Source organism: Callionymus lyra, chromosome 5 (assembly GCF_982586985.1).
Source record: "Callionymus lyra chromosome 5, fCalLyr1.hap1.1, whole genome shotgun sequence".
In the NCBI taxonomy this organism is placed as follows: Eukaryota; Metazoa; Chordata; class Actinopteri; order Syngnathiformes; family Callionymidae; genus Callionymus; species Callionymus lyra.
This window is the reverse complement of record NC_141822.1, coordinates 9006096-9150274: the sequence shown is the minus strand read 5'-3', so window position 1 is coordinate 9150274 and position 144179 is coordinate 9006096. Positions and strand designations below refer to the sequence as shown.

At 36.5% G+C, this 144179-nt stretch overlaps 1 protein-coding gene and 1 pseudogene across 2 annotated transcripts; both read right to left on the bottom strand.

Moving 5' to 3' along the window:
- Nucleotides 1-25627: 25627 nt before the first annotated feature.
- Nucleotides 25628-33316, bottom strand: LOC148079242 (carboxylesterase 5A-like; annotated as a pseudogene).
- A 26440-nt stretch (nucleotides 33317-59756) lies between these two features.
- On the bottom strand, nucleotides 59757-138082 carry eng (endoglin). Of its 2 annotated transcripts, none has more exons than XM_087790727.1 (14): nucleotides 137975-138082; nucleotides 135855-136038; nucleotides 99672-99814; nucleotides 86410-86523; nucleotides 80649-80826; nucleotides 76766-76934; nucleotides 76593-76692; nucleotides 73929-74127; nucleotides 73662-73816; nucleotides 71959-72189; nucleotides 71820-71886; nucleotides 60401-60511; nucleotides 60294-60335; nucleotides 59757-60219 (listed from the first exon to the last, which is right to left on the bottom strand). In XM_087790727.1, the coding sequence occupies exons 2-14, from the start codon at nucleotides 135898-135900 to the stop codon at nucleotides 60098-60100; spliced, it is 1677 nt and encodes a 558-aa protein (XP_087646853.1). In that variant the 5' UTR covers nucleotides 135901-136038; nucleotides 137975-138082; the 3' UTR covers nucleotides 59757-60097. The 2 variants fall into 2 exon arrangements, with proteins under 2 accessions (XP_087646853.1, XP_087646854.1); XM_087790728.1 differs by lacking the exon at nucleotides 137975-138082 and adding an exon at nucleotides 136120-136141.
- Between the last annotated feature and the right edge of the window lie 6097 nt (nucleotides 138083-144179).

Sequence of the window (144179 nt, the reverse complement as noted above, 5' to 3'; positions counted from 1 at the left end):
CTTAAAAACATCCAAATACCTCCATACTGCTCGTCTGTAACGTCCATCTCGTATTGAAGCCTCGACATGAGAATTCGTTTTTAAAAATCTATATTGTAATCTTGTTTTTAGCAGAAAATCTCAGGCTATTGATACAATATATGTATATTAAATGTAGTCAATTATGCGTAATTATTTAACAAGACCCTGCTCAAACTCTGTATTTTAATAGTTTCATTTATTTTATTTTCATCATTTTCCTACTAATATTTCTCTTTAACTTTATTTTTTTTAATTTTTAAGCTAATACATTTACAGTGGCACTCAGTATTATCTTGATCTTTAAAGTATATACTTTTTTGAGTATTGTTTAGATTGTTAAAGCGCTTTGTGACCCTGGTCTGGAAAACGCTATATAAATAAATATTACTTACTTACTTACTTGAGCAAACCACGTTATAACGCCCCAAAGTGTTCAAGTACATGTTTAACATTTGGCCAAACCACCAATTTGAATCGTACCCCTTTCATTTAAGAGGTTCACTGTCGAGGAAACGTACGGCGAGCACCTGCTGCATCACCGGTCCTTCACCAGTCAAAGACGAAGGCATCGAATGCATCATAATGTTTGTACTCGTCTGATCGCGTTAGACTCTAATGTGTTCCTGTTACTCTATCCATTGCTGGCGTGTGCATTAGTGTCCTCGCATCCTGGGGGAGTCCACGCTCACGCCGTCATCCGATTAGTCCCAAATCTCATTCGGCTGAAAGGATTCATCATTTAGGAAGGTGTTTGCGAGGAAAATACCGGCAGCGAGAACACAAAACACTGGCGTTCAAAGCGTTTAGCACATGCTGAGTCAGCGGCGGCGAGCGGATCTTCCGGCTCCGGTCGGGGCGAGGTAATGTGATACAGGTGGACCAGAATAATGAACCCCCCCCCTCACCACCCCACCGGCCCCCCCAACAACAACAAGAGTGTTTACAAGACAGAGAGCAGAACCGTCCGTGGTGTTAAACTCCTCCTGCCATCATTCTACATCATCGTGTTGAGCAAAGTGGTGATTTTCGGTGCTGATCTAAGTGCTATTGTTATTAGAGTTTAATGGCCGGAGTCTTCCGGGGTCGACGATTAGACGGCGTTAAACAATCTAAACGATCATGTCTCTGTTTCTCGTTCGCAGGCATTTTCCCCTTAATAAGCAACATTTTTGTTTTGCTTTAATCAACTCGTAAAGACGTCGAATGATGCAGCTTCAGAGTCTAGACGCCAAATTAGGGGTGAAACGGTCGAGGGTTTTTCAAATGATGGGGCTTTTATTTTTAAGGCTCTCAAAACATTAAAGTTGTTTTCGGGGATCAGAACGCTGTCTTTCAAAAAGAACTTCATGTCCTTTTTAATCATTTCTTTTTATTGCAACTCATTTATTAACCAGGATTTTAAGGCTAATGGAAGATAATTTAATCAAATACATTTTGGAATTAAAAACTGACCTTACGAAAGCACATATTCTCCTTTTCAATCCTATTTTTCTGATTTTTTTTAAATATTGCTTTTAACACATGAGGGAACATCTGTGTCAGACACACACTGGACCTGTATTGAAACTAATGTACTGTTCTTGCAAAACTTTTTTTTTTTTTTACAACACTAATAGTTGAAAACAACAAATGTATCCCAAGATAACCTCAACTGCACAACATTATTTTTGTTCCTGGGATTTTGGGCTGAAATATATGGATGTATATCAGTGACATTTAATGATGCAATTTAACATTTTAATCTTTTTTTTTTTTTTAAGGCATTTAATTATTTTTTGGGGAATAATTTAATTAAAAAACTTCAATATTGAAATATTCTATTTTCTTCCCCCCATTTTTAAATAATTAAATCAAATAAGGAAATATAATATTTTCAAAATTAATGGGGTTTTTTTTAGACATAGAGTTAGATATATTATTTTCAATATCAATCTTTTTTTAATTATTTGTATTATTTTAAATTCAATATACAAAATATTGGTATAAAAATGCCAACAGACAATTAATTTAAATATATATATATTTTGTAAATGTTCGAATTAGAATATCAAACTATATAAGTGAAAAAAAAATCATTACATTTAAAGATATTCTCATGTCGTTATTAAAGAACTAATCATTATTTCCATAATATTTTATTGTTAAAAAATATTGATTACAATTATTTTAAAAAGTAAGTCAATGCTTGAAAAAAAAAAAAAAAAGTCAATTTCAAAGTTAAATTCAATCATTCAAAGTCATAGGAGGTAACTTTGGGATCATTATTTCCAAATACATGTAGTTGCTAAAAAAAACAAACTATGCTTGGACATTTGTCAGGATTGTCTTCCATGGCTTGGTCCAGCAGTTTGGTCTGAAACAGCAGCTGATACTAAACATTTTCCATGTAAAAAAAAAATTTGAATCATGTGCTCCTTGTTTCTCGAAAAACAACATTTAGGATCAAATTTGATTTGTTTTGCTGTCAAACAGACACACATAGATGTTCGCAGGACCTTCTTTTGATTTGATTCCATACTTCTTCTCAAAGGTTTATTCTATATATCATCCGATCATTCCGTATATCTCCGTTTTTTATTTGTTATTCTATCTATCTGTCGTCGGTCCGTCCGTCCGTCCATCCATCCATCCATCCATCCATCCATCCATCCATTCTTCCTTCCTTCCTTCCTTCCATCCATCCTTCCATCCTTCCTTCCTTCCTTCCATCCTTCCTTCCATCCATCCTTCTATCCATCCATCCTTCTATCCATCCATCCATCCATCCATCCTTCCTTCCTTGCTTCCTTCCTTCCTTCCATCCATCTTTCTATCCATCCATCCTTCTATCCATCCATCCATCCATCCATCCATCCATCCATCCATCCATCCATCCATCCTTCTATCCATCCATCCTTCTATCCATCCATCCATCCATCCATCCATCCATCCATCCATCCATCCATCCATCCATCCATCCATCCATCCATCCATCCATCCATCCATCCATCCATCCATCCATCCATCCATCCATCCATCTATCTTTTATCCTTCTATCTATCTAATGTGCTAGTTAAATGACTACGTATGTTTAAAAAAAAGTGTGTGTGTGTTAGTGTGGTTTGTGTGTGTTTCTTTTTCAATGTAATGTGTGTGTCCATTCTGTCTGGTATATTTGGAAATCTTCTCTGCTGAGATTAAAATCCCGACTTCTGAACACAAGTTGTCGAGAAGGGAAATGAGTCCAGATGAACGCGCCGAGTGTAACTTTCCTAATGAGACTTGGCTGCTGCCGTGGTTTGGGCTGGTAAACGCTGGTGAAAGCAGTTGGCAACGACACACGTGTTGGACTCTGATGAGTCCAGGACCTTCTCCAGGAAGGGCTTCTATCAGCAGGTCTGCAGCATCTGCAGAGGAGACTCATGATGACTTCAGGAGACGACGTGGAACATTAGTAGATCGACTGGAGTCGTTTGAACGTGGATCTCGATTCTGAAAATGATGCTTTTCTGATGAAAAATGAAAGAAAAACAACCATAACTGAAACAACACACCTGCACCATGTTTAGTGAGGATTCAACTCCATCATTTAGGTGCGTGAGATGGTGACGAGCATCAGTCATTTGAAGCTAATTCATCTGATATTTAGAACCATCGTCACCAAAGTGAAGTTAAGTGAATGTCAGATGAATTTAAAGTGTGTTCCGTGTCTTCCAGGAATGAAGGTAATTAGAGCCGGAAGGAAGTTTTGCTACAATATACTGTGTGAGGTTCGCTTCAGGGCAGAAATTTGAAGCTTTGTTGGATTTTTTTCATCTGAATATTTTAACCTTGAATCACTAACATGCGACACAAGTGTGTTTTTATTTATTCATTGTTTTCTAAAGTGAGTTAAACCCTCCTGTTCAGTCTCCTGCTTTTGTTTTGCATTTGTGTGTTGCTGTCGTTTCCATGTTAGGGAGTTGTGTGTAGATTTTCTGCATGTGTGTTTTTGTCTGTTGTGATGGTGTGTGTTTTTCCTCCTGTGTTGGGGTGGTATGCATGATTATCGTTTTTGCTTCGTTGGCGTAAAGTGTTTGTGTGAGTGTATTTATGTGTTGGGGTGGTTTGTGTGCGTTTCTGTTTCAATGTATTGTGTGTGTATATTTGTTTCCATGTTGGGGTGATATGCATGTTTTATAAGTCGTTAGGCAGTGGGTTTGGTGTGTGTTCTGTGTTTGTATGGTTTTTATCTTTTTGCTGTGTTGTGCTTGTGTGTGGCTGTATTTTGCCGTGTGTGTGTATGTGTGTGTGTGTGTGTGTGTGTTGTACATGTGTTTCCTTCTCAGTGTGTATTTCTGGGTTTGGATGTGTTGTTTTTGTGTTTCTGTGTTGAGTTATATTTCCTATTTTGCCGGGATGGTGTATGTGTCCATTTATTGTTCTGTGTTGTGTGTTTTATAAGTCGTTAGGCAGTGGGTGTGTGTGTTCTGTGCTTGGATAGTTGATGTGTTTTTGCTGTCTTGGGGTTGTGTGTGTCTGTATTTGGTTGTATCTGTCTGCATGTGTGTTTTTCTTTCTCAGTGTGCATTTCTGTGTTGGTATGTGTTGTTTGCGTGTTTCTATGTTATTGTGTTTCTTTCTGCGCCTGGATGGTGTATGTGTGTATTTATTGTCCTGTGTTGTGTGTTTTATAAGTCATTAGGCAGTGGGTTTGGTGTGTGTTCTGTGTTTGTATGGTTTATATCTTTTTGCTGTGTTGTGCTTGTGTGTGGCTGTATTTTGCTGTGTGTGTGTGTTTATGTGTGCGTGTGTGTGTGTTGTACATGTGTTTCCTTCTCAGTGTGTATTTCTGTGTTGGGATGTGTTGTTTTTGCATTTCTGTGCTGAGTGATATTTTCTATTTTGCCGGGATGGTATATGTGTGTATTTATTGTTCTGTCTTTTGTGTTTTATAAGTCGTTAGGCAGTGGGTGTGTGTGTTCTGTTTGGATAGTTTGTGTTTTTGCTGTGTTGGGGTTGTGTGTGTCTGCATGTGTGTGTTTCTTTCTCAGTGTGCATTTCTGTGTTGGGGTTGTGTGTGTTTGTATTTTGTTGTGTGTTTTGTTTTACATTTCTGTGTTGCTCTTGTTTCGATGTTAGAGAGTTGTGTGTAGGTTTTCTGCATGTGTGTGTTTCTCTGTTGTGATGGTGTGTGTGTTTTTTCCTCCTGTGTTGGGGAGCTATGCATGATTATCGTTTTCTTCGTTGGCGTGAAGTGTGTGTGTTTGTTTTTGTGTTGGGGAGTGTGAGTGTATTTATGTGTTGGGGTGGTTTGTGTGTGTTTCTGTTTCAATGTAATGTGTGTGTGTCTATTCTGTCTTGTATATTTGTTTTTCCGTGTTGGGGTGATATGCATGTTTTATAAGTCCTTAGGCAGTGGGTTTTGTGTGTGTTCTATGTTTGTATGGTTTATCACTTTTTGCTGTGTTCTGTGTGTATGTGGATGTGCCTGTGTGTGTTTCTCTCTCAGTGTGTGTTTTTATGTTGGGGGGTTTCTTTCTGTGCCGGGATGGTGTATGTGTCCATTATTGTTCGGTGTGTTTTATAACTCATTCGGCAGTGAGTTTTGTGTGAGTTCTGTGTTTGGATGGTTTATGTATTTTAGTGTATTGGGGTTGTTTGAGTCTCTATTTTGTTGTGTGTGTGTGTGTTTGTACCTGTGTTTCTTTCTCAGTGTGTGTTTCTGTGCTGGGATGTTTTGTTTTTGTGTTTCTGTGTTGAGTGATATTTCTTATTTTGCCGGGATGGTGTAAGTGTGTATTTATTGTTCTGTGTTGTGTGTTTTATAAGTCGTTAGGCAGTGGGTGTGTGTGTTCTGTTTGGATGGTTTATGTCTTTTTGCTGTGTTGGGGTTGTGTGTATCTGTATTTTGTTATATGTGTGTTTGTTTCTTTCTCGGTGGGCATTTCTATATTGGGGTTGTATGTGTTTGTATTTTGTTACGTGTGTGTGTTTCTTTCTCAGTGTGTATTTCTGTGTTGGGATGTGTTATTTGTTTGTGTCTATGTTGGGTTTTTTTTTTCTGTGCCGGGATGGTGTATGTGTGTATTTATTGTTCGGTGTGTTTTATAACTCATTCGGCAGTGAGTTTTGTGTGAGTTCTGTGTTTGGATGGTTTATGTATTTTAGTGTATTGGGGTTGTTTGAGTCTCTATTTTGTTGTGTGTGTGTGTGTTTGTACCTGTGTTTCTTTCTCAGTGTGTGTTTCTGTGCTGGGATGTTTTGTTTTTGTGTTTCTGTGTTGAGTGATATTTCTTATTTTGCCGGGATGGTGTAAGTGTGTATTTATTGTTCTGTGTTGTGTGTTTTATAAGTCGTTAGGCAGTGGGTGTGTGTGTTCTGTTTGGATGGTTTATGTCTTTTTGCTGTGTTGGGGTTGTGTGTATCTGTATTTTGTTATATGTGTGTTTGTTTCTTTCTCGGTGGGCATTTCTATATTGGGGTTGTATGTGTTTGTATTTTGTTACGTGTGTGTGTTTCTTTCTCAGTGTGTATTTCTGTGTTGGGATGTGTTATTTGTTTGTGTCTATGTTGGTTTTTTTTTTTCTGTGCCGGGATGGTGTATGTGTGTATTTATTGTTCTGTTTTGTGTGTTTTATAAGTCGTTAGGCAGTGGGTGTGTCTGTTTTGTGTTTGGATAGTTTATATGTTTTTTTTTTGGTTTGGGTTGTGTTTGTCTGTGTGTGTTTCTTTCTCAGAGTGCATTTCTGTGCTGGGGTTGTGTGTGTTTGTATTTTGTTGTGTGTGTCTGTGTGTTTCTATCTCAGTGTGTATTTCTGTGTTGGGATGTGTTGTTGCTTGCTTCTATGTTAAGGTGTGCTGGGATGGTGTATGTGTGTGTTTTTTGTTCTGTGTTGTGTTTTATAAGTCATTTGGCAGTTTTTGTGTTGAGTCACGGTTCTTATTGTGCCTGGATGGTGTATGTTTGTATTTATTGTTCTGTGTTTTATAACTTGTTAGGCAGCGGGTGTGTGTGTTCTGTGTTTGGATGGTTTATTTCTTTTTGCTATGTTGGGTTTGTATGCAAGAGTTTCTGCTTTTTCATTGGAGTGTTGTGTATGTGTGCGACCCATTATTAATTGTCATCGTTCACTAGTGCCGGCAGTGCAAAAAGAACTGACCTCTGGTGACCCCCAGTTGGGTTTACGACCCCTGAGGTACAGTGTAGGACGTCATGATGCCTTCAAACAATCCAAAGTAATTTTGAATAATGTATCAACTGTGTTGAACTGGATCCTCTCAAACGTATTCATGACTCGGAGTCTGAGTGATGTCGGTCCCCGTAGAGCAGCGTGTTTTACAAGCCCTTCATTTAATGGAATAAAAGCTAAGACTTATTTATATGCTGAACTTCTTCTCTCTCTTTGCTGTCAAGAGACTCAGGTAACTTTTGCTCTAAACCTCCATCAAAGAAACACTTTAAGGTAAAAGATTCTGCCTCTTTATGAGCGAGTTTTTGAAACTCGAATCTCAATTAGACGAGAGATGTTTCTCTGCGATGGAAGAAAAAAAACAACAAAAAAACAAGCTTTCAGTTCTTAATAGTCCCTTCAGAGAAGGTGTTCCTAATGCTAACAATCAATATGAAAGTCTACAAGGTGTGTTCGGCCGGTTGGAGACTGATTATCATTGTTCTCGCTCCTGCTGGTAAACAGGCTGCCAATCCTAGAGCGATGTTCAGAGCAGAGATGAATTTTCCCCTCGGTGAAAAGTCGCATTATATTCCCTAATTAGCTCTTGTTGAACAACTTCTCGCGAGGAATACAAACAATGTTTCGTTTAAATGCAAGTCTCAGGGTCAAGCGTTGAAATTGACTGGAAAGATGAAACGTTTTCAATCAGCACGGAATATATTGGTCATTTGAAAACAGTTAACGTGAGCTAACAAAGCTAACGTAGCGCTGAGGTCAATTTCTTTAACGTTTTCCAACCAAATTTTACTCCCTATATTATTTTTTCTTTCTTAACTTTTCCATGTAAAATTTGAGTATCAATTGGTAATTTATTTGTTCAAAATCATGATCTATGCCATTGAAAATTCCATTTCGTAACGCCAACATTTTACAGACTATTACAGAAATATAGTTTTGTTAACACCAAAGAAGGCAAGCCTTGCAGGAGCCAGGTCTCAGGTCTCAAATTACAAAATAACTCCATTTTTTTTTGCTTATTCTTGGTTTACTTGTTCAATAAGGTTTGTTTAAATGTTTTTTTTCTGTCTTACTTTTGGGATTACGTATTGTTTTGGATTGTGTCACGCTCAAATAAGTAATAATAGAATTGAGGTGAATTTTAATGTTTTTTAAACAACACCCTCTATTCTGACAGAAATTTGGGTGTGGTTAATATAACATCAACAGAGGAAGTTTCCAGCACCATGTCATTGTCTTCCATGGAAAAAAAATTGTGGAAAAACTGCGTAATTCTCCCAGATTTCTCACATTAAAGTTAAGGTTAATGGAACAAAGGGTGATGAAGGTCCAAGAGATTTGCAGGAGCACCACTATGAACCCATTATTATTATTTATTTATTACACCCAGTAACAAATTAAAAAGTAATAGGATCTATTTTTAAATTTAGTTAAATTAAAAGCTTTTTTTTTGTTTTCTCATTTATTTTTGGCTAGTGTTAAGATTAAAAAAGCATTATTTAATAATATATTAATTTTGTCTTGAATTGAAAGAATCTTTCTGACCGTTTTCTCATGTAAATATGGTCTTTGGTGTAGGAAATGTGGAAAGTTGTATCCAACTATGCAAGCTTTGAAAAAAAGGAAAGCCTTGGTTTTGCTATTCATCCTTGGTTAACAAAAAAGTCCCAATGGTTAGTATTTTTAAATTTTGTTACAGTTTTGTCCAAACTGAGTAAGACTTATGGTAATTCTACAATATATTTATATATATATATATATATATATATATATATATACAGTATATACTATAACACATATTAAAAACCATGTATTGCTCATGAAACAATAAGCTTGGACTTTCCAAAAACTAATTCAAAACATGTTTGTCCTTTTCAAACACTATTACACGTCTTTTCCATTTAGTGAGCTGCGACAGACCTTGATGTTTGTCACGGGAAAAGTGAAGAAACGAATGTAGCGAGTGACCTTCGGGAAGCCTGACGCTTTCATGAGCTACTGACAGTTACACAAATTAGATATCGCATTTGCAGAAATGTCAGAAAAGAAATGTCAACGTCTCCCAACGACACTGGCCATCTAAACAATCCTCACAGACATTTAAGAGGTGAAACAAATCTCCGAATCAGTCGAGGAAATCATCTGAAAGTCAAGTAATGAAGCGAAGCTGCCGCTCTCCAGTAAGTAAGTAAGAAAATCTAAAATATAAACACATTTTAATTTTCAGGATAATTTCACCACTGAGCGAGTGATAGAAAAAAAAGAAAAAAGCAAGGAGTGGTTGAAGGATTATTTTTTCGTTGTTTTTGCAGTGGCAGCTATTTTTGGAAGACGCTTGGAGGAAAGTCAACGATTTATCCGACAAAACCTTCAGTTACCTCCTAAATATCCATCTCAAAGATGAGCTTTGAGGAGAATAGATTTCGAATCTCATGCTTCTTTTTCAAAAAAAGTGTGAGAACGCAGATTCTAAACTGCTGACGAAAGCGGATTACCAGCTTCATCTGCAAAAAATATTTATTATTTATGAATTTTTACTGAACTAAACTACTCATTCAATTTCTTAGGGCTGTCCTTTGTTTATATTCATTTTAAGTGTCACACTCTTCTTACCTTAAAATCACCTTAAAAAAATAGTTTAAAGGGCAACTAATGTGAAAACCCAACTCTCAAGAATCGCATGTTTCTAATGTTGACGTCTTCCTCTCCAAGATGAAGTTAGTCTCTCATCATGACCATTTTTAAACGTATTACTTTATAAAGTTCATCGTTTATAAATCTGGGCAAACGAAAGGTTACGATAGCAGAGTCCATTATGACGTGATAATGGCTTCACTCCTCCTCCTGCCAGCTGTAATCATGCCCCGCTTTGTTTATACATCGAGTCCCTTAGAGGTGGAGACCGCTGGGATTGACGCTTTACCTATCACAGCAGAGTGGGTGTGGTTATGGTAAACACGATCTCAGCTCTAGAAAATTAAAGTGTTTTCAGTGGGCGGGGCTTAAGATAATTTTCTTATGTCAATATATCAATGAAAAGAGAGTTTTGTACAAACAGACACTGATGAGTATCTGCATTATTTATTTCCTTTCGTTTGGATCTTGTTCACAAAGCCAATTACTTTGTTTTGTTTTTTCCTGCCTGGAAAATACATCCTCAATACATCATTTTATATAACATCTAAAAAAGCAACGTCCAAAATTGGGCGCCGGGGACATCTGTGGCCTTTAACCCCTGAACTCAAAGAAGATTTCTAACATTTGGCCCATACTTATATTTATAATATGTTCCCAGAAAAAATAAATATAGTACCTGTTATCTTGTGGCTAATGTAGAAATTATAATTTGCATCATCGCATTCACAATTGTACAGTTAGTATTCCAAATGAGAAACAATGTGCAGAATTAGCATTGTAAATTAGAAATTATAAGCTAATGAGGGAGTTTGAACATTTTCAGCCAGAATGAAAATATATATGTCACAGTACAGATTGGAATCCTACTACTGAACTGGGATCTGAATATAGGAATATGGACAATACCTAAAGTAAGCACGCCAAGTTTTAAAGACCGCAACTTAGTCATTATCCAAAAAGTTTAAAGGGTCATACATGGTATCACTTCTAGAACACCCTGATCTTGGAATGTCAGCCGCCAAAAATTTGAGTAACAATTGGTAATTTATTTGTTCAAAATCATCTATGCCATTGAAAATTCCATCTCGTAACGCCAACATTTTCCAGACTATTACAGAAATATAGTTTCGTTAACACCAAAGAAGGCAAGCCTTGCAGGAGCCAGGTCTCAAGCAAGACAAATTACAAAATAACTCAATTTTTTTTTGCTTATTCTTGGTTTACTTGTTCAATAAAGTTTGTTTAAATGTAAATAAAATGTTTTTTTTCTGTCTTACTTTTGGGATTACGTATTGTTTTGGATTGTGTCACGCTCAAATAAGTAATAATAGAATTGAGGTGTTTTTTAAACAACACCCTCTATTCTGACAGAAATTTGGGTGTGGTTATTATAACATCAACAGAGGAAGTTAGCCGCCAATTCCAATCTGATAGAATTACAGATCCTACTGGATTCCAATCTGTACTGTGACATATATATATATATGTTACTATTGTTGAATAAAAGAAGACTTCTTTCAGTATCACCTATCTGGATATGCTCCCTTCTTCCTGCATTAATGTCTTTACAATCCCCCCTCGTCAAAACTGTCTACAGCAACTCCAGTAACACTTAAAAGTCAAGACATAAATTCCTTAATGACTAAAGCATTCCTATGAATACACGTGGGTTTATCATTTTTTAACGGATATATATAAACCATTTTGTCAATAGGTACGCCATCATGGCTCTGTATAAATTATTCAAAATTAATATTGACAACTACAAGTTAATTCATTCGCATCCGCACATTATAAGAATTACCATAACTGCTATAGCATCCTGAGTTCTCCAGAGGCTCGAAAAAACCAGAGTGTCTGCGATCTTCTTTTTCTATTTTCCAGTCACATATATTCACACACTCTTCTATCAAGTCCTAAGACCACAAGAGATTTCCTGGATTCTTCAGACTGTCACTCTGGATTTGTTACCTTCTGACGTAACGCACTGTGACAGCATATTTCTCGAGCTGCGGTGAAAACCCTGAAATATACTTTCCTCTACTTGGGAATTCGAGACACTAAGTTGTTTTGATATAGAGGCAGAGGAGTCGTACTTTCCAGACGATGAGGTTTTTACACGCAGAAATACGAGCTTGAATGAAAAGTGGAGTCAAAGTAAATATCTAAAAATGAGTTTATTTGCAGCAAATATTTAGATAAAGACAAAAAGAGTGTTTTTTATTATTGTAAAATTGAATCAAAATCATTGTTTTTAGAGAACCAGTGTTTAAACGTACCTCTTCCTGTGACTGACTCATGTCTGCATTCTTTTGTGTGTAAATGCTCTGCCAATTTTCGACTGCGACACATTTTTTAACTTGCATTAAAAAATGTAGACAGAGCCAGTAGGCTCAGGCTCACAGCGTGAGAGACGAAGTGAGCACTGAATCCGACACAAAGAAGTTGAAAGACAGAAGGGTTACCATGAAAAGAGACAGAGAAGCGGCGGCACAGACTGACTGGGATTAACAGAATCAAAGAAACACAGACAAAAGTAACAAAGACAAAACCTCAAACTTGACCCGCAGGGAATGCGGGAGTAGGATCTGTCTCGGCGCCCGGTGTTTCAGGAGCTGATTGAGGCTGATAAGGGTTAGATTGGGTTGATCATGTGTCATACTTCAGCAGGTTCGGAAGTCCCTCCATGACAGCTCCCCATTTGTAATCCAGGTTTCCAGACAACCAATTAGTACAAGCGGCCGCCTTAGATCTCCCTGAGGTTGGCAGCAGTATCCCTCACCGTAAGGCCCACACAGGGATCTTAGAGGATTGTCTTTTTAAAAAAGCAGGCGGACGCTCCACCTACACCGGCATAACTGGATTCTAGGTAAGTAAGTTAGTAAGTAAATTATATTTGTAGAGCGCTTTACCAGACCAGGCTCAAATGCGCTTAAACAATCAAAGCAAAACTCAATAAAATATATACTTAAAAGATCAAGAAAACACAGAGAAAAACACAGGAGTCTTAGAAAATCAAGGAAAAGCCTGCACGAATAAAAAGAAGTTTCTTGAAGGAGTCAGTAGATCCATCAAACACAGAGGGAGAAGGAGATCGTTCCAAAGATTAGTGGCAACAACCTGGAAGGATTTCTCTCCTCTGGTTCTGAAGCGTGTTCAGGAACCATCAGTAGGTTTTGATTCACAGACCTCAGAGCCTGAGCTGGGGTGTAAGTCTGGATCAGATCACTGATGTATGGTCTGACCATGAATAGATCTGAAAGTAAGAACCAGAATTATAAAGTTGATCCTGAAGGAAACTGGCAGCCAGTGAAGGGTTTTAAGGATCGGAGAAATGTGAGTTCTTCTACTAGAGCAGGTCGTAATTCTCGCTGCAGAGTTAGAAGGATGGCCACTTGCCTCCTCTATAGGCTGATTGAAAAAAACATTTGCCATAGAAACACAGGGATGGACAAGAGATAGCACCCCATGACCATAAGGTTTGAAAGTAAGTCCCAAAAAAATGCACCTTGAAGACATCACCAGGAGAATCGTATCACATTCTCTATAGGACAGTATATTTACTCGAGACTCACACCAAAAGCATTTCAAAGTTGCCTTTGCATGGTGGAACAACATCACTAATGCTAAGAGCTAAACATATGTCCGCAAACACTGCACTGGTTCGTTCCGATTTTGTCTGCGTCCCGTCACACTGCCAATGTGGATAGAGTTGTTCCAGCAGGAAGTCATTGATAAGAGTAAAGTACGTCAGTGAAATTTCCAAAAGAATGTAATGAAGCAGTCACAATAGGTAAAGAGAGCTTCACAGGTCCAGAGACCCCAGGTTTGTTCGACACTGAACCAGTAATCAGTATTTACCGGACAATGGTTGACGGACAAAATCTGGGTTTATGCTATGCATACATTTTATTAATTCAATCCTGAGATCCTTCAATCGCTAAAATGTAGAAGTTTGAATTGACAACTGGCTGATTAATTTGAAGATTTAAGCACTTCTACTAAGGGCGCACGGTGGTGCAGTGACTTACTTTTACAGGAAGGTTGCCGGTTCACTTCCAGGTCGGGAGCGAGCCAACTTGTGACCTTTCTGTGTGGGGTTCTACCCGTGTTGCGTGGTTTTACCCCAGGAACTCCGGTTTCGTCCCACACTCCAAAAACATATAGAAGTTCAATGGGAACTTGGGGTAATTGTTTGTAGGAACCAGTGTGAGTGTGAATGGTTGTTTGTCTTTGTGTGTCCTGGGACAGACTGGCGTTATGTCCAGGGTGTACCCCCTGCTTCTCGCCTTCGGGATCTGGGATAGACTCCAGCCCCCCGCGACCCCCAATAGGAAAAACATAAAATGAATGAATGAGAACTCCTACTAAATTGGCTGCCCTTATGACAAAGACAGCAGCTCATTGGTTCATTTTTCTAACTTCTAGATGACTGTTCGTATCAGCTGGACCTTCCCAAACCTCGCTTCCAGAAAAGTGCGGTGTAAACAAAGTTGTAAATTGGATTTGTATTAACAGTACAATGTATAGAAGTTTCAGTGAAAGAGAAAATATAATATTTTTACAAAGAAATGTGTGTAGGTGAACTGATCTCATCGCTTTTTTGGACAGAAAACTGCATTTGGTGTGTGTCTGCGCTGCACATTTGTGTGAGTCTGGGATTATGGTCACATGCAATGTCTGCAAGGTCAACAAAGGTAAGCATGGAGCATTCTTAGAGAAGGCGAGCAGACATAGTTCACTTATTTTCTTTCCCAGAAGATTGCTGAAAGTAAAGAAAAAAAAATGTATTACGTATTCTCTCCCATGAGGTAGTGAAAATAACTACTTTATTAGTCAGCAAGCATTTACTGGTTGGAAGGATCTCTGAGGAACGGAGGAATTTACCTTACCTTCCTTATTCCTTTACCTTTGAGTATTGGGACAGAACTCGCTCTTCCCTGGAGCGTGGATTTTGTGCTTGAGTAATGAGGAATAAGGAGATAAATGGGAAACTAATGTGAAAAGCCCAAATCTACTGACTAAGTAAGTGCCTCATCATGACCATGTTTTGAACTTATTACTTTATAAATTTCTCTCCCGTCTGAAATCTGGGCGAACAAGAGGTAACTAGAGCGGAGTCCATTATAATGGCTTCATTCCTCCTCCAGCCAGCTCTAATCACACCCTTCTTTGTTTATACAAAAAGTCCCTTGGAGGTGGCTATTTCCTTGTTTTGTTAAGATTGTTCTAAGAGATAAATATTGGAACTGTTTGGGATTTTTTGTTTATTTTAAGTGGGTATGGAATAAATGGTTTAATGGATAGATCACTTAATTTGACTAAAACCTACATGGACTAAATGTAATTATGAAGATAAAATAAATGTAGAGCAATAAAAAAGTAAATATGAGCTACTTGGCAGAAGACTGCTCTCTTAGTTCTTTATCAAAAACTCTCGAGTACAAAGGAACTTTAGGTTCCTCTCTGGATTTTTCCTTTATTGCATCCTTGATCCTACAGAAGTCTAAAAATGACACCACTCAACACTCCTACACAGGTTATATAAAGGAGTCCCAACGGTTGTCAGATCTCTGCCGTATTCTTCTTTTTTTCCTTCCTTCAGCTTTACCCCTTTTTTCCCTCCAAAAATAGCAGGCCCGATATTGCAAAAAACACTTTTGGAATCTCATCGACAAATCGAATGTGACAACAAAGTGCCTCCATTTACAACACCGGAGGGCACTTTACTTGACTTGAAGTGCCCTGCTATGTTTCATCTGCTATAAAAAACTTTTAAATTAAATGAAGATGGATGATCGACTCTGAGAGATACCGTTGAGTTCATGATACGGCATAAAAAAGAAAACTGCAGACAAAGGACTCTGACTTCTCCCTTACAGTTCCATTCCTGAAACAAATATCTTTTGTGCAAACACAATCTCATCGTCTCCAGCATAATCACACCACAATGTCTACACAAAAAAGAAACATCTATACGCAACAACTACCCTTCTGCTCTGTTCAGAAATAGATTTCAAGAGAAAATTGCCTTATTTTTTTTTATTTTTTACAGAACGGGAAAATAAGGACACGTAAAAGTGTAATGGAATTCTGGTGGACGTGTTGCCGATGCCTCAACCTCCGCACAAGAAAAAAGGTCAACCTGCCCGAGACGTGTGATTTCGGCGAGGCGAAGCAACAAAAACACTCTTGTCTGCTCAGACAGCACCCTTCATTGGTCTACTCATGAATATAAATCCAATATTAAAACTGACAGGATGCTTTGAAGGAAGAATAAAACATGTGTTATTCTACGTAGTTGTGAGTCTCCGATCGTCTTTTTTTTTTTCCAACAGCCATCTTTCAAGTATGACACATGGTAGTTTTGTTGAGTCAAGTCGTAAATGAAAATGCATTTATTACACTTTCTATTGCGTTTTGCTTTTGATGAATTTCTGACCCATGTTCCAAAAATAAATATTCTATTAGGATAAACCACCCCTTATGTAATGGAGCTTCATGAAGCCTCATTTTTAGAGCTCAGTAGGTGGTGCTCATGCACTCATTATTGTTGGTGTAAATGAAGTGTTCATTGTTATATCTGGGATATGTAAAGTATTGTCCGTGAAGACAAATCTCTAAACGGGAAAACTAAACTCAATCTTGTGGAGCTGTGAACAAGCTTCATCTCTAGTTAAGTGTTATTCATCTTTACATTAGGGATGAACCGATCGTTCTTGGCAGGAACTGGAAACTGTAAATGAGTATGAATTCAAGTATCAATGATCAAACTCATCGTGTTGTAAAGGCCTGTAACTGATTGACCTGTTAGAAAATTACGTTTTCTCTGTAGACCGACTGCACCTGTTCCTTCCTACCTCATGTGTTTAATAGTCTGTTGAGATGTGTCTCAAATCACATACTTCTCTTAGTGCACTGGTGGTTAGTATGCACCAGCATAGTGTACTTACTAACTAGTACGCAAATTCTCGACAGATAGTATGTCTCAAATCAAACAGTGCTGCTACGCACTTACCTGAAATGACGAGACAGCTTCTTCTTCTACTACTATTTAATGATGATTTCAACCAGCTGTAGGAACACTATCGCCACCTGCTGGCAGCATGTTTAGTTTGGATCAAGAAATATGAGTAACTAAATATTGGCGAGATATTTACGCCGGTATCAGCACTGAATACGTGTAATCCTCCTACTGCTGGCTGAAAATGCACCTGTAAGTATATAAGTATATAAATATATATATATATATGCATGTGTTTTTCTTTGTCTGCCAGAGTGTTTGTGATCGTTCTGCACCTCCAACCATGACTATGCCAAGTTAGCAAGTTTATATTTCTGTTTTTCTTAACCAGCCTTAGTGAGTTACTTTTTGTTTGTAATTTTTCAAGAGTAGTTTCTGTTAAAAGTCTTCTTCTTCCTCCTCTTTGGAGTGATTCTTGCTACAAAGTTCTGTCAGGCCGGAGCTGAAGACAGGACTCAGAATTAAAGCAGTTCAAGCAGATTTATGACAAAGTATATTTATTTTTACTTGATTCTTCTGATCAATGTGACCTAAAGAAAACACTATGAATCACAATCACTAAACTGCTAGACATGAACTGAAAAACCAAACACAAAACAGACTGAGGCAAAAGAAGTTGAAAAAAAAGACAAGAATATAACAAAATGTTTTTCTCACTACAGATGGGTAAAAATAGCAAAACTATTTTCTCAGGCAATCTGGCAACACAAATTGCTTCAAAGTGGAACAAGAAAAAGGCTATGAACAAAACTAATCTATCAAAAAATTACAAACAATAAGTCACACACCATTGCACTTACACTTTGTATTTTGAGTGCACAAGTATGCCCCATTTCGCTTTGTAGTGCGCAATGATCACTCAATTGGTGCACTCAAACGGCAGGAAAATTGAGTGTGGATCGATGAACACTTTTCTCCAATAACTTTCGCCATCTTAGTGACATAGATGACACTAAACTGAAGCCTCGTCACTGATGACGCGTCTTTGGAGCCGATACTGACGTAAATTTCTAGAGAAAACACTCATTTAACCACAAAACAACACAACATCAATAATGACACAATAAAGTTCAAATTTAAAACTTCTTTCAATTGGTGAAAATCGCTGTCAAGTGTCGGTGATAGTGTTTCAACTTCCGGTTGCGATCAGCATTAAAAAGTAGTAGAAGAAGAAGCTGGCATTGGCCAAGTATGTGCACTTAAAGTGTACTATAAGACATTTGAGTTGCGCAGGAATCAGCCATGACTCGCTTATGCCGCAAATGTTCAATTTTTAAAAATGTACCTGACAACGACAAAAAAAGAAAACGAAAAATGCAATACAAATTTTCTGTCATGTTAGGATGGAAGTTAAAAACTATGTTTTATCGAATGTATTCCTTCATTTTTATAACTGATTAAATTAAGTTCATCAATAGAAAAACGGATATGTCAGAAAGAAATGTTTTATTTTCAATATTGTAATCAATGTATTCACAATTTTTTTTTTTAATTTCATGTCTTTTATTAAAAGTGAAAAATAATAAATGAAACATTGTCTTACATTTTTGGAATTTGAGCGACTGTTTTTAATCAAAACTCATTTTGAATCCAAGTCCACCAAACTTCAGCCCATTACGACTAACAATGGCTGTTAGAAAATATGGCAATATCTTGTGATATTCTTTTCCACCAAACAGTATCGATTTTTATTTTATTTCTTTTTTTTTAAACATTTTTGGTTTGCAAATTTGAATTGTGTTACCATAGTTCATGGTTTAATAAAGTGTTTAAAATGTATATATTTTTAAATCTTATTATTCACAATTAACATATGTTCATGTCGCTTAATCATATTTGTGTGGCAATTAAAATTCCGGCCTCTAGATGGCAGCATTCAACATGTCCTCCGCTGCTATAGGAACATTGACATCTTGCAAGATCCCGATGATACAGTGACTCCAGCAGCTTCTAAAGCTGATGTTTGGACATTTGGTTTCAAAACAAATGAATGCAGTTACGACTTCGTCAAGAGTCACGTGGTCTGTAAATTCAAGTACTACAGTATCACTAGATCCTTCCTAATACTCAGCCCTAGGGATAGGTTGACGAGGCCTCATGAGGCAGCTGATGCTCTATCATGATACAGTGTAGAAAGGCCACTAGATGTCACTCACAGATAAAAAATAATTAGAAAATCAGAGCCAAATATTATACATTTGAATTTAATCTTAAATTTATGAATAGCCAACAATTGTAAATCATTGTAAAATAAAGACACTGTATCATGATACAGCGGTTTCATGAAGCCTCAACAACCCATCACGACTACAAACCACTACTTCGTCGTTCACCCTAACTAGGAGGGAACATCCTTATTTGTAAAAGCTTCCAGAGAGTCTCCAACTTCCTCAATGTGATCAGGAAAAAAACCTCACAAGTGACCACGTGGCGACGTTTCTTTTTCCCGGTATTGTGACCATTCAGTGAGATGAAAGGGACGCTTGAGGGAACGTGATTGGATATCTGACTTACAAGCCTGGATTACAGCGTCACAGAGGGAATAAAAGTTAGAAACCCAGATGAGAAATGGCCGACAAAAGCTCTGTCTGAAGAGGATTTGCATGATTTTATAATGCTTTTGTTGCGTCAAACCAGCCAGGACTCTCCTGTTCAGCTGCCAGGACTTGCTTTTGTTTACTCTAATTCTTCACGTACCTCAACATGCTTCGGAGGACTCAAAGCTGTGCAATCTGGCGCGCTAAGTAGGACAGGAATACCTCGACGAAGGGCGGGGCCCCGTGTTTAAAATTAATAGACACAGTTCAGTTACATGGAGGAAGATGAGCTCTGACTCGTGCGTCATCCCTGACTTGTCTCATTTGCTTTTCTCCGAGTCCTGAGCCGAGTGGATCCCTCCTGTACGGGGACTTAATATAACGCAGATTAATACATCCGACACATGCTCATTGATTTTCTCCGGCAATTATGGACGAACCTCGACGGCGATGTCACACTCAGCGTTCAAGCGTCGGGATATATTTACGGTCGGACGGTAATGCGAGCGAGCCACAAACCTGCGGCCCTCGAGAGTCTGACCACAGTATTTCAAGTCTGCACTTTTATCATTGAGCAATGAAATCAGCAGTTACGACCGTGTTTAAAATCCATCGATTGGCTGATTTATGGTGGCGTGCGCTCGGATTGTTGCTTTACTCCCCCGGCTGATGATCGACCCACTTCACTGTTTCTCAACTGGATGTAAATAACTGAAAGAAAGTAGATTTTTTGAGTCTTAGTTAGGACTTTTTTTTGCACCACTTTGGCTTCTATGGAAGTATATTAGTGCCATCAAAAAGAAATTATTTTCACGTTTGAAACTTTAGAATTGCTTTTAATTTAAATGTTATTTTTTAATAACCATTGACAGCTATTATCTCATTTATTGTTTATAATATAATTGAATAATTTGTATATTGGAAGGTTGGAATTAAATATATATATATATATCAAAGATACAACATTTAAAGAAAATCTTGATATTCTTATTCTAAATATTTAAAAATACTTTCTTTTTTTTAAACACAGTCCTTCAAATTTAATTTAAAAATAGTATTATCTGGTGGCGCTATTATACCAATATTTTGAATATTGGCGTAAAAAGGGTTTATATTTTAAAAGCAATTTGATTTTGTAAAAAAAGGTAAAGTTTAGAATATAAATTTTATACAAATATACAGTATATATATATAAAAAGCCTTATTCAAGTACTGAGTGAAGATTGAATGGTGATTTGCTCTAACTTTAAAAGAGAAGATCACAGTAACAAGAGTTGTAGACATTTATAGACAGAGATGTAGACACTTGAGTGTTTTCCAGACCAAAATTCTTAGAGTAGCATTGCATAGTTTGTTATAATCAAATGTTATGTAAAAATTGCTACGTACAAAAGTTTGGGCAATCAAACTTCCGACCACTAGATGGCAGCAGTCATTACGTCCTCTGCGGCTAAATAAACATGGAAATGCAACGAGATCCTGGCCATGACTGAGGACGAGAGGATACAGTTGACTCGAGCAGCTTTTAAAGCTGATGTTTGGACATAATTTGGTTTCAAATGAAAGCAGTTACGACTTTGTCAGGAGTCATTCATTCATTTTCTACCGCTTTATCCCTTACCGGGGTCGCGGGAAGACTACCCAGTATGATAGAGCGAGAGGCAGAGGACACACTGGACAGGACGCCAGTCTGTCGCAAGACACACAATCATTCACACACACACACACACACACACACTCATACCTATGGACAATTTATCAAAGTTCTCAATCAACCTCAGTATGTTTTTTGGACTCTGAGAGAAAACCAGAGTACCCGGAGTAAACCCATGCAACGAGGGGAGAACATACAAACTCCACACAGAAAGGTCACAAGTTGGACGGGAACCAGCAACCTTCTTGCACCACCGTGCACCCTGTCAAGAGTCATGTGGTCTGTAAATTGTGCAACACCAGAGCCAAGTACTCGACAATACTACAAACATATTCTTGTTCCTATCTTATAGTATCAAAATATATTGCATTAGATTGTATTGTTGTCCCTGTACCATGATAAGTATCGTCTCGCAAGATTCTGGCCACTACACACCACTATTTTCACTTCCTTTTTACGTAGTTCAACAGCGCCTCCTGTGCTAAACATTGAAAACGACGCATTAGCATTTAGCAATATCTCAAATACAATCTACTTTGTTATACTTATAGGGTAAGTTTGTATCTGATTCCAACTTCTTGAAAGGTTTATTTTCTAAGTACTTAGTGAGTTTTCGTGAAGGAAGTGTTGGTGCGACAGTGAGCTTTGCTCTCCCTTTAGAACCTTGTTTATGCTGCGATAGGAGATCTTGGCCGATTCTGAAATGGCCGTCTGGCAGCGGGCCTCTAAATGCGTGTCACGATTAATGCCCGGGAGTCGCTACTGTGGAAAAACGTGACTCAACTTCTCACCTAATGGTCCGGGAAGCCTTTTTAAGACGGCTTTAAGCTCTTAAATCTTTCCCTGGCAACAACAGAACTGCAAATGAATACGTTTTTCATTGATCCACTGGGTTTTATTGCTGCATTAGCCTAAGTATAACTGTATTTGCTAATTTAATTTTGCTTCTTTCCTATTTGTTTCCAGGTTGTGAGCTCAACTATTTGTTTGCTGAAATTTCTTAGTTCATGATGGAGATGTCAAATGGAAATGGAAGGTTGTTTTTTTTCCTTGACAATTTCTTAAATGGTAATTTTCACACAGCTGGCGTTGGTGGATTCTTGTCAAGCTGCGAACATATTTATCACACGTCTTTTAACACCTGAATAACACAAACAGCATTTCACTATTCTGCCAACGTGCACTGACAGATGAAGACACGACAAATAAGTGCGTCACAGATTCATCTCGACTGTGGGAGGAAAAATGCTGAGCTCATGAGCTGCCATTCCATTACAGTATTTGGGGAAATAAAAGCCACTTTTCCATTATTTTATTCTTGTATTAGGTGTTTTTTTTGGCAGAAGCCTCGCTACTCTTAGATATATGTACTGAGCAAAAGTTTTAGGCAGGTGTGGAAAAATGCTGTAAACCAAGAATGCTTTAAAAAATGGAAGTGTTAATAGTTTATTTTCATCAATTAACAAAATGCAGTGTATGAACAGAGAACGGAAATGTCAATCAAATCAATATTTGGTGTGACCACCCTTTGCCTTCAAAACGGCATCAATTCTTCCAGGTTCACTTGCACACAGTTTTTGAAGGAACTCGGCTGGTGGGTTGTTCCAAATATCTTGGAGAACTAACCACAGATCTTCTGTAGATGTTTCTCAAATCCTTCTGTCTCTTCATGTTATGCCAGACAGACTCCATGATGTTGAGATCAGAGCTCTGTGGGGGGGGCCATGCCTTCACTTCCAGGACTTCTTCTTTACACTGAAGATATTTCTTCATGACATTGGCTGTATGCTTGAGGTCGTCGTCCTGCTGCCGAATACATTTTGGGCCTATCATACGCCTCCCTGATGGTTTTGCAAGATGGATAAGTATCTGCCTGTATTTCTCAGGATACCATTAATCCTGACCAAATCTCCAGCTCCATTTGCAGAAATGCAGCCCCAAACTTGCAATGAACCTCCACCATGTTTCACTGTTGCCTGTGGACACAATTATTGTACGGCTCTCCAGCCCTTCAGCGAACAAACGGCCTTCTGCTACAGCCAAATATTTCAAATAATTTGTGCATAGTTGCATCGCTTAGCATTGTTTCCATGTCGGAGGAATGGCTTTTTGGCTGCTACTCTTTCATGAAGACCACTTCTGGCCAGACTTCTCATGACAGTAGATGGGTGAACCCACTGGTCCAACTGCGTCTACAATCCTTAACGTTGCCCGTTTCTTTGTGCTTCTTCAAAAGAGCTTGAATATCTTGAAACCTCAGTCTGCTTTCAAATCTTTGTCTGGGAGAAACCTTGCTGATGCAGTAGAACTAGAACAGTAGTCTTGTTGCTGTGCTCAGTCTTGCCATGGTGTATGACCTGTGACATGAAACTGTCTTCCTCAGCTTGGTAGCAAAGTTTGTTCCTCACATCACAGCTGTATCTTTTTCACTGAATCACTTTGTTTCAACCTACTGTGAAATTGATGATCATTATCACCTGTTTGGTATAATTGGATCAAACACCTGTATATAATCCTACAAAACCCCTGACTCTGTGAAAATGTACCTATAAGAATTGATGCTGGTTTGAAGGCTAAGGGTAGTAACAACAAATATTGATTAAGGAAATGTAACTGGTTGTGTTATTTCCATCTTTGTGCGTACACTTCTTCAAAACCTCGGATAAGCTTTTTTTTTCACAAAACATAATCTCATGACGTCTTCAGTAAAACACCTGTTTACGCGATGTACAAAAGTGTATATTGCCACACCAGTTCAGGTGTCAGAATACTTGGGGTAACATATTGCCTCAATACTACTCATGTTGTACACAAGAGTAGTTTGAGGAAAACTGATATTGAGGAACAATAAGCAAGTGCTGTGTCTCAAATCGCATACTAGCGTACTAAAAGTTAGTATTTTTAGTACGTTAGTGTGTCTCAATTCTTAGTATGCGAAATTTAGTGCGCCATGCATACTAAATTGGCATACTAACACGCCCACAAAACTAGCATGGTTCGATGGACACTAACCATACTAAACAGCCGCCATTTTAGTGACGTTTTAAACGGAAGTTACGTCATATATAAATGCATATATATGCATATACTTAAATGTGTATTTTCAGCAGCAGTAGGAGGATAAACACGTCTTCGCTGCTGATACCAGCTTAAATATCTCGCGATTATTTAGATTCTCATATTTTTTCTTTATTTCTTTTTCCAAAGTTGCAATACGTGCTGCCAGCAGGTGTCGGCGATAGCGTTCAAACAGCTGCTTGAAACATCGTTAAATAGAAGTAGAAGAAGAAGCTGTCATGTGATTTCCGGTTAGTGTGTAGCTTCAGGGTTTGATTTGAGACATACTATCTGCGGAGAATTTGCGTACTAGTTAGTATGCATACTAAACTGATGCATACTAACTTCTAGCATACTAAGATTAGTATGCGATTTGAGACACAGCAAAGATCTTAAAGAAAGAGAGCAAGCACCAACTCTGCAACCTCAGGCACATTTGTTCAGACGGTTGTTTGCAAGTTCCATCAAAAAGTAATTCATTATTCTTTACTTGTTACTCTCTTGTTAAAGTAAAACATTAATCTACACCTGAAAAGAACGAGGCTACCTGTCCCATTGTATTGGTTGAGCCAATAAAAAACTAAAAATAGCCTGATTAACTGGTCTGTAGTCCAAGGATTCCTCTATTTGAGTCCCAGTGATGACTCAGACCTCATGTCTTTAGTTTAATTTTAGTCTAATAGACTTTCTTTTTTCTCAATAAAGCGATGTGACGTTAAAAAACGATTTATTTTCCCAGGTTCACTGCTGTTCAAGCGCTTAATGACCATGGTTTGCGAAAGTCGCTTTACAAATATAAATGGCTTACTAACTTACAACATACCTGTCCCAAAACTAATCAATCGATGGCTAAAACAATACCACCATCACAAGATGGAAATACAGATTTTATGTTCTAACCGCAGGTCATTTCTCATCTAGCAAGGAAACGACATGGGTAGTCTTTAGGCAAATAACAACACAATAAAATGGCTGCATTTATGACTCATGAAAAAATGTATTTGCAAAAAAGACAATGTAAATATAGGCATGTTGCATTGTGAAAACAACAGTGCAAGAGCTTATTGTATTTATTAAATAATTATTGCTTTTTTACTTTTGTCTTTCAGTCAATTGCAAGCATATTTACCATATTTAGTTTCACACAAACATCTGAGAATAAAATAATATTGTTTTAATGTTTTTTTCTCATTTACTCCCATTAAATATGTTTTTTTGTATTAGTTTATACATAAACATTTTTTCCAAAGACATAGTATTCCAAATACATTAGAAACAGAGATTTCAACTGAAATATTGATAAGATTGTCATCATATGCTAGTATTTCATTATATGCTCCATATGCTCCATAATTCGTTTTGAATTGACCATCTGCACCCTGTCATCCATACCACCAGGTAAGGCTCTGAAATAGGTTTGGTTGATAATTTGTAATTAACACTTTAATTCTGAAGAACTGGATCCCGACAAAACAATTTCCATTGTTAGAGCGCGTCAGAATTCAAGAAGGGAAAAGGTAGAGGTGAAAAAGAAAAAAAAAATTGCTTAGTTTTGCACATAATGTTCATTCTTGAGTTTATAAGCAACTTTCTGTTCCTTTCCAATTGCCAGGTTTGCTTCTTGTTCGGTGAACTTTGGCCAGCCAACAAGACCTTTGCCGTTCAGGGACCTAATTGCAAAGTTTTAATGAATGTCTTACATGTTAAATGATAACGTTCCTACCCTGTGTGAGCAAAGTTGACCCAGTATCTCATCACGGTTCTCCCTACTTGTTCCTCTTCTTCTAAGCAGGTACCTGGAAACACAAATCATTTGACATGTTGACCTATTTTGCAACCACATCAACCAAATCTTTTTCAATGAGATTACTAGACAATGTGAGGTCAGACTGTGTAAAACAGTATTCACAAATCAATGTTACTATACCCCCATGGTCACTTCCAACAAAGCTTGGTCTTCTTGACTTCAAATGAGATGGAATGTACCAGAACTGGTGAAGATAAACAGGTGCGCCGGCATCTCTCAGAATACAGGTCAGAGTCACACAGCACTGAACATCACTCAAACTATAGAGCCCTGGACACAGTATTACCTCTGTGACCATTGGCTGTAACAATGGCAGGAACATTGTCAAAACTAGAAAAATGCATTTCCAGAAGAAAATGCAGTGTGAATGCTGAACCTCCTGTGCTGTGGAAGTAGTAGTGGAATTACTATTCAAAATAGAAGTTGTAGAAAAGTAAAAGTAGTAGTAGAAGTAGTATGTGGAAATAGTTGTAAAAGTAGAAGTAGTAAAAAAGTAAAAGTACTAATAGAATTAGTAGTAAAAGTAGAAGTAGTACTAGTATTAGTAGTAGACGTAGTTGTGGAGATAGAAGTTAAAGTAGAAGATGTGGAATTAGTTGTAAAAGTAGAAGTAGTTAAAAAAGTAAAAGTACTAGTAGAATTAGTAGTAAAAGTATAAGTAGTACTAGTATTTGTAGTAGACGTAGTAGTAGAAGTAGTAGTAGAAGTAGTAGTAAAAGTAGAAGTAGTAGGTCAAAGTGTAAGGAGTTGAAACATGAGTTGAAGATTTTCCCCATTTAAATGAATGGGGTGAAAAAAAGAGGACTAAAAGAAAGGGTGGAAGAGATTAAAGAGAGCTAGAACATTGCCCGCATTTCGGAAACAAGCTGAATTGATAAAAGTTTGAACGGTCCAGATCAGATAAAATGTGTGGGAGGAGATGCGGAACAAAGTTTAGGTCAGAAGAAAACCAATGTACCGAGTGCACGCATCTCTGTTCTTTACAAGGTCGTCTGAGGTTACACCATATTCCTTTAACACCAATTCGCTCGATTCCACCTTTTAAAACGGTACCGTAAATCATCAAACATGTTCGTTCACAACAACAGAAATGTCAACTTACATCAGGAAGAACTATGGCTATCATTCGCAAAATTGCTCCTGATCCAGTCCCTCAGTCCAGTTTGGAGGTGGAGAGAACTTAATATATCAAACAAGAAACCTTTTAAAGTACATCAAGAATAATTTTGTTGGCATTAGTTTGGTTGAAGTATAATCGATTCAGACTCACTTGATTAATCGGTATTTAATAACCACCTTCGTCACTGTTGACTCACGTGATGAGAGGTAGTCTGAGAAGTTTGTGAAGTTGATAGCACTCTTTCATCGGTTTTGTAAAAAGAAATCCATCAATGATTACTGCATAATTAACTGAACCTTGAGTAGAAAATGAATAGTTGCAATATTAACGTGTATATCCTGCGATTGACATTCAAGACTTACCTTCACAAGTTTGTAAATTGTTTCCATATCAAGGTTCTTCAGACAAGCTGTGATCTTCTGTGTCGAGTCAACACTACAACCATCTTGTTGTGCAGCAATCTGGAAACACCAATATTAATACAATATTCTTAACTAAAGTCAAAAGATATGATACCATTTTGGAAAACACAAAACACAGTAGTTGAAGTTGCACCTGAGTTCTTTCGAGAGGATTGTCTTGAACAACATTAAATGCAGAAGTTCCACTCGATGCAATAGCTTCGTGAAACAGTCCTTCAGTCAGTGGTGAGAGAAGCTGATCAATGGAACACAATGTTTACTTTTGAAATAAAAAGAAAATCAATTAAGTTTCTCTCTTACACTCTGCATTAAAACAGCACAATGAACTTTACGAATAAGAAAAACACTATTTCCATCAGAAGACTCCCCAAATATTGTCACAGAATTAGAGGCTCCACCAAAGTTGTGAATGTGTTCCTGCCATGTGCTCATCGCCAGTGCTCTATTGTAGATGTTGTAAATAAAGGCGGATCAGGTTCTGTACATTATAATTGCATCTAATGAGCATCTACACACAGGTCACTTTAGAAAGCCGAGAATTCCCGAGCGATATAGGATTACAACCATAGGCACGTTTTCATAGGATGCCAGGTCAGATCCATCGTGACCTGAAGCCGAGCCAGTGCTTCCTCCATGGATCCAGACCCTCACCTGCTCAGGCAAAAGAGCAAATTGTTGAATGTGGAATGCCAAAGCTCTCTTTACTTCATGCATGCAAGGCCCTTTGGCAGTGCTTTCCTGGTTGTTTCTCCCCTGGTGCTCCTCCCCATCAGGGAGAATGAACAATGCACTCTCCACCCAGAAGGTGGCGTGCTCCCTTCACCACTATAAAAGAGGAAGCGATCCCATGAAGAAGCCCTAAAAATGTCCCCGGTCACAAAAGCCTTTGCTCGTTTCTTTCTCTAACTCTTAGTGTTTCCTTCTTTGTAAGTAAGTAAGTAAGAAAGTAATTTTTATTTGTATAGTGCTTTTCTAGACCAGGGTCACAAAGCGCTTGTGTCTCATTATAAACAACTTTGGTCCTTTTGCGTAAATTTAGCCACCTGAAGCCACCAGGCAGTATTAGCCAATCAGAAGCCAGATGAGGCGGGTCTATTTCAATAATCAATAATTCAGTAATCATTTCAATATTGACAGATACTGCGTCGAGCAGGATCGTTTGAATAATGAGGATTTTTTTGTCGCGATCATCAAACTTGGCTCATCATTATTTGATATGGGATCAACGCGATTTAAAGGCTAGTTAGTAAAGCCTTTAACGGTGTTATGAATAAACTGCACTTGTTAAATTTATTTTTCTGTCATCACTGACGGTCCTGGAGTTCGGGTCGTGGCGTCACACAAACGTATTTCTTGTTTGTTTGACTTTTAGAGGCTTTTTTTCATACTTTGTTTAAGAGTTGTTTCATTTTTCTTCTACAACTTTGAAAATCGATTTGTAAATTGTAGCCTGCAGATGACGTGAAAATGAAGCGTCCCCCAGTGAAGCATTAAGGAACTTGGTTTGTCCAATTTTTGCATTACGGTCTGCGTTTTGACATTAACCAATCAAATTAATGTCCCACCCTCCTCATTTGCATGTTTGTCTGTCATACAGCTAGTAAACTAGTGCATATGTTTACTCTTTCTTTAGGTCTACATGATGAATAGTTATCTATTTGTGCTTAACTTGTAAACTAGTTAGACTAAAAATGTTTGCTGTTTCATGAGAAAATATCATTGTTGCCAAAGAAAACTATATTGACCTCACCAGTGAAATAGAGAAGGCCAAACTTTAACTAGTTAACTAGTTTCACTGAAAATCTTTATAAGGTAAGCTCTGGTTTCGACTTAAATAGTGGCACATGTAGTTGTTCCACATTTGATCTGACTAGTAAACATGTGAGTGTCAAATCATTTACTAGTGAACATGTAAAGGTCTTAATGTCATATCTTTCAATAACTTTGTTGTAGAGGACCTAACTAGTTCACTAGTGCGAGAGGATACTACTGAACTAGTAACAGACAAAAGAGCAACAAGTTAACAAGTAAAACATTTTTCTTGTTTGTTAACTAGTGAGACAAACAAGATGTGACTAGTTAACTTGTTAAATGCTGTGTTTACCAAACATGTTGACTAGTCAATTATATTTGCATCACTTGTTAACTAGTAATATTTATAAGCCTTTAAACTCGCTTTAAATTTGAATATGACATTTGCCTAGGAGTGTTAACCTTAATCAGCTTATCATGCATCATTTTTTGGAGAAATAAATGGTTGTTAAGTGAGAAAAACAATAACTTCAGCGCCATAGAGGTTTCCATTGGCAATGACAAAAAGAACACAAACAAGTTTAAAGGGAATAATAATGGGAGGTCAGGAACACAAAATGTAATTCTTTGCTGATGATGTCATTCTTTTTCTATGCAATAGCATCTTAGGTTTTGTAAATTATCTTGCGATTAGTTGGACAAACTATATTACTATTAAATGGTAAAGATTTTGTTAAATGTATTTGATAGTGCTTTGGATATTTTGGGGTCAAGATTACCTCTTTAATTAAATCAACAACCCCTTCAAAATATGAAACCCTTTAAAGAGGTAAAAATATCATGCTGACTAAAAATCCCTTCATCAATACCAGTCAGTATGAATATTTGTTTGTAAAATCAACAGAACCTTAAGCTCAGAATGACTCATCAGTACCAAACCTTCCTATCAGGATAAATACTCAGTTGATCCATTCATGCTGGAAAAAAAAAAGAGAAAATCTGAGCCAAAGTAGCCAAAAATAATGATGGCGGTTTTAAACTTTTGGCAGAGAAGGGTGTCAGAAAGGTTGGTGACTTGTACATCAATTGCAGAAATGAACCAGAAATATATAAAACGCGAAATTTGGAAAAAAAAATGGATAACACACAAAATAAGAAATAGAAAAACAGAACCAAGCACCGAAACATGGTGATGCCTTCAGCATTTGCTCTCTGTATTTATTATTAATATAATTTGGACTCACCAGTAAGTTGTCTGCCAAAAAAAAAAAAGGTCTGCCCCTCAATAAATATTTGGATAAAATAAAAAAAAACATGATGTGTTGCACTGTAAGAATGAACAGCTACCTACTTCAAAGATGATACAAATATTTTTATTTTATCTTTAATTTTGATTATATATAGTTGTTTTTCTAATGTTCACATCTTTACAAACTCCAAATATATACATGTATATATTTATTTTTTTTACAAAAACAAGACCCTTTAAATGGTTAAATGTTAGTCTAGTTAAGTTAGTGCTGCAGCGCCAACTCCATCGAAACAAAACAACAACAGCAAATTAAAGTTGAATAAAGACTAGATTTTGTAGCTGCTTGTACATACAACACAAGTGCAAAGGTAAATATGTTAAACTGCGGAGGTTTACAACAAAAATGTGTTCTTGGTGTGATTCATTAAACGTGCTTCAATTAATGTGGACTGATGATTAATAATTGTACTTTATTAAACATTCATATGTGCCCTGCAAACTCAAGCTTGAATCGAAAACTTATTTTTGTGCCTGTGTGGGTTTCCAAAGCATACGGCTGTAAAATGTTTATCCTGAATTGTCCATTGGTGTGCGTTTCATCGTCCTGTCGGTGTCCTCGCTAGCTTTCCAGAGTGTCCCCGAGCCACCATGATATTTGCCCCCAACCCTGCTTGAGCATTAAAAGAGTCTGAAGCCATGGTTCTCCATCACTAACTGAAATTGTACCATTTAAACGTGTTTTGCTGTGAGTATGTCAATGATCATTATTCAAATTACATTATGACATATTACATTATCAAATCAAAAGTCCCAGTGTTTGAGTTGGAAAATCAAAATGCGACCCAAGCACAAATCTTGACTTTGAATTTAAGATGACAATCTATAGGGATTTGAGATGACAATCTATAGGGTCATCTCAAGTTGAAAATCTATAGGGATTTAGTTTTTTCATCGTGTGTAATAATTTCAGATGAAACAGTAGTAAAGTCAAGATTTATGCAAACGATCCTCCATTCAAGTCATTATGGTTTATATAAAAAGCTACATTGAGTGTTTTTTTATTCTTTAATCAAAAGTAAATAGTTGTATATAAATAAAAGATATGGAGATACTTCATCAGGTTTGTGAATATGATTCAAGGTGTCTTGTAGAAAATACAAACGCTATAAATAGAAAGTCGGTAAATACAGAATCAGCTTTTCAAATTCAAATTGATTTGATTTGATTGTCTCATGCATTTTAAGGTCTGCACACAATGTCAGAGCAAGACCTGGAGGAAATTGTGCAAATCACATTGGAGGAGTTTAACTCTGATAAATGTACAGGTGAGGTATTGAACGAAGAAATGTATTCTCTCAATTTGTATTCATTGATTTTTAAACATACAAGAGTGTTCACTGGTGATAATGGGCAGTTTCTTTAATTGAACTAAATAATGGTCAGAATCAAAAATCATGTGAGCTTACATTTAGTTAGTGATTCACAGCAAAATATATATTTTTTTTATGATCGTCTAGTTGCCTTTAAAAGTTCGGAAGTTATTATGAAACCTTATCATCTGTTGACCCATCACTTGCTTTCACCCTTTCTAATACACACATCCGTGTCTCATAAAATTGGTTAAAGTTACTATCTTACTTGGGGACTTCATGAAGAATGTTTTCATTATTACACTCCAGGGTCCATATTCTTCAATATTATTAGTGTAGAGTTGCACAGTACAAAGTCTACATAGGATTATAGAAGGTTCTATCCTTTGCCCATAATCAAGGGCGGACTGGGACGTTGAAGTGGCCCGGGAGTCATTGACAGGACGGCCAACTTAATGGGTGGTGTGGGAGGCTATCAAGCCTGTACATTGATGAACAGCATTTTACGTTGTTTTAGACCTAAATCATATAGTAAACATTTACCTGAACCCTAAAGTAGCACAGTCTGTTTTCATGTCTTAACAAGAAGGAGCTGTCTCTCCTGCAATTGATACAAAACTCTGCAGCGAGGATTCTGACCTGCTCTAGTAGAAGAACTCACATTTCTCCGATCCTTAAATCTCTTCACTGGCTGCCAGTTTCTTTCAGGATCAACTTTAAAATTCTGGCTCTTACTTTCAGAAATATTTATGGTCAGACCTTCCATCAGTGATCTGATCCAGACTTACACCCCAGCTCGGGCTCTGAGGTCTGTGGATCAGAATCTACTGATGGTTCCTGAACATACTTCAGGACCAGAGGAGAGAAATCCTTCCAGACTGTTGCTCCTAAGCTTTGGAATGATCTCTGTGTTTGATGATCTACTGACTCCTTTAAGAAACATTATTCTTGCAGGCTTTTCCCTGATTTTCTGAGACTCCTGTGTTGTTCTCGGTGTTATCTTGATCTTTTAAGTATATATTTTATTGAGTATTGTTTTGATTGTTTAATCTCTTTGTGACCCTGGTCTGGAAAAGCGCTCTACAAATATGAATTTCTTACTTTACTTACTTACAGTGAGGTGAATCTTAAAGAACATCATGGTTTTAATCAGGTCATTGATACAATGAGTAGACCACTAGACGGCAACACAATTTCAACACTAAGCATATGTTATTTAGTAATAGACGGAAAAACAAAGCTAGAATTATGTAGTAGATGAAAACTAAAACCGCAACATTTATGAAAATGAGAAAAAGAAAAGAAGAGAAAACTTGACATTTAAAGAATGTTCGTGTTGGTCCGAGTCCTCTCTGGAAGATATAAATGAGAAACAAAAATATTACTTAAAATCACATGTTGTTCCTGTTTGCCTCTGAAGCTCAAACCCCTTTTGCCGATGAGCTTCATGACGTCTATGACGCCCGCCAACACTTCTGGCCTCCTGCGGACTTGCTGTCTATGAAGAGACATCTGAGGTCCCAAGAGAAGGTCTTTAATGTTTTTTTAAGAGGACCTTATGGATGGAAACATTTATTAAATTGATGATTTGCCCCAAATTATTAATTATTATTACCTTGTCCTCCCGAAACAATTAATTAAAAAGTAGCTTAAAGCTTGACAACTATGGTGCGGTTCCTGTGTCGGTTGAGTTCGATGATGGCGTCCAATCCTCCAGTGTGGGTGGCCTTAAGGCGGGGAAAAGTACCACCTGCTCCTGAGGCTGGAGGAAGTGATGATGAAGGTGCAAAGGTGAAAACTCCATTCACGCTTCCTCGGTTTGATGAGCTACAATCTCAGGCTCAGGTAGCACCTTGTGATTGTGAAACGGCGTCTGCATCTTCTCCTCGATCGTCCACTGATACTTTTGACATCACCAAGTACGTGAGTTTGGTGCCGACGTTTCGGGAAGGTGAGGTTGACTCTCAAGCGCTACGTGGCCTCAGGAAGTTTGGACTCTGTTACGGTAATGCAGACCTAATAACATAAATAACCAGATGGAGTTGGTTTAAAGAAAATAAAGCGTTTAATAGGGCAAACTATAATCGGCAACAACTCAGGGAGAAGGATGATATTCCTGAAATAAAAATACAAAGTGGAATACAAACAAATGGGAATAACACCTTAGTTGTCACACTCTTGAGCCAATTGTTAGCTTTCAAACTTAATGAAACAATCACTAACACTGCACTGTTAACAAACTATGGCAGTTTTTGGTGTAAGTTATTTTCATAAGCCTTACCATAACAATAATGGAGCTTTTACTCCTTGAGACTCTTTAGTAAAACTCCTCGTAGCCTCTTAGTATTACTCTTTGAGGCTCTTTATTATTACTCCTAGTGGCTCCTTAGTATTACTACTTCGAGGCTCCTTGATTTTACTCCTCGAGGCTCCTTAGTATTACTCTTTGTGGCTCTTTAGTATTACTGCTTGTGGCTCCTTAGTATTACTACTCGAGGCTCCTTGATTTTACTCCTCGAGGCTCCTTAGTATTACTCCTTGTGGCTCTTTAGTATTACTCCTTGTGGCTCTTTAGTATTACTCCTTGTGGCTCTTTAGTATTACTACTTCGAGGCTCCTTGATTTTACTCCTCGAGGCTCCTTAGTATTACTCCTCGAGGCTCCTTAGTATTACTCCTTGTGGCTCTTTAGTATTACTGCTTGTGGCTCCTTAGTATTACTACTCGAGGCTCCTTGATTTTACTCCTCGAGGCTCCTTAGTATTACTCCTCGAGGCTCCTTAGTATTACTCCTTGTGGCTCTTTAGTATTACTCCTTGTGGCTCTTTAGTATTACTCATAGTGGCTCCCTAATATTACTCCTTGAGGCTCCTTAGTATTACTCCTCGAGGCTCCTTAGCATTACTCCTTGTGGCTCTTTAGTATTACTGCTTGTGGCTCCTTAGTATTACTACTCGAGGTTCCTTAGTATTACTCCTTGAGGCTCCTTAGTATTAGTTTGGGAGAATCCTAAGTATTACTCTTCCAACCTCCTTAGTATTACTCCTCGTAGCTCTTTAGTATTACTCCTAGAGGCTTGCTATTATTAAGACTCGAGGCTTTTTGATTTTACTCCTCGAGGGTCCTTATTATTCCTAATGAGAATCCTAAGTATTACTCTTCCAACTTCCTTAGTATTACTCCTCGAAGCTCCTTAGTATGAATACTCTTGGCTCCTTAGTATAACTCGTCGAAGCTCCTAAGAATTACTCCTTGTGCTCCTTATGTTTGAAGATGCCTGAAAACGTTCAATTGTTCACAAAGTGCAGCCTGACTCTGTAAGATTTAATTGGAAACTGACCGAACAAAAGTCTTCCTAGTTTAACAATCAAATATGAGTCACTTCAAGTATATTCTCCAGCAATTGCGTGCCGCATAAAATGGCCTTGAGTTTTACACATGCACCTGAAAAGCAAGTATTAGTAACAAAAACAAGTCTGTAATGTGGCAATTTCCATTCGAACACGACGTTGACCATCATTACTTTTTTTTCAAACAAAACTTCAGCAGGAGAAGGTTAGATAAGAAAAAGTATAATTTCAATCCACTTTCTCTGATTCTGTGAAAATAATATCGTCTTCCACTTTATCTACAGACGATATCATCACAAAGAGCCCGGGCTTCAAAAGCAGACGCATTTCAAATAATATCTCCACACGCCGAGCTTTAACAAAGCCCTGTTGGCGTCACGAAAGAACACGCCACGCTGTCTCTAACCTTTTCTTAAAGCTCTCCCGCTCAGGATCCTCGGGCGTCACAAACGTGGACCGGAGCGGCAGGCAAACAGGGAAGCTGCCCCTCGCTGACCCCTCCAGAAATGGGATGACTTTGATATTCCCTGAGCTCCCGACACGAGGTTCCCAGATTAAAAGGCTTTTATTTACCCTGACCTTTTCCCTCGCCGCCCTTCCTCGGAGAAATCTCCCCTTCCTTCCGTCCCTGTGACAGGCCGATCCCATGAAAACAAAAGGCCAAGTGGTGGTTGCTGACACAAAGTCAATATGGCCGACTTGTTGTGTTTAAGAATAAAAAAAACAGATATGAGGCGAACACGCGGGCGACGGAGGGTTCAATCTGAATAACAAGTCTTCATCCACACCGTCGGTTTGTTTTCATCGGCGCGACGACAGCCGGGTAATACTCGGTGACACATGAATGATTGGGTTTGTGTCTCCGTCTCTGCTACGAGTGTTGCTTATCAGCACCTTTTTTTTTTTTTTTCTCTAGAGTGGACATGACCTCATACTCCGGAGCTACACAACGTGTCGACGTCGGACATCACTGCTTGACAGAAACACACTTCAATTTCCCGCACATTTTCGGTAAACACACTGCAGGTGCAAAGGTAACAAGGACAGAGATGATCTGTGGTGATACAATTATCAGTGTTTTGATGTATGTTATAAGCAGCCCTTTGAATGTATTTATGCGGCCCTTGTAAGGTCAAAGTATGATCATGTATAAATGGTTATCATTTTGAATGAAAGGAGTCCTTTTGAAAAGTTGATCACCCTTTTTTTTCTGTGACTTTAATGTATATTTAATAATAATTAATACATGACAGTTGACGGGCAGCTGCGGCTCAATGGGATGTTTCATTAGCTCAAAGCTAAAGCGCCATCTAGTGGCTCTGAATGTGAGGACGATGCTTCATGAAGATTCATCAATCCTTCGAGCGATGCACTATTTAAAACCTTATATTTTGTTTTATTTATAAATATATTGCACTATTTTTTACTTATTTATATTTATACTTTTGTATACATTTTTTATATGCGATATTTATTAATATTAATATATTATATATACAAGAATAAAATTGCAGCTTATTAAGCTTAATTAATGTCACGGCCTAATGATGAATGCAAATCCTTTTTTTTAGGGATTTTCACGTCTTTTTTTTTTTTGCTTGACGGCCCCTAACAACATTCACAGATTTTGATGTGGCCCTTGAAGAATGTGTTAGAGGAATATATTTTTGAATAATTCAAAATTAATTTGTAAATTGTTTGATCTAATTAATCTCTATTTTCATTAGAGGTTTTAGAAAGTATCAATACGGCAATATATCACAATATATCTTTTCGCTACACTGTATATATATTCGATAGTACTTTATTTTTTATTTTTTTTATTTAATTAGATAGATAGATAAAAACTTTATTGATCCCTCTGGAGGTCTCCTTTGGGAAATTGTTTATAAAAATTCTTTAAAATTAGGGTATTTTTTTTATCTAACTCTCTTTTTGCTTTAAATTATATTTTACCATAGTTATTTTACGGTTAACAGTTTTTAACAAAGTGTGTTTAAAATCGAATAATTTCATGTTTTTATTTACAATTAACATATTCACAGCATTTGTTAATTTATCTGTTGCCGTTAAACATCCGGCCTCAGCTAAAGTAACATTAAAATCACACGAAATCCTGGACATAAATGAGGACGAGAGGATACAGTGACTTCAGCAGCTTTTAAAGCTGATGTTTGGACATATTTTGGTTTGAAAACAAATGAAAGCAGTTACAACTTCGTCAAGAGTCATGTGGTCTGTAAATACTGCAACACCAGAGTCAAGTACTCGACAATACTACACATGTATCTATATATATTGTTACTACAGTATCACAGTTTTAAAAATTAAATGTATTATTTTGGCAGATAAAAGATTGATTTACATTTGATTTACATTGACTTATTCCATTATTATTTTTCAGAATCTAATAATTTGTTTCAATAATTGTAATTTTGTTTATATTTTGTAAATGTTACCACAAACACATTTGTTTCCGGGCTTTCGGGTCACCTTGACCCTGTGATAAAAAAAGAGTTTAATAAAATGCCTTTCAGAAATTGTAAATATGCTTTAGAGTTATAACATTTTTTTGTTAGTTAGAATATTTGTTTAAGAATTTAAGAGAGACGAGCGAAAAGTTTTTAAATTTGTAAAAAAAAAATAAAAAAGGTCAGAAATTATATATGTTTTTGAATCTTTGCTAATTTGTGTCACAAATTGTAAATGAGTTTGTTATTTAATATTTTAGAGATTTTAAATTTAAGAATAATAGATTTTTAAAAAAAAGGGAACTTGAAGAATGAAATGGTTAAGTTAAAAAATAAAAAAACAAAACAAAAACTTATATTGGACACAACCGAAATAAATATTTGTGTCACGGGTGGAACACGGCAGGAGACCCAGATGCGGAAGTGAATAATCCTCGGAGGAAATGTTCAGAACAAAGTCTTTTAATTATCCACACGGTCGGAAACACACCTTCAAAATAAAACACGAATGACAGAAACATGACAATTTGTTTGTATTCAAAAGGCAAAATAACATTAAAATCTTAATAAGATGAACACATAAGAAAAAGGAAATAGATTTAATAAATACAATTTTAATTTTAATTGTCCATTCAAAGTTTAATCCAGAAAAGTGACCTTGAATAAAAGAAAAAAAGATGCAAAATGATTGAAAATAAAAATACTAAGTTATAAATTCAACGACTGATTTTAATTTAAACTTTGACTAAAAAATGCAATAATTCCACTACGATCACAGACAAAGGTTGTGGTCACTTCATGTTGTTTCCAAACCGATCCTCCTGGTCCACGTCTGCTCACACGCCACAGACGCCACCACAGAATATTTTTTTGATTTCACTTGGACGTGTCGTTGAATAAGTCAAAAGCAGCCAAAGGCAGCAGACGCCTCGTCCTCCTCGACGCTCTGTAAATTATCTACTGCGGCCCCGCGGACATGGAACCGATGGATTCTTTAATCTTATATTTTTTGCTATTTCATGGAGGAACTTCAGGACTGAAGCTGTCAGAAAGGTTTGTCAACACGATGAGTAACGTGTCGAGAAGGACGGAAATACATTTTCTCGTACTTGAGAGGGAAGTTGGAATCCTGCGTATTTTTCGATAACTATCCAGCTGGTTTGTTGAGTTAGCGTCAGTGAAGAGAAGGAAACTTGTAAATGATTCATTTAACGCTGCTCATAAAAAATAAATGGGACACGTCGTTGTTGCAAGAAGTCACAGTTATGAGACGAGCACCTGTTCAATTAAGAAGCTCATCTTCACACGCTGTTCTGCAAATAAATCAGCTGGAAGAGGAAATGTTCTGGAAGTGGAAACCAACGGTCGGTGCTCTTGCGTTTTCATTGCGAATCGTTTCTCGGTTTCATGCCTGATTACTTCTGGTGAGTCATAAGGATCCTGGTCTGGATGGTGAACTACAGAGGATCGGAAAACCAATTCAAATCCTAAAACAAATTTAAAAACTCATGTGAAACTCATGTGAAAAACTTAAAAATCTTCAAAACCTGGTGTGTCTAATGTTGTTTATTTAATATTTGTTTTAGAATTTTGCATTTTTTTCAAGTTTTGAAGATTTTTATTTGTTTAATGATTAGTAAATTTGTTGGAAATTTGAAGATTGTTTCTTCAGAATTTGGCAATTTGTTTAAATGAATGTAATTTTGTTTAAAATGTTGTAAGTGTTACTGCAAACGGGCCTTCGGGTCAACTTGACCCTGAGATAACACAAAATTTTAAAAAAATGTCAAATGTTTCTAATTTGTTATTTAGTTTTGTAAATGTATATCAGTATATCATCTGTCATTTTCTTTTCAATAACTTGTTATTCTCTTTAAGAGTTAACAAACTATTTTAAATGCATTTTAGAGTTATTAAATTTGTTTAAGAATTTGTAAAAAAAATAAATTATAAATGTTTTTAAATGTTGGTTTGTGTCACAAATTGTAAATAAGTTTCAGAAGTTGTAATTACATTTTTTAAGAGTTTGGAAATTTGAGATTTTTTTCATTTATTTCAGAATTTGTGACATTACACATTCAGAGATTGAAAAATATGTTAGTTAATAGCTTTAAATGTTTTTGAATCTTTGCTAATTTGTGTCACAGATTGTTAATAAGAGTTTTGTAATATAATTTTTAAGAGATTTTACATTTGTACCAGAGTTTGTACATTGAGAGATTAAAAAAATGTGTTCTATAGTTTCAAATGTGTTTCAAAGATTGTAAATTGGTTGCAATAGTCCGTGGAACTGTCTTGAACTTCCACACTGTTAACACCTTCCATGAAGTACTGATGTGTTGACGAAGCCTCATGAAACAGTGTCATTATCTTCAGAGTCCACTAGATGGCGTCTCTGCACTATTTTCCTTCGTTTTAAACAACTGTTCTAATGAAACATACTTTTTAAACTAATGGCGCCACCTACTGACCTCTGAACAACATGACACTGTTTCATGAAGCTTCATCGGACCATCACTTCCACAAAGTGATATTGATTTTCAAGCGGCTTATTTCTTCCATTAAGATCAATGTTATGAAAAAACAATGTTGAGAAGAATAACTTGAAAAGATACAAACTGTTATTAACTTCATGACATTGGATATTGATCGTGAGTTTAGACTTTAGACTTTCTTTTATTGTCATTGCACAGAAGAACACAGCAGTGAAAAACTGGCAACGAAATTTCGTTGCTTGGCAACCGTTTAAAAAACACAGCATAGTGTGATTGTAAATAAAAAAGTATAAATATAAATATGAATAAGTTATAAATAGAGCAATATAATATGAACAGAATAAATAAATGTTTGAAATATTGCACATAATAAATGTATATGAAAGTATACATATTAATAAGTTATAAATAGAGCAATATAATATGAACAGAATAAATACATTTTTTAAATATTGCACATAATAAATGTATATGAAAGTATACATATTAATAAGTTATAAATAGAGCAATATAATATGAACAGAATAAATACATTTTTTAAATATTGCACATAATAAATGTATATGAAAGTATACATATTAATAAGTTATAAATAGAGCAATACAATATGAACAGAATAAATACATTTTTTAAATATTGCATATAATAATATTGTATATAAAATTATAAATATAGATTTAAATAAGTAAACAATTGTGCAATATATATATAGATAGAACAAATAAATAAGGTTTTAAATAGTGCATTCATGAAGCTTCATGAAGCATCATCCTCACATTCAGAGCCACTAGATGGCGCCTTAGCGTTGAGCATCTATTTTAATATAACATCCCATTAAGGCCCAGCTGCACGTCAACTGTCATGTATTGATTATTATTAAATATACATTAAAGTCACAGAAAAATAAGGGCGATCAACTTCTCAAAAGGACTCCTTTCATTCCAACCGAAAACAACCGTAACTTCCTCTCTTTCTTCACACGTTCCCTTCATTTCTCCCCCATTTAATGGCGATAATTTGATTTGAACGGGCGCTAACATCTCGGCCGTCACTCGGCTAAAATTCATTACAGCTCGCGCTCACGGCTCCGGGCTTCCGCCGCCATTGTCCGTTCGCCTCACGCCACCCGCTCCCAACTTTATCTCCGGCTGCAGCTCCTCCATCCTCCACGGCCGATTCGTCTCGCCCTCCGCCCACCGACGGCGTCGGCTCCGCACAAGCCCCTCATTCATTTTAATTAAGCCGAGTGAAACTAAATAGCACAAGCTTTGTTTACAAGCGGCTGCGCCTTTTAGCTTTCCGTGCACGAAGCCACTCATCTCTGCAGCCAGTCGCGCTTTTATCTGGAGCCGTTGTTCTCTACTTGCTCTTTATTTTCATATACTGTGGCTTCCTTCGCTGGGACCCGTCAATCATTATTCAGTTTTTTGGTAACGACTCCTGGCCACAAACTTAACCACAGATATTTTTAAACGATGATGATGCACTTTTTTTTAAGAATAAAGATACTAAATGTAAAGATGTCAATCTGTTCTTGAGTGTAATTGTATGTTTGAACGATTCAAGACGTCACAGGTTTGTCTCGTATCTGTTAAAAGGTCAAAGATCGAGGGGCCACGGTTTACACTGAGAGGGCGGTGAGGGGCCATCAGGCTACAAGAAAGGAGGGATGAATAAAAAAAGATTTGATATGATTGGAAAACGTAAAAAAGAAAAAAAAATATATGAAAGAAAAAGGTGATTTTTTTTCAAATGCTTTCAATTTGTTTTCTTTTTATTTTTATTTGCTTCAATTATTAAATTATGGTTTAAAATGTATACTTTTTTTTTTTCGATTTTACAAATGTTTAAAATGTCTTTACAATTTTTAAAATTATTTTCGAATTTTAACTTAGAATTTTTGATTTTTATGTTTTACATTTGTTTCTATTAGCTTCAATATCTTTAACATTTCTTTAAAATGTATTTCGATTTTTTTTAAACCTTGTGTCACATCAGGGTCAATCTATCCATCCATCCATCCATCCATCCATACATCTATCTAACTATCCATCCATCCATCCATCCAACCATCCATCCATCCATCCATCCATCCATCCATCCATCCATCCATCCATCCATCCATCCATCCATCCATCCATCCATCCATACATCCATACATCTATCTAACTATCCATCCATCCATCCATCCAACCATCCATCCATCCATCCATCCATCCATCCATCCATCCATCCATACATCTATCTAACTATCCATCCATCCATCCATCCAACCATCCATCCATCCATCCATCCATCCATCCATCCATCCATCCATCCATCCATCCATCCATCCATCCATCCATACATCTATCTAAATATCCATCCATCCATCCATCCAACCATCCATCCATCCATCCATCCATCCATCCATCCATCCATCCATCCATACATCTATCTAACTATCCATCCATCCATCCATCCATCCAACCATCCATCCATCCATCCATCCATCCATCCATCCATCCATCCATCCATCCATCCATCCATCCATCCATCCATCCATCCATCCATCCATCCATCCATCCATCCATACATCTATCTAACTATCCATCCATCCATCCATCCATCCAACCATCCATCCATCCATCCATCCATCCATCCATCCATCCATCCATCCATCCATCCATACATCTATCTAACTATCCATCCATCCATCCATCCAACCATCCATACATCTATCTAACTATCCATCCATCCATCCATCCAACCATCCATCCATCCATCCATCCATCCATCCATCCATCCATCCATCCATCCATCCATCCATCCATCCATACATCCATACATCTATCTAACTATCCATCCATCCATCCATCCATACATCTATCTAACTATCCATCCATCCATCCAACCATCCATCCATCCATCCATCCATCCATCCATCCATCCATCCATCCATCCATCCATCCATCCATCCATCCAACCATCCATCATCCATCCATCCATCCATCCATCCATCCATCCATCTATCTAACTATCCATCCATACATACATACATACATCCATACATCTATCTAACTATCCATCCATCCATCCATCCATCCATCCATCCATCCATCCATCCAACCATCCATCCATCCATCCATCCATCCATCCATCCATCCATCCATCCATCCATCCATCCATCTATCAATCCATCCATCCATCCATCCATCCATCAATCTATCCATCATCTTCAAATAATAGTAACAAACACAAGTGTGTTATAATCTCTGTATTAAACTATCAAGTTTGGTTCCGGCCACACTTCTAGTCATGAACCTCCAATAAAGACATCAGAGAAACACAGAGTTACCTAAAGTCCATTCATTTGCTCCTTTAACGAAATCATTTCCTCTTCTTTCTCTTCCACTCTACGCTGGTTTCACATTTCAAATTAAGGAAGAGAACTTTCCATTTCAATTAATTCCAAGAGCCTGCGATGGCCTTTTAAGTCACTGGACCACATCCCTCTCGTGAGTGTGAGCGTCGCTCGCGTCCAAGTGCTTGGAATCTTTAAGAAAAAAGGACGATGTCAGCGCGACGGCTTCAACCCGTTCACTTTTGATCTGCACTCAGGCGAGGAATATCAGCATCATCAACAGCCGACGCTAATGATTCTCAGTCCCAACGCCTCGTCTAATGACACGTTTCCTCCGCGATATGACTGAGGAAAAGGTTTAATGGACGTTTGAGACTTCTTCTGGTGTCGCATCTGCTCCATCTTTTTCACTCTTCACAAGGCCCGGGACAAAAACTGTTTGTGGTATCCCTTGTGTTGTCTCAGGGTGACGCCAAGTACTGAAAACAAATGTGTTAATTGTATCCCTTGTGTTGTCTCTGGGTCAAAGTGAAGCAAAAGGCCCGCCATCAAATGTGTTTGGTGTATACCTTGTGTGATCTCGGGGTGACCCAAAAGCCAAACAATAAATGTGTTTGTTGTATCCCTTGTGTTGTCTCAGAGTCAAGGTGACGCAAAGGCCTGAAAACAAATGTGTTTGTTGTATCCGTTGTGTTGTCTCTGGGTCAAGGTGATGCGAAGGCCCGAAAATAAATGTGTTTGTTGTATCCCTTGTGTGATCTCGGGGTGACCCAAAAGCCAAAAAATAAATGTGTTTGTTGTATCCTTTGTGTTGTCTTAAAGTCAAGGTGACCCGAAGGCCCCGGAATCAAATGTGTTTGTTGTATCCCTTGCGTGATCTCAGGGTGACGAGAAGGCCCGAAAATAAATGTGTTTGTTGTATTCCTTGTGTTGTCTCTTGGTCAAGGTGACCCCATGGCCCAAAAATAAATGTGTTTGTTGTATCCTTTGTGTTGTCTTAAAGTCAAGGTGACCCGAAGGCCCCGGAACCAAATGTATTTGTTGTATCCCTTGTGTGATCTCAGGGTGACGAGAAGGCCCGAAAATAAATGTGTTTGTTGTATTCCTTGTGTTGTCTCTTGGTCAAGGTGACCCCATGGCCCAAAAATAAATGTGTTTGTTGTATCCTTTGTGTTGTCTTAAAGTCAAGGTGACCCGAAGGCCCCGGAACCAAATGTGTTTGTTGTATCCCTTGTGTGATCTCAGGGTGACGAGAAGGCCCGAAAATAAATGTGTTTGTTGTATTCTTTGTGTTGTCTCTTGGTCAAGGTGACCCCATGGCCCAAAAATAAATGTGTTTGTTGTATCCTTTGTCTTGTCTTAAAGTCAAGGTGACCCGAAGGCCCCGGAACCAAATGTGTTTGTTGTATCCCTTGTGTGATCTCAGGGTGACGAGAAGGCCCGAAAATAAATGTGTTTGTTGTATTCCTTGTGTTGTCTCTTGGTCAAGGTGACCCCATGGCCCAAAAATAAATGTGTTTGTTGTATCCTTTATGTTGTCTTAAAGTCAAGGTGACCCGAAGGCCCCGGAATCAAATGTGTTTGTTGTATCCCTTGTGTGATCTCAGGGTGACGAGAAGGCCCGAAAATAAATGTGTTTGTTGTATTCCTTGTGTTGTCTCTTGGTCAAGGTGACCCCATGGCCCAAAAATAAATGTGTTTGTTGTATCCTTTGTGTTGTCTTAAAGTCAAGGTGACCCGAAGGCCCCGGAACCAAATGTATTTGTTGTATCCCTTGTGTGATCTCAGGGTGACGAGAAGGCCCGAAAATAAATGTGTTTGTTGTATTCCTTGTATTGTCTCTTGGTCTCTTGCCTCTATCTGTACCAATGAAAATTCCAAGTCGGTGGAACCCACAAAACGTGTTCTGATGCTGAAAAACATATTTTAAAACCGACTAGAGCTGAAAACGAAAACCGTATTAGTTCAATAAGTACGACTTTGAAAAAAAAAAAGTTTGTTTCAGAAGTGTTATAAATGTACTTAAGTACATTTGATTCAGCCTTTGAAAAAAAAATCCATAGATTTAAAGTGTGTTCCAGAGATTGTAAAGATGGTTAAAAAAAAAACTATGTAGAACTTTTTTGCACTTCCTACACAGAAGTTTCAACTAAGAAATATTGATTTTTAACTGGATTGTTTCTTCTCTTGCCTCTATTTGAGCAGATAAACTTAAACATATATTTTTTAAATAACCCTGTAGTAATATTTTAAGAATCAAGTTATCAATGTGTTTTGTATTAATTGCATTTAACCCTTGTGTTTTCTCAGGGTCAAGTTTACCCAAAGGCCCAAAAAAAAATGTTTGTGGTATCCCTTGTGTTGAAAAATAAGTGCGAAATAAGCTGCATTTAGGTAAGATAAGGGACGAAGATTAGGGTCGGTCAACAATAAGAGTAAAACTGGAATTTGTTTGGTGAAGGAACAGATCATTAAGATAAATTAAGACTCTTAAAAGACTCTTATTAAAAGACAAAATAAAAACATATTTCCTGTCGGGTAAATATACATTTTGTTTGTACTGATAAAACGTTCTTGCTCCTTGCGTGTTTGGGTTTAATAACCTTGATCTAAAGTTAAAAAATAAATATAAAAATGAACCGGTAAATTAGGTAGGAATGAAAATAGATGTATGTTATGGATCAATATATTGACTTTACTCACCAAATATATCTCCTGGTCGTGACCTTGTGGCTTATTTTGTCTTCTTCGAGGGTCTCTCGGGAGAAAAAAGTACATCACAAATTGGTCAATTGGTTCTTTGGATCAATCGGAACTTAAAGAAAAATGGAGACAGTTAATGATTTGGCTTCTGCTGAGTCTCAATCTGTGAATTAATTCACGAGAGAGAAGCACGTATTGATCCAACGATAGACTAGGAAAAAAAAAAACCTGAGAGCGCAGACCTCTGCCAAGCAGCTCATCTACCCTCATAATGCGAGGTTTCATTCGCTCAATTTCATTCCGTCTTTGTTGTTGGAAAACTCTTGGTAGAAATGAGCAGCAGGAAGTAGGTGTTCCTGAACAACACTCATAAGAGGAAGCAACAAATAGAGTTCTTAACGGACGAACAAAGAGATCCACGGTTATCATGTCATAACCCCCTTGGCAGAGAGATAGTCATATCATCATAAAAAAAATAGTTAAATAATTCCTATTTCCTGTAACATGCTGGACTAACTGAACCCAAGTGTGCGTTTTTACTAGAGGCAGAGATATTTGAAACCACATGAACAAAACTAAAGTTTTTTTAAACTTATGAAATAATAATAATCACAGAAAAACTATACTAAAAGAAGAATTGTAAAAAAAAAAAAATGATATAGTGGTCAACACATGAAAGGAAACAGTAGAGAAGGAAACTCCAAGCACACTCACAGATATGAAAGGATGGATGATCTGACACCACGGACTGGAACCAGGAAGCTTCAATAAAGCCAGCAGGGAGTTTACAGTTTTAGTTTCAGATTAATTCCTAGCTTGGTATCATTGTCAGTCATGTTGAAATACAAGCTAACAAAAGACAGAACATGACAAAAATTTGGTACAATTTTTTTTTTTAAATAATACAGAGTAACCACATGGATAATATAACTGCTATTGCTACACATATAAATACATTCTTCTTAATTATCTCACTATTCTTTAGTGATGAAGCTTCATGAAACAGTGTCATTATGTTCAGAGTCCACTATATAGCGAAATTTTCCTTTGTTTTAAACAATTGCTTTAATGAAACATCATTTTAAACTGATGGCACCACCTACTGACCTCTAAATAACATGACACTGTTTCATGAAGCTTCGTCAGCACATCATTACTATTCAAAGAGCTAAGATAATAATTCTAAGTAGGACTTGCAAAAAAATAAGATATTTTAGATTTTTTTCGCCAAGTTTTATACATTTCTAGGGTTAGCAACAAAACTCTGGTTGGCACCAACCAAAATACTTCGGTATCACTGAGTCGCCAGTACCAAGTATCAGTACCCAAGTTAAATCGATACATTAAAAGCATAAAGAAGTTGTCGTTTTTTTTACTGCACTTTACATTTTTTAATAGTAAATTAAAATTACATTTTCTTCCAACGACCTAATCTGCAATTTTGCTGCCGTTTTTTGTTCTGCAAGAAATAGCTTGAACTTGAATTTTACCAATGGTGAAAAATTTTAATGAACATTTGTCAGAATTGATCTTAGAAATTTGGTATTGAAAAAAAGTATCATTCATGCCAGTTTTTAAGTAAAAGTATCGGTATTGGTATCGATAAATGAAACCCGATACACATCCCGATACAAATTCATTTTGACCAAAACCAAATATGAAATTTTAAACTTGAAAACAAAATGTTACATGCATGAAAAATACAACTCATTACAAAACTGAATCAGTGGGAAATGATCCCAGAATAGAGAATCTGGATTTTAAAACATTTTTTTTTAAATTAAGAAATAACATAGCAACACTTTGAACACCTTTTCACTAGTGATGGGCTGATGAAGCTTCATGAAACAGTGTCATATTGTTCAGAGGTCAGTAGGTGGCGCCATCAGTTTAAAAATGATGTTTCATTAGAACAATTGTTCAAAACAAAAGAAAATAGTGCAGAGACGCCATCTAGTGGACTCTGAACATAATGACACTGTTTCATGAAGCTTCATCAACACATCACTTCTTGTAACGTCACTAGACTCTTTAGACACTTTATTCTTTTTTTATTCTGTGCGATCTAGTGTCGAGATGCGACTAAAACGCTTAGTAGTACTGAGTATAAAAACCTGCTTCGCACTGAAAATTATGGAATTATTTTCTGAATTGTGTAAGAAAAGAGCGTGTATGAGATTTTTCCTAAGTTGAAAACTTGAGAACTTTGTACTTTGTGTAATGTAAATTTCTTTGCTTTAGATTTGATCTCATAAATTAGATTTGAAAAAGCATCAATCAGGAATCGGTATAGAAGTGAAGGTATCGTTATCAGTACCTCTACAATTTTACAAATTGTTACAAACTTGTTTGTACCAAAGAATCCATGGATATTTAGGTGAATCTTCCTCAGAAGCCGATGAGTTAAAGTTACGTAATTGTCTCCCGGTTCTCTTCAAGCCTACATTAACAAACGCTCCGACAGTGAAACCCCTGAATATAAAAACAGTGGCCGAGACCGACGATGAGTGCATCCCATCATCATCCGAAGCGAGGTCCGGACAGACGACCATTAGGTGTCTGGACTTCGGAGGAATCGGATTAGCATGGATCGTAAAATATGTGAGAGCGAAGCGGTGGTCAGGACGGGCATGGAGCCGCCCTCCGGCTGTGGGCGAGTTCCCCGGGAGAAGAACATCTCGGCGAGGATGAGAGAGGAGACTCACACTCACACTGTGCACACTTTCAAAGTGTGTAAACAACCTTGTGTGCAGCACCTCGGGGCGTGAGTTGTGTCAGCTTCCTCCGAAGAGGCTGTGGTTTCACTCAGAGCTTCCAGATTTTCCTCCTCCTTTGTGCCCACAAGCTTTTATTGACATCAAGTCTGCATCAGGACAGAATCTGCTCATTTATTCACGTATATGCTTTTTTTTTTACTGTATTATCCATGTGAGGAGTAGAAAAGTAAAGTGAGTGACGACCCCATCTGGTGGTCAACAATGGTATTGCATATTCTCAAGGGCATTACAATAATCAGTGAAAATAAAAGCTTTATTTTACTGTACATTAAATATTATTAATAAAAAAGCATCAATGGTTTTTAGAGTCAAAGCTGTGCAGCAACTTTAATCTCTCCTCTTTCTCCACAATGCATTTTCTATTTTTTTTAGAAAGATTCATAGAACATCCCATACAGACAAACAATTAGTCTTTAAATTAAATTCAAAAATATGTATAAAGTATTTGGATTAATTAAAAGTTTATGTCAAACGCCCGATACTTGAAGAAATTATCTATATTTTTAGAGGAAATGTAAAAAGTTGCATCATCCAATAATTACTGTTAGTTTTTTCTTTTTTATGTATATAAAGAATAAACCATTTATTTAATTTAAGTCATATTCAAGATGCTTGTCTTGGTCACTCGATATGTAACAAAAATGTGATCACAAATGCGTTCGATCATGACACAGTTTATTTTTAGAAGACATAAAGTAAATTAAATAAATGAAAAAACAAGTTTGAATAGATTGATTTTGCTTTTTGATGGTTTAAATTAGTTACTCCACTGACATTTAAATGAAATCTGATTTTTGTTCTAATTTTCTTCTCTTAATATTTATGTCAAGAAAAGTTTTCTGATTTTGTGATGGATTCTAACAAACTTACACTATATATTTGCCCAATAAAGTAAATAAAATTGTTTTATTTTCAATGATTTGAATGGAAAAAAATAATCTAAAAAACTGTATATGATTGTGTATAAAATATGGGATTTAAAATAACTGTATCAGCTTGAGTTTATCAAATAAACTAATTTGAGCCAGTTTATTTTGGGTGGTGAACGTTCCAAAATGGCTAAACTCTTAATCTTTGACTTAATTTTTTCACATCATGCTACTTTGCTTGAGCCTCAATTTCCTTGAGCATTTTGTCGCCAGGAAAGAAGATGATTTGTTTAAGCCGTTAAAAACTGAAACAGCCTCAAATGTTGAACAAGTCATCGATAAAGACTCGTAGGGTTCAAGATGATGAGGAATACACGGGACGAACCCGGGACTGAAGACGCTCGGGAACCAGGTCAGAGTTTGTTGTCACGTAAGTAAGAGGAGTTTTGGTAAAAACAACAACACACAGTTGTTCGATACAAGCACTCGTGGTGGTTCGATGAGGCTTCATGATACATGTATTCAATTTTAGAGACCACTAGATGGCACTCTAGTTTAAAAATGAAGTTTCACTGAATAAGTAGATCAGAGCCAAATATGAAAAAAATTATGTAGTTTTTGTCAGTTTTTTTCTTTATTTTATCTTTTTTTAATAACAGCATTTCAACTCTATTTACAAATGAATGTATACAACAAAAAGGACCAAAGTGCTGTATTAAAAAAAAAAAAATACATAAATGTTTATTATTAATTATTTTTGCAATAAAGTGACATAAAAGGAAATGTATTCAACCAAACATTTAATAAACAACGAATATATTTAATATAATAATGTTTTTTTTTAATGGCATAAAAACAAGATCTTTAAAAACGAATACATACATACTTTGTCATTGTTCAGATCCTTCCTCTCAGTTTAAACTTCTAGATAATAATCAAAGATAAAATAAAATACATACAATATTGTAAGGTTTATATATATATATATATATATATATATATATATATATATATATATATATATATAATTTGCTGAATAAAGTGAGGAAAATAGTAATTTATTTAACCAAAAATATATATGAATAACAATTGTATTCAAAATTCAAAGTAAACAAAATTAGATATCTTCAAAAAATATATATATATTTTTTTAAATAATTTTCTCAATAAAGTGAAACAAAAAAACCCAAACAATTATATTGAAATAATTCAATGTTACATCTTTCAAATTTGTATTTTTTTTTTTCCTGCCTAAATATTACTCCGATACAATTTTTTTATTTAGTCTCAGAATTACATTCAAAGTTTTTAATTTGGCGTTAATGAGTTTAAAAATGAATAGCCACAGATGATTGAGTAAAGAGTGACATCTAGTGGTCATTCAAATTGAAGACACTGTATCATGATCCCTCATCAGTAGTGATGTGCTGGTGAAGCTTCATGAAACAGTGTCATTATCTTCAGAGTCCACTAGATGGCGTCTCTGCACTATTTTCCATTGTTTTGAACAAATGTTCTAATGAAACATCACATTATTTTAAACTGATGGAGCCACCTATTGACCTCTAAACAACATGACACTGCTTCATGAAGCTTCATGAAACAGTGTCATTATCTTCAGAGTCCACTAGATGGTGCCTCTGCACTATTTTCCATTGTTTTTAACAAATGTTCTAATGAAACATCACATTATTTTAAACTGATGGAGCCCCCTACTGACCTCTAAACAACATGACACTGCTTCATGAAGCTTCATCGACACATCACTAACTTATCAAACACATCACAAACTACACAACCATCACTCCGGCTCACACGACCGTCCACCGATCACTGCCGCTCGGCTGCAGATGTTCCAGCAGATGTTCGCTCAGACGTGGCGTGGAAGCTTCTCCGTCTCTGGCCCGACCGTGAACCCGAGGACGTGACCCATAATGAAGATCAAGCTGGCCGACTAAGCACTTCGACATCGTCGCGCCCGTGAGTGATGGTTCGGTTCAACGACCGACTCCCGCCGTCGAGTGCGAGAACATCTGGCCGTTCATTCGTCACGTTGGTTTAGGTGCCACCGATTCGCTGACTCGTCGCGTGTTCGTCAAGTGAAACGACCTGAAGTTTTGATGCTAGTAATGACTCGACAAAACAAAGCGTTGCTTGAAGGATTTACGCTGACGCCGTCGCTCGGGAGGATTACGACCGGAGCCGTCAAGACCGGAGTCGTCGCAAACACACGGATGCGTCATCGTAGAACTTTAGAACATCAACAACAACTCATTGAAGCCGAACAAAAACTTTTAAAAGTCATTCTAAGATTGAATTAATAACAAATTAAAATTGTAGCAATCTTCTTTGATTTTTTCCATTGTTATTGTTATTTAAAATGGTTTTATTAAATATATATTATTTTTGTTACATACAATTATAATGTTCTTTATAAATGAATATTTAATAACATATATAAATACATGTTCGTGTTTGTGTCTGTATTTGTGTAATCCTTGTGTACAGCACTTTGGTCCTTTGTGTTGTTTTTAATGCTTTATAAATAAAGTTAAAATTAATAAATTGTTCAGTATTTTATGGTTGAAATAAAGATTAAATAAACGACAAACGTATATGAAAAATATATAATCGAATAGATATATATACTTAAATAATACTTAATATTCTATATTAACAAATAATTCAATACTATGTTTTATTAAATCCTTTCCTTTTTAATTAATGTGCAGAAATGTGGACGAGGCTTCATGAAACAGCCTCACGAGGTATCATGATACAGTGACTTAATTTAAATGGGCCACTAGATGGCGCTCACTGCTTTATAATGTTTGGCTCTAATAATAATTCAATTATTCCTTGTCGTCCTTTTCCAACCAGTGGCCTTTTGAAATGAATACACCGTATCATGATACGTCACGAAGCCTCATCAACACCAAGCAGTTTATTTGAATAAATACATGAGAAATAACAAATGTTCTACAAACATCATTAGGTGGCGCTCCGGGATTAAATTATGTGAGTGAGAGAGCCATAAACCGGGCCCTTAAAAATGAGGCTTCATGAAGCTTCATTGGTCCGTCACAGATGATGTCCCGTCCCTTCTTATTGTGTACGTCTGTCTTTTAATGTTTTATTTTGTTGGTAGTTATTTAAAGTATTAATTACATCTCCAGCTTCTTTCACCAACGACTTTACATCATAAATGATAAAAGAATCACAAACTCAATTTTTCTTTATTGTGATATTTCAGGCAAAAAAATGATATTTTATACAGAAATGACGTCGAATACAAGAGGCTTAAGCGAACGTGAACCATTTTGAAGGTGATCAGAATCCACGTCTGGCACTTTGGGTTTGGTTTTTGTCGGAAGTACAGTTGTAAGTGTTCTGCTCTCCAAAAATATTTTCAAACATATATTTTAATAATTTCATAGGTGGGTCAATGAAATCGGAAACATAGATACAATGTGCTATTTCAAAATCCTTTAAATCCTTTTAAACATTTAAATTTCTTAATAAACTGTTTTTTTTGCCCAGAATTGTATTGCCAAGATACTATTTGTGTTTATGTATTAAAGATTTAAGAATACATGGTCAAATCTTAATGCCTTATCATTTATTTTTTACTCAATTATCTTTAAATTAAACATTTAAAACATTTTTTTATTTTGTATTGCACCTGGAAAATGGTATGATTTAGCAAAACCTGAAAAACAAGACACTGCTACATTTTTTGCATTACTTCTGTCTCTGATATATTTATTCTGGTTTATCTTAAAAAACAACCTAAAAAACAAATGAAAGGATTTTAATGGAACTTGATCAAAGAACAGATGATTTAAACTGGTGTTTAGTATTACCATCCGGACTTCAGAATCTTTTGAAGGATGGATCACTCTATTGAGGGCATCTGGAACACTGCTGCCCCCTGCTTTCTAACTTAGTCATTGCGTTAATTCAAGAAGGGAAATAAACGATACAGCTACGATAAATGTAGGGTAATAATATTGGGGAGGAATGAGCTGCTTGGCGAAGGTCTGTGCTCGCCTTATTATTATTTTTTCTTGCTAACTTGATCATCTTTTGGCACATTTTTTAATTTGATGTGTCAATGGATTCAAACAATCCACTATTATTTATAAAAAATAAAAGTAGTAACCAAACGTTTATAAAAACAGTGAGAGGACGATAAATTAGTTCAAAAATTGATCTATTTCGACTGCATTTTGATGACAAACACAAGGTTTTCTGACATATTTCACATGTTCCGTCAAGTTATTTAAGGACAATTGGGCTTCACAACAGTTTCGGTTTCCCAAGGTGCTGCGAGTAATTGCCCTCCCCGGGCGTTGGGGGGTGTGAGGGGCTGACAGGAGAGTCTACTGACAGGCTGTAGGATTTATCTCCGACAAAACTGACACTTACACGGGCGGAAAGCTCTTGACATTCTTTACCAAAAAAAAAATAAAAATGGACTGCAGCTGCCACTTATGCTAGAACAAAAAAAAAAAAGGTCTGTTTTATTTTTATAGATTTTTAAGAAGGAGAACGACTTCCCTCCCTCCCCCCGGACCCTCCCTCGTCTCGCCTCCACCAGGTGAAGACAGCGAACACAACGCCGTGTCGGGATTTTTCGCTCCCGACAGTCGTGTTTCTGGGCTGCGAGGGAAACATCAGGAGGCGAAGGAAAAAAGAAAAAAAGGGTCATCCAGCGGTAAAAAGCAACAAAGTGAACCGACGGCGGATGATGTGGAGTGACAAGAGCTGGACCGCGTGACGACTGGATCTCGGCGCGAGGCCGCAGGGATGAGGATCAGCAACGCTCGGGTCAGAAGGTGAACTTTAGGGCGAGATGTTGACTGTATTTCAGATGCGGCTCCGGAGACTCGGAGCAGATCTGGGATTTAAACACAAAGTATACAGTAGAGTTCATTGATGATGTTTCTTGTATTAGGAAAAAAAAGTTTTTTCAGTCAAGGTCTCAGTGAAAAGTTTTGAAAATTGGAATTAAGGTTTTTTTTAATTAAAAAATAAAAAATATATATATATACTTAGGATAAACTTTTTAGCACTTAAATTCAGATTGTAATAGTATTTTGTTCGGTTTTACAACAGAACTTTAAAATGGTTAGACAATTTTTTTCTTTTTTTTTCTTGGTCAGTTAAGTTAGCAGAAGCTTATTTTGCCAAAAAAATTAAGTAAAAAATGTACAAAACACCGTTTTTTAAATGTTGGAAAATGTTCCTGCACATTTGAAAATCCAGAGGAGTAAACAGAACTAATAAGAAAAAAAAAAAAAAAAAGTTTAATTTAAGTACATCAAATATTGTATGTACTTAATGACAGATTGACAACAAGTAAATACAAATTATTACAATGCTCAAAATTAAATATATATATATATATATATATATATATATATATATATATATATATATATTTAGATTTTCTATTTTTCACCCAAAAAGAAATTGCTGAAATTAATTTAAAAAAAGAAAGCTTTTACTGTTCAGCTTTTAAATACATTTATATGTATGCATGTAAAATAGTACACAATGGTTTGTGTCTCTCAGTAGCTTAAATAGACACTTCATTTGTTACAGTAAAAATTGCGTCTTTATTTTTTATATTCAGATTGTATTTGCGAACAGAAGTTTTTTTTATTTATTTGTATAATGCATTGCTGCTAATGAAAATCCGAACCGCTGTTTTAGAGTGTACAAGCAATCTTGGTGAGTCAACCTCAATCCGTGATCCAGCCCTTCACAATAAATGGAGCAGAAAATAAACCTCAAAACTGCGTAGTATTTTTGGTGAAACTTCAATTGAAATTACAAAGGGTTTTTGTGTAGTTTTATAAAAGGAGAGCAGAACGAATACAACTGCACAAAATCAACAATAACCTCGACGATGCCTTCGAAAAAAAAACATGTCAGAATAATTGAAGAAGCGTAAAAATAAAATAAAGATACAATCATACAATGACACAACATCGGGACATCACATATAAGTCATCATATTGCACAAAGTGGCGATTTGTACACAAACAAACACGAGCATACGATCCACTGAGTGGAATCAATCGGAATCAACTTTTTTTCACCCTTCAACCCGAACCAGTAAGCAGCTGACTTTTGGGTGTGAATATGTGCGTCAGTGAGTTGATGGATACGACAGTAATATTTCTTTAATAATCACATTTTTCTTTTTTGGGTGCTTTTAGCAGAAGGATCGCGCGACACAAGGGACGGATTAAAAATAACACAATACAAATATCTGTACAATGAAACATTTGGTTCACGGCTCAACCGTACAGCGACACTTCCCATTCTTTTTTTTGTTGTTTTTTTATTTCTTTTTTTTTCCGTATCATAATGGCTGATGCAGCCATCAACTGGAGGAAAGGGTGGGTAGTTTAATTTCGAATGATGAAGCTTCGTGAAGAATTTAGATCCCACTAGATGGCGCTCTCTCCTATTTGAACCGACAGCTCAATGGAACCATACATCATTTTCAAACTGAGAGCGCCACCTAGTGGAGCATCTATAATATTGACACTGCTTCATGAAGCTTCATGAGCCCGTCACGAGTACAAGTCACCAAACTTTCTTGAAAAAAGGGACAAAACTTAAGAACAAAACAGATTTTTTTCTTTCTTAAGGTTTTTTTTACATTCATGGTAGAGTAAAAAAATAAATGTATTAAGACTTTTGGTAATGATTTGTAGAAGTATGAATCAAAAACAGGAAGATACAAGTTGAAGCTTCATGAAGCCTCACTTTGTAAGATGCCAGTAGATGGCGCTATAAGCTCGATAATCTTTGGTTTTGAACAACAATTTAAGGAAACCTCTCTACGCTTTAGGAAAACAAGGACTTTGTTTCATGAAGCTTCGTAAAACAGTTAAAGCTTAAACTTTTTTTTTTTGGTGAGTACAAATGTGTGGGATTTTTTTCCCGACACAAATTCCCAGACATTTAAACAATATTTTAAAGCAAATCCTTTTATTTTATATATCCCTTAAAATGCTCTATTCTATATTAATGTATTGTTAAATAATTAAAATAAAGCTTTTTACTACTGAAGCTTCATGAAGCCTCATTTTTAAAGTGCCACTAGATGGCACTATCGCTCTATAATTGTTGGAACAAGTTTTTTTTAAAACCAACTCGTCGCTTTAGCGCTCCGAAAACAGGGACATTGTTTCAAGAAGCTTCGCAAAACAGCTATATCTTTTCGGTGAGTATTAATGGAATTTTTGGTGATGATTTGCGAAAACTTTAATTTACAAAACAACAAAGCTAATGGAAACTTAAGTTATGCGAGAAGCTTTTTTACTGACACAAATTTCCAGGCTTTTAATGAATTATAATACATTTTTTTTTGATAAAATGTTCTATTCTGTCCTAATGTAATATTTAATAATGAAAATAAAAGGATTGACATTTTTTTAATTGGCTTCACGTATGTAATAATAATAACTTTGTAATTTAGCGCTGCTGGTCTCTCTGGAGGAGAAATGAACGCACAACAAAAAGTGAAATTTGATTCGACACTTTTCAAAAAGCTAATGAGTGGATCATGAATAAAACAATCTAATCACGAATGTTTTGCTCTTTAATTCTAAGATACTTTATATTTTTCTCTCCCTTCGACGAGTCACAACCTCATTTAGAATCCGACTCTCCGGATCATAAGGGCCTTGAAAGAGATGTTTGAAATGTCTGCAGTGATCTCGACATGCTGGTGAATGAAAGCAGGAGATCAGAACATTTTTTCTCTGCTCAGTGAAAAGACAGGCGTCTATAGGAGGCGGATGCTGCAGATGCTGCAGATGCTGCAGATGCAGCAGCAGGAGGCTTTTTAATATGAGGCGCGGGATTCCCGCTGATAGAAACAGGAGAAAGGAAACATCTTTGGACATTTTGTTTCCACATTTTAACGTATGTGACGCTTGAAACCTCAAAGTCTAACCCTTGATGTTTGTATTAAAACACAAACTCGCTTTTGTTTGTTTTTCAAACTTCCCTACAGGGTTTTTTCGAGATCAATTTGGAATAAAATTGTGTTATTTTATGGATTTATCTATAGATTTCAAAGTTAATATACATTTTAGTAAATATAAGGAGCGCCATATAAGACGTGGTGAATAAAATGTAATATTTCTGGCCACGAAATACTAAATATTTTTAACAAAACGATAATTTGTGGCCCAAATAGTGAAATCTTATTGTGTTTTTTGGGATCAAATTGGATTAAAAAGGTCTCTTTATGGATATATCTTTATATTTTAAAGTATATATATATATATATATATATATATATATATATATATATATTTTGGTAAATTGAATAAGGCAGAGACAAGACACAGTTAATGAAATTTAATATTTTTGTCAACAAAATACTAAATCTTTTTCACAAAATAATCATTTGTGGCCCAAATAGCGAAATCTAATGGTGTTTTTTGAGATTGATTTGGATTAAAAAGGTATTTTTTAATGGATTTTTCTGAATAGTTTTAAGTTGATATACATTTTTGTAAATAAAATGTAATATTTTTGGCCACAAAATACTAAATCGTTTTCACAAAATAATAATTTGTGACAACGCCATCTAGTGGACTCTAGTGAAAATAATGACACTGTTTCATGAAGCTTCATCAGATCCATCACTATTTTTTTCGGGTCAGGAGTTTTTTATGCACTTTTAACTCAGTCAAACACATATTCCTAACAAATTGAACCGATTAAACTGTATGCGTCAATAGTTTCAAGGTTTTAAAAAATCTGAAGGGATTGACTCTCATTTTTTAAACACTGATCGGCAGAACTGAAGGCATCACTTCAAACTTGAGTCTCACGAGTCAAAAATTGGAAAGCGATGAGTTTTTAATTTTGACATCGAGTGATAGCGACCGGAAGGTAAAAGGAAGCAGAGTTTTTGGCAGCGAAAGACACTATATTAAGGTTGGGAAAAAAATAAAAGGAAACTAAATTACAACCATCAGCAAAAATAAAAAAGGAATGTCTGGTAAATTTGATACAAAATCTGGAATCTAGTAATGGTTCTTATGACGCTTCATGAAACAGTGTCATTGTGTTTAGAGTCCACTAGATGGCGTCTCTGCACTATTTTCCTTTGTTCTGAACAACTGTTCTGATGAAACATCATTTTTTAACGGATGGTGCCACCTACTGACCCCTAAACAACATGACACTGTTTCATGAAGCTTCATGAAACAGCGTCATTATCTTCAGAGTCCAGTAGATGGCGTCTCTGCACTATTTTCCTTTGTTTTAAACAACTGATCTAATGAAACATAATTTTTAAACTGATGGCGCCACCTACTGACCTCTGAACAACATGACACTGTTTCATGAAGATTCATCAGACAAGTGATGGTCTCATGAAGCTTCATGAAACAGTGTCATTATCTTTAGAGTCCACGAGATGGCGTCTCTGCAATATATGTTTTGAACAAGTGTTCTGATGAAACATCATTTTTAAACTGATGGCGCCACCTACTGACCCCTAAACAACATGACACTGCTTCATGAAGCTTCATCAACACATCACTATTAATGACAATTAAGAATCACATATACCACTTTTAAAAGTATGGAATATGAAGTAATTAAATGATGTTGTCTTTAATACAAATTTCCACAGTTCTATTTTTTAAGAAAATATATTTTAGTTGTACCACAGAAAGTACAAATTCAAATTTGTGTCAGAATTCATTTCAAATGAGTGTCTCTTTCAGAGACTCCCGACACTTTTCCTATTGATGACTTGTTCTCGCGTCTGACCGGGCGTCGGACTATGACTGTGGCGTGATCACACATTCACTCCGAGGAATGCGGTGAATTTCCTGCGCACTCTTCTGGGATATGATTTGTTTTTCCTGTTGCTCTGAGCCAATTTTTTTTTAGTTTTTCCGACGCTTGCCCTCTTTAACTTCCTGTCTTGGGGCTTGACGTTACACAGAGGCCACAGGGGTGAGCGTCAGAAGCCATTGATTAGACTTCTGTTCGCCGTCACCCCCGACGCTCCTGCCGCCCCCCCCCCCACCCCCACCGTCAATACTAACTCCCAGAACCCTCAGTTCCGGGCGTGTAACGAGTGAGGTTTGTTTGATAAGAATTTCCATGGGAGCTTTTTTTGGGGGGGGTGTTTGAGATGCCCTTTAAGACATCACCAATTTTTTTTTTTTTTTTTTTAAAAAGAGAGCTAAACCCATACTGGTGACTTTGAGGAGGAACGACCGGGGGGTGATGGTTCACGCCATGCTGCTGGTCGGCGTGCTCTTGGTGCTCCCGATGCTGGCGTTGCCGCTGCTGTTCTCGGAGGGGGGAGGGTTGGTGGAGACAGGTTGTCGTTTCGCTCCTGAGCAAGGACACCCTGAAGGGAAAGAGGGAAAAAAGCCGATAAGACCCGGGATGATTCGGAATTGATTAAAAGGTAAAAAAAAAGACCTGAGAGAGCAGTCGAGTGGATGTCCAGTCCGGTCGGGTAACCTGGAAAAGAAGGACGTCAGATGTCTTGGATCTGTTAAGAGAGACGAGGGAAATTCAACGATTACCTGTTTTGATTTTGATGAACCACAGGGCTCCGATGAGGACGACGCCGATCAGGAATCCTACGAAGGCGATGCCTAGAACCTCGACCGGCCCGAAACTAAAACAAGCTTTTGCTGAAACACACAAGAAAACAATACATGAATCCTTGGCAACATTTTCACGGTTGACTTTTGGCTGCTTAGAATTAAAACTCAAGCCACATTTTATTTTTTTATTTTTTTATTTTAATCATTTCTATATTAAAAGGTTGAATTTGTTTTGTTGAATAATACAATTTAAGATATTTTTATATTCAAATATTCAATTTCTTTTTACCTTTTGTTGGTTGCTGGATTTAATAATATGTATATTAAATAAATGTTGTTTTGTTTTTTAAATGATTTAATTTATTAATTTCTACAAGGGGTTAATTTTTTTTTTTTTATTGAATAATGGAATTCAATTATTTCTATATTGAAAGGTTGAATTTGATTTTGCTATTTTTAATGTTTTAATTGAATAATTTGTTTATTTAAAAAAAAAGGTTGAATTATAATATTTTTTTCTTTTAATAATTATATTTAAAAATTGCTTGTTTTTTTTTTCAAAACGAAAGAAAGTTATATTTCCAATAATAAACATAATAACAAATTAAACGTTATTAAATGTAAAAAACACATATACTGTATGTGTCACCAAGTTTGAATGTATACATTTTTATCTAAATTCAAAAGGCTATGAAATAAAATATATTGAATTTGGATTTCATTGTTGCCTCTTTTTGGAGTTATTGGAATATGAATAACAAACTCCATGTTTAACCAAAATTACCAATTGAGAAAATATTAAAACTATTCAATTAATGTATTTAATAAAAACAAAATCAACCTTACATTATTCTAATTATTGAATTGAATTAATCGGTAAAAAAAAAAAAATCAACCTATATATATTTCTAGATAAAATATTAAATCCTAAACAATTAGTAAAAATAATAATTAAATGTTTTAAAAACAACTTACAATTAAAAAATGCATCATTTGAAATGTTAAATTCAACCATTCAACATCTGATGGCAAATATATATTATCAAGCCTTAATTTTTGTTTTAATTCAACACATATGTCCTTGTTTAAGACTCCAGGGAAAGAGAAAATCAAAAGATTTCATAAAAAGATGAACAACATATGAATCCATTAGGTTCATAGTATTGACCCGCATTTCTCGTTTCCTCCATTTTTGGGGAAAACGAGAGAAAGATTCTTCTCTGATTGATTCCGAGTAGGAAGAGTCGGCTCAGAATTAATCCGCCTCACGCTAAGAAGATGATTTATTTGCGATGAAACTGGCGCGAGGAGCAAAATTCTCCTTCGATTTGCGTTCACAACAAAACCCCGTCCTGCCAGCACACCAGATTGAAATCTGAGAGGAGGACCTCACGCCGGGTAGCTTTCTATCGGGCGCCCTCACTCGATGATGGACTAAACATGTGGAAGGAACCCATCTTTTTCTTTTGTTTGAGAGCCTCTCACTACATCCTGACTCTCTGCGGGAGATCCCGGGGGGCTGAAGACAATACCGAGTGTCTCTCAAGTAGCAGATTAAAGCAAGGGCATGTTGGAAAGATGAAAGTTTCCTGCGCTCCTCATGTGTATTTTCAGAAAAGTGTGTAGGTTGGAAACTGCCTCAGGGGGGGGGGATACCAAAGACTAACAGAAGAAGATCCCTATATGTGCAACGCAAAGGATCGTGAAACATCCTCATCTTGTATTAGCAACTTGTTCATTACATTACAACAGGGAGCAGCAGAAATGTGAAATATTTTGTTTCTACTTGTCGATCCTGATCATTTCACATTGAAATGAGGCAAGAAAGAAAGTTTGATTCCGTATTGCAGAGGGAAGTTCTCACTTCACTTTCTCACGCTCAAAGTTTTAAATTGGTGTTGCTTTGTCATCACACTGGTTGCAAGATTGCTATTTTTTCCCCCAAAAGCAGAAGTGACAGCAGAGGTTTGACAGTATTTTATATGAGAATAGCAAAACCGTTTCTGTCGAAGTACAGATTCTTTAGGAACAAAATGTTTATGTTTAAATGAAATGAAAAGTTTGCTTAATGTACAAAATCTCATTATAATATTAGGTAAAAACAAAAGAAGTAAAAAATGATAAATCAGTACTGATCAATCAGTACAAAGGGTTGTGGGGAAAATGTATAAATTACATTATTTTCACTAAAAATCTATTCTATGGTGAGGTTGAAAAGTTTAATTAACCCAAATGTGTCCATAAAACTCTCCAAAAAGTAAAAACATGGGACAAAGAATAAAACATATAAATATATATATATACATATAAAGTATACTGCAGAATAAAATACTTAAATCCATATATATCTGGATAGATGGATGGATGGATGGAAGGAGGGAGGGAGGGAGGGAGGGAGGGAGAGAGGGAGGGATGGATGGATGGATGGATGGATGGATGGATGGATGGATGGATGGATGGATGGATGGATGGATGGATGGATGGATGGATGGATGGATGGATGGATGGATGGATGGATGGATGGATGGATGGATGGATGGATGGATGGATGGATGGATGGATGGATGGATGGATGGATGGATGGATGGATGGATGGATGGATGGATGGATGGATGGATGGATGGATGGATGGATGGATGGATGGATACACTGAATGAAAGGATGGATAGATTGATAGATTGATAGATAGATATATAGATGCACTGATGGGTGGATGCATGCATGGATGGATGGTTGGATGGATGGAAGATTGAAAAGATGGATGGCTGAATTGACAGACGGATAGATGGACGGATAGATCAGTGGATGGACGGATTGACTAACGGATGGCTAGATGGTACAATGGCAACAAGGTTATTACAATAACCATTGGTACTATGTTCGTTTCTTGTCAATCTAAAAAGGTCCAATTGATCAAGTGAGCAAAATAAAAGTTAAAAAAAGGTGAATCTGCTTAAAAGACCACTTAATCTTAAACTTCTGCAAATAAACACAAGACGATAATATTAATGAAGCACAAACTCATTTGCCTTCCTTCAGGACGCTTCATCTCCATTCATCACCTAATCCGACGACTTCATCCAGACAACTTTAGGAACAAATCAAACATTCCGTCGGCAAAACCCAAACCCAGCCTGACTTGTTAAACATTCCTCCAGACATCACAGTGGCGGAATTGCCTGGAAAAAAAAAAAGGGTGTTTGTGTGAGGTTGTCGCCGTGTGTGTTTGTTTAAACGAGGCTTTGACAGTGAAGCTGAATAAACAGGAGCAGGAAGCTGAAACTTCAGTGCAGGTGGAGAGGAGGAAGATGAGGAGGAGGAGGAGGAGGCAGACACCGGAATTGTTTCCCCGACTGTCACGGAGTTTGAAAACAGGAAGGATGGCTGAATAAACAATTTCCTCCTTTTGTTTGGAGTTAGTTCTACTCCCAATGTACCTTTTATTAAGGTTGACTCTCGACTCTATTTGTCAATGAAGCCAGATGAAAGAAATCAGCTAACACAACTACAGTCCTGTATTACAGATATCAAGACATGGATGACCAAAAGCTTCCTCCTATTGAACTCGGAAAATAAAAGAGGTTTTACTAGTTGTTCCGCAACATCTCAGACAATCATTGTAATGATCCAGCTTTCCAAAATGGACTTGCCCCTGCTACTAGCACCACTGGAAAGAATCTGTGTGTCTTCTTTGACGGGGACTTATCATTTAACTCACACATAAAATAATTTATGTTGCTTTTATAGTCTTATCTCAATAAACATGTAGTCATGCTTGCTGTGGCTCTTGGTCTCTGGTCTTGTTTCTTGAGAAATAACAGTTTGTGCATTAAGATACAGTGACCTCACCAAGATATGCAGGCTGGTCTGCCCGTGCAGGCTGTTATGCTGCGTCCAGTAACAAATGAACCAACTGGTTGTATTCAAATGTGTCATGTTCTGAGCTTTCAAATAAAAAAGGCAGCAAGAAGCAAAGAAGATCAGTGGTTTGGGACGAGCCGTGAGAAGCGCCTCCGCTCCTTGCTGGTGGTAAATCTGGATTGTGACTCTGTTTTTTGTTTTTTTATAACTTGTCTCTGTTCTCATTCCGATTGGGAGTAAATGCCTGACACACATAAAACAATAGACTGCCTACTTCCACCTTCGTAAAATCTCAAAAATCAGACACTTCCTTTCTTTTGGACGCCTTTGAGAAGCTCATCCATGCTTTTGTAACTTCCAGGCTGGACTATTGTAACTCTCTTCTGTCAGGATGTTCTAAAAAAGTTTCTCAGAATCTTCAGCTCATTCAGAACTCTGCATCTCGTGTCCTGACTGAGATTAAGAGGCGCGAACACATTTCCCCTGTGCTGTCTTCTTGACATTGGCTTCCTGTAGAATTTAGAATACAATTTAAAATCCTTCTCTTAACCTAGGCCTTACATGGTCTAGCACCAACATACGTTAAAGATCTAATCCAAACTTATCAACCCTCTAGGACCTTACGATCCTTAAACTCGGATCTATTAGTTATACCACAAATCCCTAAATGTAGATTTGGAGCCAGGGCCTTCAGGTTTCAAGCCCCGCAGTTTAAACCCACACTTTTATTTCTCTCATGGAGCCCCTCTCTCTGCTCTCTGTCCATCTGTTTACCCCCCACACCCCCCATTCTTCCTCCCAGCCAGTCACAGCAGGAGGCCGTCAACAATGATTCTGGTCCTGCTCGAAGCTTCTGGAAGGAAGTTTTTCCTCGCCAACACCACACTGTGATTCACTCATTGTTGAATTGCTGGGATCTGTTTTTCCTTTCTCTACTATAGTCTTACTTCAACTGTAAAGTGTCTTGAGATAACTTTGTTATGAAAAGAAACTTTAAATAAAATTGAATTGAATTGAATGTCTTGGTCCAATTATCAACATTTCATTGAAATATTTTAATCCAGTTTTGACTGATTTAACAAAAAAAATAAAAATAAAAATAAAAATAAATATTATTAACAATTGTATCAACATTTTAATGTAAACCATGACACAATAAAAAGTATATTTTTGGAAGTGATATTCTTGCACAATAGAGCAAAGGAAAGTAAAACGCAAAACCTCAGCTGTTTTTTTTTAAAACAAATAAATCTATTTCTGCTTTCACATCCAACAATTCGTGATAAGACAGAACAAAGAGGATGAGCAAGAGGACACAAGGATGTGCTTCATCACCCGACGTAGCAACCTTTCATTATTTATAACCACAACAATGAATTATGGCGCTAAAGGGAGATTATGAATAGTTCCTGCGTTTCCTCTCATTTAATCAGCCACTTCCTGTTGTCTTTTCGGCAGAAAAATAGAATCACCTGCGTGATTAATCATCCGTCATCACCCTTTCTTTGTGAAAAAAAAAAAGATACCCTAAGGTGCATGAGTCGACAACAACACAAGGACGTGAGTGTGCGTCGGACAGCGAGCGTCAAAGCCCCTCAAGGAACACAAAAGGAACCCGGGCGCTCCCCCCTGAGGGCCATTACTTCTGATTGTGGCCACAAGGTCAGCGCGCAGACTTTCCTACCTTCCTAAAAGGACGCGGCTCCGCACCCACTTACTGGCTTCGCCGAACATCCTGTGTTCACTGCTATGACAACCGCCTGCACGGCATTTGTGTTTGTGCCGACGGAAACAATAGGAATGAGAAAAATCCAACCGCGAGTCTGGACCCCGAGTATGTCACAGAGTTTGTTGACATCTTATGGTTTAATGAGCAGCACGGATCTGCGTCTTTACAGAAAGGAAGTCAAATTTTAATCTTCTGAAGGTCTTTGTTGAATCCAACAAGGAGATGCATACATTAAAAAGTTTATAAACTGCTTCAACAGAGAGTCTGTAGCTGACGACTGTAGCATTTCAAGCAACTCTATAAGACAATATTGTTCCAAAAATATGTGAAATGCTGTGGCTGTGCTTATTGACCTGGACACGATCAAAGGCGCTCCAAAATGTTGGTAAACTACTGAGGCGAGGTATTACTCAGCAAGACAACATTGTATAACTGCGCAGCGTTGAGTATTACTCCGCAAGGCACTGTTGTATTACTCTGCAAGGTGCCATAAAATTATTCCCAGAGGCGCCATAGTATTACTCCGCAAGGCAATGTAGTATTACTTCGTAAGGTGCTGTTGTATTACTAATCAAAGAGTTGCGGTATAACTGGAAAATGTTTTTTGGTATAACCGCTTGCTGCTGTACTATTACTCCACAAGAAGCCATAGTATTACTCTGCAAGACGACGTAGTATTACTCCGTAAGGTGCTGTTGTATTACTCATCGAAGAGTTGTGGTATAACCGGAAAAGGTCTTGGGGTATAACCGCTTGGCGCTGTAGTATTATTCCACAAGGCGCTGTTGTATAACCATTGCCAAGTACCTTTGTATTATTCCCAGAGGCGCCGTAGTATTACCCCCCAAGACGCCGTAATATTACTCCGCAAGATGCTGTTGTATTACTCTGCAAGACGGCGTAGTATTACTCCGTAAGGTGCTGTTGTATAACTCATCGAAGAGTTGTCGTATAACCGGAAAATGTTTTGTGGTATAACCGCTTGGCACTGTGGTATTACTCCACAAGGCGCTGTTGTATTACCATTGCCAAGTACCGTTGTATTATTCCCAGAGGCGCTGTTGTATTACTCCGCAAGACCCCGTAGTATTACTCCGCAAGATGCTGTTGTTTTACTCTGCAAGACACCGTAGTGTTACTCCGTAAGGTGCTGTTGTATTACTCATTGAAGAGTTGTTGTATAACCGGAAAATGTTTTGTGGTATAACAGCTTGGCACTGTGGTATTACTCCACAAGGCGCTGTTGTATTACCATTGCCAAGTACCGTTGTATTACTCCCAGAGGCGCTGTTGTATTACTCCGCAAGACCCCGTAGTATTACTCCGCAAGATGCTGTTGTATTACTCTGCAAGACGGCGTAGTGTGTTTCCCCTCTGGGGATGAATAAAGCTTTTCTATTCTAGTATTACTCCGTAAAGTGCTGTTGTATTACTCATTGAAGAGTTGAAGTATAACCGGAAAATGTTTTGTGGTATAACCGCTTGGCACTGTAATATTACTCCACAAGGCGCTGTTGTATTACCATTGTCAATTACCGTTGTATTATCCCCAGAGGCGCTGTTGTATTACTTAGCAAGACCCCGTAGTATTACTCCGCAAGATGCTATTGTATTACTCTGCAAGACGCCCTAGTATTACTCCGTAAAGTGCTGTTGTATTACTCATTGAAGAGTTGAAGTATAACCTGATAATGTTTTGTGGTATAACCGCTTGGCACTGTAGTATTACTCCACAAGGCGCTGTTGTATTACCATTGCCAAGTACCGTTGTATTATTCCCAGAGGCGCTGTTGTATTACTCCGCAAGACCCCGTAGTATTACTCCGCAAGATGATGTTGTATTACTATGCAAGACGGCGTAGTATTACTCCGTAAGGTGCTGTTGTATAACTCATCGAAGAGTTGTCGTATAACCGGAAAATGTTTTGTGGTATAACAGCTTGGCGCTGTAGTATTACTCCACAAGGCGCTGTTGTATTACCATTGTCAATTACCGTTGTATTATTCCCAGAGGCGCTGTTGTATTACTTAGCAAAACGCCGTAGTATACCTCCGCAAGATACTGTTGTATTACTGTGCAAGACGCCCTAGTATTACTCCGTAAAGTGCTGTTGTATTACTCATTGAAGAGTTGAAGTATAACCGGAAAATGTTTTGTGGTATAACCGCTTGGCACTGTAGTATTACTCCACAAGGCGCTGTTGTATTACCATTGTCAATTACCATTGTATTATTCCCAGAGGCGCTGTTGTATTACTCCGCAAGATGCTGTTGTATTACTCTGCAAGACGCCCTAGTATTACTCCGTAAATTGCTGTTGTATTACCATTGTCAATTACCGTTGTATTATTCCCAGAGGCGCGGTTGTGTTACTCTGCAAGACGCCCTAGTATTACTCCGCAAGGCGCTGTTGTATTACTCCACGAATTTTTTGTTTTGTTTTATTTTTGTGTGTTTTATTTCCATTCTCATTAAGAATCATTCAAACAAAACTTTGTAACTTTGAGAAACTCCACTGACTATCATCTCATCACACTTTATCTTCCTCATCCAAATAAATAATGAACCTTTTGTCTTTTATTTCTGTTTGAATCAGCGACGCTTGACGTCCAGCTCTGTTGTTCCTCGCGTAACTTTTTATTCATGAACTCTTTTATTTGTTATGACAATAGTATCTTGATTTGTTTATCGGTTTCCTGGTCGACAGACTGTGACTCGGAAAATAAATGCAGGGTAATGTTATCATTTCATTTATTATTATATGTTTTTGTTTCTATTCTTTTTGGTTTTTCGATGATTATCATCAGTTTCTGATTGTGTATCTGTTAAACAAGCATTTGTTAAGCATGTCACACATCTTTTATTCTTTCTCTTTCTTTCTCTTTGTCTAAAACTAGTAAAGCTATTTGGATTAATTAAGTTGTTTTTTTTTAATATTCTTTTCAAAGTTGCTCCCAGGAACAAAAATAAACATAGACTTTTGGGTTTCCTTGTGAAAATACTGATGTTAAAGTGATATTTTGCAGTTGAAATTCAACTCACCTGGAGGTTGTAGACACGACTATGTGAGTAATTTTATATCTTTAATATCTGAATGTATGTTTTCAAACATATTTTTAAGATATATTTTAATATCTCCATGTGTTTTTTTAAATTATTATAAGATATACAGTATTTTAATGTCTATATCCTGTATGTTTTACCATATTTTTTAAGAATTCTAACATCTGCTTGTGTTTTTGAAATATTTTTAACAATTATTTTAACATCTGTAAATGTTTGAACATGTTTTTAAGATATATTTAAATGTCTGTATATATATTTTTAATATTTCTAAGATATTTTTAACATCTGCATGTATTTTTGAAACATTTTAAAGATATATTTTAATATCTGTATATGTTTCAACATATTTTAAGATATATTGTATCATCTTCATGTGAATTTGAAATATTCTTAAGATATATTTTAACGTCTGTGTATGTTTTCAACATATTCTTAATATATATTTTAATATCTTTATATGTTTCAACATATTCTTAAGATATAGTTTAATATCGTTATATGTTTCAACATATTTTTAAGATATATTTTTAATATATGTATATGTTTCAACATGTTTTAAGATATATTGTATCATCTTCATTTGATTTTGAAATATTCTTAAGATATATTTTAAATGTCTGTATATGTTTTAAAGATATTTTAAAGATATATTTTGTCATCTGTGTGTGTTTTTGAAATATTTTTAGCATTTATTTTAACATCTGTAAATGTTTCAACATGTTTTTAAGATATATTTTATCATCTGTTTGTGTTTTTGAAATATTTTTAACATTTATTTTAACATCTGTAAATGTTTCAACATGTTTTTAAGATATATTTTGTCATCTGCGTGTGTTTTTGAAATATTTTTAGCATTAATTTTAACATCTGTAAAGGTTTGAACATGTTTTTAAGATATATTTAAATGTCTGTATATATTTTTTTAAATATTTCTAAGATGTTTTTTAACATCTGCATGTATTTTTGAAACATTTGAAATATATATTTTTAATATCTGTATATGTTTCAACATATTTTAAGATATATTGTATCATCTTCATGTGAATTTGAAATATTCCTAAGATATATTTTAAATGTCTGTATATTTTTTAAAGATATATTTTGTCATCTGTGTGTGTTTTTGAAATATTTTAAAGATATATTTTTAATATCTGTATATGTTTCAACATATTTTAAAGATATATTGTGTCATCTGTGTGTATTTTCGAAACATTTTAAAGATATATTTTTAATATCTGTATATGTTTCAACATATTTTAAAGATATATTGTATCAGCTCCATTTGATTTTGAAATATTCTTAAGATATATTTTAAATGTCTGTATATTTTTTAAAGATATATTTTGTCATCTGTGTGTGTTTTTGAAATATTTTAAAGATATATTTTTAATATCTGTATGTTTCAACATATTTTAAAGATATATTTTGTCATCTGTGTGTATTTTTGAAACATTTTAAAGATATATTTTTAATATCTGTATGTTGCAACATATTTTAAAGATATATTTTGTCATCTGTGTGTGTTTTTGAAATATTTTTAACATTTATTTTAACATCTGTAAATGTTTCAACATGTTTTTAAGATATATTTTGTCATCTGCGTGTGTTTTTGAAATATTTTTAGCATTAATTTTAACATCTGTAAAGGTTTGAACATGTTTTTAAGATATATTTAAATGTCTGTATATATTTTTTTAAATATTTCTAAGATGTTTTTTAACATCTGCATGTATTTTTGAAACATTTGAAATATATATTTTTAATATCTGTATATGTTTCAACATATTTTAAGATATATTGTATCATCTTCATGTGAATTTGAAATATTCCTAAGATATATTTTAAATGTCTGTATATTTTTTAAAGATATATTTTGTCATCTGTGTGTGTTTTTGAAATATTTTAAAGATATATTTTTAATATCTGTATATGTTTCAACATATTTTAAAGATATATTGTGTCATCTGTGTGTATTTTCGAAACATTTTAAAGATATATTTTTAATATCTGTATATGTTTCAACATATTTTAAAGATATATTGTATCAGCTCCATTTGATTTTGAAATATTCTTAAGATATATTTTAAATGTCTGTATATTTTTTAAAGATATATTTTGTCATCTGTGTGTGTTTTTGAAATATTTTAAAGATATATTTTTAATATCTGTATGTTTCAACATATTTTAAAGATATATTTTGTCATCTGTGTGTATTTTTGAAACATTTTAAAGATATATTTTTAATATCTGTATGTTGCAACATATTTTAAAGATATATTTTGTCATCTGTGTGTGTTTTTGAAATATTTTTAGCATTTATTTTAACATCTGTAAATATTTCAACATGTTTTTAAGATATATTTTATCATCTGTTTGTGTTTTTTAAATATTTTTAGCATTTATTTTAACATCTGTAAATGTTTGAACATGTTTTTAAGATATATTTTATCATCTGTTTGTGTTTTTGAAATATTTTTAGCATTTATTTTAACATCTGTAAATGTTTCAACATGTTTTTAAGATATATTTTATCATCCGTTTGTGTTTTTGAAATATTTTTTAACATTTATTTTAACATCTGTAAATGTTTCAACATGTTTAAAGATATATTTTATCACCTGTGTGTGTTTTATTTAAAAATATTTTTAAGATATATTTCATCAGCTCTGTGTGTTCTTGAAATATTTTTTTAGATCCATTTCAACGTCTGTTTTTGCAACATTTCTTTCAACAACTCACTTGGAGGTTGTAGACACGGCTGTGTGAGCTCCAGGTTCCTCTTCACTCTTCCTGCCTCTCCACATTTCTACGGCGAGAAGATCCCGACGTCAGAACATCTAAGCAGGTTTATCGTTGTTGCCTCGACCGCCGCCCTCACCTCGCTGTAGCACAGCTTCACCAAACACTCCAGCTCCCACGTGGTGGACGACAGATCCTGGAGCTGGTCGAGGGAGAAGCTGAGGCGAGTGCTGTTGGGACATTCGCTCCGGGAGCAGCTCTCCGGGATGACGGGCAGCTCTTTGTCCACCGAGCAAGAGTCTTTGGTTCGCACGAAACAGCTGCCCACCTTGATGCTCAGGACGATGCTGCCCAGGGTGTGTCCGGAGATCTGCAGGCCAGAGAAATGATGGCAAGGAGACGAAAGTTACTTGAGTATCGACTTATATCTCCCGTATTTCAGCAGATACAACCATGGTGTTTTTTAATGGTTGAACATCCAATTTTTGAGATAGAACTTTACATTAAAAATCTTGTTTTTGTGGTTTATTAGAGACAGAAAGACACCCAAAACCTTTAAACGTAAATTTAAAATAACAGTTAAAAACTTTACTGTTAAAATGTCAAAATTAGAGCAATTTTTTACCATGAACCTATTTTTTAAGGTAATTCAGCGATAGTTGGACTTTTTTTTTCTTATTGGAGTCAATTTTAGCTGTTTAAAACAAAGAACATTATTATTATTTCATCATATTTAATTCATTATAAACTCTTTTTTATTTGTATTTTACTTATGATATAATTTTTTTTTTAACATCAAGATGAATAGCTTAAAACCTAATATTTAAACTAGATATATTTTAACATGTGTATGTTTTAACGTATCTTTAAGATATTATTCTAACATCTATGAACATATTTTATAAGATGTATTTCTAACATCTGCATATGTTTTCAAAACATTATTAATATATATTTTTACATCTGTGTGTGTTTTAAACATATTAATATATATTTTTACATCTGCGTATGTTTTTAAAATATAATGAATATATATTTTAACATCTGCGTATGTTTTAAAAATAATATTAATCTATATTTTTACATCTGCGTATGTTTTTAAAATATAAATAATATATATTTGAACATCTGCGTATGTTTTTAAAATATAATTAATATATATTTTAACATCTGCGTATGTTTTAAAAATAATATTAATATATATTTTTACATCTGCGTATGTTTTTAAAATATAATTAATATATATTTTAACATCTGTGTATGTTTTTAAAATATAATTAATCTATATTTTTACATCTGCGTATGTTTTTAAAATATAAATAATATATATTTGAACATCTGTGTATGTTTTTAAAATATAATTAATTTATATTTTTACGTCTGCGTTTGTTTTTAAAACATTATTAATATACATTTTTACATTAATGTGTACGTTTTGCGAGTGCAAGCAGCAAAAAAACCTCTATTCTTGTTCAAGGTCAGGTAGTTAAGAATAAAGATCATCAAATCAACAGATTTGTAAAATAAAAATAAAAAAAAACTATATTTCATATTAATGCCAATTAATACCTTGTTTTTAGATTCATGGATTTAACGTCTATAAACCTTTGTTTTATCTCAGGGTCAATGTGACCCAAAGGCCCGAAAACAAATGTGTTTGCAGTACTTCATAGACTTCATATTTTCACCCATTAGCCAAGAATATTGTATCACCCACCACTGTCGTCTTCACATCATCAGTGTGGCTAACAAACCTCGATATATTTCTAAGTAACTTTCCCGTCGAACACACCATCGTCGCCCACTCTCTCCTCCAACAATCGCTGGACTCTGTCGTCTCACCTCTGCGTAGATTCTCTTGTCGCTCTGCACTTTGGTGCCGGGATCTAAAGGGAAGCGGTAATCGGGCGAGGCGTAGAGCTGCATCTGCAGCGGCATCTGATGAGGAGTGCTGGTCGTTACTGGCGGCGGCAGCTCCGGCACTTTCTCCGTCACTCCTGGGAGAGAATGACCACATGAAAGAAGAGTGAGACCCCCACATGCTTTTTTTTCTCCCTCCGTTCTCTCCTCCTCCACTGCTGTACGTGGGCTTCAGGCTCTGATCCTGACCTGCCGGGCTCGACGCTCTTCGTCGGAGGACCAGAGCGATGGTCGACGCCTTGGGGCTGATTTCCGTGTAGCTGGTGAAAGCGCTGACTTTGAAAATGTCCAACGCTTTCTTCTGTACGTCCTCGGCGACGCTGCTGTTCATGGTGATGGCGGGCATGATGCTGGCCCGGAAGGTGGGGAACAGGATCTCGTTGTTGGACTGTGGGCAGAGAGAGTAGAGTAGGGTGTCCCAAATCAGGCACATCTGCACTTATACTTTATATTTTGAGTGCACGAGTGAGTCCCGATGAGCAGTGTGCGAAAATGTAGTGCAAAATGAGCACGTAATTGGCGCACTTAAAAGGCCAGAAAATTGAGTGTGGATCGATGGACACTTTCCTATACTTTAACCTATAATGTCCGCCATCTTAGTGACGTAGATGAAGCTAAACTGAAGCCTGAATGTCTCGACAAAACACTTATTTTACCACAAAACAACACAACAACAGTAATGACACAATGAAACACAACTTAATAATTTCTTTCAATTAGCAAAAAGCGTGTCAAAGACTGGTTACAATCTTACAAGCTTACTTTCAGAGCTATTCATGGTCAGGCTCCTCCTTACATCACTGATCTGATCCAGCCTTACACCCCAGCTCAGGCTCTGAGGTCTGTGGATCAGAATCTACTTATGGTTCCTCGCACACGACTCAGGACCAGAGGAGAGAAATCTTTTCAGGCTGTTGCTCCTAAGCTTTGGAACGATCTTCTCTCTCTTTGCGCTTGATGGATCTACTGACTCCTTTAAGAAACATCTTAAGACGTTTCTATTTGTTCAGGCTTTTCCTTGATTTTCTGGAACTCCTGTTGTGTTCTCAGTATTATCTTGATCTTTAAAGTATATACTTTTTTGAGTATTGTTTTGTTTGTTTAAGCTCTTTGTGACCCTGGTCTGGAAAAGCGCTATATAAATAAATATTACTTACTTACTTACTTACTTACTTACAATCATTGTTAAAAAGTAGTAGAAGAAGAAGCTGTCAAGTCATTTCCTGTAAGTGTGTAGCAGCAGAGTTTTATTTGAGACAGTACTACCCCTTACAGTGTACTGTAGAGCAGTGTGTGATTTGTGACACATCATAACGACTTCCTGTTACATCGTTGTGACGGTTAATAGCGTCGCTTTAATGTTGTTATCAGCGGATTTTGGCCCGAAGTTAAAAGGCGATTTAAAACAAATGTTTACTCAATTACTTGCAACAGATCAATGGAAAAAAAAGACTGTGTTTTGCTTCTCATCTTCAGCCAATGTCTTCTTCCAATGTTTCCAGCAAACAAGCAATTTATTGATGCCCCGCTGGGAGACATATGCTGTGTCTCAAATCACATACTTCTCTTAGTGCACTGCAGGTAAGTATGTATCAGGATAGTGTATGTACTAACTAGTACGCAAATTCTCGACAGATATTATGTCTCAAATCAAACACTGCTGCTACGCACTAACAGGAAATGACGCGACAGCTTCTTCTTCTACTACTATATGACTTCTGTTTACAACATCAACTTCATTAAGATGGAGCCGTTTAGGGTAGAAAGTTTCCTTTGATCCATACTCAGTTTTGTGGGTGTTTTAGTACCAATTTAGTGTGCATGGAGCACTACATTTCGCATACTAAGAATTGAGACGCACTTATGCACTATAAATATTACGTTTAAGTACGCAAGTATGCGACTTGAGACACAGCTGGAGTCCTAAAAAATGGTGTATTTTCACTCCTCCTGCCAGCCCTCGACCGTCTCAACTTGCAAAAACTCGGCTGCCTTTACATCAGACACTATATCGACCAATATGCAATTTTTTCCACTTATTAGTCAGACTTCAACCCTGCAGAGCTGAATTCATCTACTGCTCCACTTTTACTGTGGGGCAGTAAAATAGAAATACAAATCTATATTTATTAAATAAATCAATATTTCAACATTATTATCAGTTCTTTTTATTGCCACGAACCGTTGTTTTGTTTGTAAAATATCAAACAGGAAACGCAGACCTCAGCCAAGCAGCTCATGTCCACCTGTTTTCACCTGATATTATTTTTACCACATTTATCTTAACTTCATAGTCAAACTGCTTTAAAAAGGCCTGTGAAAAGCTTCTTACAGAATAAACACAATACAAATAAAAAATAAGCTTTTTTTTTTTATTCTAGTAGAAGAACTCACATTTCTCTTGGATATTTTATTTTATTTATCACTACCCTCAGTTGGAGCTGCTTTCCTTCAGTATTTTTTGTTTTTTTACTGATACAACTCAAAGTAATAGACATAAATGACAAGGACTCGTTTCATAAAATGTGTGTCTACAAAAGTCCATTTTTACAATATCAAAAATGTGCCTTAATTCAGGTTAATTTTCTTATTATTTGTTTAATAAACTAAATTTTTTATCAAAGTTAGTTATCTCTACAAACAGACTTTTTTTCAATTAAAAAATGTGTACAATCCAGTGTAACATTATAATAACAAAAATTAATAATTATATTTGAAATTCTCATTAAGAATCCAACATTGTAGTGAGAATAGTGTAGAATATGTGTTTTTCTCTGTGTATATAAGCTTTGGCAGGAAGCATTGGTACAACTCGGTTGTTGTTCTACATCCATCCAACAATGTGTCTCTCACCAACACATTCTGCTGCAGGTCCATGATGGTCCACGTTGTTCCTTGAGGGCCTCGCAGGAAGATGTTCGTCCCCTCGATGCCAACGCGAAGCGACACGTTTCTGAAGATGTTATCATGAAGAGATGATCGTATGTAAAGAAAAAACAAACTCGTGGCTGAATCTAAGGTTTTACCGGAGGCTGGAGCTCTCCGGGATGTTGATGATGTGAAGCTCGGCGGCTCCAGGCTTCTGTTGCGGCGAAGAGCAGGACTTGAACGGAGACGAGGTGAGGATCTCCAAGAAGCGCTTCTCTACGAAGTCTTCATTCTTTAGTCTGCACTCTTGAGACCCGGGAGTTGTTCCTATAAATATTTATACTGCGTTAATACCATTCCCTGTACTTGTACTCGAACATCTACGCACAGGCTGGAGCCTGAGATCGTGACGACACCGACCACGAGCCGTGATGTAACATCCATGGTCGTGTATTTTTACCCTCGGACTGAATCTCACCGTTCGGACTCACTTTAAGCTATATTTAGGTTCAAATCACAGCTGACACGGATCTACGCATGAAGAATTGATGAGTCGTTTCCAGAGCTAATGGGTATATTTTTCCAAGAGCTACTGTATGGTGGAAATCATGATATTATTCCAAATCTGAGAGTAAAATGTTGGGATTTTATCGTGACTTCAAAGTGTTGATGAAAATAAGTCTTGGCCTTTTAATTTGGATAAGAACTGAATGCATTCTCAAGATTCATGAAGCAGTGTCATTATTTTTAGGGGCCACTAGATGGTGTTTTACTCTAGTAGAAGAACTCACATTTCTCCGATCCTTAAAATACTTTCAGGATCAATTTTAAAATTCTGGTTACTGTTCCAATGAAACATTACATTAATTTTAAACTGATGGCGCCACCTAATGACCACTAAACAACATGGCACTGCTTCATGAAGCTTCATCAGCACATCACTGGATATAAATGACATCTGTCAAACGTCGATACATTTTCATGTTGATATCGTGAACTATAAAGATACAAGTGATAAAGATGAGATAAGGAACAGAGATTACCGATGTCAAAAATGATAGAGAGACTTCCAATAACAGCAAAACTGGAAAAAGTAAAGGAATTTGAATTTGGGAGTTAAGAACCGTTAGAGAAAGTTTAGTAAATAAATAATTTATTCCGCCCACGGCCAAGAGTGCTAAAATATTGTGTGACACTCCGGATATAAAGTATTCCCCCCTTTTTTTATTTTGACGATTTTCGGATTTACTTTATGCTGTAAGAAAACAGATCAGGTTGAAGATTTGCCAAAGTAGAAATATATACATTTTGTTCAATGTGTGATGTCATTTGTCTTTTTTTTTTTATTTATCTTCTATTCTAACAAAGTATTGAAATTGGTATCGGAAAATAAGTATAGTTCGATAAATGGAAGCAAAGTGAAGGTATCAGTATCAGTAGAGTTGTCGAAAATGTTTGAATGATACCCAGGTCTAAATATAATACTATGGAAAAAAATCTTAGTTTGAAATAAAGAAGTCATATTAAGTGCTGACAAGCAGGTGATACACAGCGTCACGCAATAAAGTTTTTAAATATGTTTATAATATTGTAAAGAATAATAGTTCAAACATTTTCATTCCATATATACACATCCATGTATGAGGATAAATGGAGACTCAATCTTAATTTGAGTTCAAAGAGAAAAGGAGTTAAAAGTAGTGGTGTGCTGACAAAGCTTCATGAAGCAGTCATGTTGTTTAGTGGTCAGAAGGTGGCTCCATTGCTTCAAAAATTATGTTATGTTTCATTAGAACAGTTATTTAAAACAAAGGAAAATAGCACAGGCCTCTATCTAGTAAATTATATTTTTGACCTGAAAAAATGCCAAAAATATGAGAAAATAACATTCTGTTCTTTACAACCTGAGCTATAGTATTGCTGAAATACATAAATCTCACCATATCCTGTTTCTCTCTGGCTAAATATTTACATTAACACTGCAGATTAGAAGAAACTAAACATAACCCCCCCTTATATCAGGGGAGTCCAATTAGGTTTTCGAGGAGGGTCACGTTTCATGAAATCAAACAAGCTGGATTTATCTCAGTCAGAACTTTATCATCTTTAACCATTTCAAGAGAAAATTGAGAACTTCTTTTCATGGACAGAAAAATAAAGTGACAGAAAAAAGTGTTTTTGACTAGCACTTGACACTTTAGCAGCTTTAATTTGTGTTGTTTTTTATTCGACTCACAAGAGCTTGTGTCCTATTTATATGATTAAACATCCACAGACTGATACACTTCACAATGGAGGCTATGGGCTGCATAAAACTGTTAAAGGGTTGGCAATTTTGACCAGCTTTTTTTATTAACTGGAATTATGGTTTGGAATTAACACAGAAACTGAAAAAAAAATAAGTATTTTCTTTTATTATTTGATTGTTTAGTCATTTCCTGGTGGAATATATGACATTTTGTGTTCCTTTTCTTTTCATCTCAAGGACACGGGAAAGTGAAATGATTTCTACAATGTAATAAAAGCACTGGTTGCCAGATTCTATTGTAACTCAACCGTTCAATTGTGATCAAAGGGATCAAGTATTTTGCACTGAACACACTTCCTCGCGGTGTATTGGCCCATCATGCTGTTCCACACAAGATACTCTTTGTCAGAAAGAAAGAAAGAAAAAAAAGCCCAGAGACATTTCTGTGCAGTTTCTTACCGCCCACCTGTTTAAAAGCCCACTTTCTTTTGACGTATTCGACAAGTTCCAGCATCTAACGGCAGTGTTTACCTCCTTATAGCGATAAGAACCCGACGCTCTCTTCCCTCAACTGAAACTGTTTCCTTCAACTGAGAAAAATCTCGAAAAATGATGTCACAACACGATCTGGAGCTTGTAATCCATGCGTTTGTGTCGTTTAGACTATTGTAAGAGTTTATTTTGGTGTCTAAACAAGAAGGAACTGTCTGGCCAAATTCTGCAGCCAGAATTCTGAACCGTTCTAGTAGGAAAACTCACATTTCTCTGAGATATCGGAACAAGGACTTGTCCTGAAAAAGTTGCCCAAACTATTATTTCGTCCAAGAATTTGTTAAGTAAAAGTGATATTGGGTGATTATAAATGTTTTTTTTTGTGTGTAAAGGAAACTGATAAGTGAGGTAAATACTTTCAGTTTTTCAGCCACTTTGCTCACCCAGCAGTAGAGAACAACACTGAAGATATAAATTATTAAAACAAAAAGTTATCAGTATATTTAATTTAAAAATGAAATTGAATCTTTTTGTTTTATCAGACTAATATTGACTATTTTGGGCATTTAAAATTATTTAAAGAAAATGATCATCTCTGTAAATGTATATTTTATGTATATAATATACATAAAAGTATATAAAATAAATAATCATTAATCTATAAATAGACTATTTAATAGCTGCTAATTACTACACAACAATTGTGATTTTCACTAATCTTTCATCAAGGGCTTAGCTGTATATTGAAAAAAATATATTGGTAAAAAAAAAAGGATATTAGTATTGAAAAAAAGAACATTAATTAAATAGAAAATGAAAGTCAAAATCGATAAATCCGAGCCAAAAGTTTAAGTTAGACTATAAGGGAGAATAGCAAAACAGTCCCCAGCGAATGAACTATGAGTGACTCACAGTGCGAAGCAGAAACTTCGAACACAACCAGACTCAGTGTTATTTTTACATACAAAGTATTTTTCAGCAAATACATTTTCTTTCAGTCAATATTTATGACAAACTTTTAATCAGCTTTCAAGTTTCTCTCAACTTTTTTCATCTGTAGGGCAGGGAAAGTAGGGGAAGGGTAAGGGGCGGGGCTTGTACTGGATCTGTATCCCCCTAGTGTCCCAATAACGTAACTACAATTTCATAAATTCTTTATTTCGCAATTGCTATTTGTTTAGAAAACTAGACAGTGGCTTTCAAAATAAACCAATAGTAGTATATATAAACCAATAGTTACAGAAAATATAATAAAAATGATATTAACGTCAAATTTTTTATTTTTTTGCTTGAACGCTCACCTTCTGTCCCGATGTAGTGAAGGGCCGCCAGGTTCCTGATGGTGGTGAACGAAGTCACGCCTCCGAACTTCCGAGTCGCCCACTTCACCAGATCCTCGTCGTTATGGGGGAAGTCGCCGTGTTTGTGGATTTTACTCGGCGGCTCGTTGAAGAATTCAACTCTGGACTCGTTGTGAATCTACAAAGTAACACGTTGTTAGTAACTTTAAAAATATATATATATATATTATTATTTCATTATAAAGTAAAATAATTTTGAAGAAGATTTAGCAGTTCCTGTAAATGTCACACAGATTTGAGAAAACAGTGTCAAAATGAGACATTTTTTTAATTTAGGTTCAATTTCTAAAAAAAAAAAAAAGATCAGTACACCAAAGTAAAACGTTTTCTTATATTAAATTAAGGTATTTCTTGGTATTTCTACTGATCTTGAGGTTAAGGATCAAGAAGCTCTACTTCTTATAAATAAGCTCTACTAAAAGTACATATTGGACATATCTTAGTCTGTATATTTCATTATTTTTGCCTTCGTGTTTATAGTTTATTTTGCATTTGTTAGTGGTTGTATATTGTAGATTTTATCTGTGCCTTTAAATTGAAACGTAACACTGCCATCTAGGGGAGGTGGGTGGTCTCCTCGCAGGGATCAGCATGCATTGTGGGAGTTGTTGGATCACTTTGAATGAGCGTTGACTTAATTTTAACTCTGTCGAGCTCAGGCAGGGATTTAAACGTTCTTCGGTTTGACATGTGTGGGATTAAAAAAAGAGAGTCCTACCTCTGTGGAAGGTTTAAATACATGATGCAAACATCAGTGTTTTTTTCTATTCGCTGCCTTCCAACATATATCATACGGATACATATTTCCTCGCACTCAATGGAAATCAAATATTTCATCTGTCTCATTGTCGACTCTGTCTCTACCTCCGCAGACTCTCCCTCTATTCTCTGTTAAAAAGAAATGTTTATTATGGTTCAGTGTCCACGAGCCTGGTTGCACAATCCCGTCGGAGCCAAGGTCTTTCCTTCGCTTCCTGAGCGGGGCCAGGAAATGGGACCTTTTTTAGCTTTTGTGCGTCACTGCAGCAGGCAGGAATCTGGCTCCAAACACGGTATAAATATATACATCCACGCCATCGACTAGACACTGCTGTTTCCTCGTCTGGGGCCCGATGGGAAATAATGGAGTTTACATTCAGAGTCGCTTGAATGATAAGCCTGGGGGAGATAAGAGGGCTGTGTTGGAGGACCTCTCAATGAAAATGTATGAAGAGGTATTAACAAAGCCTTTTTTTTTTCTTTATCTCTGGTGAGTTTGTGTTCCTTTTCTTTCCTTCTTGAGTGGAAAGAAAAGAGCAAAATAAGGGTCTCAAACCAGACTGAAAGCGAGGACTGTAAAAGCTTAATGTTTGAGAACAGGTGGAGATTATTTGATGCTTGAAATGGAACATTTACACCAACAAGGTTCGATTAATAACCAGTTACTTTATAGCAAACATGTCAAACTCAAGGCATCTTGATTCTCGTTTCTGAAACAGCTTTTTCTTTTCTTGCTCATAAAAGATTTAACTTAATATATATATATATATTTTCATTTAAAACTATTTTAAGTATCCATGAAAAAAATGCTTCATGTATTATGGCCCACTGGATGGTTTGATCTAAGTCAAAGTACATAGAAAATACTAGTCAATACAGTTATAAAGATAGTCAGTGTTAAGGCTAAGATAATTTACGGAACAATTATACTACTAACAACAATTAAAACTAAATAAAATATCACATTGTGTCCATCTTTGGAAAATATTCATTTAGTTTTTGGTAAAACCTGCTCAAAAATGATGACCCCCATGTGTTTTTGTGTATGACTAACCCTGTTCTCAATAGTACTGGGTCTATTAAAAACAGCCTTCAAATGATGGTGAAATGTAAACTAAATAAATAATAATAACAATATAAGGCAGTAAGTAAAGATAGTACAAAGTGCATCAATTACCTTTTGTCATTTGAAAAACGTTTGACTAGCAAGATTTCTTAAGTAAAAACGCAAATAAAAAGGTATGGGAGACACTGGACATGTTGGACGAGGTCAGAGAAGAAGATATAACCAATGAGGTTCACAGTACTTCAAGTGTACTGCGATGTTAGGACTATGACTCATAGCTGGAGGCTTTCTGGTTCCAGCTAGCGGTGATCTTCTTTGTTTCAGAGTAGACTGTACTTGTGTGTTTAATGAGGTTGAATTAATATTGTGAAACAGAGGGTTCCAAACACAATGTGTATTTATTAACCAGAAATGAATCTGATTACAATACTATCTTTTAATTGTCATTCAATTCATCCTATCAATCCTTTGTTTGTCTTCCATCAAACCCATTAGACATTTCCTCTCTTTCGACATCAGTTTTACTCTGTTAAATTGTGGACATCAATAATCTATGTTTATTACCGTAGCTAAACCACTGGCATCTTTATTGATCAACCACATGAACATGACTCTTCTTTGGTTTGAAGCGACCCATCAGGCGGGCCATATAAAATGACTTGACAGGCTGGATTTGGCCCCCGGGCCTTGAGTCTTAAAAGTCTTAAGTTGTGAGTATGTTGTGTATATTGGCAAGAATCTGTTGATAAGATACGTATCACAATACAGGTGCAACAATAAGATATATTGTGATACCGTAGTAACAAGTATATATGTGTAGTATTGTCGAGTACTTGACTCTGGTGTTGCAGTATTTACAGACCACATGACTCTTGATGAAGTGGTAACTGCTTTCATTGGTTTTCAAACCAAAATATGTCCAAACATCAGCTTTAAAAGATGCTTAAGTGGACTGTATCCTCTCGTCCTTAGTCATGGCCGCGATCTCTCTGTATTTATTGTTCATTTAGCTGCAGAGAACGTAACGGCTGCTGCCATCTAGAGGCCGGAAGTTTAATTGCAACACAAAAATCAACTAACAACATGAATATTCGCACAGTAAGTGCAAATCAAATATTTGATCTCATATAAATATCAATTATACACACACATTATTGAATTAAAAAAAACATAAGATAAAATGATAACATTTTAATTCAAAGTTGTAAACAATGCTGTTGAACATTGAAACAGTATTGTAGAAAAAAGTTGTTGCGATCTATCGGTGTATCGCGAAGGCACTTTCATACTCGACATTACACAGGATGAGGAAGACAGGAAAAAAAAAAGAAAACAAGGCCCAGGAGACTTGGGTCGGACTGCATTTGTTTTTCTTCCTTCGTTTGCATCAATATTTAAAATGCTGTCAGCGATCTGGCACTAATTAAACATGGACTGGATCTGTGAAAAGCAGCAAACAGTTTACCATTTAATTTAGTTTGAAAACACTTTCTGTACTTCTACGTTGCCCATTTTACTTCCATCTTAAGCTACATTGAACTTTTGCTCATCATTAAAAATATAAGCTTCCACGTCGTGTATGTTGGAGTTGCAAATTAAACGTACGCTCACTTCATCCTGCACTCTCTAACATCACTCGCTGTTTACGAAAACGACTGCGAGACAAGTTTTTTTTTCTTCTGCTTCCCTCGACTGCGTTAAACACCCACTGTAGCTTCTTCGCTGCCTTAAAGAGCTGCCATTGTGACACTGAGCCAAGCTGTCACAATGATGGCGCACTTTGTTCAGATGGCGAACAGATGCTGTTTTCTTTAGTATGCAATCAGCAGTAAAACACAATTATCCCCCAGTGATTCTGCTCATCTACCCCCAAAAAACATCCTGTAGTCAGAGGCGACGCTGTGCAGAGCAAGAGTTACAGGATGTGGTGTCAGTGCTGTGTCAGCAGAACTCAACTGTTGACAGCTCTGGACATTGTTTTCGTGGTCAGAAGCTGTTATTACTTATTTAAGGTCGGTCAACGAAATGTGGTCACTTACATCTGAAAATTAATTTGAACCCTTCAACGTAGTCTCCTGATATATTTAATAGTATTTGTTGTACTCATTTTAGGGCAGAAAGATCAGGAAATAATAGGTAAGAACTTCTTAAATCATACCTAAGACAACCTTATTTAAATGTATTAGTAAATACAATTTTTACTGTTTCACCAAAGTTGTTATTCATATCTTCAGAATTTTCTTTTAAAGGGTTTTATGAACCTGAGGCTTTGTTTTTTATACTAAGATAAGATTAGATTTTCAATATGTGGCAGTATTTTACGGGCCACATAAAATGCCTTGGAGGGCCAGATTTGGCCCCCAGCCTTGAGTTTGATGGTCTAAAAAGTGTATTCTTGTGTGTATTGGCAAGAATCTGGCGATACCATACCTATCACGTTGCAGGGGCGAAAACATGATATATAGTGTTACTGTAGGAACAAGGATATATGTGTAGTATTGTCGAGTACTTGACTCTGGTGTTGCAGAATTGACAGACCACATGACTCTTGATGAAGTCGTAACTGCTTTCATTTGTTTTAAACCAAAATATCTCCAAACATCAGCTTTAAAAGCTGCTAGAGTCCACTGTATCCTCTCGTCCTCAGCCATGGCCGATCTCTCTGGATTTATTGTTTGTTAAGCTGCAGAGAACTTTATTTAAATGTATTTACTACACTTTTTTCAGTTTCACAGTTTTTCATATCATATCTAAAATTATATTTTAAATGGTTATAAGAATAAGTGCTTTTTTTTTTACTAAAATAAGATTACATTTTCTACTATTTAGCAGTTTTTCCAACATTCCAAAAGAAAACATGCAACACAACTTAATTTTTTACATTTATGAGATGGTTAGTGCTCTAATATAACAGATATAAGCATCATCTAGATCAGGGGGTCCCCAACCCTTATTTCACCCCAGACCCCTATAAGGTTTGGCATTACAGTCACGAATGAAAACAGTAAAAATAAGGGTTTGTGTTTCAATAATTTCAACATAAAACATGTTTTTTTTAATGTAAATTACTCTTACTGTCATAAGACAGTAATAATCAATAAGTAAATAATTGGTTTCCTTCCCTAAGATAAAGGACAGAGATTATGGATTTCAAAAATAAGAGGTAAAAGAAAAAAAAAACACATTCAGGTCTCAAAGAATGGAAAGACGATCCAAATCAGACTCCGATTAAAAACTCCAGTTCTGACATCATCCTTCTGCAGGTTTGCATCACAATCGTGTATTTTATTATGTGTAAATTTTCCAATCTTGCGTTAGTATCGACTGTATCTGAGAGGTTTTTATTTCTTTGTCTGTCTCTGTATCGCTGCTACATCATGAAAACCAACTCTTTTTAACTTTTTTTTTTTTTCCTGTCAATTCATTTCCTAGTTTACCCTCATTGTATAAGACTTGAAGGCATTTGTGTGCGGGAGGAAAACTCCTCCAGATATGTCAGCGTAAGCTGACAGACTGTTTCACGCTTGTGAGAGTTTAATCGTCAACTCGAGACAAAAAGGAAGTGAAACAGCTTGAAAGCGTCAAAAGAAAGTTGATAACATGTTGGCCTGCCAGCAGTCCGAGCTTAAATATCCCTCGTTCAGCATTTTTTTTTTTTTTTTAGATAAGTTAAAGAAAACATTCCCACATTGATCAGGTTACTTTAGGGGTTTATCGTAGAATAAACTCAGGTAACAACTGCTGGGATGTCTCAGTAGGGCTATGAGCTCATTCAAAGCTGGACATCTTAAATGTTAATTTTGTAAAAACAAGATGAATGAGCATAAAAACACTCTAAACGGGGGTTAAAGTGGGAGAATACAGCAAGTGACTCACGTAGATGTTGCTACCGCTGCTGAGTTTCAAAGCGCAGTAGCTGCCGTTGGACAGGGAGATAATGAAGTTCACTGGTGTGGAGCTTGTCATGTTGATGGAAAACATCACCGAGTCCTGAAACAGAACAAAATGATTGTTTAGAGCATGAAAAGAAGTCAAGAAATCATCTTAAAGGCAACACAAGAAACCAGCAAAATGTATATATTAAGAGTTTGGTTTATCAATGTTATTATTGCATTGTGATCTAGAAGGAGCATTGAGACATTGCATACCTCCCCCAAGTCATTTCACATGACGGCAGACAACAAAATTAATCAAACTAGTTTCTTGGCCAAGAATAAACTTGAGCCACTCGCTTGAAAATGATAGCACATAGCTTTGGTCTGTGAAGCTTCAGTTTCCATACAGTTTGTACGAATATATCTACTATTTAATATGTTGTCAAATCAACAATTATAATTTTGTAAATAGGAGTATGAATTCAGAAAAAACATTTATTTTCGTATTTTATAGAAAAGTTTCCTTTTTTTGTGGGGGGCTAGATCGAACGGAAAAAAGGATGCTTGTCGCTTGGACGACTGCAACGATAAGCCGAATAATCGTGATCGCATTGACTATATGAAAGTGACAATGGATAATTGAGTGATCAACGTTGTCGTTTATTTTTTTGGTTTTCTTTTCTCTCAAAAATGCAGCTGCACCCAAGGTAGTTTGCTATTTAGCATGTTAGCTATTTAGCCTATTAGCCGTTTACGTAAACAAAAACAATGTATTTCTAGGATTGATTTTTCACGGTTTTATTAGATTTAAATAAGCTTGATGTCAAGATGTGTGCATTTGAAATAACCAGTTTTTTAATTCAGTTCCTTGTTTTTCCCATTAAAAATGATACATCAAAAACAAATGTCTGTATTTTTACTCAGAACATACCTTTAACTAACCTACTGATGGTTGTAAAATAGTAATTGGTAACTAATGGATTATCAAAATAATCCTTTGTGGCAGCCCTAAAAAGTGAATGATCATTACTAATACTAATTACTAATTATACTAGAATACCATAAACATTGTTTCACTTTTGTAGAATTTAATTCTAAACAGAAAATATTGTCAACTTTTGACGGAAGTTCTGATTTTCAGTTTAACTGCTGTGTGTAGAAGAACAGAAAGAAAAAAATATGTTCTTCACTCTACTTTAAACTACCAACTTTAAACTGACTAAGTGCTATCGCAGATATAAAGCCTACATTGTAATAGCATTAGCGTAGCTAAGGGACACTAGTATTTAGTCTCTCTTAGCTGAAACACTAAGGCGCTAACAGAGACCACTTACTTATGTAGGTTTATTGTGATGCTAGCTATTGAGCACACGGAAATGTTTTTAAAAGGCAGAAGATTTAACAATGTTTATGAAGCAGAGAATGCTCAAATAAAGCTACAAACACAGTATGAAAAGGGCCTAAAGTCTATGATTCCTCCCAGCTTAGAAGACACATTAATATAAATGTAAATTATCTTTTGCTTCCTGATGAAAAAGGTGCAGCAAACAATATAGTTTAACGTTCCAAAAACATTGTTGTGAACACCAGCATGTAATTCCATATGGAAGCGTGTTTGTTCTTTGGGAAAAGGTTGGCAGTGAAATGCATTTGCAGGTTGAAAGCTTGGCCTGATTAGAAAGAGCGAGAAATCTAGAGCCACAAGAAAAAAAAAATGATCCGCTCACTCAGTCCAACCCTCCATATGGGTGCGAGTTCACTGCCTAAAGAGCTTCGTCGGTGAATGTGCCTCAGTCAGAAAGTTGGAGTTCGGAGTAAGTGTTATAGATCACCTCAGACTGAAAACATATTGTGTTTGCAGAGTCAAATGAATATTTGATGACTCCATATGTCTGTTTGTTAACTTCTTATGCTATTCTTTTTTTTACTAAACTAGTTTGGATGACGGAAAAGATGTAAAAAGCCTGCAAAAATAACAGATTTTCACTTTTAAACATGTCTTTTATTGTGCTATAAATGCTCTTAAAGTTACTCATATTACTTCCCTAGACACTCCATATTTACTTTCTCTCTGTTGGCACCTGGAAGAAATTAGTACAGATAATTGCTGGGTTTTGTTTTTAAAGGTTCCCTCATAAAACTATGGATAAAAAAACTTCGCCATTAATTTAAAAAAATTTGTCGTGCTGTACTGACGTCTCAAATGTCCCCAATGTGGGAAGAAACAAGGTATTATCGTCGTCAATGTAGCCCCAAAATAATGCTGCAATAAAATATCAAATACAATCTGTAACAATTGAAACACTGTGTTCATCTTTGTATGCTTTTCTTTCCTTTGATCCATGTTCTTTATACTTGCACTTTGTCATCCCTCCGTTTCTTTAATCATTGGTGTAAAAGGAAGTAGAAAAGTTTTACAAACCTTTTAAAGGTTTCAACGGAGTCATTCTATTAAAGGAGGTCATGACTCAGGTATAGGCCACAATATCAATGGTCTCAATGCATAAAGAAAAATGATGAACTAACTAAGAACGAAGTTGTTCTCAAAGGTTTCCAAGATGAAATGTTTGATTTTATTTCATGGCTTGTGTGTGTGTGTGTGTGTGTGTGTGGCCTTCATTGCAATTGATGAAAAAGCCAAAAGCAGATGAATTCAGTCCTGGAGGCGAGGACTGATTCTCTACCTGGAGTTTGCTTCGCTAACCCTTGACCCTGGTGAGGCCAAAGTAGTGAGCCTCACGTGGATCCTTTAAGTGTCTAGCATGAAGTGAAGAATACATTCATATTGAAGAGAGTCATGCAACGATAAATGGTTTAGCAAGAAAACTGGAACTACTTCCTTTATGCTTCAATTTTGAGTTACTGTTTGAGAAAAGCAATAAGTTCTAGCAAGTGCAACACACATTAGCCTCAAGTCAGAAAATCCAGGATTGTTTTGTGACGTTTTTTCAACTAGTGTGTTGATGTAAGTGTGTCTTAAATAGATGTTGGACTCTATTGTATCATCAGTGTCTGTTTGTACAAAACTCTCTTTTCATTGAAATATTGACATTATAAAAGTATCTTAAGCCCCGCCCACTGAAAACACTTTGTTTGTTTTTTAACCACACCGACTCTGCTGTGATTGGTCAAGCATCAAGGTTTGTCACCGGGCGTCATCAATCCCTGAAGTGTCCACCTCCAAGGGACTCGTTGTATAAACAAAAGGGCTTGATTACAGCTGGCTGGAGGAGGAGTGAAGCCATTATTACATCATAATGGACTCTCGTAACCTCTCGTTCGCCCAAATTCTAGACGAACTTTAAGTAAAAGTAAAAGAAAGTAAAAAGTTCAAAACATGGTCATGACGAGGGACTTACTGCATCTTGGAGAGTAAGATTTAAAATTTGAAACATATGAGGAAGTCAGGGAAGTTTTCACATCAGTCGCTCTTTAATTTTTTTAAATCCTGTTCTTAGGATTAAAACTTACAAAGGCCAAAAAGATTCTTCGGCAAACACAACAGAATCAGATTGAAAGAAGTCTCTGTGTAAAGTTTGGACTTTAATGCCGTCAGCGCAGCGATCCACTGACTCCTGATTTCTTCATTTTTTAAATAACTCCGGAGCTGTCACAAACAAATACAGCGAAAGCTTTTCACATTATGTGTCAAAGGAGGCGAGTAAACACAGGAAATCACAAGTATAAAATGCCAAGTGATCACACTTCAGATTGACTGAGTGGATGAGACACGCTCGAGGCGTCGAGTTTAAAAATAGGCTTTCTCTGAAAAGGTTTGTTTTCAGATTTTTCTCATATCACGACTTGACAAACACTTTTTTTTTTTTTTTTTTTTTCGTTTTGCTACTCACAAATGTCAACGTGTATACCTGCAGCAAAAGTGGTGCCAATCACAGACGCTTGTCTATAAGAAGACTGACATGCTATTGAGAACACTTCTATTTTTACAATGTCATGGAGTGTGAATGGTTTTAACCACCAATCACTCCTGTAATAATCTCGACAACTGTTGTTTTATTTAAGAGCAGCAGAGTTTCACATTCTGTCTCTCTCTCGTGTGTTGTTGCTAAGTTTTTTTTTGAAGGTTAGGCCTTGTGGGAGGCGAGACATTGAATCCCGAATATTTCCTTCATTTTCTTGTTACCTGATGTTTCAGGCTCACGATCCAAGAGAATTGTGATGAGCTCAGGCCTGAGATATGGAAATTCTGCGAGTCGCGTTGAACAAATGAGGTCTAAGGAGACCACTGACAATCTGCCTTCCAGCTAATCACTAAAAATTGGCTCAGACAAACTTTTACAGACAGATGGATCTTCCATCAGATACACAAACACACACGTCTGTAGTTAGGACAGTGTAAACATTGAAAAATGCTTTCCATCTTCCCATCTGAAAAAAAATGAAATGCTGTCACTAATGATAAAGTTTCGTGAGACATTGAGAACATATAAGAATATACAAATACACTATATTTTTCACCATACTATTTTATTTTTTATTACAGATGTTTTTTGGTTTATTAATTTTTAAGTAACTGTGTGCAATTAGATTTTTTTTTATATATTTGACATGCAAATATTCACAGTTTTATTATTATTATGTTTGTGTTACAATCAAACGTCAGCGGTTATTACATCCTCCGCAGCTAAAAGAACAGTGAAATCCCACAAGATCCCGGCGATGACTGAGGACAAGGGGATACATTAGACTCCAGCACTTTCTTAAGATATTGTTTGGACATATTTTAGGTTTTCAGTTGTATTAATTAAACTAAAAGAGAGTCAAACTATCAGAAGATGTCACTAACATATCCCTATAATTGTTTGAAATATCAGCTTTAGAACCTCGCAGTGCGAGACTTAATTTACACCTACACTTATGAGGCTAGTTGACAACACCTGCTGATCCGGAATAGAAAGTGTGCGATAGAAATCTGAGACTGTGATATTTTTTTCTCAAAGTTCAACTAATGTTAAAACCCAACTCTCCGGACTCGCATGTTTCAAATGTTGAATCTTCTCTCTCCAAGACGCAGTAAGTCTCTCATCATGACCATGTTTTGAACTTATTACTTTATAATGTTCGTCTGAAATCTGGGCAAACGAGAGGTTACGGAAGCGGAGTCTATTACGACGTAACAATGGCTTCACTCTTCCTCCTGCCAGCTGTAATCATGCCCCACTTTGTTTATACAACGAGTCCCTTTGAGGTGGAGACTTCATGGATTGATGATGTGCGGTGTTAAACCTCAATGCTTGACCAATCACAGCACAGTGGGTGTGGTTATGGTAAACAAGAAGATGTTATCACTCACAATGTAAACTCGGATGTGGACGCGACGCTGTCCACGCTTGAGGAACCGAGCAAACACAATGAAAAGATTTCATATCAAAGGTGAAGATAGAAGAAAGTCAATCGCAGACCGAGTCCTTATCTGCTCCGGACTGTCTGTTTAGACCTGATCCCCTTGCTCGTAAACACACGAAAAAAAACAAAAACCAAGTGTCTTAAGCTCTCGCCAATTCGTCGAGTCAGATTGGAAACTGCAAACCCCCCCCCCCCCCTCCCTTTCGTTGTCCTTAAATTTTTCTTATCTCACTCTCCCCATCCTTTTGTTTTTCACTCTTAGATTTACAGCCTGCCAGAGAGAGTTGACTCTCACAGTTTGACTTTACAGTGAATTATAGAGGGAGCGTCGGGGGTCTGCGGGGACCCGGAGAAAAAGGGGGCGGGGGAGGAGCCGCATTCACAATTGATGTCACACTCCCGCTCTGGTAGTCGCGGTCCTGGCACTCGTCCGAGACAAGACCAGCGGAGCCAACTCGTGTTCGGGTAAAGGGAGCCAAGAGAATAACTGGAAACTGCATCAGGCCTTTTAGGGGGGGGGGGGGGGGGGGGCGGAGAAAAACAAGTGTATCTCGAAGGAACAAAAAGTATAAAAGGTTTGATTGGGGTCGAAGCCGACATGATTCAGGGTTCAGAAGGAAGAAAGAAAGTCAGCTACAGGGGAGTGGAGACGCCGATGAGACAATGAGCCTCATTAGAAATGATTCTCAGGAACGCATCACCGGGTTATCTTTTAAAGCAGAACAATGGGCTCTATGGGAAATGACATTCATTCATTTATTGTGGTGAACTTGTAACAATGCACAGCTCACTCATAACTCGGGCTTTTGTTATTCCAATATTGTCTTTTGCTGACAAACCGCGGAGCGCGAGCCGTCAGACGGGGGGAATTTTTGACATTGTTTCACCTCGTCTTTTCGTCCACCCTCTTTGTTCCTGCCAATATCCTCGTCTGCCTCCCTTTCCTCTCGCCCAACGCTCCCCCAATTATTAACTGTCGACCATCAGTTACTACGATGCAGACTTTTGTCACAATGTTATTGATCCTACAACATTTTGGATTATTATTACTTTTATATTTTGTCACTGTACTGGCAATTTACTATTGAAGCACCCAGGTTTTTTTGGAACACAAAAATTCCTTCAAACATTTTCAGGATCTATATATCCAAAATATAAACGTCTAATTAAATGTAACTATTTTTATTTTAATGTTTATTAAGATGTAATGTATAACTGCATTAAAATATGCATTCTAGTAGTAGCTTTTGATTTCCTTTTTTGTTTTACTTAAAAAACTTAAAAAAGAAAAAACTCTTTGGTTGAGGGCATTGAATTTATTTATATATACTTTTACCTCAACAAATATCTCTGGTTTGAAATGTCTTTATTTCCATTTACATTGCACTGAAATGTCAACTAAAATTTATTTTTAATTTATTTTAATAATCCTACACAATAACATTATGTTTCTACACAAATGCTGAAACCATAAGGAATTCAAAACTCATTATTTCTGAAAGAATTGACATCGTTTTTAAATTTTATGGACAAAATCTTATTTTTGTTCATTTAAAAATGAAAAACCTTTCGTAAGTTAAAATGTTAAAATGTGTTAAATGTTAAATCCCTATGAAAGTCATCAGTCTTCAATTCTAAAAAGCAAGTTTCTTTCTGAAAGAATTAATAAGATGTTAACTTTTTCGATTAGTAGCTGCTGTAGAAGTCTTTTGATGACATTACCTTGCTCTCAACAGAATGGGTGTATTGTTGTGACATCACAACATGATGTTGTAAATGAGGGCCATAGCAATAAGCTTATCTTATGATACGATCATATATTCACTCGCGCGATGATTTGATGGAATATATTTTTGATACACTTGCATAATTTTCGGAAGGATTGTAGGCGACGCAGAATTTTAGTGAAATGTTTAGTGGGTTTCTTTTGGTTAAATTAATAGAACTAAAAGTAAAAATATTTCCAAATATCAGCTTTAAAAGCTGCTGGAGTCGACTGTATCCTCTCGTCCTCAGTAGTAGCGAGTAGCAAGTACGTAATGACTGCTGCCATGTAGCGGCTGAGAGTTTAATCGCAACAAAAAATGAAAAAACAATGTAAATATTTTATAGAATAAACCATGAAAGAAAATGATACAAATACAATACTATTAAACCCTCCCAGGATTTATTATAATTATTCTTTTTAATAAAAAATCGAAACAGTGCTGTTGAATATTGATACAGTAATGTGAAAAATATTGATACACGGTATATCGATCTCACAACTTGAGCAAATCATGACCCTAAATGTTGCTTATAGGTCAAAGTTTAAGGGGGAAAAAAGTAGAATGGATCAAAAGCAAAAATATAATATCCTTAGCTGTCTAATTCTCCAGCAACCACTGCCCTCAAGTTGTTTTGTTCATCTAAATATAAAACATAAGCTCTCGGAAAGTAAAAGCGGATAATTAAACAACGTACAACCAACGATTTCCTGACTTCATATAAAAAGTCATTAAGCAGATGCTTAATTCAAGGCTCCTTTCGTGATCCTTTACTCAACTTGGCTCATTCCACAAACACAAATGTCAGCCAGTTTGTCTCCTGGCCTCTCACGACTCCCACCACTCAACGATTAATTCACTCCTCGTGATATTAATAGCGGCGACCTGCTCTCTTGTTTCAACGCACAGCCTTGAAGGGATCTACGGTCGCTATCGGCGCCCCATGTGTGATGACCGCTCGTAAAAGTCGAACGCCCCCAACCCCCCCGCTGTCACGATCAGGTTCATTTGGAGTTGACGTGAAAGCTGATTGAACACTTTATCACCCCCCCACTCCCCGCCTTGATGTCACGTGCATATTTTACACCTCAATCTGTACGCTTTGTCGTCTAGTAGTTGTTCATTTCCACTAGTGTTAATCCGTTACTACACCCTTATTATTCCAGCCAAGTAATAATTCATGTTTGCTCCTGAGTTCTCCGAGGCAGTGCGAATAGATTTGCTTCATAATAAACACATAATATATTTCTCATGCCCCCCCCCCCCCGAACCACAACTCCCCAAAAACAGGCAGCCTTATCAAAATGTAGTTGTGTGCAGATCCCTTTGGCGCAGCCGCCCAGTATCACACGCATTAAAAATGCAATGGCAATGACTCACGGAAACACATTCAGCTAAACAATTTCCCCAAAAGTTCATGGTCATTTTCTTAGGCTGGATAAATTCGCTGTGCATCCTGACAACGGAAGAGGTATTTTAATCAGAGGGTAATACATTCAGGGCGTACAGGGAGGATTACTTTCTGACGCATATTTATCTTTGAAGGGAAAAGTAAATTATAAACCTTTGTTACAGTTATAAGGTTGGTGTGGAAGCATTGCTTTATCTTCTTGTTTAGGGTTTAGGATATAATAATACAAGTTTGAGATGTTTATTTATTTTTGTTTTATGTATGTTTTTAGACATGTAAAGTTAATTTAATTTCTCAAGAAAACAATCCACTGTGCTTTGAAAATGATGACAATGCTTCATGAAGCTTCATCGATACACTCCCTATCATCCTCCTTAAAAAGATTGTATCCACTTTTATCCATCTCCAACATCTAGCTTTCCTGTTTGCTGTAGATGACTTAAATAGTTTCTAGGATCAATGGAACACTTGAACTAGTGATGAAGCTTCATGAATCATCGTCCCCATTATTTAGAACCCGATAGATGGGACACTTGGCTGTAATATCCTTGGCTTTGAGTAACTATTTTAACGAAACCTCCCATTGTTGTCATGACAACCATCTATTTAACTTGAGAAATGATGACACTGGTTTATGAAGCGTCATCGATACAGTCCCTAACCTCCTCCTTCAAAATATTTATCCACCTACATCCATTTGCAACTAACTTTCTTGTTTACTTTAGATGTAGATAAAGCTTCTCAGACTGAGACACAGTGACAAAGCTTCATTAAGCATTTCCCTTGTTTCAGAACCCATTTAATGGGAACGCTTTGATAAATAATCTTTGGCTTTGAGCAACTATTTTGATGAAAGCTCCCATTGTTTTTAGCCCAATAAAACGTCTACTGAGCTTGGAACTTGATGGCACTGCTTCATGAAGCTTCATTAATACACTCCCTATCATCTACATTCAAAATTTAGATCCATCTGTATCCATCTCTAATATCTAACTTTCCTGTTTGCTGTAGATAGCTTATAGGATTAGAGATGAGACACTTGTAAGTGATTTAGTGATGAAGCTTCATGAAGCATTGTCCTAGTTTTCAAAACACACTTGATAAGACTGATTGTTCCAGACCAGAAAACCATCTATTGCGCTCGAAAAAATGATGACACTGCTTCGTGAAGCTTCATCAATACACTCCCTATCCTCTTCCTTCAAAAAGATAATCTATTTATATCCATCTTCGACATCTAAAATTCCTGTTTCCTGTTTGCTGTAGATTTAGAAATGGCTTCTAGGACTGAGACACTCAAACCAGTGTGTTGTGCCCATTTTCAGAGCCCACAACATGGCGCTCTTTACTGTATAATCTTTGGCTTTTTTCTTTTTCACCATTTGTGTTTCTTAGGAAAATATTTCCTACTACTGAGCTGAAAAAGTCATATTGTTCCATGAAGCTTCATAAACACATCACTAGTTCAAAACTTCAATCTCTGTTATGTAGGGTTTAGAACAGATGTCTAGTAAGTAAGTAAGTAATATTTACTTCTAGACCAGGGTCACAAGGTGCTTGATCAATCAAAAGCAATACACAGTTAAAAATACAAACAAATTTAAAACCAAGAAAGTCCAAGACATAAGACAGGATTCCAAGAAGATTGGGAAAAAGTCTTAAGATGCTTCTTAAAGGAGTAGACTCATACGTACTTCATGTGTAGTATTGTTTTATATTTTGTTTTATATTTTGTTTTATAATGCACAACTCTTTCGTGCACAATTGCATCTATCTTGATATCTGTACAGAAGAACAAACCAGAAAAGTTGGAAAGATATTCCATGAGCTAGATATTTGCAAGGCCACGACGAGAGCGATGTTACTTTTTTTCCTCGGTTGCCGCAGCAGTGAGCATTTCAGTGAGAAATAGCTGCAGGCGTTAAAGGATAGTGATGCCTGTGTACAGTCAGTTACAGTTATCAAGAGAACAGAAAAAAGCAGAGGGTGACTTTTTCAAGGCCTTAGATAACTGAGAAATGGACGACTTCATGGTGCGAGCAAAATGCTGAGATTGCGTTAAACCGAAAATCAGTTGCTGGTCTTTAAACATTTTTGAGAATTTACTTACTAGACCTTTACTAGATGATTTAGCAAAAACTTTAATGAAAATGTTTTATTTGATAGGAGAACTGTGCAACATACTGAAAAGTACCGGGCACTCCGGTTTCCTCCCACAGTCCAAAAACATACAGAGTTCGATTGGGAACTTAGGGAATTTGTCCATAGGTATGATTTTGTGTGTGAATGGTTGTGTGTCTTTGTGTGTCCTGAGACAGACTGGCGTCCTGTCCAGGGTGTCCCCTGCCCCTCGCCTGTAGAATCTGGGATAGACTCCAGACTATTCAATGAATTAATCCTTTAACAGGAAATACAAGTCTAAACCCATTCCATGTTATTCAGGCTAAATTGATCATTTCAGGTGTCAAAATACAGTTATTGGCTTAAAATGACGGTAAGTTTCATAAAAATAGTTGCCCAAAGATGAAACAGCAAAGAGCGCCATCTAGTGGGCCTCTAAAGATGATGACAATGCTACATGAAGCTTCATCAGCCCATCATTACTAACTACCTTCTACCTAGTATAGTTTCAAGAGCAGTTCGAGATCACTGTTTCTTTAAAAAAAACACTTTGTTATTTTAGTATATTTGTTTTTAAAGCTCTTACAGGCCACAGTAAAAGAGTGGACACGCTAGATTTGTTTTAAAGCCGGGGCCTAGAGTTTATCTAATGTTCTGTAGCTGGTTGTTGTTTTATGGCATATAAGAATTTATTTTCCACAGGCCCATAAGCAATGATTCTACAATATAATGTTTTTTTTTTTTTTTGGGGGGGGGGGGGGGGGGGTTTCCAGCATATATATAATGACTGTGACTGAAAAAAAATGTACTGATCTAGCAGCGTCACTCTAGATTAGAGCGTCGCCTTGTCGCTGCAAAAAATATCAAATCTGAGCCCCCATTTCCTTCAATGTCAAACTTTAAAGAATTGCTTCCTGAACGTAAACACTTATATTGTATTTAGCTTACAGCTTCCTGTCCCTGCGCTCAAAAACAACTTAAGGAAAAGTGCCTTTTACATAATCACAACCTAAGTAGGGGAAAAAGAAAAAATGAGTTCAATGGTTTAAGTGTCAAGAGGAGTTGAAATGTGTTGATGGGAGACAGTTGGTGGGAATTCTTATCTTATCTCTCGGGAGTCTGTTGAGGTACTAATGTGAGGGATAATGAAGACTTGTACGAAAAGCATAGGGTGATTTAATGTGGTTGTAGGAAAGATAAGAAGAGTGATGCGTTCCTGAAACTAAAAAGAATCCACATTAACCATGAATCTATACATCCAAGGTGTTTTTAAGACAAAGTGATGATAAAAATAATAAAACTGTACATTACTGAAAGTGACAAGACTTTTGATTACATTTTGCACTTACATCCAAAACACTTTTTCCATGTTAGCAATTGGGCAACAAGCTTTAGCCATAACATTTGTTAAGCATTTCTGCTTTTCCAGAACAAACAAATGTGTCTTGAAGTGATAAAAAAAAATTCAGTTTCACTCATTTTCTATTCACCCTCATGTCAACTAAGGTTTGGGATTATTTTCAGAGTAATCTGTTCCTTTTTAGAGTTATAGACAAAAATCTTTGTTCATTTTAATGTAGCTACTGGAGCCCAGTTGTCATTGTCTTCACAGTCGTCACTTAAAAATATCCAAAAACCTCCATACTGCTCTACATGAGGAACTGTTCGTGAAAAAAGGAAATAACACGATATTTTAAGATTGTTTTTAGCGGATGCTACTAGGCTAGTAGCATAAAGTTGCGCACTGACACTTGCAATGTGTTTGAATGAGGAAAGACGTCAGGAAGGAACTGATATACTGTTAACTTCTGCTACAGACAGTTTTTCCAAAACAATTCCTAATGTTTAGGCTTCAATAAAAGTCGGTGGTAACAGGTGAGCACCATGAAGACAAGTGAGCTTCAGTCGCTACATTAAAATAAACAAACATATTCGTCTATAACTCTAAAAAGAACAGATTACTAGATTAATAATCCCAACCCTCAGTCGACATGAGGGTGAGTAGAAAATGAGTGAAGTTTCAATTTAACTTTAATTCATCCTATTGCTCCCAACCAGCCACAGTAATATGTAAAACAACTATCATAAGATTTGTATGTATTTCTTGCAGTAGTTTCTGTATATGAAGTTTCTTAAATAGTTTATTATGTTAAGCCTGGCAAGTTTAATAAAAATGATGATCAAAAAAGCTTGCAAATCGGAGAAAATAACTCCAAATGCATCTTTCATTCTTTTTTTTTTTCATTTTCTTCTTTTGGAAGAAATTAAACGTTTTAATCATGCTCATAATCAATCTCAAATGAATTCACGATAACGTGTAAACATTTATCGGCCTTGACGTGAGATTGATCACCAAAATAAAGAGCCGCAAAGGTGCTCCATCTCCTCCTAGTTAAAGCAACGACAGACTTGTACTCATGGGGCTGCCAAGTGAGAATAATGTGTTTGAAAGCGAGTGAGGAATCACACTGTGCTGTGTTTAATTAAGAAATGATCACTGTTGACGCGTGTTTATGGTGTCGATGAAGTTAGATGTGGAAAAAAAAAAAGCAGTGTGAGTCGTTTGTCAATTCTCTCCGTTTGTCTTTCTGAACTCACCGCGGCGTCGTAGTTCAGTTTAAGGATGTGGACCTCCTTTTTGTCCGGAGTCAGGAAGCTGGTCCAACAGCCCGTCTGCATCTCTCTGACGTACAACCAGGATTTTTCGGACACGTCCGTGGGGCTACATGTTGGACTTGAGGCTGAAGAAAAAGAAGGAAATCATTAGAAAATGACATAAAATGTTCACAAAACCTGCTTATTTCTTACAAGAACCGTGTTAAATTAAATATATTTGAAAGTTCCTTTTTCCCGAGCCACCAAACTTTCAGAGAGTGGAGACACCATCCCACCATCTGGACCTCGCTATGACCCAAACTATCCTTCCAATTACAGAGGAATCCCTAAAGAGACGCAATGTCCAAACAAGCTAATCTACACCAAGACTCTGCCAGATGATAAAGCTCCTCAGTCCATCCAATAGAGACTCTATTATTTGAAAAATAATAACTCAAATATCGTGATCATGAACCCATGATTGGTTCTAAAGTGATTCTAAAGGATTACCAATCCGGAGCCAGGAGTATTTTTGAAGGATTGGTCACTGCAGAGCCTAAAGATCACCACCTGCTTTCTTCTTTTTCTTCAGGAACAAATGTGTGAGCGGTGTATGAATGTTTTATTTTTTAATGCCTGTAAAAAAAGGCGCTTTACTAATTACTTACTTACTTACTTTCTTACATCTTCACCCGTTGATAAAAACTATTTGATTTTAACTATTTTTTAAACAAATGATATTTTACATGCTAAAAAAGGTAACACAATTGTATCAAAAATATCAGAATTTATCAAAATAAAGGGCACAAACAATGTGTTATTATTGTTAATTAATTTGTATTAACTTAACAAAGTTCTGTGCTCTCTAGGGGCTATTTCTTATTTAACTAGTTCATATTGATTGACATTTTTATTTTAATATGATTAACGTGTTAAAAGGATAGTAAAATGTATTATTAATTAATAGAAAACAAGTGATTTTTAAAGGTAGATACAAAATAAAAATGTTTGAGACGTGTTAAGAAGGGATCCAAAAAATGTATTGAAAATATCAAGATAAATCAATATAAATGTAAATGTGTAAATGTATTGTTATTATTAAAGGGGGGGAAACTTGGCGGAGGTCTGCGCTTCCTGTGATTTAAAAAAAAGAACACTTTTATATTGTATATTTTAATGTTTTCACTCAATGAAATATTACACTTTGACCTTAAAAAAACAATTAAAAATCCCTTCACTGTGAGAAATATCTGTTAAACTCATCACAAAGTGTTAATTCTTTTTTAAGATAAAAGGACATTTAATTCTGATAAATAGTAAAAAGTTTTATTAATTTTTTTACAATAAAAGTGTGATTTCATAGGTACATAGACGTTAAAATAATATATAATATGTTGAAAGAGAGACAAGTAAAAATATAACTATTCAAAGAATGTATTTTTAAAACAAATGCTTTGAAACGGCTTCACGGACACTGATGTAACTCATTGGTCAGTCGGTCCAGCACTGCTTTATAAACTTTTTTTCTTTTTTTTTTTGACGGATGATCCCTGGACTTCTGCAGATTATCTGTCTTAAAGTGGTGGAATTAGTTATTAGTCACTGTGAAGCGTTTCTCGATGCTCTGGCGCTGGATGTGGGAATGGGACATCAGAAATGGATCTGCAGCTCCACGTTTATCAGACCTGCCAGGATAATGGGTTGCAGTCATCCATCAAGCCGGCTCACGCTGCTCTCTGCTGTTTAACCTCGGCTGCCGTGTCTCTGGAGGCTGAATTAATCTGGCTCTGCTCGTGTGGATGTGGTGGATGTATGTTGGATCAGAGCTGATGTGCAAACACTCAGGAACATGACATTCCTCACATACTTCCTTCTTCCTCAAGATGAAACCAGGGAGACAAAGGAGGAGGCCATGTGTCAGGAAACTCTCTTCTGGCTCGGATTCTATCCTTTCATGTCAATGAAGATGAAAGGATTCATATTTGGCTTCTGGCGAGTTATTTTCCTCCGTTTATTACCTTCGCTGGCTCAACAGTTGCTGGACGAGGTCGACTTTTGCCAAAAAACACGGAAAATAGCGTCACATTTTTGCTTTTTTTCTAACCTATTTTGTGAATTCAGACAGAAAAATCTAATAAAACAGAGACTCTGCTTTGACAACTTGCCTTCCAGGAACAAATCCCAGAAAAACAACTATTCCACAAAACTGAATTAACCTGACAACTAAAAACAAGCATCATAAGGTACTCACAAGTGCAACATGTTAATATTCAGAGGGTATTACAGTCTTGACAAATGAAGTAAATGACCTTTATTTTGGTTAAATACTTTATTTATGGTTATGTTTTAATGGATTCTGCAAAATAATGACTAAAAAGTATATGTCAAAGTGAATAATGCTGGGAGGCGTCGCAGAAAATCATGTTATTCCTCCATAATTGTGTAACTTAACCATTGTCATAATTGATATTATCACATTTATAATGAATTCATAATTACTTTATACTATCTCGTTCATAATTACGCACAAGGTAAAGTTAATTTTATCATTAAGAAGGGGATTAAGGTAAAAAGAATATCCAATTCATCTAATTAAAGAACAATTAAGGATCCGTTGTATTAATGTTAATAAATGTTTTTAGTTAGAATTTTAACCTTCCAAATACAAGAAAATATAATTACTCTTCTTCTGGTTCATTATACCTCACAAAACTGCATGCATTTATCAAATTTCTCAAGACAAGATCTTTTACTTTTGGGGATATTTTTAAATAAAATGTAAAAATAAATCGACAGTGACAGAACCTATGTAAGTAAGTAAGTAAGTAATTAATTTATATTTGTAGAGTGCTTTCCAGACCAGGGTCACAAAGCGCTTAAACAATCAAAACAATATTCAATAATATATATACTTAAAAGGTCAAGATAACACCGAGAACAACACATGACCAGTAAATCAGTATTTGTGGCCAGAAGATTTCGATCTACATTTCTATGGCCTGTGTCTCCTGTGGTGTACCTCAAGGGTCAGTTTTAGCTCCATTTCTTTTTCCTTTTATATACTTTCTCTTGGACAGATTTTAACTCGTCAAAATGCCTCTTATGAGTTCAGCCAAGATTTAAACTTCACTTATTTTCTACTTACCCTCATGTCGACTAATGTTGGGATATTATCAGAGTAATCTGTTGTTTTAAAGAGTTATAGAAAAAAATGTTTGCTCATTTGAATGTAGCGACTTGAGCTCAGTTGCCCAAAATAATGTCCAAAACACACTTAAAAACATCCAAATACCTCCATAGCGCTCGTCTGTAACGTCCCTCTTGGATTGAAGAGAAATTGTTACAGAAAAACTTAAAAAGCTGACTAACTATAAATGTTAAGTTTAAGTCTCAACCCTTAGTCTATATTAAGGTGAGTAAAACATCAGTGACATTTGAATTTTTGGTGAACTATCATTTCAACTTGTTCCGTATTTAGGTGCAAGTCGTAGTGGTTTATATAAAAAGAAAAGATAACCATGACTTCATCTTTGACTCCAACAAACAACAGACATTATTTATTTACACTGAGCCTCAATCACTTTTAAACATGGAGCTGGCGACTGGATGCTAAAGTGTTAAAGCGTCTCCTTTTTTAGAAGCTAATCAAAGACCTTGGCGGAGGCAAAGTCATTATTTGTTGTGCAGGGATTGAAAGAAAGAAGGATGAAAAAGCAATGGACGGCAGACGGACTGAGACGGGAGAACTTGTTATATGAACTCCGGTTCCCGCCGTTTTATTGTCGCCAGCGACATTTTCGGGCTGTTATGGCCTTTAATCTCTTTTATTTGTTCAAAACGAGTCAGTGTTTTTCTAGAAATAAAGGCTCTGGACGTGTTGTACAAGAACTCCGCAGCAGCAGAACTGACAAAAAAAACGAAACAAGTACACACATGGATTTTATTAGTCAGTCAAACTGCACTTCATTTTCTAAATTGACTCCAGCTTTTTTGTCAGTGATTACGATGGAGAGGCTTCTCCTCGAAGGTCAAGGCCAGTTTCCTGTTATTTTGGGTCTCGGTTTTAAATGTTTGTCGCTCCAAATCCACGACCATAAAAGTATTTTTCTTCATGTTGGGTTCCGGCAGAGTCAACGGCCCGCGACTGTTCACGTAAATCATCTTGACACCGGAGCTATGTGTGTGTGTGTGTGTGTGTGTGTGTGTGTGTGTGTGTGTGTGTGTGTGTGTGTGTGTGTGTGTGTGTGTGTGTGTGTGTGTGTGTGTGTGTGTGTGTGTGTGTGTGTGTGTGTGTGTGTGTGTGTGTGTGTGTGTGTGTGTGTGTGTGTGTGTGTGTGTGTGTGTGTGTGTGTGTGTGTGTGTGTGTGTGTGTGTGTGTGTGTGTGTGTGTGTGTGTGTGTGTGTGTGTGTGTGTGTGTGTGTCCACGCATGTGTCACCGGTCCCTTCTCTTTACGAGTCACTGTAGGATGTGAAGCACATTCATCGTGGCCTTTTGACCCCGGAAATGCCAATGGCCTCGCTAAACGGTTTGCTGTTAAATGAGCTAGAGAAGAACGATTCCACTCCATGTCCCCCTCTATCTACTTATATCAGCTGCGACCGCTTCCCATTCCATGAGAGAACATGTTTATGGTGATTTACGGATAGACCACGGCGTTTCGGGGGAAAGATCCTACGGCAAAAAAAACGGGTGGAATATTAATCAAAACGTTGAAGTGAATTAAAAACGTGTCATCAAAAAAAAAAAGGAAAAAGTGGACGTTTAATCCAAAATATAGAAGCTAAGGATCGTTCGAATGCGCTCTTCCGTTTCAATGCAATCACATTATTGCTAACTTATCAAATAACAAAGGCTCATTGGATTAAAAGCCATCAGGCAAAATCAATAAGAGACTATTTGCTTGTGGCGCAGACTTGTCAGGGAGTAGACTCTTGTGGTAGAAGCTAAAATCAAACTACATTGTTGGAATATGATGCTCTTACAGCTGCCCTTAGATATGGAGAGAACTATGGTGTTCTATTGATAATTTTATTCATGAATTATCTTCATGTCAAATATAACTTAAGAAAAGAAAGTACTTAGATTTAAGTTATTGTTTTGTTGCATATGAATTGTATCTTACTTTGAATTTTAACTTATGTGATGATCTTAGGCCCCGCTCACTAAACACCCTTTCTGAAGATGAAATCTTGTTTACAATTAGCAACACCCACTCTCTTGTGATTGGTCAGGCATTGAGGTTTGTCACAGCGTGTCATCAAACCCATAATATCTACTTCCAAGGGACTCGTTGTATAAACAAAGCAGGGCGTGATTACAGCTGGCTGGAGGAGGAGTGAAGCCATTATAATGTCACAATGGACTCTGGCTCTCGTAACCTCTTGTTTGCCCAGATTTCAGACCAACTTAATAAAGTAATAAGTTCAAAACATGGTCATGATGAGAGACTTACTGCATCTTGGAGAGAAAGACTTTAACATTTGAAACATGTAAGTGAGTCAGGAGAGTAAGGTTTTTACATTCATTATTTGATGAATTCCCTGATTAATCACGATTAATCGCCAGCAGATGCAAAATCTGATATTGAACTCTCAAGTGCAAAGGTTATTGCCACTGCCAGAGATTTAATCTTATATACTTTGATTCAAAAAGTATTTAAAAGTGTCAAACCTTAAGTGTGACATTGCGATACATCCTATAACTTTATGAATATTTTTTAATTTATTAATTTATTAAATGTACACTCTTGATACCACATTCAATCTTTTTTTTTTATATAAAATTGCCATTTCTTACTTAAAAAAAACCTGATTAATGGTTTGACAGCCGGATCATTTAAGACGTAAACTGTGAAGCATGTTAATTAAATGACATTTTAACTGCAAGGCTTAGTTGCTAGCTAAGCTAGTCGGAAACCGTACCAACCCTAATGGATGTTATTGACCACCCTGTAACTCTTAATGTATGTTTTGATTGTTTAGAATCTATTTTCTATACAATTCAATTTTCCAATTAAAGAAAAATCGAATTAACAATAATTGAATATGCCAGGAACATATTGGATATTGTAAAAAAAAAAAAAAAAAAAAAAAAACATTATATTTAAATTATTGGCAGAGGTTTATATTAGATTTGGTTGAAGTGAAGTGGAATGGCTCAACTTAAGTTAAGGGGGGTTGTTGCGAGTTTGTAAAACAACAAGAAACACCATGAATGAACACTGAACTGAACATTGAGTTCCTCCTCAAGATAAAGAGTTTTAAAGTCCACTAACATCTGTGACACATTGAATTGAATAAGTCTTCGGTTGCCAGCACTGTCAAACTGGCAAAGGACTGGATTTTCCCTGTAGTACCTTTAGCCTGTGACACTTTTTAATGCATTACTCACACGCATTACGGTGAAAGGTATTTTCCCCACGTTTAAAGTTTGTTTTTTTTCGCTGGTCAGGCTATTTTATTTGAACTGAAAGTCCGTGAAAACAACGTTGACAATAAACCTGTGAAAAAAAGGTGGATGGACTCCTGCCCTGGTCTGCTGTGCTGGGGCAGGAACCGACCTGACAGCTGGACTCTCTTACAGCAGTGTCAGAGAGGAGGATGCTCTCCAGGCCACAGGTCATCCTGGCACTTCATAATATTCTGGTCAGACGCCGGAGCACATTCAGCGCCAGACTAGCTTATTCGCTGAAACCACCGAGCACCACAGGAAGGTGTTCCTGCTCTCTTCTGCTAACAAGCTCGCCTTGGTGTCGACAATTTCGTTTGTTGTTGTACTTCAGGAGAAAAACATTATCTTCAGGTGCAATATTAGGAAAAGAGCATTTTGTCGTTTTCCCTTTCATACAATGAAAGTAAGTACGATGAGTTTAATAAACTGTATTTTTCGGGCAATACAGTGTACTTGCAATTCTTAAGCTTTTATTTTTATTGACAGTGAGCCTTAAAATCCGGTTCACCTTATGTATTGATTCTGGTTTTACCTCCAGCTGAAAGATTGTATGTGGTAAACGTCGCTTTAAAATGTAGTATTACTCCACAAGGGCCTGAGGTATTGCTCCCAGAGGCTCCGTAATAATAGTATGTGAGACTCTGTAGTATTACTCCGTAATGCTCTGTAGTATTACTCTGCAAGGCTCCATGGTATCACTCTATGTGTTTCTTACTCTAGTTTCTTAAGTTAAAAAAAAACTGCAATGCTCTGTAGTATTACTCTTTGAGTCTTTGGAGTATTAATCTGTGAGGCTCTTTAGTAATATGACGCAAGGCTCTGTAGTATAACTCTTCGAGTCTGAGTAGTATTACTCCGCAAGGCTCTGTAGAAGTACTCCACTAGGCTCTGTAGTATTACTTTTCAAGTTTTAGTAGTATTACTCCTCAAGGCTCTGTAGAAGTACACAGCTAGGCTCTGCACTAGTACTCTGCAAAGATCTGTACTATAACTCTTCGATTCTTTGTAGGATTACTCCGCAAGGCTCTGTAGTTTCACTCTGCGATGCTCTGTAGTATTACTCCGCCAGGCTTCATAGTATCACTTTGCAAAGCTTTGTATTATTACTCTGTAGTATTAAAACGTAAGGCTCTGTAGACTTCAAGATTTAGTATTATCTTAAATTTTTTGTAGTATTACTTCGTGAGGTTCCACTACACTGCAAGGCTTCGTAGTATTACTGCACAATGCTCTTTAGTATTTCTTCAAGAGGCTCCTACTACTACTGGGCCTTCTAATAATACTTTGTAGCGGCACGACTACTACTCTCAGTAGAAGCTATGGAGAAAAATAACCTGGTGACGTTGTGTTGAAAAAATGTTGAAAGAATAGTTTGTTATTTTTTCCAACGTGTCTTTTGAGCCCATTTCAAAACCTCATAAAGTTAGCAACTGTGTTGAATACTACATTAGTTCACCTGCGATCTGTGCAGAAACTTTACAGAAGTTGAATAATTCGTTTAATTTCTACATCCTGGTTAACGCAGTTTCGCGGATATTTATCCGGGAACAGCAACGAGCGACCGATAATCGTCCGAGTAATGAATGGCCGGCGTCGAGCGTTTTTCTCCCTCCGTGAGCATCAGCTCCCGTAGTTCCCAGATCTAAATTAAAAAACCTTGTAAAATTTCTATTAATTCAGCCGCGGCAAAAGCGATCCCGCCTAATTAAATTTCACTGTCCAGGACGGACCTTTTAGCAATTACCAGGAGTGCTCCGGAGTCCGGCGGCTCTGCCCGGATGTTCCCGACGACTCCAAGGCGATTCATCATCGCCGGGATCAAGGCAGGAGCCGCCGGTGCTGACACATCCTGTATTTCTCCTTTTTTTCTTCCTCTGCCGGTCCTCTGAAGTGTTCCGAATCAAGTGTGGTAAATCGCCGCTTTCAACCGGCCTGACCTTTTCCCGAGCACAAACACCAGAGTGAATTATCTATAGAGTTGAAATAAAAAAAAGCTCATTATTCTGGCGTCTATGGAGGATCAAGGATTCTTTACAGTCTTCCGTCCTCCTTCGAGAACCTTTAATCCGTCCCCCGGTTGAAGCATTCATTCAGTCCGATAAGAATAAATGAATGTTTTGGTTTTTTTTCCAGGTGGTCCTGGGAAGTGAAGCGAGAGCGGTAAAAAGTGGATGAGAGTGCAGCGATTGGCAGACGTCGGAGGTAAGTAGATTAAAGTGTTGTCACTCAAGTGCATCAGCATAATAAGACGCACTTTCCCCACAACGGTAACGTTTTGCTGGGAACACTCTCGGACATGTTTTTTTTTTTACTTCTGGATGGAAATGTTGTCAAACGCGTACACGTACAATCATTGATGTTTGGACTTGATTCCATCGATAGAATTGAAGTTTGGAGCTTTTACTGAGTTGTGGCCGAACGTTCCCCGGGTCAGGTTTGATGATGTTTCATGAAAATGTGTCGATTCAAAGTTTATATCTTTAGTCTTTAAAAGTGAGAATCGGAAAAATAATGAGGTTTATTCAGATGTTTACGTAGAATACCTGATATATGTACTTTTATGGTTCAACTTAGTTCCACTTCTATTCTAAATATTTAAAGCTCAGGATTGAGAAAGTTGAGGTCCTAAAAAATTTAAAGTGATATTTCATCCAAAATTAAATTTTTACTCATTTTCTACTCACCCTCATGTCGACTAAGTGTTGGGATTATTTTTAGATTAATTTTCTTTTTGAGGTTAAAGACAAACATGTTAATGCTAATGTAGCGACCGGCGCTAACTTGTCTTCATTTTTTATCAAAAAGACACTTAAAAACATCCAAATACCTCCATACTGCTCTACTGTAACATCCCTCTTGTATGGAAGCCTTGACATGAGGAATTGTTCTGGAAAAACTTAAAATAAATCTATATATTTAGGAGATTGTTTGTAGCAAAAGCTCCCGGTCCTCAATGGAAGTGTCAGTGTGCAAGATTTACACTGGTAGTCTTGGATATTCTGATAAAAAACAAGGTTGAAAAAAAGTCTTAATTCATTTTTTTCAGGAACAATCTTTCTCAACAATTTCTCAGGTTAAGGCTTCAATACAAGAGGGGTGTTAGAGTAGAGCAGTATGGAGTTATTTCGATGTTTTTAAGTGTCTTTTCGGACAAAGATGAAGATGAAGAAAAGTTAGCGCCGGTCGCTACATTAGCATTAACATTAATTTTTGTCTGTAACGCTAAAAAGGAACCGTTCACTAAATAATCCCGATTAGTGAACATGAGGGTGAGTAGAAAATGAGTGACATGTGGTTTGACCAATCACTTTAAAAAATGCTGTGTAATGTGTAAAAAAAATAAAAAAGACAAAAATAGATTCATGCAACGGACTGGCTGTAAAAAGCAGAAGTTCTGTCATAAAGTTAAATTATTCAAAATGTTAAAGCTTGAGCTTCCTTTTTTTAATCTAGCCTCACATCTACTTCTTTTTTCTCTCGCGTTCATAGTAAGTTAATGATCATAAAAGTTTAGCAATAGAGGTCAATGTTTATTGATATTTTACTGACTTAAAATTTAATTGAATTAAAATACATCTTTGAAAGAAAACAAAGAAACAAATTTGTTTGTGTTTATCTATACTCATGGGAAAATAATTTAGTTTTTCTCAAATTGTTTCTGGATTCTAATATCATCTACAATTTGCTACGGATACATGAATAAGTAGGAAAATAATTTGAAAGAGTTTAGGAGCTGATATTTAAAAGATTCCATAGTAACATCAAAATATATGATATTTTACTGACAAAAAACACCATGTTTTATTCCTAGTCTTTCAGTCACATGATACAAACATACATAAATAAAGTATGAATCAACATGTGCTTTGAATATCTCATGCAATGAGTTTATCCATCTGAATTTAAAATATATATATACTGTATATAAACATATTTCGATGGCATTTATTTACTGTGGAACAAACTGAACATTTGCCACAGACAAGCTTGGTGTTTCATTGCAAGTGTTTGTGTTTGTTTATTTTTATTTATTTTTTAAAAAGAACTGTATTACTCACTGTATTAACTTTTTAAATAAAGAACACAAATAATGAAAAGAAATACATACAAATATACAAAAACAAATCTAAGAAATTAGAAGGATCAAAACAAAGTGAAAGTTAAAGTCATAAAAAATATTTTAAAATTAAAAAATGACAAAAAAATATCGACACATCACCTCAACAATAGGGAGAAAAGTGTATATTAAAAAAGAAATTGCTAAATTATATAAAAACAGAAGTTTATTTCTAAAAAAAATGTTTTATTAAATGTAATTTATGTAACTGTATTTATCTGTGAAAGAAAAAGTAACATTTTAACCTAAACTCGATAATGACCAGATCAAATATTAATACAAAAAGGAAGTTAATAGTGTGATGTATACATGTTTATATCCATACTTCAGGGCAGCCTGGAATTTGAAATACATCCAGTCGGAATCATCTTTATAGCTCTGATCCAACAGAAATATTCACAGCCATATAGGTTTCCTTTTATTGTGAATTATGTTCTCATTTCTTTGACTTCCATTCAAAAGTATGTTGTTCCTGTCGACTTCACTTGAAAAACCTCAAGATCCCGCTCTTGTATTTTCACCTCAATTTTAGACTCCATGCATTGCTGAGAGCGAAGTGCGCCGACAGACGGCATTGCCAGGGTTTTTTCTCATGTCGGATTTGTATCACACCTCGACGAGAACTGGATTTGAATTCAAAGAGATTGAACGGCGACAGCCTGATAATGAGCCGCCGTTTCCTGTACGATGGCGATCAAGCAGACATGCTTGATTTCATATCCTGTCTTCCAGATGCCTCATTGTGAGTCGCTCTTTGCCTGGAGTTACACAACAACACGAGGACTTGTTGAATCTGACATTGAAAAGGGTTTTCGCTGCCGTCTGGAGAGAAAGGGTGGCGGCGTGTCGGGGGGACGGGGGGGGAGGCGACGGGAAGCCGTGACAGCAGACGTCAGCCCAAACTGTCTCCCTCGTTCCCTGGAGGAGTAAATTGTTTGTGTCCGAGGGTTGAGCGAGGGAGTCAAGATGGGGGAAGTGGAAGGAGGGGTTTGAGCCTCGGCACCTTTCAAACCGACACATCAACTCGTTCTTTTCCCTCAGGACAGGATTTTTTTTTTTCTGACCCAAATGCCAAAATAAATCAACCAAAATTAAACAAGAAAAAATGATGTAAAGAATAAACAAGTTGTTGTATTATGAGAAAGAAAAATAGCAGAAGTGATCCAAAAAATATGGATACACCAATATATATATGTTTTTCTTCATTTTTCGATACTATATCGATATCCAACAGAATAAAATGTTCATATTTTTTGGCTTTAAAATCATTTTTTATTTTTATTAAAGTTATTTTATATTTAATGTTTCCTTAAAGTGAGTATAAAATAATTTAAAAAAAATCTTTTTTCATGATACTGTGTCGATTTTCAACAGCAACAGATTTTTTTTTTCTCCAATAGCATTTCATTTTATTATGGTACTTTTCTAGATTCCATTGCCATTAGGTTAGGTTAGGTAGAACTTTATTGATCCCTCAGGAGGTAAATTAGTGTGTTTAAAATTAAATAAAAACTAAAATATGCCAATAACAAACAAAATGCCAATGTATATATTTGGCAGATATTTTTTACTTTACTGTATAAATATATAAAAACACTGTATTATTTTGATTTTTTTTCAAATCGCTTTTATTATGGTTCTTTCATGGATTCAATTTCAATGATTGAAATAAAAATATTTACCGCGTTTGTTAGTTTTTAATTCATCTTTGGGTCTCTAGATGGCCATAGTCTCAAGTCTTAAGTAACGATGTAGTTCCGTGAAATACCAGGGATGACTGAGGACAAGAGGATACATTCGACTCCAGCTTTTGAAAGCTGATGTTTGGACATATCTTGGTTTGAAAACAAATAAAAGAAGTTACGACTTCGTCAAGAGTCATGTGATCTTGCTCCATTTGGATCGCTATACAAGGACAAAACCAAGAGATTTGGAGCTTGAGCCCGATGGCGATGACTGAGGATGAGAGGATACAGTTGACTCCAGCAGATTTTAAAGCTGACCTTTGGAAATATTTTGGTTTGAAAACAAATGAAAGCAGTTACGACTTCGTCAAGAGTCATGTGGTCTGTAAATACTGCAACACCGGAGTCAAGTACTCGACAATACTACACATATATCCTTGTTACTACAGTATAACAACACATGGACAAAAATACCATATTATTTTTGCCCCTGTATTGTGATACGTATCATGAGATTCTTGCTGATACACATCCATAGTCATTTTTTATAATTTCTACTTTGCAAAAACCACTGAGGTGATCAAATCAATAAATCCACTCCTGGGATTAAATAATTGTATTAGCTTGTGGAAAAATTAATTTGACTGAGAGCGTGGGTGTTAGAAGCAGCCTCTTAACCACTAGACCATTCACAATACACCGAAACACTTTGTCTAAAAGTCCAAATATCAATTGAATAGTGATTACATTTTATGCTGTGTTTTTATACAATTTTCCATTTTTTTTGATGGCTCTCAATGGAGATCGGTGCATGAGTAGAGTTTGAGAGTCATGCATATTTCTTACATACAGTATCCAGATACAATTGTGTGGAAAGTAAAATATATATTGTATTTTCATACTTTCTCATACCTTAATTGACAGTTATCTTGACTGATTAATCTGCCAAAGAAACAATTACAGTTGAAGATGAATTAAATGATTGTACTATTAAAATGTAATTTGTTAATATTAAATTTTTGCCCATTAGAAATGTAAAAAAAAACTCACTGGCAAAGGCAAAAGTAGTGAATATGTAAAGGGTTGAGTGAAAGATGTATAACTGCAGTACAAAGTTATTAGTCATTCCGAAATGCAACAGAAAATTCTTCTTTGGTTTATTTCTAATTCACATCTGGGATTCTGGGATCGACTTCTATCCATTTTGACTGACGTCCACTAAAAATAAAGGTCCAAGTTAGGTTTCAAAAAGTTGGATTTGTCCCGAAAATCTCCAAAAGCGAAAAAACACCACAATTCCCTCAATGTCGACGAGCGGAGAAAATAAAAGCCATTAAATTGGATTTGAGTGGACGGTGACTTTGCACAACCTTTCTATGAAGCTATAGTTAGCCGCGGGGAGTTCGGAGCTTCAAGGCTCGTTCGTGTCTACACGACGACACACACACACACACTCCCCGCACACACACACGAACACACACCTATTGTCCTGACGTTTCCGCAGCTCCAGAGTGAGGCCTGACCATCCACAGGAAGGTAAACAAGCTCTTATCAGTGCTCTGCAGGGGCATGCACTGTCCCCTGGCCTCTCACCCTTGCAAACTCCACATCACACAGTCTACACAACACACAACGCTTCCTGACCATCTCGCCTCCCCACTGTCCTTTAATTCTTCTCCCCCCCCCCCAACCCCCTCAAAAAAAGGGGGATCATTCGTGTCGTGTAACTGGCTTCAGCTCGTCTGGTGTTTTCGGCCGGAGTGTGTGCTCGAGAGGAACTGTGGCCGCGATAGCAGGTCTGGAGACAGACAGTCTTCACACTCCACTCTGTTTACACCTCTGGGAGCCATTAGTCCATCGGCTCATCGTTTTCGGAAGCAAGTGGAACAAGAAATCCAACGGCGCATATGCTGCTTCTGCGGCTTGAGACACTTTTTTTTTTTTTAATTCCCTACTTAATGCTCAATTTGCTGCCGGTAATTTGTTTTTTCCATATTTGGAAGGGTGACTCATATGTCAGGAACTGATACAGTTTATCATACTTTGGAACTCTTACGGTTACCTCCAGGCCACTCAAGCAACAGCCCACCAGTTGATGAAGTCATTGTCTTTTACAGTTGGATGGATTAAAACCGGTTATGCAGTTTTATTTATGTGACTCTATGTCAATTCTGTTGAGGCCGAGACAAGACCAGGAATTTTGGATCTTGAGACCAAACCAAGAACTTTGGAAATCGTGACTGAGACAAGACCAAGAAATTTTGAGGTAGAGACAAGACAAAAATATTTAGAGCTCGAGACGAAACGAAAACATTTGGAGGTCGAGACAGACACAAGACCAAGACGTTTGGAGGTAGAGACAAGACCAGGAAATTTGAGGCTTAAGACAAGAACAAGAATTTTGGATGATGAGACTGAGATAAGACCAAGACATTTGGAGGTCGAGTCAAGACCAAGACATTCGGAAATCGAGTCAAGACCAAGACATTCGGAAATCGAGACAAAACCAAGACATTTGGAGGTCGAGACAAGACCAAGAAATTTGGAAGTCGAGACAAGACCAGGACGTTTGAAGCTTAAGTCAAGACCAAGAAATTTGAAGGTTGAGTCGAGACCAAGACATTTTGGGTTGAGACCGAGACAAGACCATGACATTTGGAGGTCAAGTTCGAGACAAGATTAAGACATTTGGAGGTTGAGACTGAGACAAGACCATGACATTTCGAGGTCCAGTCAAGGCGAAGACATTTGGAGGTCGAGACCGAGACAAAACCAAGACATTTGCAGGTCAAGGTCGAGACAAGACCAAGACATTTGGAGGTTAAGGTCAAGACAAGACCATGACATTTAGAGGTCGAAGCCAAGACAAAAAACAAGGCATTTGGAGGTTGAGATCTGGACCAGATCAAACATTTGGAACAGTCAGGTCTAGCATGTCCACTAGATAATTATTAACTTGATTTAACTGGAGGTTTTGGACGCTCTAAAAGTCTTGCAGTTACATTTTTTTTAGACAAACGGAGAAAAGACCTGATAGAATTACGTTAAACGTTTATCGACAGGAGAAATACTTGCATAAGATGACCAGATTATAAAAAAATATACTTCCGCAGAAGTCCTGGGGGTTGATGGGAAAAATTAGTGAAAGACTGTATTCTTAGCATTCTGATAATTTTCACACATTTCCCAGAGATACTGCAATCTAAATAAATCTAAACGTGTTTATCAAATCGAAACAGCAGCAGCAGCAAGAGGCTTAAAAGACAGTTTTCCGCACCTGACTTGGAGGAAGTATGTTCAGCCTCTTCTCTCATTCTTACATCGATAAATGTCCCATTTTAGAGTGAGAGGATTTTCATTTTACACTTTTATCATGGGTGAGAAATGGTTAATAGAAATTCAGTTGAAGACAAACAACCCAAGTGCACACAGTGAATTCCCAGAACAGAACATGTTCTTCTTCTATGAAGTTTAAAAGGAAAGATGACTTTGAATAACCAAGTAATAAATGCAGTATTATCCTACTTTAAATGCATATTAAGAGATTCTTTACATACATTACAGAACCTTCCTTTACCTCCAATATATCCCAAGGTTAAACTCACTTTTTCGCAATAAACGGAAAATCCAAAACACAATTAATCATCTCGGTAATAATTGCCGGCGAGATAGACTAAGACTGATTTAGCAAGATGCTGCTAACTGTGCGTAACCAAAGCAGATTGAAATGTTAGAAATTCATTGCACAGTTGTTGCTCCCAATCATTTAAGATTGATGTACCTTCACTTAACATATGCCTGATGTAGAAGCAACAGAAATGAGCTTGTTACTCTTCACTGATTCCTTGCTGTCAATAGAAAAGCTGAAACATGGGCCGCCAGGAAATGCTATTTTTGGAGTAAAGTACGGAAGACACTCTTAAGCACGGGGGGTCAAACTAAAAATATTCATCGAATTTAACCCTTAACATCTTTAGACAAAACCCATGTTCTTTGGCAGCACTTCACCACCGTACCTCAGCCACAGTTCAGTGTCGCGGCAGCAGAAAGACTTTTTTCAATCCCTGCCGGACGATATGATCAGTTGTTCACTTGAGGTCAGATTGTGCAGACAGGTGGCCAAAAAGATGGCCTTTTCCAGAGATAAAGCGAAAACCCACTTAACTGTAAAATTCTCCCAGAATTCAGCTGAAGTGGTTGGATTGTCGTGTTAAAATGTCAAACGGTCCAGACAGCTTTCTCAGGGTTTAGACCTCATTAATATCAGAGGACACAAAATGATTTGCCTTAGACCGACTAAAGTCGGACTTAAGATAAATGCTAACAATTTTGTCCATGTCTTCGAGTGAAATTCTGTTCAAAAATTCCACTAAGTCAGACTGAACTACTTTGATCATTTACTTCAGAGTTGTATTTAGCCTGTATTAGCTACAGTTGTCTACAATTTAACAACCAAACCAAAGATCGGTTACCATTATATATCATAAAGCTATCATTCATGTGTTCCTATGGAAAAACTTCTAAATAAGTCTTCTTTAGACTTTAGACTTTTGTCATTGCACAGACGAACACAGCAGTGAAACTGGCAACGAAATGTTGTTGCTTGGCAACTGTTAAAAAACACAGCATAGGGTGATTGTATATTTTAAAAAAAATTATAAATAGAAATAAATATAAATATTAATAAGTTAAAAATATTATACAAAATGATGGTTTGTATCATTATCATTACAGGACTTGTATCTCTAGCATTAGCATGTTGCTAATATGTCACTCGGTTTTGGACTTTAGACTGGACTGGGGATTACTTGTGGACCGTCTTGGTCTGGCCTTGAGCGATGATAGTGGTCTGTGAGGCATTTGTTACCGGGACACACAGAAAGAATAACAACTCGTATTATTGATTAGTTCTGTCTGAAATGTGTTTTGTTTTGACAAATAGATGATATTTTCTCCAAAGTAAGACATGCTTGTGGTTCTTGACACGTCCAGACACTTGTTTAAGTTAAGTTTATTTAAAAAAAAACAACCTGTAAACTACAGAAAATATGTCAAAACACAAACTCTATACTAATTATTTTTTACTGTTTTTATCTGGTCTAAGTCCGGTCCGTGAATATAATGCCGGGATAATAATCGTCCAGTAGTTATTATTTTGTGTTCCTTCAATAACAGACAAACTTTGACATTGACTTTCCTCCTTAGATTTCAATCCGCAGAGATACATTGACAGTAGAATGTAACAAAAATGTACTACAATATGATGCTAATGTTCTTTAGCTCCTGCATTGTATTCATGAATACATCTATATTATGTCTATACTAATTATTATTATTTTTATTTGATTGGTCTTGTTCCAGAAATACCAAAAAAAATCTTCTACAATCACCTCAAACGTCAAAATAGTACCAAAGTCAAATCAAATTGATTTCTTATTCAGCATTGACAGTGAGTCAAAAATAATTAAAAATGAATATCGAAATCTGTCCAAATTATCAGTTTTGTTCGTCCCTGACCCTGACTCACTTGAAAGAATTGCTGATTGACATTCAAGTTTATGAAAAACCAGCAATTTTGTAAGCGATGTTTTAAGTATGGCAACCAGAATGGCTGAAACCATGGCAACAGGGGACTGAAGCTAAACGTGCAGATGACATTCTAAAATATTATTTGACCCTTTTCAATAAAATCTAACAGTAAAAATAGAAGTAGAAATAAAAATGAAAAGTATTGGTCTACAAACGTTCTGGTCTTTGTCTCGACTGAGGTGGTCTTGAATCAACATCTGCACCACTTTAACAATACAATAAAATGAAAGCAATTAAAGTGGCAGTGATTTAAATAAAATTATAACTTACTTTTCTTTTCAACCATTAAATGAATAAATAAATGGTTGTTACACAATTTGAAGTCAGAAGGTAATCAACTAATCGTTTCATTTAAATCTGTTGCGATTCTCGGATCGCTTCGATTAAACACTGTACACCTGATCACCTGATTTATAAGGTAAAGAAATAGGTCACAGCGCCACCTACTGTAATTGAGGCATTTAAATTAAAGTAAAATTTGGAGCACAGATTTGTTCCCATGAGCAGTGAATCAAAGGAGTTTTACATGCTAGATAGAGATTGTATACGTTAGTAGACATGTTGAAATGCCTGAGAAGATACTTTTATAAGATACAAATCATCACCGATGTAGCTCAACAGAGTTAAAAAATAAATAAATAAAATAAATGATGTCAACATATATGTAGTAGTTTTCCTGCCTGTACTCTTTAAAGCTTCTTCTGAGTGTCAATGAAGTACTTAAGACATTAAACCTTTATTTATCTTTGGATCAAAAGCTTCTTTCATATCAGACATTCACGTCCATCCCAATAAAAAACCCACGATTCAAGTTCCAGAGACTCAGAAGCTGTTTTTTACATGATGTTTTAAGAGTACTACCACCACCAATACTGCTGGAGTGTCGGAATGTTTTGGAAAATGTTGTGAAGGATTAATGAGGTGTCCTCAAGAGTATAACTCCTGTTTCACCGGTTCTGCTAATGGATGTGTCTGATGTGGAAAGAGCTGTTTGACTAATGTAACTTTATTCCCATCAGCGTCGGCGCGAATGTTCTTCGCCTGACGCTTGAATCTGTTATAGTAACGCCGGAACCGAAATAATCCTTCAAATGTATTTATGGACTTTGCGAGTTGTGAGGCTCTGTTTGCCGACAAACATGAGCGATGGTAAGATCCGAAACACACAATCACAGTGGCAAACACAGCAGTCGCAGATTTCACCCTCGCAAACACAGATCGACCCGAGCGGCACCTGAGTCAACAGGAAGCTGAACCCACCCAGGACCCCAATCCGGTTAAAGGCTGTCAATCGCAGCATTAAACTTTAGAAATCCTAAACAAAAGTGTGTATTTTGGAAATTGTCGCACTGCAGGAATGTCACGAAGGCCAACGACGTGCTGTTCCATAGTTCTGATGTCTGAATACAATTTATATTATTTAATTAAATTTAAATACAAATTTGTCTTTTTACTTTTTAAAAGTATATCTGTGTAAAGAGATGACTGTAAAACATGATTTTATTTATTCATGGTTTTTATCGTTGAATCGTTTTTACTTTGATTAGAAACTCATGAACAAACATTTTGATTTTGGATTTTGAATTGGATGTTAGAAAATGAATAATGTATTATCTGGGATTTAAATATACTTTTTGACTTGTTATTGTTATTTAGAACTGCATGAGACTCTTTGATTTAGAGATGATTTAAAATATGTAGTTAGAATTAAAACAAGGTTAAAAAACGAAAACTTTGTATTTTGCTTTCATTCTCCAATGAAGACAGAAATGTTTGTTGATCTTTTTGACCTTTTTTTTTTTTTTTAAAACCTGATCATTTGAAGATAGTCGAGACAAAAACTGCAAAAAACAAATTGTATTAAAGACCAACTCAACAATAAATCACAATTTTAAAAAAAAACATTACAATTTTTTAACCACATTTTTATTTTAATGTAAAACATGACTTTTTGTTTCAGTGGAAAAACTTTCATTTTGAAAAACATTATTTTAATTTAGATTAATAAACAAAAAACAATAGTCAATCATGTTTTTTTCTTTTAAATAATTCAATAAATGTAAAAAAATATATATATATATTTTGGAATTTGAAACAGACATGAAAATGGTATTTATTGTGTGTAAAAATGTATTTGAAATTCGGAGTGAAGACATTTAAATACTAATTAATTCCCTTGTTTTTAGATTGATGAATTTAAAAAGTAACACTTCAGAAATAAAATAAAAGTGAAATAAAACTATAGGGGGGTCTTGAAACTTGTAAAGGCATTTGTGGCCTGAAAGATAATATCAAGCATTCATTTGATGTAGGTTTTTATAAAGATCATCACATGGTAACAAATATACAGCTTTGATTATATATTTAAAATGGAAACAGTTTACTATTAAACATAAATGGACAAAATTGAAAATGAAACAGCATGAAAAATATACCAAACACGGATCAGAGACGTATAAAAACAGATGAAAGACCCCCCGGCTGCAACCAAGACTGGACAAAAATCATTAGTGAACTTTAAGACCCCGCTATGAACTCGTATGAATTTAATTGAAGGCCTATAATTGAAAGACCACGTCCCCCCCTCGCTCAGGTACAGGCCCACAAACATTTGTGCAGACCCCGGGCCGACGAGCGGGTAGACAGACGGCCAGATAAGAGGACATAATGCCGAGGCTTATCTGCACAGACAGCCGGCATGTTGACATGGGCACAAGTGGTCGCCATGCTGACGAGGCGATTATCTCACCCACGACTAATGAGCCATTTGAAGCTCAGGCAGCCGCGCCGCCGTGTTCCATGGAGTCCCAGTGACACCAGTCACAGACTCCAGAACCAAGACCAGGATGGGAGGTGGACTCTGTTACATACTCGGGGGAAATGTGTTACTAGAGAATCTAATAGGATGATTTAGAAACTTGTGAAGGTGGATTAAACGATCTAAGTCTTCCGTGTATTGACGTTTTTCAGAGGCAAATAGTCCTAAACAGTTTTGTGACATCTGTACCAAAATGCGTTTACTAGGGCTGTGAGAAAATATCAATAAACTTCGATATTGCAATATTTTTTTTATGATACTTGAACAACTGAATAGTTGTTTTGTTTCTATACATCCTATTTTATTGTTATCATAGTTATTGTTTGGTTTATATGTCAAAAAAGTATGTAAAAATAAAATAATTTTAAATTACAATTAAAATGTAAATAGTCACAGCATTTGTTCATGTTTGTGTTGCAATTAAACTTCCGGCCTCTAGATGGCAGCAGTCCTCCGGAGCTAAATGACCATTGAAATCGCATGTTTGGACATATTTTGGTTTTAAAATAAATGAAAGCAGTTACGACTACGTCAAGAGTCATTGAGCGAAAAATTAAAATTGTTTGCTGATCCTTTTTTGTTATTTTTAAATCATATTTTTATTGTTTATAGTTCAATAAAATGTGTGTAAAAAATTAAATAATTTGGCTATTTTTTATGTCAATTAAGATTCAACTATTCACAGCATTTGTTCATTTTGTGTTGTGGTCCTCTATTGAAAACACAAAGTGTCCCTAGTTAATTACCTGTTCATGTTTTTTCCCACTGCAGACTGTTATTAAAAAATATATATATAATGTTTTAATCAGTGTTCATAATTCACTCCCCCCAACTACTGCCATACTCTGGTGTGTGTATAACTCTTACTCTCTTTTGTTGATATATTTTTCATTATTTTACTTATTATTGTGTTTGTTTTTGTTTTATTATTACTTAATTAGAATTCTATTATTATTGTTGTGTTCCTTATTATAGTTTTTGATGATATTTTTTAAGTATTTTCTGTGAACTTCTCTGACGACTCAAACGACTAAAGACATCATATCAATTACCATGTGTTTAATAACATATAACATATTTGTTATATACAGGTATATATATATAATATGTGTTACTCTCGGTGGTGGAGAAGGAGCTCCCGTTCTTTTTTAGTTTACCCTGTGCCGTCTGTACGAGCCAGTAATCTTGGACCTACTGTGCCAGGCGTCTTCAGTATTATCTTGATCTTTAAAGTATATACTTTTTTTGAGTATTGTTTTGATTGTTAAAGCGCTTTGTGACCCTGGTCTGGAAAAGCGCTATATAAATAAATATTACTTACTTACTTACTTACTTACTATAAATTAAATTTCAAATGCTTAAAAAGGTGTTTAATTGTAGTTTATTTAAACTCCACTTCATCATTGTCTTGTGGATTACTTCTCTAGTTAGATTCTCATCCTATATTAGATTTCTAAATACACTTTAAAGCGAAGCTGAACGAGAGTTGATGACCAAAACATTCGCCATCACCACTTCCTGTTGTGTCCGTTAATGCCAAGTCCAGCTCCAGCGGTTCCCGAAATCATGTGGGAACCAGTAGGAAATCAAGGGAAACATGGCATCAGTGCAGGCTCCGAGTTCAAACAGAGGAAAAGCTAGGCAGGCAGAAATGGATTGTTATTTGGGAGGGGCATAACATTGGACGAGATTGAAATCGGTCTTAGGCAGCGACAAGTGGTCGCGTCTCCCTGCCACCCAGTCTGACTGCGGGCCGAGCCGGCCCGCCACAGTCAAACAGGGGAAGTGGACTGTTTTGACTTTCAACGCCATTTTTAACATCCCCCCCCCAACCCTCCTCCTCTTTTTTTTTTTCTTCCAGCTTCTTCCAAGAATCTGACGTCACTTTTCTCTTTTGATTTCTCAAACATCTGAGTCAGTGAGCTCTTTAAATACTTATCTCAATTCCTGTTTTCAGAACCATATGTCTCACTTAGAACTTCTTATCTTGGCGCTTTTTTTTTTTTTATATCCTCGTCCTATTTTCTCATCTCATTTCTCTATTTGGTTTCTCCTGAACCGTTTATCTTTCCTCCGTCGGTCACATGAAGTTTGACCCCCTCCCGACTCCTTCGGTGTCTCTCGCCATGAATCAGTCTCTCTGTTATCTCGCCTTGTCCGTCTGTCTGGCTTCGCTCTGTCTTTCCCTTTTTTTTTTTTTGATCCACGTTCCAGCGTCCCTCCCTCCGTCCCCAGCTGCTCGCTAATCACTTTTGTACTTTCCCTGCAGCCCGTGGAGGGCGGCTCGGAGGTAGGCACAAATGCAGCGGGGGGTCCGTCGGTTAACATCACGAAGCCTGACTCCCACTGGGGAAACTGGAGTCGGCGGGGGGGCGGCGGGGGGGCATATTCAACACCATTTCCCTGCCGGGAAAATGCCAGTCGTGCTGCGGATAAAAATCTCTTAATACAAAGACTTCAGTCAGATGCACAGATAGCTGTTTATGCGTCCAGCTGCGTCGGGAAACTTAAGTGGGAGACGGTATTGTGTCCGCGGCGACGCATATAGGCCTGAAAAACACCTACGTGGGAACAATAAAGGGAAGCGGAATAAAATATTCAATTTGATCAAACGTCGATGAGGCGTCCGTGTCTGTACATAAAACTGCGAAAAATATCACCATCATTATACTAATGCGGACGATGCTTTGTGTAAACGTTATGCGTCGCGACTCCTGGCGAGTTGTTTTGCTTATTCTTTTGGTTCATGAGGTACAATTATCGTGGCGTCAGGTCTGTTTTTTACCAATTATTAAAACTTTTATACAACGGTAGATCCTTAAACAATTACCCGACAAATGCGACACAAGCCATTAAAGCGGAAATATGTAGGGTTAAATTATTGCTACTGGGCTCCCCCTGGTGTCAGGACAGAGTAGCTGCATCATTGTTGAACCTCTGTCACCACAAGTAATTAAGTAAATAAGTAATTTTTATTTATATAGTGCTTTTCCAGACCAGGGTCACAAAGCGCTTAAACAATCAAAACAATATTCAATAAAGTATATACTTAAAAGTCAAGATAACACCGAGAACAAAACAGGAGTTCCAGAAAATCAAGGAAAAGCCTGAACAAATAAAAACGTCTTAAGATGTTTCTTGAAAGAGTCAGTATTCATTTCAACAATCTCTCAGTAGGTTGATGAGGCTTCATGAAACAGCTGATGAGGTTTCATGATACAGAGTCTTCATTCACTCTCTGATTTATAATCTCTGACTCTGATCTAGTAATTGGATAAAAAACATCAAGTACAAACTTGGCTTTAGAAGATAAAGACACTGTATCATGACACTTTATAAGCTGTTTCATGAGACCAAACATTTTATATAGCTTTGGGATTTTCGATGTCGTTAATAGGCATCATGTATACACGAATCAGCATATCATTGCGTCTGTGGTATACCTTGCTACGACTAGTACTAGAGCCAAACGAAGATTTACTGTTTCTGACGTTATATTATTTGAGTTGTAGATTAAAGCTGGATATCTAACGTTCATCTATAGATTAACGCAGTTAATTGTACCTTCATAACAACATTAAAGCCGAAAAGACAAGGTTTATTTTAAGATTAATGTAGTATATTTTATGTTTATTTGGAAGTTAATGTTGCATATTTCAAACCCATTGTAAGTCGTATATACAACGTGATTAAAGTTGTACTATTATTTTAGCTGTAAATAGATAGAGAAGCTTTTGCAAAATGAACAGTGTGGAGCGTCAACATCAGTTTTACAAACAAGGAACACCTAAAACTTAAATTAACTTATAAATGTATTTATTTATTTATTTATTTATTTATTTATTTATTTATTTATTTATTATTTATTCATTGATTTCCTCCGGAGGGATCAATAAAGTTTTATCTATCTATCTAATATCGTAATATTGCGGCATTAATCATTTATAAACGACTTTAATAAAGGAATAAATGCATATTAACAACTTTAATTACGCAATAAATGTGACATATTACATTTATCTTGTAGTGTCGAAAAAAATATAAATATTTGATTTGGTCTTATTACTCTGTAGTATGTTCCGAAGCCAAATTCTTTACTTTTCTTTATATTTTTTTATGTGGAAAATGTCGACTGTCACAAAATCAATGACCTATTGTTCATTATAATTTGAAATTGTACATATTTGAACAATATGTAAAAATGTAAAAACAACATTTCTACATCTGAAAACACCATCAACTAAATACCAAATATATGAATATAAGTTTTTAGTTTAAAGTCAAAAACATTGTGAGATGAAGCCATTTTACCAGGCATGTAGCTAGAGAAGAGGAATGCGAAAAAAATGAAGTAGTAGTTGAATATATAATATTCATTTTCAGCCAACTCCAGAGCATGCTTCCTAAAAAGTATCGATGTGCTAATGAAGCTATGTGAAACAGTGTCATATTGTTTAGAGGTCAGTAGGTGGCGCCATCAGTTTAAAAATGATGTTTCATTGGAACAGTTGTTTAAAACAATGGAAAATAGTGCAGGGACGCCATCTAGTGGACTCTGAAGATAATGACACTGTTTCATGAAGCTTCATCAGACCAACACTACTAAAAAGTATTAGATGTGTATTCGTTCAATCCTCTCTTAATACAGTGAATTCTACGATGAAGTCGGTGAAATGAAGTGATGTTAAAAAAGGAACTAACAAAGTTACCTGAAAGCAGCAATTATGAGTGACGAGTGATTAAAATGAAATTAAACTTTCAGAAGGAAAGCGAGCCAAACACTTCTTTTTCTCCGGACAAGCCAGAGCAGCCAGACACGAACACACACCTCACTTAAATAACCGCGGGGATTCAGATGACTGGCGGCGCGGCGGGCACACAGGGATAAAAACTGTCGCCTCCGTCGCCGACGAGCGTCAGAACAAATCGCTGCATTTTCAACACAATTAACCTCACGGGGAGTCGGTGTAATGAAACCCAGACCAGTGCGCTGTTGTCGGCAGCGCTGAGAGAAAGAGTGACGGAGGGACGTGGGGGGCAAAGTGTAAACAAGCCGAAGCAACCAGACTGACTGATAACCCTGGAGAACACGGGGAGAATCGTAATAATCAAAGGACCAAACAGGAAAAACTGTGACTCCAGCTGGGAAGATGTTCATTAGTTTTTCTTTTAATGGAAACAGTTTTGAGTCGTATGTACATGTGCTAGTTAAGCTAATGTCATCAAAGATGGACTATTAAACTTGCTTTGATGTGCTTTGTATACAGTATATATATATATTTTTTTTTTATATTGTGGGATATTTTACTAGATGTATTGATGAGGCGTCATGAAACAGCAGTACAGTGAAAATAGTGTATCATGATACAGTGTCACCAAAAGTCACTCTCTTGTTTATAATCTTTGGCTCTGATCTACTAAACCTGGAATCATTTTCAAACTAAGAGTGCCATCTAGTGGCCTTTCAAAATAAAGACACTGTATCGTGACTAGTGATGTGCTGATGAAGCTTCATGAAGCAGTGTCATATTGTTTAGAGGTCAGTAGGTGGCGCCATGAGTATGAAAATGATGTGATTTTTCATTAGAACAGTTGGAAAATAGCGCAGAGACGCCATCTAGTGGACTCTGGAAAAAAAGGAAAAAATGACACTGCTTTATGAAGCTTCGTCAGACAATCATTAATCTTGACACACAATAAAAAGCAGTTTCATGAGGCCTCATCAATAAATCACTACTGTATCGTAAACTGTCATTAATTTGTTATTATTTGGGGAATTAAAAGTAGCATCTTAGCAAAAAAAACTCTGTTGAAACATGTAACAATTAACGGAAATCAAAGGAAAAATACTTTTGTGCAAAGAGAATCTGCAACTTTGATAACAAGATCGATAATGATTATAGTATACGGATAAAACATTTAATTTTTAATACTTTTTTAAATACTGACACTCTTGACAACCCAAGTAATTATATGATAATTTCACGATTTTACTCAATCATGCTATTTCATTATTCATTGAATCAATAAAATAAAAGAAAAGTAAATATCTTATCAAGTTTTCAATTCAGTATCGTGAGAACTACTGTATTGAGTTTATTCTTGACAAAGAATTAAAGTCGACGTGTATCTAATGACATTTCCTACCTTCTCTTGATGCCATTTGAGTTGTTTTTTTTACATAATTCTAGATTTGTTGTTTTGCCAACAGCATGCATATGAAAAACATGTGACAAACAATCATCAAATCTGGCCGAAGAAGTCATGTTTACAAAGAACTCGTCTTCGACTGAGGACTCAAGATTTGACAAACACCACCGGCTGTTTGTAGCACTTTTGTGTGCGACTCTTAGTTTGAGTGATGAGAGTATTTCCACTGCCGGGCCGTTAATAACAGACGATTCATTATGTTCTGAGCTCTGAGCTTCTCTGCTAACAGTCGTCTCTGTTGGTTCTTCTATTCAAACCTCAAAAACGTCCCAAAATATAGAAGGTATTAAATCAAATAATTTGAGCAGATACTCGCCAGATCTTTGTGCTCTTCGTCCACCTTTGATTTACAACCGCTGGTGTTTCAGAACAAAAATCTTTTCAATGAATTATGCGGGAACATCCAAACAATATTCCCTGGCAGTACATTCCAATGATAGCTTTACTTAACGCTGGCTAAGTGTTCGCCGTCACTTTATCCTTTAGCCCGTTATCTGTCTTTTCTTGACCTTCCTCTCAAGGTAGACGCCGTCATGAAAACCTAATGGTGCTGGAGAGCTTCCAGCTCATGTAGATGTTAGCGCTGAACATCCCTCCGGGCTGTACTGGCGAGAAGGTCTGCGGTGCTGAAAAAATACTCTTTAGACGGAGAGTAAAGGTCGCCTAATCTTTACCGTACAGACGTGAGGGGAAAAAGTGAGTCCATTATTTTTTAGTTTGTGATGAATATTTCACGAAAGTGATGCTGGACTTTGAGATACAGGATTAAGGAAAAGTAGGAAATGAAGAGTATATAGATAATAAGGGAGGTTAAGGTTTATTAACCATTAAGACTGAAATCGTTTTTTCATTAAACTATGTCAAGTTTTCATACATTAGGCGGACTGGACTGGAGCCTTGCGGAGTAATAACACAGAGCCTTGAATAGTAATACTAAGGAGCCTTGCGGAGTAATACTATGGAGCCTTGTGGATGAATACTGCGCAGCCTTGAAGACTTATACTATGGAGCCTCACGGAGTAATACTACGGAGCCTGGCAGAGAAATAGTACAAAGCATAGCAGAGTAATACTAAAAAGCATTGCAGAGTAATACTACGGAGCCTTGCAGTGTAATACTATAGAGCATCGCGGAGTAATACTGCGGAGTCTGGCAGAGAAATAGTACAAAGCATAGCAGAGTAATACTACAAAGCATTGCAGTGTAATACTATGGAGCCTCGGGTAGTAATACTACAGAGCCTTGCAGAGTTAAACTATAAAGCCTCATGGAATAATACTAATGAGCCTTGCAGAGTTATACTATAGAGCATCGCGGAGTAATACTACGGAGTCTGGCAGAGAAATAGTACAAAGCATAGCAGAGTAATACTACAAAGCATTGCAGTGTAATACTACGGAGCCTCGCGGAGTGATACTACAGAGCCTGGCAGAGTAATACTACAGAGACTGGCAGAGTAATACTACGGAACCTTGCGGAGTTCAACTATAAAGCCTCATGGAATAATACTAATGAGCCTTGCAGAGTTATACTATAGAGCATCGCGGAGTAATACTCCGGAGTATGGCAGAGAAATAACACAAAGCATAGCAGAGTTATACTACAAAGCATTGCAGTGTAATACTACGGAGCCTTGCAGTGTAATACTACAGAGCCTTGCAGAGTAATACTATGTAGCCTTGCAGAGTTATACTACAGAGCTTCGCGGAGTAATACTATGGAGCCTCGCAGAAAAATACTATGATGAAAAATAATACAGTAATTAAATTAAATAATCTAGAACTGAAGGAAAAAAGCGGGACTGAAAAGTTCAGAACAAATGAAAAACAATTCTTTCAGAGAAGATTCTTAAAGAAACATCATATATTTGAGGTGTAAGTGTGGAGGGTTTTCAGGGGGTCATGCTGACCTTTGACTTTGACACCAGCTTGATAATAATTTTGTTCCCACGGCGGGAAAGGTGACCGATAAAAATGCAAGACAACAGAGTATTGTGTCAAGTCGAGTAAGGCAGTTAAGTTGGAAAGAATATTATTTGACATTAGAATAAAGGACAGATCTGATGAATCTCTGAATGAATGAACATCAGTGATCGACTTTCTTTCAACGTCTTTCTGAAGGACTTTTCCTCAGCGATGAAGTCATGTGACGACTCAGGCCACACGACCTGGCTCTATAACATGGATCGATAAATCTTGACCCTCCATGACCCTGTCGCAGGTTTTTCTCTTTAATGGAATTTCAATGAGCTTTAGACAGACTAGAACACATGGGTTTTGTTCAGGAAATAATGCAGCAACATATTAAAAAAAGAGTAATGATGACACCAGGGGTAATTATTGGAATCTTTTAGTGCTGTTTCAAATCGACATCACTATCATGACACAAAAATATTTTCTTTAAACTTTACTCTGAGATTAAAGTAGTAGGAAAATGATTAAATATGAGATGAAACTCGTAGGAAAATACTTTATTACAAGATTAAAGTCGCTCTCCAACAAAAGAGGCGATTTCTTCCAAGTCTATCTGGTTCTTCCTGATTTATAGATATAGTCTCTTGTATATATTCCTTTAAAACTGTATATTGACGATAAATAATAAATCCGATCGAAATATTTAGTTTCACAAGACACTCAATGTTGCCCAATTTCCTGTGGCTTTTATCTCTTAATAAAAGTGTTTTATACAACTCAAATCTCGTAATAAATATTTTCCTTTAATTTAAATCTCATAGTAAATGATTTTCCTTCGACTTTAATCTCGTAATAAAACTATTTTACACAACGTTAATCTCGTAATAAATATTTTCCTTCGACTTTAATCTCGTAATAAATTATTTTCTCTAGATTTTAATCTCGGAATAAAAGTATTTTACACTTTTTCAATCTTGTAATAAATATTATACACAACTTTAATCTCGTAATAAATATTTTCCTTTAATTTAAATCTCATAGTAAATGATTTTCCTTCGACTTTACTCTCGTAATAAAGTATTTTCCACGATTTATATCTCGTGATAAATATTTTCCTTCGACTTTAATCACGTAATAAAAGTATTTTACACAACGTTAATCTCGTAATAAATATTTTCCTTCGACTTTAATCTCGTAATAAATTATTTTCTCTAGATTTTAATCTCGGAATAAAAGTATTTTACACTATTTTAATCTTGTAATAAATATTATACACAACTTTAATCTCGTAACAAATATTTTCCTTCGACCTTTATCTCGTAATAAAAGTATTTTACACAACTTAATTCTCGTAATAAATGATTTTCCTACAACTTTTATCTCGTAATAAATATTTTCATTCGACTTTAATCTCGTAGTAAAATAAGTTTTAAATGTGAGTTTCCCCAATACTAGTATGATTGAATAAAATGTGATTAAAAAAAAAATGCTTACAGTGACTTTACAGTAGGTGGCGGCAGAAACAAAAGTGGACAGAGTCACAGCACTTTTCGTTGTTTTAATTAAAAAGTGCCAAAAATATTTGTACATATAACATTGGTGTATCCACTTTCTTTTACATTTTTGCACTGAAATTCGTATGTGTATATATTTTATTTTTGTACTTTTTTAAATTCTCAACTGTTGCGTTGGACAAAAAAAAGCAGCTAAATCGCAATATTGGTTAAAAAATGAATTATAATCAGACGATAACCCTGAATCACATTGTGATATTGAGTTGTTTTCTTCAAGATCAAGTCGTCCCTTATTCGTCACTAAGTCTGAATCCAAGTAAAAAAAATTCATAAACTTACTTCTATTTTTTTGTTAAGTCACCGCAGTTCTTAACTCGATCACAACAGTGCTGTAGCTCCCTCTAGGTCTGCTCTCCAGAGTTACAGCTCCAGATGTAGGAGCAAAAAAAAAAAATCAAAGGGTTTGGAAAGGGAGAAAATCCTCTTTAAAGAAAGACCAAAAAATGGATAGTGACTGTGGGCCGATGTGTCAAAGAGACAATTAGGCCTGAGCTCCTTAAAGGCTCCGTCGGCAGACAGAGGAATGGAACCCCCGCCGTGGAAACAACATGAGGTCAACTCTCCGCAGATTTGCCAGCCGGCCGAGAATACCTCAACGTTCGCCGTCATCGTCCCTCCCTGCTGAGAGTTTCGTTTAGCTCTCGTGGCAATATTGAGATTTCCCGGACGGAAGGTCAGCAGCCGAGAACCTTTTCTCTAATCCTGCGGGTAACCGATGTCTGCCGGCGTCGATGCGTCCGACCGGTCAATGATTGTTTTATATCGTCATGTTATGTTGCAGTCCTTCGGTATTTAAGCAGAAATATTGTTCACTTAAAGCTTCTTTAAATATTCATCCTTGTGTTTAGAAGGTTGAAACATCCCAATAGACAAGGGATGGGTTTTTTTCTTACTATTCTGAATGGAAAGGAAAACTCATATAGGTTTGTTTTTCTATTTTCTAACAGCTCAAGTGACACGGAAAAGCAAAACTAGATGTAAAATAATGTAACAACATACTTTTTTGGTCTTTGTGTTTTAGCTGGTATAGTTTAGTTTTAAGTTATCTCTTTGATCTATGTTCTTTACGTTTGCACTTTGTCATCCATTGCACTTTGCTCTTTTTTCTTGTTCTTGTTCTTATGAAACTATCGTCTGCTGTGACCTGGAAACACAATTTCCCAAAGTGTTTAGCTGGTATGACGTACAGTAGTTCATTTCCTGAACGGAAATACATTTTTAATACATGGTTTTAGGTACTTTAGTTACTTTCTAAATCTATAAACCTACTACAATATTTGCTCCAAACATTACTTTCTTTTCATCTCACCCCCTCACAGTGAACTCATGGACTTTACGATTTTATCAGATTTTAACCATATTTGTTACAGAAAAGCAGAAGTAGGTGTAAAAGACGATGTAACAACATCCTTTTTTGATCTTTGTGTTTAGCTGGTATAGTTGTAGTTATTTCCTTTGATATGTTCTTTATATTTGCAATTTATCACTCCTTGCATTTTGTTCCTTTTATTTGCACTATCGTCTCCTGTGAACTGCAATTTCCCAAAGGAGGGATTAATAAAGTATATCTAAACTAAACTGTCTAAACTTTGTTGGTCTTTGTGTTTACCTGGTACGACGTTGAACAGTTCCTGAACTGGAACTATTTTTTAACGCATGGTTTTGGATCGGAAAACTCACTTTAGAACTCACAGATTTGAACCATTGTTACTGACTCTTGACACAGCTTTTCTGTGCTTTTCTTCTTGACACAGAAAAGCAGAACTAGGTGTAAAAGATAATACAACAACATCCTTTTCTGGACTTTGTGTTTAGCTGGTATGACGTCAAACAGTTCCTGAACTGGAATAAAACATTTTAACACATAGTTTTTAGTTAAGAATCACGCTCAAAAAATAAACTTTCTCAGTGAACTCACGGCTCCAGCTGTACAAATGAAGCAGATTTGAACCGTTGCTGTCGCTGACTACAGGGTTGAGTCAGTTCTTGGGTGACTTAGGTCAGTCTGTCAAACTGAGCCTGAGAAACCTGGGTGTTGTATTTGATAAAGACATGTCTCTAGTTCAACACTGAAGAAAACTGACCAGAATCTGTTTCCTTCAACTGAGAAAAATCTCTAAACTTAGGAAAATGTTGTCACAACATGATCTGGAGCTTGTAATCCATGCGTTTGTTTCTTCTCGTCTGGACTATTGTAACAGTTTGTTTTCATGTCTAAACAAGAAGGATGTGTCTCGCCTGCAGTTGATACAAAACTCTGCAGCGAGAATTCTGACCCGCTCTAGTAGAAGAACTCACATTTCTCCGATCCTTCAAACTCTTCACTGGCTGCCAGTTTCTTTCAGGATCAACTTTAAAATTCTGGTTCTTACTTTCAGATCTATTCATGGTCAGGCTCCTCCTTACATCACTGATCTGATCCAGCCTTACACCCCAGCTCGGGCTCTGAGGTCTGTGGATCAGAATCTACTGATGGTTCCACGCACACGACTCAGGACCAGAGGAGAGAAATCTTTTCAGGCTGTTGCTCCTAAGCTTTGGAACGATCTTCTCTCTCTTTGCGCTTGATGGATCTACTGACTCCTTTAAGAAACATCTTAAGACGTTTCTATTTGTTCAGGCTTTTCCTTGATTTTCTGGAACTCCTGTGTTGTTCTCAGTATTATCTTGATCTTTAAAGTATGTACTTTTTTGAGTATTGTTTTGATTGTTTAAGCGCTTTGTGACCCTGGTCTCGAAAAGCGCTATATAAATAAATATTACTTACTTACTTACTTACAAGTCTCACTGCTGATGCTGGTTGAATATACGGTATATTTTTGTTGCAATGACAGGATCATCAGTACTTTGAGATGTCGTTAATTAAAACGTTGGTAAACTTCATTTTCCAAAGTGAAACAGTTACACCTTCAAGCGTCGCGCAGTAAAATAATGAACACAAATTGAAGCGATAATTCAGTCGCTAATAATGTGAAGTGAGTCGCTTGATGAGAGAGAGATATTTTAAACTCGTCGCCACCGAGAGTCTGTGAAGTAAAATAAAATGTGTGCTTGATTAACGGTGAGAATTGAATAAATTAGGAGATAGTTTCGAGAGGAGGAGGAGAGTCTGAGAGAGAGAAAGAGAAAGAGAGAGAGAGAGAGAGAGAGAGAGAGAGAGAGAGAGAGAGAGAGAGAGAGGAGGATCAGGATGGAAGCGAAGGAGACGGACGTGGGACGGAGAAGGCATAAAATTGAATTTAATTGTAATTTTAATTGTACAACAAATGTTATGATTTCTGACTACAAGAGCCACGAACTTTATTCTATCTAGAAAACTTCGGCGTCTTCTTCTTTATTCAACTCTTCCACAGTAGAACCACACAAACACAGACAAGATTCACCTGCATCTTTATCAGCACTTATACAGGTTTCTCACTATCACATGGTTTATATGATAGGCAGTATGTTGTCTTTGGGGTCAACGACCTCTTTGACCCAGAGACAACATAAGGGATACCACAAACACGTTTGTTTTCCCAGCCTTCAGGACACCTTAGACTTGAGATAACACAAGGGTAAAGTAAAAACCAGAGTAAATATATAAGGGTTATTAGGTGAACTGTCGAATTTGTGTCTGATTATTATCGGAAGGGCTTTGCTGTAATGGGATTAGTATGAAGTTAAAACGGATGCTTTAGTCTCACATTCCCGTAACATGAGATATGTACTCGTACTATTAACTTGCATTGACTTAACTACATATTCATACTTGAAATCCAAAGTTTAAAAACCAACTATATATTTTAAGTGTACGAGTACAAGTTACTAAACATGATCTCATGAATCTACAGGTGTGAGTCAGAGATTTGTTGTGCAACAAAATCACTGCTAAAATAGGTTCATATATTCCACACAGTCAAATGCACATACACGTAAATATATATTTGTACCCATAAAACATAAGGCACACTTGTTAGTAGCCTGTACTTGTACACTTGGGAAATATAGTTTTTTTTTGTTGACACACACCTGTAGATTCAAGAGGTCGTGTTTAGTAACTTGTTTTTTTTTACGACTACAAGTCTTCAGTTACGCATGCGTACCTTCTGGGTTACAAGTATGAATATGTAGTTATGTCAATGCAAGTTAATAGTACGAGTACACGTCTCATGTTACAGGTATGTGGGACTAAAGCACGCGTTCTCACTTTATAGATTAGCAGGCGTTTGACAGAACCCTCTTGTAAGTAAGTAAGTAAGTAATATTTATTTGTATAGCGCTTTTCCAGACCAGGGTCACAAAGCGCTTAAACAATCAAAACAATATTCAATAAAGTATATACTTTAAAGGTCAAGATAAAACTGATAACACAACAGGAATTCCAGAAAATCAAGGAAAAGCCTAAGATGTCTAAGAAACGTCTTAAGATGTTTCTTAAATAGTGCAACTACATGTAACTGGTTACACTGCGGTTCCAACTCTTAACTAAAAGTGTAGAAAGAAATAGTTGCTTTGGTTAAAAAATTATATTTATCTCGGCAAATAAACATGTTGAAATAGAAAGTTGAGAATATTATGTTCCTAAGATATGAACAAGAAACTGCGACTTCCTGCTCTGCGGTGAAAGCACGTTGACTTATTGAAAAAGCGTGCGGTCAGAAGAGACCACCAGCCGCGAGAACTACCCTCACAGCAGCCGCGACTTGTTAGACCGTGAGCCAGGATTATGGCCGCGGGGCACGAGGAAGGGTTTCTGCTCCCGTTACCACCTCGCAGGGATTTACTCGCCCGCTTTGATTTATGCAGCCACAGGCTCGGCGAGGACAGGAAGAGGCTCGCGGTGGAAGGATCACACACACCGGCGACCGGTTCTGGTGTCGCGACGAGAGGGAATCGAACCGAGAGCGTGAAACCCATTGATGCGTGTTTTAATTCCGGTTATTATTCCCTCTTTTTTGTTTCTTGAGACGATAAAAAAAATCCATTTATTGATGTCGAGAGACAAACATGTGTATAGATGTTGAAGTAAAGTTGCTCATTTATGTTTTAAAGATGGAAACAGCCCGAGGATACGAACCTGTCAAAACACTATTGACGTGAGATCCCGACAGTCTACAACAAAAAAACACTTCGAGAACTATTTCTGTATTTTCATTTCAACAGGTTCAAATCACCATCGTGAGTAAAAAAAACTGTCGATGACGCTTTAAACGTTCCTTAAATGACAGATAATAAATGTGTTTGTTCATTTATCTTCTCAGTAATGAGTCGTCGGTTCCATACGTGAGATTAACGGCTGCGACGCGGATGTTTACGCCACATCGACAGCTGTGAGTCGACTCGTAAATAAACATCACTTATCGGGCGATGGATGAGCATCGCGAAGGTCGTCCGTGAGGCGTCGCAGGAAACAGGAAAACCAATAAAAAATGTCAAATTTTCTGATTGATTTCGATTCGATTTAGCTGATTTTATGTGTATTTTATCCAATTTTCTTTGGGTTTTAACGTCGCTGTCAGCTTCAGTTACTGAAATGTGATCACTTAAAATCGCAAAAGTGAATTCCTGAACAAGTTTTATGTAATAATGTATCATTTTAAAAGATTATTTGTGACAAAATCTAGTAAAAACTAGCTCATTCACAACAAAACACTTGCAAAAGTAAAATAAATTCCAAAAGATTCACATAAAAGCGAAAAGCGCTATATAAATAGAGATTATTATTATTATTATTATTATTATTATAAAAGCGAATCATAAATATACTTACTTATTAATCTACTTGTAATTAAATAAATAAATAATAAATGAGGGTTTAAATCCCATGTCATTACTGATGGACTCACCAGAAGCCGCCACAGCGAGGGACACGAGGAAGACCAGCCGCTCCATGTTCTGCTCTCAGATGATCCTCAGATGATCCACTGAAGTCGCTCTGGTCGCTGCGATATAAGCGTCTCCAGGCGGCGGTGTTGTGAGTCGGGCAGCGGAAGAGCGGACAATTCCAGTCTCGGCAAAAGGTGGAAAGGTCTGCGGAAAAAAAAGCAAGCGGCAACGGGAGATAAGAAGTTGTCACACACGTCTGTGATCGTCGGACGGACAGAACAATACTTTGTTTTTCAGTCCCGGGGTCTCGTGGGTCGACCAAAGAATGATGACATGTTGAGGGGATTTTTTTGTTCAGGTCTTTGGATTTGGTTCTGGAAAACAACCTCCAGGTTTCTTTTTTTGTTAAAACCAGGCGTGTTTTACGTCTGGCATTAATCATGAGCCATGAGTCATATTTCATCCTCACTAGACTTTAAGTCGAAACATTTGTTCACCAAGGAACGACTGGAGCATGTTGTGATGTGTTGACGAAGCTTCATGAAACAGTGTCATGTTGTTCAGAGGTCAGTAGGTGGCGCCATCAGTTTAAATATGATTATATATTACATTAGAACAGCTGTTGAAAACAAAGGAAAATAGTGAAGAGACGCCATCTAGTGGACTCTGAAGATAATGACACTGTTTCATGAAGCTTCATCAACACATCACTACCATCTAGTGGACTCTGAAGATAATGACACTGTTTCATGAAGCTTCATCAACACATCACTACCATCTAGTGGACTCTGAAGATAATGACACTGTTTCATGAAGCTTCATCAAACCATCACTACTAGCAAGTAAACCATTGTTATCTTATTTCAATCTTTTATTCTGTACTGACGCCACAAAAAGATTTTTGGTTGACAACACTGGCAATAAAAAGTTTCTGATTCTGTAGTGATGTTTTGACGAAGCCTCGTGAAACAGCTGATGAGGTTTCGTGAAACAGTGTCTTCGTAACTTCTTAATCTCTGGCTCTGATCATCATTTTCAAACTTAACTTAAGAGTGACATCTAGTGGCCTTTCAAAATAAAGACACTGTATCATGATACCTCACCAGCTGTTTCATTACATCAAAATTAATTCTTGATATTATTTTAATTTTATTTTACTAATATATTTCTATTTCATTCACATTACTTTAATTGTATTCTCTGATGCAACAAATTCCTGTGTTGTTTATTCAACACTGGCAATAAAGTTTATTTTTATGAAAATGGTATAAATCATATTCAAGGACAAAGATTTATAATTTGGTTTAAAAAAAAAAAGAGAAAATATTACACTATATACATATGTACTATTTAATATACTTTTTCAAAAATGAGTACATTGTCTTTGGCCCTGGTGAAAATAACTGAAAAAAGTATAGATTTATATTGAGAATGACAATTTCAATAGTAATTTACAACATTTAATTTAGTATTTTTTGGATCTAAATAAACTAAATAAGTTTTTTAATAATATAGAGATCATAAAACATATTATCCTTTTACTATTTTACTTAGTATTTAATTCATAGGCCATTTTCTAACAAGAGTTTGACTTAAATATCGCATTTACATTATTTTAAATTAAAAAAATTAAAACTGATGTGAAACACAACTTTGGTTAAAAATGATCACAAACAAAAGCAACTCAAGTTGTAACACAACATGAACTCTGGGATGTCTTGAATTCCTTCGGCGAGATGACAGGATTTTCACTCTTCCTGGCGGACAATGGGGGTCTGGACCCGGGGGTTATCTGCTGGTCACCAAGTTCTGGCCGACAGTTTCAGGAAGCGCGACGACGCGGCTTTCTTTAAATAATACCACAATGCCCAGATCAGATAAGCCGGAGACTGTGTTATATGATTCATATAGAGAGGAAGAGAGGCTGTAAACTGTTGACGCCGAAAACACGGAGGATTTCACACGAATTCGGTTTCAGTTCTCTTGAAGTCAAGACAATTCGTTTTGATGCATTTTAAGCAGCATTTTTCATCATCAACACGAGTATATTTTGAATTTTTCTTCTTCTAATCCTAATAAAAGTGTTTGATGAAAACAAAAGAAGCATCAAGTCAAGAGTTGAAACTTGTCGAAAACTTACTTGAGAGTCGCGGCTGAAGGTTCTGGAGGTTGTGATATAATCCACGCTGGAGGATGTGACTTGCAAGCAGGACTTTTCCAAAGTTTGTGAGTCGCTCTCGGGGCGGTGCAGGCCGGGCCCCACCTCCCTCACCCCTTCTCCCTCACCCCTTCGCCCTCCCCCTCACCCCTTCGCCCTCCCCCTCACCCCTCCCTCCCACCTCCGACCGACCTTTTCCACGGCGTGTGTTCAGCCCACGTCCTGTGGATCCCCCCCGACGAATAACAGAATACAAGGAACGAAAATAGAAAATAACGAGTCAGTGAAAATTAAGGTTTTCAGAAACACTTTCAGGTTTTGACTCGTTTCTTTTGACTTGTTTTTTTGTTCTTATTGAACCCTACAAATGAAGATTAAACTTAAATAGCTTGTATTTCATCCATTTTAATGTGTTTTAACAATTTAATTGTGAAGCTTCCTTAGTTTAGTTGATTTATTTAACTTGCAAAAGGTGAAAAGTTAAAATCTTGCCTTGAAAAAGAAATGTTTGATCTCTTGCTCATCGAATTTAAGGAAAAAAGCTCATTTCATCAAGAAAAAAAAAAGCTCTTCTTCAAAATGTGTCTGTGAACCTTTGACTGTGTTTAAGCTGCTGTTGTATCACATTTCTTTAAAGTTAAATCAAATATTTTGGCATATTTTATTACTTGATTTTGAACGTTTTCGCTCCTAACTCTTTGCTTGACGGCCCCTCACAACAACCACTGTAGAAAATGTGGCCCCTGAGGAAATAGAAACACCCAGCACTGGCTAAGAAGGTTAATTTAACACTTGTTTTAATATAATCCAAAGTTTTTATTACACTTTTTGACCTTGATATTATAACATTTTACTTGCTTTTTTCTCTCAATTTATGTTCTTTCTGTTTATTTCCATTGTGATGATAAACTTTCATAAAATACACATTTTGATAATAGTAATGTTCATTGTTTCATCAGTTCAGACATTACTATTCGATGGTCGAGCAACGACACTTAAATATATGTTTCGTCTCTGGATTATTTACAATTACAAAAAAAAAAAATAGTTATTTTCAAAAATACTTTTATGGAAAAATAATAATTCAACCTCCAAAATACACATGATTGGATTAAATTATAAAATATAAGATTAAATGCTTGATAATATATTTATTTCATTAAAAAAAAGATTAGAATTGACATTTTAAATTCGACCTTTTATTGTTTTAATGTCTTTGATATACTTCCATAAAAAATACATTATGAAACGGTTAGTTTCATTGTTTCTGTTTCACTAGAACTTTTAATAGCAGCATCAATTCAGACATTACTAATCGATGGTCGATCAAACACATTATTACCATCTTAGTGTTTCTTTAAAAGATCTTTCCTGAATCAACAAAAATAATTGTTTTTTAAAAAGATTTTTATTGAAAAATAATAATAATTCAACCTCCAAAATACACATTATTGGATTAAATTAGAAAATAGAAGATTAAATACTTTTAATTCAACTTTTTATTCTTTTAAGTCTTTGATCAACTTTTGATAGCAGCATCAATTCAGACATTAATAAGTAAGTAAGTAAGTAATTTTTATTTGTATATTGCTTTTCTAAACCAGGGTCACAAAGCGCTTAAACAATCAAAACAATATTCAATAAAGTACATACTTTAAAGATCAAGATAAAACTGATAACACAACAGGAGTTCCAGAAAATCAAGGAAAGGCCTGAACAAATAAAAACCTCTTAAGATGTTTCTTGAAGGAGTCAGTAGATCCATCAAGCGCAAAGAGAGAGGAAGATCGTTCCAAAGCTTAGGAGCAACAGCCTGGAAGGATTTCTCTTCTCTGGTCCTGAAGCGTGTTCAGGAACCATCAGTAGATTCTGATCCACAGACCTCAGAGCCCGAGCTGGGGTGTAAGTCTGGATCAGATCACTGATGGAAGGTCTGACCATGAATAGATCTGAAAGAAAGAACCAGAATTTTAAAGTTGATCCTGAAAGAAACTGGAAGCCAGTGAAGAGTTTTAAGGATCGGAGAAATGTGAGTTCTTCTACTAGAGCGGGTCAGAATTCTCGCTGCAGAGTTTTGAATCAACTGCAGACGAGACAGATCATTTTTGTTTAGACATGAAAACAAACTGTTACAATAGTCCAGACGAGAAGAAACAAATGCATGGATTACAAGCTCCAGATCATGTTGTGACAACATTTTCCTAAATTTAGAGATTTTTCTCTAAGGGAACAGTTTCTGGTCATTTTCTTGCAGTGTTGAACAAGAGACATGTCTTTATCAAATACAACACCCAGGTTTCTCAGGCTCAGTTTGACAGACTGACCCAAGTCACGATGGTCGAGTAAACACATCAGCCATCTTAGTGTCTCTTTAAAAATATATATGTTTTGTCTTATCCTAACTACTCAAAAATACACATTATTGGATTATTGTAATATTTCAATAAAAGAATGTTTAGTTTAAACAGTTCAACCTTTTATTGTTTTAATGTCTTTGATATACTTCCATAAAATACACATTTCGACAGTATGAATTTCAATGTTTCAGCCGCATCAATTCAGACATTACTAATCGATGGTCGAAACAACCCATAAGCCAGTGTCAAAAAAAAAAAGACAAAATAATCTGTAAAAAAAACGCGACAGTACTTATTGCGATGTTTCCTTCAAAACGTCCTGAAAGCATTTATTTTTACCGGCGCTGGATGTAATGGTAAGACTGTGACTCAGAGCGGCTCTGAAAGGATGTTGTGTCTCTGAGGCTTCGCTTCGCCTCCATTTCTCTCTCGCAGGAGAAACGATCGCCGCAGACGAAGATAAAGGCTTCGCCGACGGAGGGAAGCCTTGAGTTCTTTAGGTCCATAATATTCACGTCTAATGTGTTTTTCAGACGAAAGGAGGTGAAGCTCGAGTGTTTTGAAACCCAGACCCTTCTCATGTGGACGGTGGACCTCGTGAGGCGGGTTGGTCATAATGTTTCGGCGGAACAGGGTTCAAACACTGCCGGCTATTAAAAGGTGATTCATCAAGTATTTGCCGCCGCGTCACGCGTTCCTGTCTCGGGTCCCTCCCGGGGGCCCCTTCACCGCCCGGGCCCCCCCGCCTCGTGAGTCGTGTTTCAATAACAGGAAACAATCGGCCGCCGTCTTTCGTCGCAGGTTGACGGAGGTTATATAGTTATATCGCTCGGTGCCGCCGGGTCTCTGTGGTGCCAGTCGGCCTCAGCGACGGCTTCAGCAGACGGAGTGAGTCTCTGACCTCAGTGTGTTTCCTGGTGGAACTCTGTGGGTTTTTTTAATTCGGTCACGATGACCACGAGTCTGTCGGCGGTCGAGACGCCAGTGAAGAGATAGAATCTTAAGAGTATTGAGTCTAGAGTTTTGCCTTTTGGCTCAGCTCTTTTTTTAAAATCAGTAATGAGCCTCTGTGACTTGAGATGCTGGATTCACTGAAAAAGAACACAATGGGTTGATGGGGGTTCATGATACAGTTGATGAGGCTTCATGATAGTTGATGAGGCTTCATGATAGTTGATGAGGCTTCATGAAACAGTTGATGAGGTATCATGATACAGTGGATGAGGTTTCATGATACAGTGGATGAGGTTTCATGATGCAGTTGATGAGGTTTCATGATACAGTTGATGAGGCTTCATGATAGTTGATGAGGCTTCATGATAGTTGATGAGGCTTCATGATAGTTGATGAGGCTTCATGAAACAGTTGATGAGGTATCATGATACAGTTGATGAGGTATCATGATACAGTTGATGAGGTTTCATGATACAGTTGATGAGGTTTCATGATACAGTTGATGAGGCTTCATGATAGTTGATGAGGCTTCATGAAACAGTTTATGAGGCTTCATGAAACAGTTGATGAGGCTCATGAAACAGTTTATGAGGCTTCATGATAAAGTTGATGAGGCTTCATGATAAAGTTGATGAGGCTTCATGAAACAGTTGAGTAATACTTCAAACTCTCATTGAGTAGTACTATAAAACACCTCAGAGTAATACTACGGAGACTCTCAGAGTAATACTACGATCCCCGGCAGAGTAATACCATGTAGCGTCACGGAGTAAAATTACGAATTCTTGCGAGTACGATTCCATAGATGTTTTGGTAACATTGAGACGGTTCTGGAGTCACTGACCCTAAAAAAACAAAGTTTCTCTTGAGCAACAGAGCGAAGGATGACATTGACGTCCAAGGTTTTATCTTCCGTAACTCAGGGAATAAAAACAAATCGTCGTCGGCATGAATACAACGTCCTCCAGCAGGAAAACATCTTGACCCATGAGGGCGGACTTGTTATTTTTGAAAGTATTGCAGAGGAAAAAAAACAAACATTTTTGTGTACTCACCCTTGAAATGCTGTGACATGTTCGTGTGAGGAGTTGTTTGTACTTGTACTTGTTTGTACGCATAAAACCATGTTCTTGGTTCGATTCAAGTGGATGTTTTTCTTTGGATTCCATGTTGTTGAGTCACAGCTCTCGAGTGTTTGTAGCAGGATTCTTGCCGTAGACGCAACATATTCATGAGTATTTGTATTTACTTTAAGTCACCATGGTTTACTAGTTAGTCGTCCACTTGACCTTGAACGAGACAGAAGTCTTATTCAAATGGTCCAATTGAAGAGGAATAATATGGAATGTAAAGAAGTCGTGCGTCTGCTGGAAGAACACGAATCTCTTCGCCTTGAATTATGTTGTCGATCAAAAGACGACGGTACGGACGAAGTTTTCAAAAAGGTATTTAAAGTATCAGTACGACCTCGAACTCATCCGCTGGTCATGGTCAGATGGTTGAGATGATCTCGAGAGATGTATTATTGTACTGATGAGCCGAACTTTAAAGAAAAATAAAACCATATTCTTTGGACCATAAGAAACATCTGGTCATTTTGTTGTACTGTGCGACTTATTGGTAGTAGTACTATCCCAACTATGGAGCCTCCCAACTACTCTACACTGACAAGGAGTTATACTACCAACAATTGCAGAGTAAAATAATGAACCCTCACGGAGTAATACCATGGAGCCTCGGGGAATAATACTACAAATACTTGTGGAGTAATACTACGAAATCTGACTGGGTAATACTATACAGCCTAACAAAGTAAAATGATGAACTCCTCGCAGAGTAATACTAAGAAACCCTTGCGGATTAATACCATGGAGCCTTGGCAAAAAAACTATGAATACTTGTGGAGTAATACAACAAAACCTCGCAGAGTAATACTACGAACCCTCGAGGAGTATTACTATGGAATCCTGCAGGGTAATACCACAAACCCTGGGAGAGTAATACTACGAACCCTTGCGGAATAATACTATGGAGCCTCACAGAGTAATAGCAAAAACACTTGTGGAGTAATACTATGAAACCTGGCTGAGTAATACTATACAGTCTCACAGAGTAATGCTACAAACCCCTGTGGAGTAATACTATGAACCGTCACGCAGTAATACCAAGGAGCCTCTGAGAATAATACTAAAAATAATTGTGGAGTAATACTACAAAGCTTTGCAGAGTAATACTACAAATCCTCGCAGAGTAATACTACAGTCCTCGAGGAGTATTGCTATGGAACCCTGTAGGGTAATACCACAAACCCTTGCAGTGTAATACTACGAACCCTCACAGAGTAAAACTCCGAAAACTCACAGAGTAATACGATGAACCCTCGCGGAGTAATACGATGGAGCCATACGTTGTCACATGATCGTCTGCATGTCGCATGATTGGCTGAAGGTTCTCTGTTAATAATATCAGAACATGAGGTCCGTTATATACTATTCAACCAGACGTTGTAACTCTTGTGTTATCTCAGGGTCAAAGTGACGCCCGAAAACAAACGTATTACAGGTATCCCTTGTGTTGTCTCTGGGTATTTCTGAAAATGATGAAGAAAAAAATAACTTTTACACGTCACACAAGAGACACACGAGTCGAAAGGAAATAAAAAGTGTTGATGCTAAATATTAAATTATTACATTTCTGTGAAGAAGTTTTCAAATATTGATCGTTGAATCAAATTAATTTGTTGACAAAATAGATGCTTTTATTTTGGAACTTCTGAACGAGATCAGTTTTGATAAAATGTTTAAACTCTAAAAGATGGATTGTCCTCTTTAATAAATCTTTATTTTCATGTATTCGTTATTAAAAGAGCCCTACTG

Coding starts and splice junctions, on each gene's coding strand:
- eng (XM_087790727.1), bottom strand. CDS start 135,900: ATGGAGCGGCTGGTCTTCCTCGTGTCCCTCGCTGTGGCGGCTTCTG. Junction 86,524..99,671: donor AACTGAACTACGACGCCGCG/GTGAGTTCAGAA, acceptor GTTCTGTTTCAG/GACTCGGTGATGTTTTCCAT. Junction 73,817..73,928: donor AAGAGCGTCGAGCCCGGCAG/GTCAGGATCAGA, acceptor ATTCTCTCCCAG/GAGTGACGGAGAAAGTGCCG.